Genomic DNA, 144,179 nt, shown 5'->3' with positions numbered 1-144,179 from the left:
CCTTCTCTGCACCTAAAGTAATGGAGATGGCAGTGGAAGAAATGGAACAGTGTGCATGACATGAAGAAGGTGACATTCTAGGAAAATTTGCTGAGATCCATTTAAAAAACAAAAATGAGTATATGTATGGCATTCAGACACAATCTCACTTACACTGCTGAAGACATCTGTTGATGCAGCAAAAGAAGAGGTGCAGACTAGGCCCAATTATAAGTGAAATATTCCCTATGTCTGGAAATCATCCAAGGCCGCCGTAGCATCAGAAAGATAGTCGTTGATGTCATGCCTGTTCCCATGAGATCATCTGAAGCAGGCTGGATAAATTAGAATGCCTAATTTCTTCGCTTTCCAAATTGGCACATTCATCACTCATGTCACGTTAGCAGTGACTGCACTGAAAGATAGGCAATGTCCTTCATAAATTAGATTGGCATTATTCCTTGTAGCTCAAAGAACCTGCTAATGGTCTTTGTGATTCAGGAATTTTAAAATAAGATGCTGTGGATGTACTGAAGTGTCATGCCTGGTGTAAATTCTGTGGCATCTCTCTATTTCAAAGTCATTTAAGCCTGAAAAGATAGTCGCTCATAAATTTTCAAAGAAGGATAGTGTATCTTCACCCACTAAACCTCCATTCAGACCCAAAATAAGGTGATTAGAATGTCAGGCCCAATCTTCAGCCTCAGTGAGCTAAGACAAGAGAATGGTGACTACAGCTCGAAGGCTTTTGATGTCTTACTCAGGGTGACTTGTCACAGTGAACTCTCTTGCAAGCATCTTTTGCTCTTCCTTTGTTGGAGATTTTAGAAAAATGATGTTGCATGTTGATATTTATCATGCACACTTGCTCTCAAAGGAGGATATCTGACATTAATAGAAGCTTTCTCAGTTTAGGATCGTCTCAAAGCAGCAATACCAGGAATGTTAGAGTCCAAGTAAGTGTTGGGATTATTACTGTAATCTGATTTTGAAGTGGTGTGATAGCGCGTTGGTGGTTTTGTGACAGAATGAACTCAAAATGCACCCATCACCCTTGGGCATCATGAGATTCCCCTTTCCAATGTCTTGCTTAAGGGATAACAAAAATAGTCAAAAGTTCTGCGTTCTGTTATACAAGTTTTCTTGGGATTGTTACCAAATCAGAAAGATATTCAGTGTGAAAAGCAACACACAAGAAGAGAAAATGGCCGGAATACTGACCTGTAAGCCAGTAAGCTCTGGTTGATAACCTGCCACTTGTCTAGAGTAGTGAATATGAACCACAGAGCCCTGCATACATGCCAGCATGCACAAGCACTGCAAGGAAAATATGCCAGGCAATTATTTTTTTTCTGGCAGTCTTCACTAGGAACAGCAGAATGTAACAGTTGATACTTGACCCGCCGTACCAGATTACCCACACACTGCAGGCTGAATAAGAATGGCGTCTTGAGCTTCAATTCAAGGCTCCATTCTTCCTGATGTTCACCTTGCCAAGTGCCAAACAGATCAGTTGATGTTTTCTCAAATTCTGAGTCAACATTTCAAATGTCATAAGACTAACTACAGTCTGTTGTTAGGCTTCACTGTACTTCAGGTGATATGAAGCAAAGAGAAGAAGAAGGGACAGGCCTCAACAGAGCTTAACAAGAGTCTGATCATTAACTCTGTTACTCAATTATGTTTTGAAATCCATTGGTACATTTGTTCTAAGGGTTTGGTATCCGTTTGGATTTTATGAAACACCCATGGGGCATATGGATACCACTTGTGCTTGGCACAGTGATATAATGAAAGCATCACTTTTCATCTATTATTTTTCATAGTGTAGGCTTTCAGGAGTGCCTTTCAGTAAAAAAAAACATTACAAGAGATTTGCCAAGACTGAGCACAGAGGTGAGAGTCCATAAAAATATTAAAAATATTACTTGCTTGGATTTCTAAGTTATATTGTTTATGATGCCAGAAGGAAGAATGCTAAACTGGAAACTATAATGATTTTGGCAATATACTGTAAAAACGTTATGGCACTAATGTCTGTCTGGGACATCTCTAGCTCTCTTTTGCCATGCTTTGGTGCCATTTCTTTTTGTCACTTCTGGCATTCAATATAACCCTTTGCCTGGAGAATTGTCACCTCCTACTGTTTGTCAGAATTGGGTCTTGGCACCATAGTTCACCTTTACTTGTCATGTTGTGTCTACTTGTAACAATACACAGGGGACGCCTGGACAGCTCTGGAATTATGGTCTTCAGCACTTCCGCCACACCCAGAAGAGTAGAGGCCGAATCACTCTACTCAGGGAGCTGGAGTCGGAAGGCAGAGGACAGAGCTTGCGAGGAGAGGAGAGGAGTAGAGGCGGCAGAAGAACAGAGAAGTGTTGTATAAGGACTGGGTTGTAGTGAGACTGTGGATTTGGGCACTGTGTTGTGTGCTAAAAAGTACTCTTTAATAAACTTAAACATGTGTGATTTTGAACATTGTGTGTCCTTAGTGTCTGTCTGGAACCCGGGCTGGTCTTTCACTTGACCAGTTAAGCCCAGAAGAAACATTTGAGCCCCTTTATGCTAAGTATCACTATTTTGCAGGATTACTCTCCTATATAATTGGTGTGAGTAGTCTATCTGGTATTAAACTTACTCTATAAAAGTCCAGAACAAATCTGGAATAGTAGTGCTAGAGATAAATTGGAGTAGTGGGCCATGAGGTGTTGTCCTTAACACCGAAGTATCATCAATTATTTTATGTTCTCTTTCTTCAGATTTGCTTTTGTGTCACTGATCCTCACCTAATTGATCCAATTAAACCTGTAGGGAATTCTTATGGGCCAGATGAGCTTCTGTTATCCTTACTTTTCTTCTATTTTCCTCTTCTGCAATGTTCACAATTCAGCATAATAACTTTAAAAATGATCTTGACATAAAGATTCAAGGTTACGGTGGCCCAGTTCCATTTACACAGCTTACTAAGTTGCAGTTGCAGTGGAGGCATGGATATAAAATAAAACTTCTCAATTCTTGAATCCAGCTAATGGTCATTTTCTGTGCATCTTCTTCTTTGAAATACCTGGCAAAGTACTTGCTGTTGCTTGAGTATATATGAACAGGGGAACACTTTCTGGAAAGTCAACATGGCTAAACAAACACAATTAACAATGAGACAAGCAGATGTATAGAAATGACTAAAAATGCATTTTTTTTAATGTTGCATATCTATTTTAATCTTTAGTGAACTAACCAAATGTACCTGGCTGTGCTTGGGTATACATTGATGGGGATAAACCTGTCATTTGGAAATTCAACATGGCTAAACACAACCAACAATGAGACAAAAAGATGTACTCTTATATAAAAGGTATAATCCAGTGATTCAATGAAATTGCTATTCTAATTAGTTGATAATAAACACTGTACCTGTTTGTTATGATGTGGAGTTCACTGTCTGGAAAAGGTTTCATTCAAATGGGCTTAATCCCAGCTCCAGTGGCCTGTCTCGGGCTTTGCAGGCCCAAAAGGGATTCAAGTGTTAAAAATAAACTTAATTGCTCCAAAAATGTCACAAAAACAGCCCGAAAAGCTTATATAAAAAGGCAAGCACTGAATATTTATAAATTAAATATTCATTTAAAATAGAAAAATACAAGAAAAAACACAAATGTATTGGTGTAAAAGCCAGTCAACTGCAACCAAGTCCCAGTGCAGAGTCCAGAAATCAGAATCAGAGTGATAAGTAAAATTAAAATTCCAGGAAATTCCAATAAAAGAATACAATACTTCATGAAACTCCACTATAAATGAAAATGAACTCTGACACCTGAGCCTTCTCTGTAGACTTAAATAGCCAGAGGGAGGGCTCAGGAGTTGTGACATCAGGGTGACTCCACTCACAAAGCACGAATAACAGAGGCTCATTTAAAGGGATAGCACACATTTATAGCATTACAATCGAGAGCAGCAGCAGAAATAGCATAAACACAAGAAAGATAATAACTCAGAATTAACAAAACCAACACTAAAATATAAAATACACATGAATTCACACTGGTTCATAAAACTGTGGAGCCTGTGCTTTGGCTACTACAACATTTTGTGTTCACTGAAGTCATCCTCCCATCTGCCTGAGTGCACTCCTGCTGCCTGATGGTAATTGTAGTCCACAGGGTGGTGGTAGTTTTTGGGTTCCCACCCTCCTATTACAATTCCTCTCCCCAATAAGACATACAGTGTAGGCCTATATTTTGAGTTGCAAATGCAAAAGATGAGCAAACAAACAGCTAACAATGTTATTTATGTAGATTCTAATGAAACAGCAATCCCTTTCAAAACAAACATAAGAAATACAAATGATAGTGTGTCACACCGGATGTGCAGCGTTGTTCATTGCTCAAGTCAACAATAACCATGCTTCACTAGGTAATTACTATAAGGAAGAAGACACAAAAACAATAAAAAATACATCCATAGTAAACACAGCCAAGTGGGATTTTACATTTGTAGCCCAGTTGTTTCCATATTTTTTTCAGTTTTAGCATGGGCAGGTGGGTTTTCTGCTAAACTTTCCTCGTGACATACAGACAAATGTACATTTAAAGGAAGTCTGACAGCTGTGCTCACTCTCAGCCTGGAATGATTTCTTTATGCAGCCCATAAAGGTTTTTCTTGTGTGTTAAATTACCTTGTGTATTAATATTAACAAATATAGGAAGTATGTGCCGTGCCAAGGACTGACCCTCTGCTACATCTTCCCATGTGCCGAACCCAGCTAAAGCAAAGGTCAGAGCATTGGGATTACAATGCATTATTGTAGACAGAAAATGATTCAGTTATTGAACTTGGAAAACTGTCCTCTTCCTCCTCCTCTTCCTTTTTTTGGAAAGATGAAACATATTTTATGTAGCATATGCCACACAGGGGGGCTCCTATTTTTCAGAGATGAAAGCATGAATATTTAAATGATCTATGGAAGGGAAGCTAAAAATCATAAATCCCCAGAGCAAACTCTACCTCTGCGTGTGCTGGCCAGTGAAGCTGCTTGGCTCTGCCTGATGGAATGTTTCATCTTTTCCACTAAAGCCTTGAAAATCTTCAATGATGTCTTTGTTTTGAATGACTTTGCCCATCCCACTAGAAGCCCCGGGTACAGCAGTAAAACACTACATTTGCTTGGCTACATATGTGCACATATGGTGGTAGTGCTGGGTGAAGGGTGTCTCATTAAATGGATTTTTATTCAGTGGAATGTGACCTTTTGTATTGAGGGCAAGGGCCCCTAAAAGATTCCTGCAATTCTCCTGCCATTTGCTCTTCTTGTCGCCTTGAGAATGGGAAAAAAGGAAAAGCCTGGAGGAGGTTTCATGAGAGCACACAGTAATAATGCATCTCTGAGCAGCCTTTCTATTTATTTAAAAAAAAAATTCTAGAACACATTGTGGGAAACTGTATTTTACACTGTGTATTTACATACAATAAAGTTAAATGAAAAAAGTAAGGATTGCTTAATACTGAGTAAATATACAAAAGCAGTTTTCTTTCAAACTTCATGCGTATAATTCTACACATTTCATAAGTGTTTTAACTGTTGATAGGTAAATTTCAAAGATAAACCATGAATATATATATATATATATATATATATATATATATATATATATATATATATATATATATATATATATATATATATATATATATATATATATATATATATGTATATATATATTGTAAATCTTAATTCTTCTGTCACTTCTAATGCTTCCTACCAAACTTTTCTTCTGGTAATATGAGTATGTCTGATTGCTCTTGACAAAAATCTGATGAGGGCGTAAAGAGAAGCCAACACGTTTACCCTCGACTGATTTACAGGCTACTGGAAAGACACACACAGCATGGCAGAAACACTAAACACTGCCTAAGCTCAGCTACATGTCAGCACTTATAGCGCCGTCGGAAGGCTGTTTCATTACACAGAAGCGACAATATTGTAGTATGTATGATCAGATTAAGTACTTATTTTGACATATTTATTTTACACGCTAATTTTAAATTTTCATTATCATAGTTATATATAAAAAAACAGTTTAAGCATCATTGAACAAATCCATGCATATATGGAATAAACAAGCAAAATGTAGACAGTAACGAGATGTGAGATTTAACCCAGGACAAACAGACAGTAATGAGCTAATGCTAAATAGACAAAACAACAAAAGATGATTGGTATATCCTTGAAATCTTGTTGGAACATTTTTAGATGTTTTGACAGTAAACATCATTAACATATTTTTGTCCTAAAAGGCATATTTCACTGGACTTATTTTATATTTTTCAAGAACAGTAGAGTGAACAGTGATATGTGAACCTATCATTAACAAAAATGTGCCACTAATTAATGAAAATCCCTAACATTTACATGATAATCCCTTAAATGATATTCTGTTTTCAGTTACTAATAACATCTGACTATCTCATTAACTTGCTTGAGTACTTATGCTGGACTACCAATGGCACAGTATTTTATTCTAATTGTCATGAAATCAAGGTTAGATTAAGACCCCCATGGACCTCTCTTAACAGAGAGTCAATCATACTTTTAACAATACATCACATTGGATACCGGATCATTTAATGCAGTGCTTGATCTCTTTGTTGCCCCCCAACTCTCATTGGCATTTTGACTTATGGATTCTCAATCGTTTCAATGAGTTTAGGTGTTCGTGACAAAGCTAGGGTGAGGCCTCCAAAAGAAGCTGCACAAGGAGACCAGTGCCTTCACTGGCCAGTCCAGAAGAGACTCCTCCAGTCTAGCTTACTCCCAACTTGAACAGTAGGCTTCAGCCTGACCCGGCCCAAAAACAGGAAAACTGGATTAAAGTTCAAAAAACAAACGAAATTTTCAAGAATTTAAGAGAATGCCTTACAAGATAGAGAAACTGAGAAAAACTGTGGTTTGTGACCGAAAGCCAATGACTTTTCATACAATGAAAGAATTAACAAAAAAGCAACAACAAAGGGTGCTCAAAAGAACAAAAAGGAGTTGCCAGAAAGCTGTCCTGAAGTGTTGGGACAAGCCTGCTTCTTGGGGCCACCCACAAAGCACAAGGAACATTAGGACATGTAAAGTCACAGAACACAATTAAAAAATCATAAGTAAAAATTGAAATAACAAAAAAAAAAAAAAATAAACAAATGACACAAATAACAAACACATAAACACATGTCTTTACATAACACTTATCAGTATTATATGTATGCATTTGGCCATGCACTGTTGCATATTGGAAACACAAATAGGTTAAATAGGGTGTGTGGCCTCTTAATGGTCTCACAAAGCAGATCTTCATGAACCTGTCCTCTGTTGGCCTCAACCAAGACAGATAGCCCCAACTACCACAGGCAGGCATTGTCCTTCACAGGCCTACAAATAGACGTCTTTGGCTTTAAAAGTTCAAAATATACTTTAAATGCAACACTTCAGAGTTTTGAAATTTTAACAAATGAAAAGCATCTAAAATGTTTCTACTATTATTACCAAATATTTTATTTAATACAAATTCATTCTTTTTAAGTACCTGTTTAAGCTTAATCCAATTCAAAGTCACAGCAGCCAAAGGTTAGCGATATCCCAGCAGCATCAGGAGCAAGACACGAGAGGCTGCCAGTTCATTATAGCTTTAAAAAGTTAATATTATTACATTATTATCTTCACATTTACATTGATACTTAAAATGCCTTATTTTTACAAAATATCTCCTATATAATAAAACATTAAGGTCTTTGTGTCCAGTTTCTCTGATCGGTCAGTTTGGCTTTGGTGACGCAGAGAAAGAAGTGCAAGTGTGAGATGCCCACGGAAGTATAAAGGCATATGAGGCACACTGAGAGTGTCACTTTCAAAGACAACAAACATAAAACCAGACAGGAAGCGAGAAAGGCACCTCACAAATCATAAAAAAGTCTGAGATGCAGGCTTTACAGGAATGCACTCAAGAGAGGGAGCACCAGTGAAGAGCCGTTCACACACCCAAATACAGAGAAAAGGCACTGAAGGTACACATATGGCAAGAGATAGCAAATTGTTTAAAATTATTCTGTCTATCTGTTTGGGGCAGGTACCATGGCTAGTAATAAATCAAGTATGAGACTTTTTTTTTGTTAAATGTGATTATTTTCATCTAGTAGGTGCATGCAATTGCTCCAGAATAGACTGCTGTGCCGTTCACAGTTGTCTTCTGCCTTAGATTTCACGTTGCTGGGATAGGCTATCCTACCACAACCCTGAACTGGATTAAGAGGATTCACAACCTGCATACATGGATGGTAAATAAGCTATTGAACATTATTAAATATTTAAAATATGATGAATTAATAGTAGTGTTGATTGACTTCCATCTTAGTCCATTTTTTCTAAGCCATCGTTTCCGTTGCAGTGTTGTGAGGAGTCTGAATGCACAGTGCCTGTTTAAAAGAATTCAGCCCTTTGAAAGTTTACATTTTTTTTATTATATAACATCAGATAGGAGTGGAATTATTTAGTCTTTTTTGACATTGATCACAGAAAAAGACTCTTAATGTCAAAATGAAAACAGATCTCTGTAAGCACATAATAATAAATTGTATAAGTATTCAATCCCGCTAATTAGACACATGTAAATCATCACTGGAAGAGCCAATTGGTTTTAAAAGTCACAGAATTAATTCAATGGAGATCACCTGTCTGTAGTCAAGGGGTTTCAGTTGATTGCAGTGTAAATAAAGCACCTCATTTGGAAAAAGCTTGGGTTGTTGCTGGAAGAGGTTTTGGTGAAGCCAGCAGGGGGAACTTACCCTGAGGTCTGTGTGTGATTCCAATGCCCCAGTGCAGTGACGGGGACACTGTGCTGTAAAAATGACACTATCCTACGGATGAGAGGTTAACACCGAGGTCCTGACTCTCTGTGGTCATAAAAGATCCTTGGGCATCCTTTGTAAAGAGCAGGGTGTATTCTGATGTCCAGGCTAATTTGCCCTCCATGGCCTATTCATTCTGCCTCTCTAATCATCCCTGTCTCTATCTGGCTATCTCTCTCTCTCACCACATCACCACCTAATAGCTAAGTGCATACTGGCATAATAAAATGGCTGCCATCACATCATCCAGGCAGATGCTACACATTCATGGTGATTGAAGTGTCTCCCTACTCACTATGTGTACTTCACTTTGAGTAGTGACAAAAGCACTATATAAATATAAAGAATTATTATTATCAGGAAAGTCCAACTTGTGGTGAGTCAGAATGATGGCTCCACCTAACCAATGGAGACAAAAAGAACAGCATCACCCACACCATGAAAGGTGATTGAAAAGCGCAAGTCTGGGGATGGAGAAAAGAAAATATCAGAAGAAAAGTCACTGAATATCCCTTGGAATCCAATTAAATCAATCATTAAGAAATTTGAGTATGCCAGAGTTATAGTTCTGCCTAGAGCAGGCCGGCCACAAAAACTGAGTGACTGTGCAAGATGATGACTAGTGAGGGAGGATATCAACTCTGAAGGAGTTACAGTGACTGAGATTGGAGAGATGGTGTGTACAACAACTGCAGTTGGGTTCTTTACCAATCACAGCTTTATGGAAGAGTATCAAAGGCAGTAAATATGCACATGACATTTCAGCTAAAGTTTTCCAGAAGGCACATAAGAGACTCTGAATTCTGCTGGAAGAACACTGCAGCTTTTTTGGCTATCAGGCTAAATGCCATGTTACTGTAAGTCAAACACTGAATATTTTCAAAAACGCACCATTCTCATTATGATTTGGGGATGCTTATCTGCAGAAGGCCATGGAAGGCTTGTGAAGGTAGAGGGTAAAATAAGTGCAGCAAAATACAGGGTATTTTTAGAGGATAATCTGATGCAGTCTGCAGGAAACCTGAATGTTGTTTTCTAGCAAGGCAACGGCCCCAAGGGTAAAACCAAACCTCTGCATAAGAATGGCCTAAAAACAGCAACGTTAACATCATAGAGAGGCCAAGTTAGTGTCCAAATCTCATTCCAATTGAGAATCTGAACTTGAGAATCTGAACTGGCTGAACTTGAAACACTCTCCATGCAACCTGACAGAACTTGAGTGGTTTTAATGAACGGCAGAGTCCAGACGTACAAAGCTGATAGAGGCCTGTCTGCACAGTCCCAAGGCTGGAATGACTGCCAAAAACTACTAAATGCTGACTTGAAGAGGATGAATGCTTATGTGATCAATTATTTTGTGTTTTATATTTGTCATTAATTTAGACCACTTTGTAGCAATGTTTTTGCACCTTGATATTAAAGAGAAAAGCAAAATAAATCCACTGTGATCCAGTGTTGCATAACAATAAAATGTAAAAACTTCCAAAGGGGAGGCACTGCGTCAAAGTGGCATTGGGCATAAGGCTGGAATCAAGCAATCACAGTGAAGGGAAGCTCGTCCATTTGAAAGACTCCAGCAAAACCCATGACCTAGTCGCCACAGGGCATCAGCAATCAAATGTTCAAGTGCTCCCTTTTAGGCAATCAGTCTAAACAATGCACAAGTGAGTGGTGGATGTTACTTCTAGGTCCTCAACAAAAACCTCTTTCTAGATGTTATACTCACAAAAATAGATTTGTATTTTCACATTATTTTCTTGATTTTTAGGAAATCAAGAGGGTGTTGAAATGAAGAGTGATAACGCAGACTGCACATGATGCAAAGAGCAAAAATCAGTAATTCCCAATTTTCTTCCTAGTTCTCTTTGGGAACAAAGAAATTGTAAGCTGTGTAAGGCTTTCATTCATAAAAGTGCCTTCTTCTGAGCAAATGTTTTATCACTTGATTACAGCTTTCTCCACACTTGTTGACCTGCACATACAAACATGCATTTTCATGCTATATAGTGCCTTTCCTGGGGCAGCAGAGTGGTGCAGTGGTAGCACTGCTGCCTCGCAGTTAGGAGACCCAGGTTCACTTCCCGGGTCCTCCCTGCGTGGAGTTTGCATGTTCTCCCCGTGTCTGCGTGAGTTTCCTCCCACAGTCCAAAGACATTCAGGTTAGGTGCATTGGTGATTCTAAATTGTCCCTAGTGTGTGCTTGGTGTGTGTGTGCCCTGCAGTGGGCTGGCACCCTGCCGGGGATCTGTTCCTGCCTTGTGCCCTGTGTTGGCTGGGATTGGCTCCAAGCAGACCTCCGTGACCCTGTGTTAGGATATAGTGGGTTGGATAACGGATGGATGGATAGTGCCTTTCTTAAGTGAGTGCTAAGCCCAAGCACTGTAGAAGAACATACGTTCATTTAAACTGGAGTCTTTTCACAACTCTCCTGGTGTCTGCATGGGTTTCTTTGATTTTTCCGCCCACATCCCAAAGGTATTTTTGTTACGCCGGTTGTTAACACTGGACTGACCCTGTGGCTGACAAAACAAAAGCAGCCGCCGGCTGAGAAATCTTAAACTTTGCATCTCTTAGGGAGACGCTGGGCAGCCAGCTGGCTTAAGTCCACCAGAGTTTGACGTTTTACAGGGACCACAAGGTCCAAGAGAGACATACATCAAATGAAGTTTTTAATTGATTTCTTCTGGATTTAAATAAATTAAACAATGCGTAAGTGAATACTGCATGTTATTTCCATGCCGTCAATAAAAACTATATTCTATATATTAGGCTCACAAAGCTTGATTTACATTTTCACATTGTTTTTCTAGGCTTAAGACAAAAATGTAGTTTGATGAGCTATCATTTCACAATCTATTCAGCTCCCAAAGACAATTCACAGTGAAGGAATCTATGTAAACATAAATTAAAACGAATTCTACATTTACATTTGTTAGCTTAGCAGATGCTTTTAAACAATGCGGCTTAAAAAGGCAGTCAACATAACTTAAGTAAACATCAGTCTGGTGAACTGAAAACAAGGGCAACAGGAAAAGTTTCCAAAATTGACCATCACAAGTGAAACTACAGTGAGGTGGTTAGTGGTTGCTGCCTCACATTTTCATAACCCGACATGATCTTTGTTTGTGTGAAGTTTGCATGGTCTCATTATGTCTGTGTAGGTTTCCTCTGGGTATTCTGATTTTCTTTACAGTTAATTGGCAAATCTGAACTGATCCAGTATGCATGAGATTGCCATGTGATGAACTGATGCCCCATTCACAGTTGGCCACTCTGTGCTGCCAGGACAGGCACTGGCACCCTACCACTCTAAAGAAGATAGATAGATAGATAGATAGATAGATAGATAGATAGATAGATAGATAGATAGATAGATAGATTCTAAAAGACTGGCTCAGTGAGTAGTACTGCTATCACATGCACTAAGGACTAGGGTTCAAATTACAGCTTCTGTTGTGTTGGCATATTCTTCCTGGGTATAAGTCGATTGCTGATCCACCTGAAGGTGTGCACCTTGTTTTTTTCCGTGATTCTGAATAGGGCAGCATCATATAGTGCCAGTGTGGACACTGATTCAACAGAACTTTCTAATTATAAAAGTAGTTTCCCAAAATTAATGATTTCTGTTTATTTATCTTCTAGTGTACATTTCATGAAACAAAAGTACAGTAATACCTTTCAGAGTTTTCTTTTTCTTTTTATTCCCAGAATTCAACAGATTTATTCAAAACTAGACTGTTCTTAATCTTGTCATATGGAATAGAATAGCTTGCATTTTTTACTGGGGGTAAGCAAAGCTCTACAGATAAAAGTGGATATTAAAAACCTGGCTAAAGTGTGGCTTTGTGTATTTGAATCCTCTGCACATGATAAAGAAGAAGAACTCCCACAAACCCTATCATACAGTATACACTCACCAGCCACTTTATTGATTCAACTATTTGTTAATGCAAATATTTAATTAGCTAATCACGTGGCAGCAACTCCATGTATTTAGTCATGTAGACATTGTAAAGATGACCTGCTGAAGTTCAAATGAAGCAACAGAATGGGGAAGAAAGGCAATTTAAGTGACTTTAAATGTGGCAAGGCTGTTGGTGTCAGATGGGCTGGTCTGAATATTTCAGAAACTGCTGATCTACTGGGACTTTCACACACAACCATCTCTAGGGTGTATAGAGAATCGTTCGAAAAAGGGAAAATGTCCAGTGAGTGGCAGTTCGCTGGGCAAAAATGTCTTGTTGATACCAGAGGTCAGAGGAGAATGGCCGGACTGGTTTGAGCTTATAGAAAGGGAGCAGTAGTTCAAATAACCACTCATTACAACTGAGGTATGCAGATGAGCATCTCTGAACGCACAACACGTTCAACCTTGAAGCAGATGGGCTACAGTAGCAGGAGACCTCACTAAGTACCACACGTGTCAGCTAAGAACAGGCAACTAAGGCTACCCACAGGCTCACTAAAATTGGACAATAGAAGATTGGAAAACTGTTGCCTGGTCTGATGAGTCTTGTTTTCTGCTGTGACATTCTGATGGTAGGGTCAGAATTTTGCATGAACAACATGAAGGCATGGATCCATCCTACCTTATATCAAGGGTTCAGGCTGGTGGTGGTGGTATAATGGTGCGGGAGATACTTTCTTGGCACACTTTGGCCCCCTTAGTACCACTTGAGCATCATTTAAATGCCACAGCCTACCTTAGCATTGTTGCTGACTATGTCCAACCCTTTATGATCACAGTGTACCCATCTTCAAATGGGTATTTCCAGCAGGATAACACACCATGTCCCAAAGCTCAAATCATCTCAAACTGTTTTTTTTTAACATGACAATGAGTTCACTGTCCTCAAATGGCCTCCACAGTCATCAGATCTCAATCCAACAGAGCACCTTTGGAATGTGGTGGAACAGGAGATTCACATCATGGATGTGCAGTCAACAAATCTGCAGCAATTGTTTTGCTATCATGACAATATGGACCAAAATCCCTAAGGGAATGTTTCCAGCACCTTGTTGAATCTATGCCAGGAAGCATTATGGCAGTTCTGAAGGTAAAAGGGGATCCAACTCAGTATTAGGAAGGTGTACCTAATAAAGTGTTACAAACAGTACCACAGTATACAGACATGATGTCTTTAAGGTACTTGAATATTGGAAGCTTGAGAAGCCAGTAAGTGATGCATGAACCAGAGGAATGCGATTCCACCAAAGAGCTAAGATTTTCTGTAAAGAAATGTGAAATAAACCAATTAGACAAACTAATTTATTACTAAATTAAGACCAGAATGAACATAAAAATGAGGCAAATCACATATTATGTGTCAGGTCCAGTAAATAATCGCAGACATCTGCTCTGCTTGAAGGCGCCATTTGTTTTCTGCCAACATGTGAAATCATTTTACAATCTTTCTTCCTCTCTCATGGACTTTGGCTATGTTATCAGTCAAGCATCCTATTTAATAGCTAATGACTGAACATGAATATAACATCCAAAAACCATCCCAAAGGACTAACTGCTCAAAAAATTTCTGAACTGTTAAATTACACAGAGAAACAACATTTCAGGTTGGTGCAGTGGATAACGCTGCTGCCTCACAGTGTTTGAATCCACACCGTGTGTGTGGAGCTTTCATGTTCTTTCCATATCTGTGTCAGACTTTCTCTGGGTGCTCTGTTTTCCTCGTCTATCCAAGAGACATGTTTGTTAGGTTATCTCATGAAAGTAAATTGGCTCTACGTGAGCTTCAGCTGTGGACATATTTAGATGTACAGTATCTGTACTTTGGTATAACTGTGATTTATAAGGTACTTTGGATAAAAGTATAACTTAAGAAAACATCAGGTAAGCTGATCTGTGTTTTCTTTTAAATAAAATGGAGTTTTGTATTTTAATGCATTCTTTTTTGTCATGGAGTAGAGATTTTCTTGTCTGAGAGCAGAGACGTGCTTTATGATGATGAGACATGCAAGTAAGAATTTCACTGTACTTTGCATATGTGACAATACAACAATTTATGGCTGTTTTGTAAAAAGGCTCAATATGAAAGGTGCTATATACAGTAACCCAATAATGTGTTATATACTGTGAAGGTGCAGTAAGTAATAAAACAACTATTTTCTTATAAACAGAGTTCTAAATGAAACATCTTCTCAAGTTGCTTTACAATTCCTTATGCAGTAAAATTGTTTAAAACATATTTTTACAGTTGGAGCATAAGATTTTATGTTGTTTGTTCAATGAAGCGCGACACACGTGGAACCTACGACCTCTGGGTTTAAAGTCCAATTTCTTAGTGAGGAGAATGCAGTGACATCTGAACATGTGGTACATGAGGGGAGATAAAAAAGAAAACAAATTGTGAAGAATAAGTGCCATAAGAGTGCTATTGGTTACCCAAGAGTCAAACCTGAATCTCCATCTTTGGCTGCACTTCAGTTCTACTCCTCCATCTCACAGTGCTCCCGCCTGTGAGACTCCACTCCTGTCACTCCCACCTGCCCTTGTCCTCCTCTTCCATGTCCACCGCTGCCACCCATGCCAATTCAGTGTCACAGTGCTCACTGGGGTCTGAGGTAGCAGCTCCCCTTCACTTCCCACCTCTTTGAGCTGATCCATGCCAGGATCGAGAGATCCACATGGATTTTTGGGATGTGGTGCATCTTAACAAGTGAGTGCTCTCTTTCTGTCCCCTCATACATGAGACGTCTGCACAGCACCCCTCTCTCTCAGGTCTGGGCTGCCAATAATACAATATTTTTAATTTTTGTAAACTTGTTTTGTCTACAATCATTTTTAGAACAGTTTTAACAATTGGCAAAACAATATACAATGAGAAACAAAGAAGAATGTTAACAATTATTAATGAAATAAATGTATCTAACACTTCATTTCAGTGTTCATTGATATTAATCAAGAATTGAAGGCTAGTGTTCATTAAAAAATGAATACAGAAAGAAGTTAAACCTAGAAGCAGAACTGCACTTAAAATTAATCAGTCTCCTCATGAAGACCCCGTGTGCCATGGAACACATTCAACCATCACAGTGATTTGTAACCATTTGTGACAAATTTTCATCTTTTTTATGATGTAACTTTTGAGTTATTTCTCCTCCTTCTTTATATAAGAATTCACATGTAACTGTATATTTGTTTTTGTAAATGAAACACAGGGAAATTGTAGGTTTTCTAATGTTTATACCATTTCAAGCCAGAGCACTGTTCTTAAAATAAAGAATAATTAATGAACATAAAGGCACTAGGCATACATAAGTGCGGCAGTCTCTAAGTGCTTCTCATTCGATATTTTTTGTGTTTGTTAGTTTACTCCCCTTCCTTGCTCTCGTTCCCTTTGTGTTTTATTTTGTCTTTTGTTGTTTCTTTCTAATCCCCTGCCCTTCATTAATTACAGACGCAGAACAAAGACTTCTGCTTCTTCATTTAGGCGACTGTGTTCTTTTTCTTCCTTGTGTGCTTCAACTTCTCTTTGGTTTGAGGTATTTGACCAATTTTCTTCTGCCCCTGGTCCAGTCTGGATCCCATGTTATTCTCATTGTACCTGCTCCCCTAAGAGTCTATCTTAAAAAAAATGGTATATGGAGTGCTGATGGCACTCAAATCTTTGTACTTCTGAAACGGGGGGAAATCCCTTAAGTCCTTATTTGAATTCTGTGGAAGATTTTAAGTCTTAAGTGTTGTTAAATTTTCTTGATTTTAGTGTAAGGAAAACCAAGATTGTCATGTTTGGGCTCTCTGACCCCCATAGTGCCTACAATTGTAATCTTGGTATACTAGCTCCATACATTAAACTCTGTGCTAGGACCTTAGGTGTGATATTTGATAATAACCTCACTTGAATTAACTTAAAAACTCTGTTATAATTAATAATTAATTAATTACACTTATATAGCGCTTTTCAAACTACTCAAAAGTGCTTAGACAGAGGGGAACCACTTCAAACACCACCAATGTGTAACATCCACCTGGACACTACGATGGCACACATTAGCTATTAGGTGGTGAAGGAGTGAGAGAGATAGCCAATTACATTCAAGAGATGATTTGAGAAACAGAATGGATCTGGCCACGATGGACAATTTGGTCAGGACATCAGGATAAACCCTACTCTTTTCAAAAGATTCCCAGGGATCTTTAATGACCACAGAGAGTTAGGACCTCAGTTTTACATCTCATCTGAAGGATGGCACCATTTTTACAGCACAGTGTCCATTAGGTGGCATTAGGATCCAGCAGCAACATAAGCTTTTCCTACATGATCTCCCATCCAATGACTGGCTGGGCCTGAACATGCTTAGCGTCAGGTGGATGACTTGTTGTTAAAGCCTATTTTGTCCAACTGCAAGTATTAGCTAAGATCTTCAAGCCGTTTTTCTCTGTTGCATATCTTGAAAAGGTGTCTTATACCTTTATTTCTTCATGGCTGAATTACTTTAACTCATAGTACACTGGAGTTACCCAGCAATCCTGTTCTCAGATACAACTGGTCCAAAATGCTGTGGCTAGAATTGTGACAGGTACACATAAGCATGACCATATTTCTCATGTTTTAACCTCCATACATTGGCTTCCGGTCCATTACTGTGTTGGTTATATGGTACTATTGTTTGTTTTAAGTATCTAAATGGGTTAAGACCTTCAGCTCTCCACACCTATTACACCTTTACATTCCATCTCACTAACTTAGGTCATCTGATCAGATACTTTTGGTAGTGCCGAAGGCTTGACTAAAACAAGGGTGAGAGTGTTTTTATAACATTTTCTGTTAGGCATTGGAACAATCTACTGTACCTGCTTATACCAGGTCTGCTACAACTGTGATCATTTTTAAACATCCAAATATGTTACATAAAACATAAACTACACACAAAGCCAATTTGACACATAGCTGTGGGACACAAGCTGCCATATCACCTGACATGCGGAAATGGCCATAAAATGGTGTCCACCAACAACAACAGGACATCAAATGTCGCTGTCAGATTGATTAAATAACAAGTAATTACAAAACAAAGCTAAAATGTACCCAAAGTCCAAAACTGAGAGAGAGAATGAGGTTAGGAGTGCACACATGATACAGTGCATTGCCATACCCACCACACGACAAACCAACTCAGGATCCAGATTAGGACCCGAGTGTAGCCATGCAATGGGTGATACCTCAGCACCACACTAGTTCAGATGGAGTGGAATAGTGTGAGGTTTTTTTATGGTGGCTGGAGTGCCAATTCTGCCACCAATCCCCAAGTTTTTCCCTGCAGGTTGGAGGGCCTACATGCAGGGATGGATGCAGTTTAACATCATACCCAGGATGGAGCAATTGCAGGTTATAAGGGCCTTGCACAAGAGCCCAACTGAGCAGAGACCCTTTTGGCATTTTATGGGATTCAAACCAGCAACCTTCTGATTGCCAGTGCAAATCCCTAGCCTCAGAGCCACCACTCCACCCAAGCTGCCATATCACCTGACATGGCCGGAAATGGCCATAAAATGGCATCCACCAACAACAATTGGACATCAAATGTCGCTGTCAGAATGATTAAATAACATAAGTAATTAGAAAACAAAACTAAAATGTACCCAAAGTCCAAAACTGAGAGTAAGAAAAAATGTGACTACATCAGTTTTCTTTTACAATCCAATCTTAAGTTGTTTCTCTCTTAGATTTTGCATTTACGATTGCTTTGAATTTCTTATTTAATGCCTAAATAATTTAAATGTTAAAGCTTTGTGTCAGGCAAGGTGTTTTCCCCCTTGTGTTCTGCTTGTGTTAATGTGGTTTTCCCTGTGCTCTCCAGCTTCCTCCCACATCCTAAAGAAATGCAGGTTAAGACTGACTGGCATCTCAGAGTCTGAGAGTGTGTGCCAAGCCAAGTTTAGCATCCCATCCTGGGTTAGACCCTGCCTAAATAATGTCTCCAAAAAACAACCCCATATTTGACTAAAGAGCTCAGGAAACGAAAAGGTTGGATTAATTGATGAATACACTTCTATATGACATCCAGCCAAAAATTTAAGACAAGGCTATCCAAAGAAATTCCCGAATCCTGCCTTATCAGTTGAATATTTTTGATATGTATATCCTACCAAAGTAAATTTTCCAATGAATAAATGAAGCACAGAACTAACTGAATATTCCTCTTTAGTGAAGATTCGGCATTGGTGCCCAGGGAGACAGGAGCAGCACATCCAGGTAATGTAACTGACTGTTTATTTTATTTTTTTTTTTGCTTATCTCATTCTGACATTACTTTGACCTCAGTTGCTGAAGAGAGAAAGGAAGCCCCGAGGAAAGGTTGTAAGTGAAAAGCTCATGGGAACTCAAGCACTGTGCTTCCCTCAGCCTGCAGGCTGTGCTGACCTAATGCTGGGTGTCTGAGTTGTGCCCCCCTTTCCTGATTTTTGCCCTTTAACACTTGAGTGGGAGTCATGCATTGCCTCTACACCCACCACCATAACAATCCTCCGAAGCTGTGTTTACGTTCATGCTTGTCTTTTCACAGCTGCTTTATTTTGTTGATTTTTCTCATTTTTTTTAATCTCCCAAGTCACAATATTAGAAGCTCTGTCCTTCATAAAAAAGGAATATATCTAGTCCAAATATACCAGTCCCTCTATGTGAAGTGACTCCACAGTTCCCTTGTGATGCCCTGGGTCATAAACCTGGCTCATTGATAGGCATAAGCAGGATGTACTTGTGCAATAACAACTCTTAAGAACAAGTATGGTGCAAAAAGTGCAAAGTGCTTATTTAGGAACAACAATAGTGCCCAAAAAGTGCAGTACAGTTGGTCCTTCAATAAATAAATAAAACAGCAAAGTGAATAGATACACAAGCAATTAATAAATGTAATAAATAAGAGATGAAACCACACCCTGTCTTTCCTCATCTCCCCTGCTCACCATTCAGGTCTTCTTAGCTGGGACGAGACTCCACCAAACACAGTCCCCTTTCGAACTCACATCTCAGCAATCTTCAAAGATATCCCACTGGAATCCATCGAGTCTGGCTACCTTTCCCTACCACCTCAATCAAGCACTGCAGGACCCCAGAGCCCACAACCCCAAAGTGCTTTGCAGGGTTGATCTGCCCCAGGAGTGCCATTCTCCTGGCTCTACTGTGGGGCACCTTTGACCATTTTGCCTCCTCAACATTGCACTAGCCTCACCAGCTGATTCTGCTTGTTCTCTCTTCCTCTCTTCCATTTTTTTCTCATGTTTTTTGCTCACTCAGTCTCATTTTCTCTCCTGTTTTCTATCCTGCTCAGGTTCCTTGTGGGTGAAGGTGCTTTTCTTAACAACTTGTGGAGTGTCAATGAGGAACACCTCATTGTTAACAAGCAATCAGCTAGTTTCCCTATTGACCACCCCACCACCACAAGGCTTTGCAGTGGCACACGCCAACACCCACAAGTCTGAGCGGCACTGTTTTTACTAAACATCCCTCCACTTGTGATGATGTGGGTCCTGCTCCATGCTCCCACCACTCTTCTGGGAGCGTCTTGAACTCAACACCATCAGTAATGTAACCGGATGAGCTGGACAATGAGGACAGCAAACAAAATAAGGGTATGGTGCTAAAAGATGCAAAGTGCATTTATTACAAAAATCAAACCAAAGTCCAAATAAAGTGCAGTTCTCCAAAAGTCAATAAATAAATAATCTATTAAAAAAAAACAACAAGTGGAGGTTAAAATCCCAATAAATAGTTCCATTTAAAAAGGAGGTTAAAATACTGGAAGCAGTCCCTACTTTAAAAACCCGGTGCTTTCTTCTTTTAGCTGGCAGCTTCCCTGCTTCTCCCTTCTAGGCCCTGCAACAGAGGAGTCGCCCTACCTGCAGCTGACCTTCGCCTGCTGGTGTGGTAACTTTCCGACCCCTGGCCCTGTACGGCTCTTGCCAGACTGAGACTCGGGTTTCCCAGCTACCAGGCCGCTCACGCTGGGACTCACTCTCCCAAGCCTCCGCGACTCCCGCTGTCTTCCACAGCCATATACGGCGAGCCAACCAACTTCCAGTCACTCCTGCTCCTCTTAAACTCTCAGCAGGAGTGACCACTTCTTTATGCTCCTGAGTGTCAACCAAACACTCATGCTGAGAGGCTCTTCTTCCAGCTGCCTGCAACCTCAAGCAAGCCTACTCTTGCTTGCTTGCACCGGCTTTCCTTGTCCAGCCTTCTTCTCCCTTAACCTCCGCCCTTCTCTTTTTATATATACCCTCCGCTCCCCCGCGCTTCTCCTATTTATAATGGGGACGTGGCACAGGTGTGATGATTAGCAGCTCCCAGCATCAGTTACGGACACAGGTGATCCCACATCTCTGCACTTCAGTGCGGAAACGCCCATGCCAATATCATGCCTGGGAACCTTTCTGGCCACACTACCACGCCCCCTCTTTAAGCCGCAAGTCTGGTGATTATTTATTTAAAACTGGCCATTCTTTCTGAGCCGCAGACCTGCTATATCACACCACTGCCTTGGACAGTTAACATGCAATATCATAACCCTTTCTTTGAAACATTTGATGACCATCCTTCAAGTCATTTATTGACATACACACAAGAGGAGGCTGGTTTTAGTCCATCTGTTCTTATTTCAAATGGCATTGTTCACCCAAAACACCTGAACAACCTTCATCATAGTGGTGAGATTTAAGCTCCCATGGGCCTGTTCCTACTCCACAACAATATGATGAGGCTGCAATTCCAAATTTAACACACTGGTCAGCTTTAGGAGTGAAAATAAACATTGTAGATGCAACTACAGTATATCTAAGGGGTTCTGAGCTGTGTGTCCACATACAATAGCATCATTTATATGTATTGGACCCAGGCTGAAAATCATTATCAATATGCAGCGCATGTTGTATGTCGGGATCTTTACAGCGCAGGATTTTTACAACTCATTATGCCTTGTGAGGTGAAGACAAGCAAGCAACTAACAAAGATGAGACCATCTTTCATTAAGACATGCAAGTAAGCATTTCATTGAGCTTTATTCACGTGACAGTGCAACTGCTAATATTATGTTTCCCCAAAAAGTGACAAAGAAGACAAGAGGTGTGAGTGTTTAGATCCAGTATGAAAAGTTCCAGCTTTTTCCTCTACTGCAAGCAGATGCATTTTAGTGCTCCCTCTGAAAGCCTGGCTAATTACTACTTAATGATTTCAAAGGAGCTGCTTTGCCCATTGTGGATCCAACTATGAATTGGGGGCCCTTTCATGGAAGGGCTCACTCCACACTTGGAGTCATAATGTAGACAATTTACATTTACTAGTTAACGTAACTTGCCCATCTTTTACGAGGTGGGATGGAATACCAGACTATCCAGTGGAAACCCATAGAGATGTCCATAGAACATGTAGACTGCACATGGGCAAGATTTGAAACTCAGGATACTGGATGCATAAGGAAACAACACTTAATACTGCTCCATCATGCTAGTCAAGTTATATTTCACTCTACAATTAAAAGAAAATCACCTTAGTACAAGGGGGTGCTAAATGACAACTGAAAGTGTGCCTGCAAATAAGAAAAGAGTTTAAGATCAGAATAATCTCTTCTAAATTGCCCCCTGCCTTCGCTGTACCCAGTACCAGGAAACTGGCTGTTCTGCAACCCCCCACCTATCTGAAGGCTCCATCATCTGTAGTGCTGCACGCTCCTAAGTGTGTGTGTGTTGAACGTGCCACCAGGGTCATGTTCAACACATTAATCCCATAATGGGTTTTTAGCAAAAGCAAAACTTTCATCTTTGTTTCCTTCCTGCTGCTGACACTTTAATTGCTTCAAATCTCCTAACTTAGGCAGTTGGGTAATTATTGTAATTTAAAGATAAAATGAAACACAAATGGCGCAAAAAACTCTTTCCTTATGTTTATTATTTTGCTCAACCTTTCTCGATCCAGTGATGTCATTGTCCCTTTCTCAGGCAAGATGTAATAATCTTGTAATAATTACATCTTGCCTGAAAAAGGGGCCTGAGTTGCCTTGAAAGCTTGCATATTGTAATCTTTTTAGTTAGCCAATAAAAGGTGTCATTTTGCTTGACTTCTCACTACATCCATAATGGCTAATAATAATTCTGTGCATTTATATTGCACTTTTCTCACTACTCAAAGCACTCAGCAATTGCAGGTTAAGAGCTCAAGGGCCCAACAGAGCAGAATCCCTTTTGGCATTTACGGGATTCAAACTGGCAAGCTTTCAATTGACAGTGAAGATCCCTAGCCTCAGAGCCACCACTCTGCCTACATGGTAAAGTACCCTAATATGACAGCCACCTGAAAACGACCCTGCAACTATGTTTTTATCACCTTAGAAACATCTCTGGGGCCAGATCAATTCAGAATTTTGGAGATACAGAAACTGTTATTCATGCTTTGGATTCTGCAATTCTAGACTACTACAATTGTCTTCAAACTTGTCTTAATCAGAAAGCACTTATTAGATAGATAGATAGATAGATAGATAGATAGATAGATAGATAGATAGATAGATAGATAGATAGATAGATAGATAGATAGATAGATAGAATTTGCTGAGCAAAAAATGTTACCTAAAACCAGAGAAAGAGAAACCCCATTACTACATGTTTATCACCCCATCACTGCTGTTCTTTGTTTATTACATATAATTATGTCTAATTAATTTAATATAATAATCATATTATTTTTTTGCATGCTTATTTTATGTACTGCTTTTATTTGCACTTTAGATTACAGATTTGTAATGCATGATCTATTTCCGTGATAAGTTTTACTTGGTAAAATTTTTTGATTGCATTAAGTGATGCGCTTTATATCATTGCTTTTTGAAATGTGTTATATAAATTATTATAAATGGGGAGAACTGGCATCAGGAAAGGCATGCACCTGTAAAAATCACACTGAACTTCTGTTAAAGAAGTCTAGTAAGAAAATAGCAACCCCATATAAAAATGGGTATAGTTATGAAAGAAGAAGCAGAAGACTATTATTATTATTAGTATTATTATTATTCTAGAACTCATCCTGGTATTATCAGGCTTGGAATATCAGGTAACCTTAGTTGGATGACAGCCCTTCATCTCATACAGTACAATTTAAGCTAACACACAGATCTTTGGGATGTGGGAGTCAAATAGAAGCACAATAGAACATGCAGACTCCACAAAGGCTGTGACTGGCTGAGGATTCAAATTGTCAGGCAGCAGAGCTAACCCTGCGCCATTGTGCTGCAATTAATCTACATATAATGTCAAATTGACTGAACATGTTGATAAGCCCTTCTAAATTATAAGTACTTACAACTAACACCAGCAAGTAACTGTTCTTAATCGAAGTCTGTACTGGCTTTACTCATCTGGAGTCTGCAAAAATTTATGTGAATATGAGCATGAAAGTATGCATACACCGAAAAACAGGAAAATGCCTACACCAAAAAAATCTGATTTACGGACCTTTGTTACAGACATTTGTATGCAATTTACTCTTCATAAATCACAATCATCTTGTAAATATGCATACGCGAATGTGCTCGAAATTCTGTCCAGTTGCCACCCTCCAATAACAATACATGGACTATGCTAATCAGCCTCGTATAAATGCAGTCACAGTACTGCAGTCATTCAGTGGCTAGCAGAGCAGCCTCCCACCTGATGCATCAAGAGAGCACCTCCTGCATTTGAGGAGTCCTATGATGTGCTCCACAACGGAGTGTCACATTATAGTGTTCTGGGGTGTCAGGAAAAGGAATGAGATGCCAGCATCAATTGACACATGTAATGATATGATTGCTGTTACAATGAGTAGTAAAGGCCACGTGAAACACTTACCAGCTACCATGCACAGCATCATGAATACCATCTGATACATCCAGACAATGCCACCTGCATTTCGGGAGTCCTGTGGTGCACTCCACATCTGAGCAGTCAGTTTCATCTTGAATGCACAGATGATTTGCATGTTAATGAAATGTGACTGCTTATGGTTAACAAAAGCAGCTTCATGCTTTCTAGTTGTCCTTATTGCAATATGCATGCAGCCAATATCCTAATTTTTTAGGAAAACTGTATAGTGTTGCATATTTATTTGCTATGTTGGCATGCACAACAAAACCAAATGTAAACTGAATGTAGCTCCTCATAAAGGAGCATGATGGAGCTGTGGCTTAGCTGAGATTTCCCTGACCTCTCGGCCAGCATCCTCTGGTAGGTACCAGAAAGCCAACTGTTGTTAAAACTGGGATATGAACAATTGTAGCCTGATTGCAGATGGTCAGTCTTTCTAAGGCTGAGCCCAATTCAGCACAAAGTTCCAAGATTCTAAATTGGCTCGTTGGCCAGTCATCATGGGCATGCCGTTTCCTAAAAGCTTGTTTCCTTTGTATATGACTATTTGCATACTCTTCAAACAGCGCGAAACAAGCCATGTTGAATATAAATATGAGTGGACTATAGGACATAATATTAGTAGCATTTTTTACGCAGGGAGTGAATCACATCTGTGTTTTTACTTAATGCAGTTATTGACAACAAGGAATATTAGTCTTGAGAAGTGACAACAAGTAGCTGATGTAAAATGAAAAAAAATGGGAGTAGTCTTCAATAGAATGTCTCATATACTCAGATATGGGGATAGTTATTTGAGGAGTAAACCACGAGACAATGGCTATATTATTGTATTATGTGCATTAAAGAACCCATCCAACCATCCATTATCCATCCATCCATCCGTTATTCAACCCGCTATATCCTAACTACAGGGTCACGGGCATCTGCTGGAGCAGATCCTATCCAACACAGGGCGCAAGGCAGGAAACAAACCCTGGGCAGGGCGCTAGCCCACTGCAGGGAACACACACACACATCCACACCAAGCACACACTAGGGACCATTTAGGATCGCCAATGCACCTAACCTGCATGTCTTTGGACTGTGGGAGGAAACCCACGCAGATGCATTAAAGAATCATCAACAACAAATCAAATTATTAATTTATTGAATAATTATTATAAAAGCAATGTTGAATAAATCAGACTCTGCAGCTGCATGAATAAAGAAGTACCACTTCCAGTTAGTGGAATTAGCTGAGAAGCTGATAGAAATCTATGGCTTGTACCTAATACTTGTATGCAAAATTTGGTTGACCATATACACACACATATAGACAGACACACAGACATAATTCCAAAGATGGTATTTTCGGACTCAAGGAGGTCTAAAACGTTGAGCTGCATCAAAATCTCAAAATGGAATTTTTGGAGGATTACAATATTTTCCCTATACTTTGTATATGAGAAAGTTAAAAAAAAAAAACCAAGTTCTTCAGTGCAAATATGTAGCTTTGACCTTCTTGAAAAGAAAGTAAAATAGAGTCTCTACATCATAGTCATCAATTTCAAGGTTAAATATGTTTATGTAGCTGGTTTGGCTACATTTCTCTGCTTTATTAAGAGTGTCATTATTTTACAATTTCTCCGAAGAGGAAACTTGTGTACGTCTCTTGTTGCATATACTTGTGCTATAAATCTGACCCCTGGACTGGATACTTTAATCTTAGTCCACTATGAATTGTTAAATTATGTAAGCTTCTTCATGTTGGATGGAGACCTTTGGTGTGTAGTTACTGTCAGCTGGTGCCAGATATTCTCAGCTGGATTGTGGCTCCAGAATGCTGACTTGTGTGTAGGTAACTCCTATGGGTTTCTGGTAGTGCATTTGGAGTCACTGTGGATGATGACTTGACTCTGAAGCCTCAGGTCTCTTGTAAACTCATCCATCCATCCATCCATCCTCTTCCGCTTATCCGAGGTCGGGTCGCGGGGGTAGCAGCTTAAGCAGAGAGGCCCAGACTTCCCTCTCCCCGGCCACTTCTTCCAGCTCTTCCGGGAGAATCCCAAGGCGTTCCCAGGCCAGCCGGGAGACATAGTCCCTCCAGCGTGTCCTGGGTCTTCCCCGGGGCCTCCTCCCGGTTGGATGTGCCCGGAACACCTCACCAGGGAGGCGTCCAGGAGGCATCCTGATCAGATGCCCGAGCCACCTCATCTGACTCCTCTCGATGCGGAGGAGCAGCGGTTCTACTCTGAGCCCCTCCCGGATGACTGAGCTTCTCACCCTATCTTTAAGGGAAAGCCCAGACACCCTGCGGAGGAAACTCATTTCAGCCGCTTATATTCGCGATCTCGTTCTTTCGGTCACTACCCATAGCTCATGACCATAGGTGAGGGTAGGAGCGTAGATCGACTGGTAAATTGAGAGCTTTGCCTTACGGCTCAGCTCGTTTTTCACCACGACAGACCGATGCAGAGCCCGCATCACTGCGGATGCCCCACCGATCCGCCTGTCGATCTCACCCTCCATTCTTCCCTCACTCGTGAACAAGACCCCAAGATACTTAAACTCCTCCACTTGGGGCAGGATCTCTCCTTGTAAACTGCCTTTGGTTTAATCTACTGTGTTTCAGTATGTGTTACTGCATCTACTTTGCCTTTCATCTAATGAAGTTTTCCAGACAATGACACAGAGCATTGATGCCACCAGGCTTCACTGTTAGGATGATGCTCCTACTATTACCTATGAATTAATTACAGAGCTTAGCATTTGAAGGCTAACATTTTCCAAGTTTGTTTTGAACCTTGTATCACTGTGTCTCACCTGAGGTCTTTTAGTCTTCTGTGGCTTTCACTTTTTTGTGGAGATTTTTTTTTCAAGCAGCCAGCACAGTTTCTCCCTTCTAGAGGAGTATGAGCTCCCTCCTTGTCCCCCAGACTAATACATTTCTGTTTGTGTATATGCTCCTCTGCACAGTCTCATGTGTGCTCTGTTGTTCTATGGAGTATGTGTTGTACCTTTGATATTTCTTTATACATTTCCCCTGATTGGTGGGTTTTAAATAATCTTCCTCTTATTTGCTTTTAATGCTCCTTTGTCTTCAATGTATAGTTTTATTAACAATCTATATCAACCAGTAATGGGATTTCCCAGTGAGCTGTGTGTTTAACCAGTGGTACAGTAGTCAGACCTAATGTTTATTATAACTAAACTCCAGGGTTCAATTCCCATTTCTATTTGTGTGGAATCTTCACACTTTCCTCATGTTTATATGGAATACTCTAGATCAGGGGTCTCCAACCTTTTTTCCCCTGAGGACTACTTTTACAAAATGAAAATGGCCGAGAGCTACTCATGTTTTCTAACATTTATTCTCATAGCTTATTTAAAACAAAACAAACTGAATAATCTTGTTTTGCCTGAACATTTGCAAAATGTTGATGTCCACAACTTTGCATTAAAACATCACAAAAAATATTTAGTTCACCTGCAAGTGCATTTTGTATGCCTGTGATGCATTTTCTAGTGTATCTCACACTACTGAATTAAAACATGAATTCTGTCGAAACAAAACAATGCAATTCCCAATATACAGATATTCCTTATTCATTTGTCATTTTGTTACATGTCACTGTTTCACTTCACAAGAGTATTCACATGTCCAGTTGCATGTGTGATGTGTTTTTTAGTTAGTGAGATAAATGGCACTGCATGGAGTCAATAAGAGAGGTGTATGGTGGAGTGTAGCCACTTAGGTTTACTCTTATGGAGTCATTTACATGTTCATCTGTCAGTCTTGTTCTGAACTTTGATTTCATGACATTCATGTCGGAAAAGGCAGACTCACAGAGGTATGTAGACCCAAAAAAAGCAGACATTTTAAGAGCTGCTTAGTGAAGATTCTTATAGTTATCTGGCTCTACTAAGCTCCAGAAGTGTTGTGAATGCTGTTGAAACTTTAACTGCACATTATTTTGAAGGTTTACTAATATATAATACTAGCCAAAGCCCGCCGTAGCATATGGCGGTGTAAGAATAGGAACGGAAAACGGTGAGAAAGGAATTCAGTATAAAAAAGACTTAGGAAACCACCGTCGCAATATAATGAAAATAGCAAGGAGCAAAACCAATGCCAATGGTTGAGAGAGTACCTTCCTGTAGCAGGCTATGGAAAACATAGACATATATAGATAGATGCTGCATTCACTGTGTTGCCCAGTCCACATGATAAGTCAGTGCGTCCGCACTTTTTTGAGTGGGAAAAGTGTCATTTAAACTAATACAGGTAAGATGTGGAAACCGGGTTTTCTGATGAAAAAACAATAACGTTTTAAACAGTATCGTTTACATACAACAGATTTTGGCAAATTGTTTACATGCAATTATTTATATCCAGTTATACACTAATAATGGCAATTATTAAATAATAATAATAATAATTATTATTATTATCATTAAATAATTCCTCCTGTATAAGTAACATTTCTCAGACTACTTTCTTCCATCTCCGAAACATTTCTAGACTTTGTCCTGTTCTTACGCAACACAGTACTAAAGTATTGGTTAATGCCTGAGTCATCTCACGTATAGATTACTGTAATGCTATTCTATCTGTCATCCCACAAATACCTATCTAGCGCTTACAATTTATTCAAAATTCTGCTGCCAGGATAATAACCTGCTGTTCTAAATCCACTGAACATATTACACCTATTCTCTCTCAACTTCACTGGCTCCCTGTTAACTACAGAATACAATACTAAATACCGCTCTTAACATTTAAAGCTCTCCACAACCTCACTGATCTCCTACAGACTGACACTCGTCTCGCTCACTCTGATTGTCATCTGCAGCTGTACTTTCTGTACCACACATCAAACTCTGTGCTATGGGAGCTCGAGCGTCTCTCATAGTGATCCTCAACTCGGGAATTCTCTTCTCTCTCATATACATCAGCTCGATTCAATAACACATTTTAAAACTACCCTCAAAACTTATCTTTTCAAACTGGCATACCAATTGTGAATTTTGCACTGTTACCGCCAGTTATCTTTGTTTGTCTGAATGGATGAATAGTAATTTTCTCAAACTAAATAAAGAGAAAACTGAAATTTTGGTAATTGGCAATAATGGATTCAGCGAGGTTATCAGAAATAAACTTAATGCACTAAGATTAAAAGTTAAGACGGAAGTAAAAATTTAGGGTAACCGTTGACTGTAATCTGAATTTTAAATCGCATATTCATCAGACCACTAGGACAGCATTTTTTCATTTAAGAAACATAGCTAAAGTTAGACCTCTTATATCATTGAAAGATGCTGAGAAATTAATTCACGCTTTTGTTTTCAGTAGACTAGATTACTGTAACGCACTCCTCTCAGGACTACCCAAAAAAGACATAAATCTTTTGCAACGAGTGCAGAATGCAGCTGCTAGAATCCTAACTGGGAAAAGAAAATCCGAACACATTTCTCCAGTTTTGATGTCACTACACTGGTTGCCTGTGTCATTCAGGATTGACTTTAAAATACTGCTTATGGTTTATAAAGCCTTAAATAATCTCGCTCCATCTTATATATCGGAATGCCTGACACGTTATATTCCAAATCGTAACCTTAGATCTTCAAATGAGTGTCTCCTTATAATTCCAAAAGCTAAACTTAAAAGAAGTGGTGAGGCGGCCTTCTGCTGCTATGCACCTAAAATCTGGAATAGCCTGCCAATAGGAATTCGCCAGGCAAATACAGTGGAGCAATTTAAAACACTGCTGAAAACACATTACTTTAACATGGCCTTTTATAACTTCACTTTAACATAATCCTGATACTCTGTATGTTCAATTCTTCATAATAACTATTCATGGTGGCTCTAAAATCCGTACTGACCCCTACTCTCTCTTCTGTTTCTTTTTCCGGTTTCTTGTGGTGGTGGCCACCACCACCTACTTTATTTTTATTGTGTCTTCTATTTTTCTATTCATTTTGTAAAGCACTTTGAGCTACATTTTTTGTATGAATATGTGCTATATAAATAAATGTTGATTGATTGATTGATTGTTCGCTAATTATTGCTGCTTGATTTAGCCTTCTCTTTAGCCTCGAGAGCGATGGTGGACGCGGAAGGAGGATTAGGGATGGCGAGCGGGGCTCTGTCGTGCATACCCCATGGTCGGGCAACTTGGTCGATTATATATATAGAAAAGCAGCCGGTATCGAAAAGAACAATGAAAAGTCAACGTGGCTCTGATGTTCATTTAGACTGTCTGGCAGAGACAAAAGCGACTGAGGCTGTGTTTGGTGAGGTGTTCTGTGCGGGTACATGAGCAGGCAGTGCGCATGCCTCGAGATGGAGGGTGGGCGCGGCAGGAGAGTTAGAGTTGGCAGACGGGGCTCTGTTGTGCGCATCCCATGACGCGGGAGGAGGGTTAGAGTTGGCGGGCGGGGCTCTCTCGTGTGTATCCCATGGTCTTAGAGTTGATGGGCGGGGCTCTGTGAGTTGGCATGCGTGGCTCTCTGTCTTGCGCTCACTGTCTTGCGTGCCCTTAGTGAATTATATATATAGATATAAAATCCAATGTTTCTCTGTCTGTATGTCTGTCCGCTTTTTCAGGAGAGAACTACTGTACTTAAGAGATTTAGATCTGTTTTTTTCTATAATTTGATTGAACATTTTTGTGACTTCTCTCATTTCGCTATGTATCATAGTTCGCTTGCATTACCGATTTATTTGCGCGAATCCGGGTGGAGGGGCCTTCCTCATTCACTTGCCAGCTTAACTGAGAGAACAATTAAATTCAACTTTGTTTGATATTTAAAATAAAGTGTTACTTACAGTAGGTCTTGATGAGTTTGAGTTTGGATATTCTCTTAAGTGTATGCCACATTGAAAAGATACAGTAGATAGCAATTCAGATTGTGGATCAGGATTTTGTGCTAATAAGATCGTGATATCATTTTTTGGAAAGATCGCACAACCCTAATTTGACTAATCAAGTTTTCAAATTTATGTAGGATTCATTAACTGTTTGCTACTTGGAAAGGGTTTGAGAGCTACCGGTAGCTTGTGAGCGACGTGTTGGAGACCCCTGCTCTAGATACTCTTGCTTTCTTTTACATCTCTAAGACAGTCACCCTAAGGGAGAAATTATAGTGCCCTCCAGATGCTGATGCATAGTCAAAAAGCAGACACCACATTTAAGAAAGTGGTGCAGCTTGGGTTAATTGGTAACTGTAATTTCATGGTTATGTGCATGAATGACTCCTTCTATGGACCGACATCCTACCCAGAGGTTCTCTCACCTTGCACTCCTCATTATCAAAAAACATACTGGCTCCTTGCAACTTTAAACTGGGTCCAAAAAATGAAGGGCGGGTTCATGTGTCAGACTGTGATTGCACTAAGGTGGTCTCGATGCAACTTTAAAGATAACTGTTTCTACAAGGTTTGTCATATTTCATATAATGAAAACTTATAAGATTGCTTATTTTTTCTTTGTTTATATAGTATTTTTAAGGACAGGTAGAATGTTGTTACCATTGTGAATGCAGAATGTTTCTCTATGTGGAACCTGCATGTTTTTCTGATATCTGTGAGGATTCTTCTTCAGGTAATCTGGAATCCCTCTTATATTCCAAAGACATGCATTATAGGCTAATTGGCAGCTCTAAAGTAATCAAGTGTGGTCTTAAATATACCCTCTGATTGACTGGCACTACTTTCAGAATGGGAACCTGCCTTGCATCAGAGACTGTCGGCATTGGCTCCAGTTTTCAGGGATCCTGAACTGGGTTTGAACATTAGAACAATTTTGGTAGAACAGGTCACTCAGCACAAAAAGCCTGTCAATCCTATTCATTGATGTTCTACAACATAAAGCCACCAAGATACCAATGTCTACCACAATACATGTACTTTAGAAGTAAATTCTGAAAATAGGTGGGTGTACATACTATATAATTCACTGTTAACAAATCCTAATTAAATGCATTAATATTTCATATAGTGAGTACTTTAGTGGGAACAGTTAACTGCATAATGTAATCATTCAATATTTCTGTAACAGATATTGATTTCCTGCAATGGCAAGTGGTTGGCACAGAGTGGATAAATATTATGTATTTATTTCATGGTGGGTCAGTGGATACCTCTGCTACCTCATGGATCCAGCGTCCTGGGCACAAGTTCTAGCCCAATGACCGTCTGTGTTGAATTTGCACGTTACCCTCGTACTTTCATTAGACTTTTCTTTCAGTACTTTTGTTTTTTTTTTCCTTTATCCCAAAGACATATATACCAGGAGGGGGAGAGAGGAGAAGTTGGGAGTGCACACTGATTCAGTGTGTTGCTGCACCCACCACACAATGAACCACCTCAGGATCCCAAATTAGGACCCGAGTGTGGCTGTGCAATAGGCGACACCTCAGCATGTACATGCTACGCTAAATGAAAATTCTAAACTGGCCCAGTTTTAAGGATCCCTGTGACGATATGGCAGTCCAAACAAAGTTTCTAGGATAGGCACTGGCTTTCCATGACCCTGAAGAAATGGATTAATGGCACTTTACCCTTTTTCCACATAGAGAATCCTTTACAAGGTACACAGTGTTCCACAAAAAATATTCAGCACTATGTTCACACTGTAATAAAGCATTGTGTAATGCAGCAGCAAATTGTTTTTAATAGGAGATTTGTGATATTGAGTTTGACTTAAACACATAAGCATTCCAAGACTGCTGATGACGCCTAAATACTTCCAAAAGGTTCTTATTGCACTTATGAACTTTTAAAGAAGATAAATGGACTGCAGTAACATAAATTGAAGGGAAGAAAACTAACATTTTTAGTTAACTGTTTTGACACTAAAGGGGTGTGGGAACATCTTAGAATAAAAAACAATTGTGGCCAGTGAATGAACCCTAAAAACAAAGAAAGGACTAAAGCAAACAGTCAAACAAGTCCTCCATAAAACATGTAATAACTCTTGTTGCCTTTTTTGACTTTGCTCTGAACGGAAGCAAGAAAAGAGTTGGATTTTTAATTAAAAACAAAAGAAGGAAAACATCTGTAATCCGTACTCAGGCGGGCCTCTTACGGTGTGAATTACATAACCTTTCTGCTAATCGAGTCCTGGAACGTCTGCTCAAGACCTGTAAGGGCCGATCCCTTTGGCCACATTTCTGCATTCTGTCTTTAACTTAAAGCCTTTTATTACATCCGCCCGAGAGTTTTAATTTAGATGGATAATAAAATAATTGCAGTGTTTAAGTCTTTGCGTGAATATTGCAAGAAACTTCATGTGTTGTGGTTGTAAAGAACATCCAGTACTGTAAGTACTTTTGAACTGCACATTTATTTATAGTTTTGAATGGATTCCAGGACTGTGCTGTAATCCTACTGTCCAAAGTCATCTGGCTTTTCTGTACTGGCCTGGTATGATGGTCAGTGTGTGTGTGTGTGCTGTGGGTGAGTGTGTATGTGTTTGCACGTCCTGTGTTTCATCCAGTTCTACTTCTTATTTTGCAGTACTGGTTGTGAGTTAGGTTAGAATACTTGGCTCTAAAAATGGTGAACGTACAGCAATTCTATCTTTAATGTGCAGAATTCTCTGAAATCACTTCAGTTTTTTTTGTGTCCAGCACCGTTTCACTGGCATTAGAAAACAGCATCATATGATATTTGACTTCTCTTGACATCTAGTTATGCAAGACATCAATCTTTTGTGGATTCACCCATATTTTTGGCCCCTTAGACCTGAAAAACTCTCATTTGTAGGCAATTTTCAGACCATATTTTGTGCAGGATATTATACCCTTATGATAAAGAGTAAACCAATAGGTATCTACAGCAAAAATGATCAGTTGCGTGTGTCACATCCACCAACCCCAGGGGTTCACCCCATAACAGAATACGAGGCACAAAGTTACTCCTTCACACAAACTTCGAACAAATGGGTATTGTGGGAATGTGGAGTGTCATTTGATAATATTTATGATACTTGATTCTTTAACAGTGGTCCTAGCCCTCTAAGAGCCACTCCCAGAAGGTTAGAAATGATAAGATTCAAATCTACGCATGTGGGGTATCATTTTAGATCATTTCAAGGTCAGTGATTATGATTTTTTTAATATATTTTTGATCCTTTACTACAGAACAAGCCCTCTATGGGCCATTGTCAGAGGGTGAAAAATACAAACTTCTAATACAATATTACAATTAGGGTTAGGTTTAGGTTTAGGGTTAGGCTTATGGTTAGGCTAGAAGCACAAATGTGAATATTTCAATAATGAAAGTAAACTATGAAGTAAATCATTATTTTTCTTATGAAAATCCCAAATTAGAGTAGTTTAAGCTAATTTAGGCTTGTTTATAACTTGCATTGTCCATTTCAGGATTGCTTGGGGTTAGAGCTTCCCCCCAACATTTTTTAGTATAAGGCAAGAACCAGCCCGGACTGAAGTGCCAGTCTATCAACGTGCACACTCACACACAGAATATTATTCCTGAATGGAACATCTTGAGGATGTGGGAACAAAACTGCAGCACCTAGTCAAAAACAGGCAGACAGAAGGAGAACGTTTAAACTCCACACAGACAGTGACCAAGCTAAGATCTGATCTCAGCTAAACTCTTAGCTTCACTAATCCATTCATCACCATATTGCACACATAAAACATTTAATATTCAAAAAATCTTCCATCTCACCTATGTTCAGAGCGTTCTTGTCGTGATCAGAGTGGCAGAGCTGGGGAATGACCCACCACATTAGACATAAGGCAGAGGCCAGCCCTGCATAAATTGTCAGCCAACTACAAGCTAAGAAGCAGACCTGACTGAAGTGCCAGTGTATTACAAGACACACTCACACACAGACACTCATTCTTAAGTGGAACAACTTTAGGATGTGGGAGGAAAACTGTAGCAGCTTGAGAAAAAACACAGGTCAACAGTGGCACTGCCAGACACTCAAAATCTACAGCAGAGTAGTGTAAATGTTTGAGAAGAAGACTGCTACTTAAGACAGGGCTAATTGTACAGAGATCCTCCAATACATGGTACAATACTTGCCAAAAAAGTAATTTGATTTCTAACTCACATTGAGCCATTAGGCTTTGTTCATACAATATTAGTGATTATAAGATTTTAAATATTTCGAGTTTTACATACAATGTGCTATAAAGAAACTGTCCACTCCACTATTCCCATGTCTCATTTGGCTTGAAATAAAGCACAGAGCAAAATGTCTTAATTTAATATAACATTCACAAGTCAAATTAGTCCAGTTTATTATCCCGTGGGACTGAAGCCTTTCCCTGGCCCTGGTGGGACAAATGTTTATTTTGTACATTTTTTTAACTCCTTTTTCCATTTTGGGGATACTGAGATTAATATAGTAGTAATGGCACAAGGCAGGAACAAAACATAGACACACACAGGACTAGTCTGGAGTTACCTCATGTGGGAGGATGCCCACAAAAACATGGAGAGAACATGGAAACTGCACACAACATGCACCCCATCAAGGACGAGAATGACATTTGAACTATCATGATCCTGTGCCACTGTGAATTTGTTATATTCCTTATTCATTTAAATTGAATTTCATTTGATCTGAACAGCTTTGAATATATTGTCATTGACAATATTGGATTTACATACTGTACCTGTAGCCCTTTTTAGATCCACTAGCTGTGTAAGCCCGTGCTGTAAAAAGCCCAGGGTCCTAGAAACCATTGAAATCGTCAGAAAAAAATTGAAATGTAGAGATGTCAGGTAATTGAAAGGAACTACTCTGGGCATCTCTCTCCAAGGAGGATTCATTTTGCCAATGTGCTCAGCTTGCTTGTACATTAGCGGCGAGAGGAAAAATAAAAGGGATACCATTTTGCCATGTTAGCAACATGTTAGCTAAGCGACTTTGTCTTTCTTCTGAGGTTTTGTTTTGCTGACATGCTGGCCTTGCTTGTGTTACTAGCGGCTAAGGGGGTTTTCTGTTTCCTCAGGGTGAAGCCCCTTACCCCGACTCCACTTCTCACTTCCAGGCCGGACGGACAGGCACACTTCCACACGTAGACGTTTATATATAAGATTCTTTTAGTTTTCCTAAAATTGTGCAACATATGACATCTCATTTGCAAAATGCTACACCTTTTAAAACATTGCAATCTGGAGGTCCATTCAGCTATTGAACGTACTTATTCCAATTTTAAGGCTCTCTTGGCAGGATCCAACCACAGAGGGACCACCAATCAGATTGCAACTGGGCACCTCAAAGGCCTCATAATGCATGACTGAGTAGCAATAGCAGCTTCTCTGGAACGTGCACTGCACTTAAAGACTACATTTATGTCTGACTAAAAATAAAATATTGTGGCTCTTAATTTGTCAAAGATTCAAGGATTTTATTTTAGTGTCCTTTTACACCGCAAGTGTCCAAGGCACTTTTCATCATAAAAAAATAGTAAAAAAGCAAACGTCAGCTTACATAAAAAGACATAAAACAGAAAAAGGTTTAAATTCAATAAAATTAAAGGTTTGGGATGAGGTGACACACTGACTACTCACAGTTACGAGTCAGATAGTGTTAATATTACTAAAAGAAGTGGGACTTCAGGACATGGTCTATAGGCGGGTACAAAACTGTCTCAAATGCAGGAAGCAAAAGGTAATGGTAAGGGGAACTTTATAATAAATTAGGAGATGGTTAAAGAGGAGTCTCTCAGGGATAAGTCCTGCGGCCGCTGCTGTTTTTATTATACATAAACAATCTGGACAAGATTAAAATTAATAAGCAGGTAAAGTTTGCAGTTGATACCAAAACATGGTGGAAGGGCAGATGACGTAGAATCAGCTGAATCATTACTGAGGTCAGGCCAGATTTGTGGTAGATGAAATTGAATGTAATGTAAGCACATAGATATGAATCATAGTGGACTCGTCACTGTCTACATCCAGAAAGTGTACAGACGTGTTCAAGAAAGTTAATAGGATGTTTGGTTATATATCATGAGGTACAGAGTAGAAGACAAGGGAGGTTATGCTTAAATTATATAATGCTAAAGTGTGGTTTCAAGATTCAAGATTCAAGAGTATTTATTGTCATTTCATCCATATACAGTAGTGCAGGATACAGTGAAACGAAACAACGTTTTATCTGGAGTACTGTGTATAGTGTATAGTTTTGCTCTCCAGTGTACAAAAAATATATATCAGGGCTAGAGAAAGCCCAGAGGGGAGCAACTAGGCTGAAAACAGGACTAAGAGGTATGAGCTATAAGGAGAATTTAGAAGGAGTTTAACCTTTTCAGCTAAAGCTAACAGAGATTAATAGGAGACATGATTGGGCCATTTAAAATAATGAAAAGGATTAGTTCAACAAGAACATGAGAACATAGTTGGAAACTACTTAAGGGCAGATTTTAAACCACTGTTAGAAAAGTTGTCCTTCACACAGAGAAACATAGAATACATTTTCAAGTTGTGTAATGGGGAGCAGGACTTTAAGGACCTTCAGATCTTAACTTGATGTTATTTTGGACAATCTAGGTGAATGGGATGGACATGCTTGTTGGGCTGGATAGCTTGTTCTTGTGAACAATTAGTGTTTTGGAAGTTATTTTCACCAGGGAATCTTGAAGTAACATTATTTAACAGTTATTGATCTTGTTGGGCTAAACATAATTTTATTAAAGTAAAGTAGTTTTGTTTACTGTGTCATAATTTTGTTTTCTGAACAAATGGTGCCATTTCAGATATTGCTAGAACATGATACTCAATCCCAGAAGTCTCCCATGTTAACAATCACTAGAGTAACTTTATAAAAGCTGGCACTGTGTGTCTTACAGTAACCAAGATTGATGATTAATCTCCGAAGAGTCTTTGCTAAAAACAAATTTTCTCTGTCAGAAACTCTCGATTTCAGCTTTTGGTTTTTAGTCAGCAATTTTTAGGTGAATGCTCTGAATTTCACAGAAAATATTATTGAAATTTCTGTTTTCGACTACTAAGGTTACACATTTTTGGTCCTTTCACGGGCCCTAGTGAACTAACTGTAACTGGTATAACACCTGCAAAGTGAAATGTTTCACAACATAACAGTCTTTTCACAAATTGAAAAGGAAGATCTGGCCCTGATAATATCCCTCTGAAATTAAATTCCCACACACACCATTAATGAATGTAATCGTGACAAATGTGCCTACTTGAAGAGGCTAATGCGAATTTAGTTAAATGGGGGGCAATTTAAGAGTGAACTGAGGAAAAGGAAAGGATGCAAAATCTAAACCAATCACTTATGTTCATCTCGCCCACCTCCAGCACCCGCTCTTCCAGCACTGGGATATAAAGCATTGCCATACCGGGAAAAAGTAGTTTCTTAGTGGACCATCACATTAGAGGACTAAATGGTTAATTTTTAAAAGCGTTTTTCCCTTACCAATTTTCATCAATGCTAATTCAACATGTTTTTCTCATCCATGACCCCAACCATTTTTCTGTCTTTTGTTTAAGTATAGTTTATAGCTGGAAGTTTTGTACTACAACTTTTCCCCACTATAAAATTACCATTTGTTATTTGTTATTACAGTTAGGATCAAAAAATGTTAAATTCCACATGTATAAATTCAGCCTACTACATGATAAAAATGCACACACACTTATTGTTAAACATGGCTTCAAACTTTTAGATTTGTTTTTCAACTTGCTCATTAAATGCTATTACCAGCAGACTGATATCAGAGTTACTGCTCAGGGTGACACCTCATCTGATTTTCTGAGTGGCGGGACTCATCATTGGGTTGCTAGATTGCAAAGCAGCCTTTTTCAGACAGCTGCAAGATGCAACAGGTACCTCTTAGGTGGCCAGACAGTCTCTCTCACTCCTCCCGATACAATCAGTTATGATCATATGATGCAGGCTTTGTGAGAAACATTGATTGGATGATTTGTGCCATGTACCTGGTTCTTCCTAGATAGTCAGCTTTGTGCCACTCTGAAATTACAATAAACCGGTCCAGTAACTAGATATAAAAAATTCCCATGATGGAAGGAAGTGGCTCTATTATTATTTTTGGGTTTATTTATTTATTGAATTCTTTGTTGTTTATATGACCAATGTAGTAAAGATATAGATTAATTTAAGTGCTATCTGCAAATTCACATGTTATGTAAAATAAATAAGAGATAAAGTTTATTACTATGCTTAAAATTAAAGAAGGTAAAAGGTGCAACATTTTGGCTGTATTGTTTTTATTGGGTGTGCAAATGAAAATGAAAAATCAAGTAACATATAAAGGAGGAGGCACAAAGTCAGGGCAGATTAAAGAAGAACACAACAACAACAAAAACAATTTATTTTTGTATAGTTCAAAATCACACATGGTGTGCCACAATGGGCCTTAACAGACCCTGTTTTTTGGAAACTCACCATCCTTGATTCCCTGAGAAGACAAGAAAAAACTCCCAAAAACAAAACCCTTTTGTGGAAAAAAATGAAAGAAATCTTGGGAAAGACAATTCGGAGAGAGACGCCCCTCCAGGTAGGTTGGGCCTGCAATGGGTGTCAAAAAATGTGGTAAATACAATACGCAAAACAGAATACAAGTAATTCTCTTCACAGATCTACATGGCCACTCTATCACTGCCACCTCAGGAATATAATACAATAGTACAATAGTAACAGGACAAGCTACAAAGCAAAATGGAAGAAACAGATTATATCACATATGAGGATTCAGATTGGAGACCTTGGTCAACAAGTCGCTTCCCTCCTATTGGCCATTTCCACAACTGAATCAGTTCTGGGCCGGCCAATCTGATGAAAGGACCCTTCAACCCGTTGATTCCAGTGCTCCTTTATCAGAGATGACTTTCCATAGTCAGGCAAACAACTCGGCAGTAGAGCACTGACACCAAGTGCCACATGTGAGTACTGAGTAGAGAAGCAGAATAGGTAACAAATTGATAATATCATATTACTTATAAGATAAGAGTAGGTGTGAAAAAGCTACCATTAGAGATGACGAAGGGAGGGATTAAAGAGTTAGTCAGTCATTAAGACCTGGAGAAATATGTGATGCAAGGCTGAGAGTGAGCTTATTGTAGCTTTGTCTGATTTTGAATGAAATTATGTTTAAAGTCCTGCGAAAGAACACAAACAGAAAGATCACTGTGGCTATGATCAAGGGACGTGAAGTGTTCTACAATAGAGTGTGAAAGTGGGAAAGGGAACAGTCAATTTGGTACCCTTGTTAATGTCCCCCAGGCCAATAGAGCGTAATACGGGTTAAAATCAAAGGAGTATTGGGTAGGATGGACAGACTGGCCCTCCCCAATTACACTCAGTGATGGAGAAAGTCTGCAGGGAAACCTAGAGTCGGTACAGGGAGCTCCTCAAAGGCTTCTGCAGAACTTCGAGTGCTGACCCTGATGGATTTCCTAACTTGGGCATAAAAGTCCCCTGTAGTCAGTATACAGTATAGGAGTTTGAAGAAAGCCATTGCTGAGTGACTAGTTAAGGAAAGGAGGTTAGAGGCTAAATAGAATGGCCAGAAGGCTTAGGGTTTTGCTTTGGGTAATAGAACCCCTTTCTTTTGTCACTTCTATTCTTTTTTGATCATAATTTAGGTTTGGGGAAAAAGTATGAGTGCCCCCTATAGTCCACAAGGCTTTGCATAGTGTTGGATTTTAATGGCTTGAAAGTGCTCCCTGAAATATAGGTAGGTAGGTTAGGAACATGCGCTGATACTGCGTGTTGCCGCATCCAACACATGGTCTAAAAATAAATTACATTTCCTGGTACTTCATGCAAGACAGGCTTCTCCTGGTTTAGTCAGACACTAGTTAATAAAAACTCTATTATCTATTTTGAACCAGGATTTTACATTGCAGAGTTATTTCCTGATGCACTTATTGTTAAACATGGCTTCAAACTTTTAGATTTGTTTTTAACTTCCTCATTAAATGCTATTACCAGCAGACTGATATCAGAGTTACTGCTCAGGGTGGCACCTCATCTGATTTTCTGAGTGGCGGGACTCATCATCGGGTTGCTGGATTGCAAAGCAGCCTTTTTCAGACAGTTGCAAGATAAGAGAACCCCCCTGTGCCCTACAGGTACCTCTTAGGTGGGCAGGCAGTCTGTCAGACTCCGCCGTGCTTTACTCGTCCTGATATAATCAGTCAGTCATTATCCTAACACAGGGTCACGGGGTCTGCTATAGCCAATTCCAGCCAGCACAGGGCGCAAAGCAGGAACAAATCCCCAGGCAGGGTGCCAGCCAACCGCACTGCACTCGCACACACACACCAGGGACAATTGAGGATTGCCAATGCAAATAACTTGCATGTCTTTGGACACTGGGAGGAAACCGGAGCACCTGGAGGAAACCCACGCAGACCCGGGGAGAACATGCAAACTCCACGCAGGGAGGACCCGGGAAGCGAACCCAGGTTTCCTTACTGCAAGGCAGTAGCACTACCACTGCGGCACCGTGCAGTTATGATCATATATGGCAGGCTTTGAAAGTGCTCCCTGAAATGTAGATAGGTAGGTAGGTTAGGAACATGCGCTGATACTACATGTTGCCGCATCCAACACATGGTCTAAAAATAAATTAAATTTCCTGGTACTGACGGCATCAAACTGAAGGCCAGTATGAACAATAGGAACACATTGGATCAATGTGGAATGGCCAGTTAACCTAACTTATACTTCTTTGGGAAGAACCAAGCAGACAGTCACCAGGCTGGGAACTGAGCTTGCATCTTGGCTCTATGTGATGCTGCCCAAATATTGCATGTCTGTAACATTTTTTTAAATTTAAATTACTGTTTCTTTAAACTTGAAAATATTTTGTATCCTGAAGCAAAAATATATACACATGAAGAGAGGCACACCACTGTCTATCCAAGTTACATTTTCAAGAGCTCGTTTTTTAAATTCTGTAGCCACGTTGGAAAGACAACGTGTCACAGAAAAAGCTAATAAATCTCTTTTATTGTTGGATCTTGGAAAATATCCCGCAGCCAGATCAGCCCCACATGTTTAATGGGACGAATCATTTGTTTAAAATACATACTATTAGTGTCCTAACAGAAACATTTTTATCGATCTGAGGCACTGAAATTTGATCAATTAAAAGCAGAATTTCTGGCATCTGAAGAAACACGTATGTGAGTGTAGGTTAAGAAATAAATCCACTTTAAGTGTAAGCCCATTTTAACTAATCACTTTTATTTATTTTAGGTCTGTTTGTATTTGTGGACAGCAAGACAAATGAAGGGATACTGCTGCAGAGGCACATGTGAATTCCTGCCAAGGCTGCTAAGTTTTTACATGTGCATGGTAAAATCTAGCTGAGCTCCCTGAATGAAACCTTTCTTGCTGCAGTTCATTTTTAATGTTGTTCCAGATCTTGAAGCAGAAAAGGCTCTTCCACAATATTAAATAAAAATATAAGGCGTACACAAGTTAAACAAATTCATACTATACACACAATAAAGACAAATTATCAGTATTTTAAATGAGCTAATTAAACAACAACATTTATTTATATAGCACATTTTCATACAAAAAATGTAGCTCAAAGTGCTTTACATAACGAAGAATAGAAAAATAGAAGACACAGTAAGAAAATAAAATAAGTCAACATTAATTAACATAGAATAAGAGTAAGGTCAGATGGCCAGGGAGGACAGAAAAAACAAAAAAAAAAACTCCAGATGGCTGGAGAAAAAAAATAAAATCTGTAGGGATTCCAGACCATGAGACCGCCCAGTCCCCTCTAATTCAGCATCTTAGGTTCAAATACCTGCCTTTAGTTACTATTCATGAAGAGATGGCACACCTTCTGGGATTTCCTCTGGGTACTTTGGTTTAACTCTCAAGACCTTGCAGGTTAGATTGATTGTCCCAATTGATGTGTGCAACTGTGAATGTGGATGTATGTGAAGCCATTTTCTAACTCGTGCCCAGTGCTGCTTTGGTAGGCTCTGGCCCCCTGTAACCTTGAATTGGATTATGTTGGTCAAGAAAGGTATGTTATTTTTTTTTTAATTCAGGAGATCTATGCAACACATGGTTTTATATTTTATGATGTCATAAGCTAAGTATAAAGCTCATTGGTTGAAGGTGAAAGGCTGTCCTGAAACAAAAATGTGTTGTTCCAGGAATGATTAAAACCCGTGGACATCAGAGGTATATACTTTGAATCACAAGTCCTGCAATAATTAATCTAATCTAATATATTTTATTCAGTAGTTCATCAGTTTGATCAGTCATGTGATTGTTAGGTTGGATGAGGTGTAGAGCTCAGGATCTTATTTGACAATTGCAAGATCAGATCATTCAACCAGTAAAGAGGCCCAAAGCCCCCCTCACACTGGGTATTAACCTGTGTTTTATGGTGGGCCATATACTTCACTTCTGTGCATTTGGATTGGACCTCACATGATTATTAATAAAGTATCTATCTATCTATTGTGGCATCCGGCTGGGGGTGGAGCCCAGCTGGGACGCCCAGGAGAACCGGAGGAGGACTTGTACCACACTGTGGTGTTTCTGCGGAGGAATGCCGGGAAGCAGCAGGAGCCCATCCGGGTTCCTATATAAGGGGCTGCCTCCCTTCATTCAGTAGCAGACTATCTATCTATCTAACTTATTGTATATCTAAAAAATGCAAAGAAACCATCTCACTTCCTTGATGCTAATTGTGGTTTGTCTCTCTGTATCAATATCTTTTTGATTTGCTAGTATTCCGGAAGCAAGCTGGGCAACAAGGTATGGTCTGTAGATAATCTCTCCTTTATAAAAATATCTTATAATATTTAATTTCATGTTGTTGCTGTTTTTTTATTAGGTGACTAAAAGCTGGAAGCCCTGTAGATGAATAGTTAATGGGAACTTATGTCACTGGATGCAAATGGCATCAACAAACGATCATCTTAAAAATGCAGACATGTTTACTCTTTGGTAGACTGATACCTTTACAAAATATCATTAAATGGTGTGTTGGCTTTCTATCTATCTATCTATCTATCTATCTATCTATCTATCTATCTATCTATCTATCTATCTATCTATCTATCTATCTATCTATCTATCTATCTATCTATCTATCTATCTGTCTATCTGTATTTAGCCAAACTCTGTGCTTCTTCAGGGTGATGTAAAGGTCATTGAGAAGACTGTAGTTGACATCCCAGAATATCTCACTGACACCATGTAGATATGGGGTTCTAGGTTATCTGTAGCATAATGAAATTTAGGGTTGGGGAGAAGTGGTGGGACTTTGGGCCATCATACACCTGCCCTTTGTAAAGTATGTCAGTTAAGCTGATTTGTGCTTTCTTCTACATAAAATTACATATTTTAACAAATTATTGTTTAACATGGCATTAGGGTGTAGTGATTTACTACATGTTGGTCAGCATTCAAGTAAGAATTTCACTGTGTCCTATACAAATGACATTACTGCTACTATTACTACCACCACTACTATTACTACATCTGCTAATACAACAGTATATGGGCTATGATGCTGTGTGAAATGTGAATCTGGTGTTGTTGTCCTGTTATTTCTCTGACAGTACTGATCCCTCTTCCTATAGCATGTTGTGTGTGGAATCATCCCTTCTGTTTTGTTATGCCCCCTGTTGAAAGATAACAAGGGAACACAAGGGAAAACACCAGAAAAAAAACAGATACACCAAAGCTCTAACCTAGGGCCTGTCCCTGAAATGCCTTGAACCTGTGGAAGACTTTGTGGGCTAATTCCACCAAAGGAGGGACATCTCACTTGTGCAGTGCTTCATGTTGGTTATTTATGAAGGTTGCAGTTAAAGGATGGACATTTCACTGTTGATGCTTGACTTCTGCCAGTGAGGGTGATGCACAATATAGGTCATTTCCAATCTTAAGCTCTACTAGGTTCAGGTTCTAGAAGAGTCCATGACAATACAATAATCTGTCCAGTACTGAACCCACACTCTGGTAGGACTTAATACCCCCAGTGGGGGCCAGTCAAGTGTAGGGCACACTCATTCACTTACCCACACTCCTTCATAATTAGTAATGTTAAAACCAATAATTAATATAGTAAAGTTATCTTTGTAATTTGTAAAATATAGATATCTTTGAGATGTAAGAGAAAAACCAGAGAAGACAAAGCAAAAATCCATGCAGACAAGGTTAGAAAATGCAGACTGCAGTCATATACTATAGTGACTTGTCTGATATTTAAACTGAGGGCTCTGGAGCTGTAAGGCAGAAGCGCTAACCAGTGTGTTACTGGGCCAGTCTTTATTTTACATAACACCTTTTGTAAAGTGCACAAAGTGGGTTGCAACGCACTGTATTGTAAACAATGGACAAGTCAAAAAAGGTTGTGGCACCTAGGTGAATGGTGTATATTGAAAATAACTGAAATAGAATTAATAGGAAGAGAAAAACAAAAACAATGACATCTTGCTCAGACAGTAGTCTTCTTCAAACTGTCCCAAGATGGCTTTCAAGGTGAAGACCCAGAAGGGGTAGGCTCAGGAGAGCAGAAAGTGGAAGTGACATCATAGATGGAAGGACCATCAATCAGTGCCAGCCTCCAGTTCGTAATGTAATAATCTTTAAATGAGCCCTGAGGTTGCCTCCCAAATTTGCACATGTGGCAGCATGTAAGGATAAAAGACAAAGGAACGAAATTAAGGAAGGGCATTTAAAACCAATTCAGATATGGGATAGCAGATGGACCTAATTAAACACTGGATAGATTCTGAAAATGTCCAGTTTTCACATCAGAATACAAAGCAAAAGAGTGAAAGCACACAGGGGCACATTCTCAGTAAATATGGCACAGAATCTGTATTTCATTAACAAAAGAGTACAATTTAAAAGATAAAAGTAGCAAATCTAGAACTGCTTAAGCATATGATAGCTACAGTGGCACTGTTGTCTTAAAGCTACAGAAATCTGAGTTCCAATCACAAACCAGGCACTGCCTGAGTGCCAGGTTTGCTGTAGGTGCCCATTAGTTTAACGAGTGACTTCTAAATTGTGAGTGACATATGTGCCCTGTGATAAAAAAAGCATCACATGTGGTTCCCCTTATATCCAATGCCGCCATGATAGACTCCTGCCCTCTATGACAACGTCCATCTATTTTCTTTACCCGCTTATCCAGGATGGGGTCACAGTGTAAATGGAGCATATCCTAACAATCACTGGGAGCAAAGTGGGAACAACACCTGGACAGGGCATCAGTCACAGGATACACACACACACACACAGGCCATATCACCTAACCTGCATATCTTTGGGCTGTTTGAAGAAACCAGAGCACCTGGAGGGAAACTCATACAAACAGAAGGAGGACATGCACACTTCACACAGGGAGCACTCAAGATGTGAATCCCTGCCTCCTTATTGCAAAGAAGCTGCTCTAACACTGTATCACAGTGCCACTGTCACCCCTATGCCAGCATAATGAAATCTAAATTAAATGCAATACAAATGAAGTTCCTTCACAAAACAGAGAGATTGATATTTCATTTGGAGACACCTAATAAAGGAGATTAGCATGACTGTCACTTGACCCACATAGAAGCACATGCAGTTCTTCTAATCTTTTATGTGCACATCAATAGTAGCTGACTAGCTAATTCATTTCCATGAAAAGTTGCTTTGAAGAAACTAATCTACTTTGCAACAATTTCCCTTCTGACATCAGCAATTTAAGAATCCTAATTTCCTATGTTACCAGTGTTAAAAAAATAAAGCTAAATTTATTTTTTAATATAGTGCACCTCCCACTGACAAGTTTAGAGAGCTGTGCACATGTGCAAGTTCTGACTTGGCCATCCATCCAGACTGCACTAGGCCTCTTGCATATTTTAGGCAAAGTGATCTCTCTGTGTTGCTAATCTCCCCGGGCCTATTCTAGTAGCAATAGGTGACAGCTTTGTTGCAAAAATAGAAAGTCAGCCACATCACTAAAATGGTGTTAAAATGTAAGTGAGTGAGTATATCCCAAAGCCTAATGACATGAGTTCAGATCCCACTGGTGATCAATCATCTGGTGATCAGTTATTATATAATGTGCCGACTATACGAATTTATAAATCAGGGAGGTACAAGGTGATAGTAGTATAACCATTTCCCATAATAAATGATTGCTCAAAGAAACAAGCTCACTTATAACTAAACAAAGTGCACCATTCTCTTAATGGGAGTGCCGAGAACATCCATCCATCCAACCATTTTCTAACCCGCTGAATCTGAATACAGGGTCACGGGGGTCTATTGGAGCCAATCCCAGCCAACACAAGGCACAAGGCAGGAACCAATCCTGAGCAGGGTGCCAACCCACCGCAGGACACACACAAACACACCCACACACCAAGCACACACTAGGGCCAATTTAGAATTGCCAATGCACCTAACCTGCATGTCTTTGGATTGTGGGAGGAAACCGGAGCGCCCGGAGGAAACCCACGCAGACACAGGGAGAACATGCAAACTCCACGCAGGGAGGACCCGGCAGCGCTACCACTGCGCCACAGTGCCGCCCGTGCCGAGAACACTTTTAGTTAAATAAGGTTTACTCCAGAAATTCTGTGTACATAATGAGTGAGAGCTGCTCAGCCTGCAATTCTTCTTCTTCTTTCGGCTGCTCCTGTTAGGGGTTGCCACAGCGGATCATCTTATTCCATATCTTCCTGTCTTTTTGTCCTCTGCATCTTGCTCTGTTACACCCATCACCTGCATGTCCTCTCTCACCACAGCCGTAAACCTACTCTTAGGCCTTCCTCTTTTCCTCCTGCAGCTCTAGGGTATCCTTAACATCCTTCTTCCAGTATACTCAGCATCTCTCCTCTGTACATGTCCAGACCCAAGCAATCTCGCCTCTCTGACTTTGTCTCCCAACTGTCCAACCTGAGCTGACCCTCTAATGTACTCATTTCTAATCCAAATAAGCTTATCATTCGACATCACAGAGATCAAAAAATGCACTAAATGCAGAAAGAATAATTCCCACTGTACCAAAATACAATGGCAAAAAAATATTTTAAGTTATCATATAAATACCCTGGTTGTAAACAAGAAGGTTTTATGTTCAACATTATGACTCATCGTACTCAGTTTGCGAAACTATCTTTTCAGAAGCCAAACATAATGTCATTAACTGTTAAAATGGATAGGAAGATAGTGTGAATGCCGTAATAGACTGATCGTCATCCCAACAGAGCTGGATGGCAGTTCCTTACCTGGACAGGAGTCCACAATGGGAACACATGGATAGACAGGCATCCTAGCTGGGATGGTTGATGGTATCTTTCCCAGTTGAGAAACCATAATGGAAGGACAGAGGGAGACTGCTTCCCGGAATCATGTGTTTCCCCTGTATACAGGGTGACAGCATCCCTGTGGCGGAACTCCCATTGGTACACTCACGGGACATTTTGGGAGTTGTGGCCCTAATGGGCAACACTGTTGGGGTACTTGGGTGCCACCAGGGGGAGCTGCAGTGGAACACCATTGCTACTTTGGGGGCTTCCCCCTGACCCTGAAGTGCTTCCAAAATGCATTGCTGTGGCACTGCAAGTACTCCCAGGTCCTGCATAAAGCCTCCTTTACATCAGGGGTCTGAGTTGGGAGGCAGTGGACAATCTTGTACTGGAATAGACAGAAGGTCATTCAGTCATGTATTATTTTTGGTACTGGAATGTTTGAAACCTTTGGGAAAATAAGCATTTATCAAACAACCTTTTCTGTTTCCCAAAATTTTGTCTGGTTGAGTTGTGTACCCTGGTGGCACAGATAGATAGATAGATAGATAGATAGATAGATAGATAGATAGATAGATAGATAGATAGATAGATAGATAGATTTTCCATATGCAGTATTCACTTTGTCCAAATCCTGTTCCATCAACTTTGGGCCCAACTCTAGCACAAGACCCACACCAAAACTTATCTTAAATCAATTTTAAATCACCCTTCAACCTAATAAGCATGTCTTTGGGATGTGAGAGGAACACAGAAGGAGCCAGAGAAAAATTCACATAGAGAAAATGTGGAGAAAAATTAAAAACTACTCACGTAGTCACTGGGCTTGAGATTTGAAGCCAGGGCTGCAGGAGTTGTGAGCCACCTACTTGTACATCACTTTGGAGAAACGTCCCAACTTACGTGTTACGTTAGCAAATACAGCACATTTATTACACATATATCCGCCTATTATTTGGGATCAAATGAAAATGTCAGATCTTGGCAAGTTGACCTTTTCCACCATGTTGGTTAACGATGCAGAGTGTGGAGACAGAAGAATACTGTTTCTTCATTTATCCAGCTATTTTCCACAGTGGTGTTTTCCCCCCTCAGGAGTTCCAGCTGTCCAGGCTAAACTGCAAACAAGCATAAAATTTGATTTATCACTGAGAATGAAATGGATTTCAGCTCAAACAATCTGCTGCATGGGGACATGAAAAATGCGGTCAGAAGTTGCACAAAGCCTTTCCTCCACTTTCCTTTTCTACTTATTATTTTTAATGACATAATTCTGCTGGTTTATTTTCACTGGGCTTTGATATGCAGCATTTGTGTCCTGTTCAAAATTGGTTCTTGTCTTATGCCCCTACTGGCACAATAAGCTCCAGTTTCCCACAACCCTGGATTGGATTAAATGAATTTGAGAATGCTGTAGTATGCAATTTTCAATGGGAAGTAATTCAGTAACAAACTGTAGCAACATCGGGTGTAAATCAGCCATCCATTAGCAGTGGACATGATGCCATTAGATTGCAAGGTATACTCACATGCAGACCTCCGCTCACTCATTCAGGGTCAATTTGAAGTTGCCGGTCACATTAGCCTGCACTTCTTGAGACAGCTGGTGGAAAACCAAAGTAGTTATTGAATACCCACACCAACAAATGACCAGGCGAAGAATTGGAGAGAGTCTCCTTTGGCAGCTGTGCTAAACACTGTGCCACCCGTGTTTCACATAAATGCCTAAAACTATTACAATAAACAGAAACAACTGTACAGCTAGCATGAAACAGAAATTCTATAATGTCTTTAAAACATTTGCATTGAATGTGTTTGGCTCTGAAAGTATGACTGTTGAATTTAAGACATGAAATATAATATACATCCCTTCATAATACATTATAATCAATTAATAATGTCTCTTTATGACACTTTTTCAGGAACATAACAGACATGCTAAATCGGAAAGTCAAGAATTTCATCCTGAAAAGAAAAATAAATGTCCAACACATGCCTTTCTCTACGTAAAGCAAGCATTTTAAAACTCTGATCTGTCACAATACTCTCCCTATATCAGCTCACACAGTATTTATTTATTTCTGTACAGAAGAATCTATTGAAGCGATTTTGCTGAAAACAAACAATGCTATGTGTAAGAGCCATTTGCTAGTTATTTAAGTTATATTAAATGAATTGAATTGGTATATTCTATTTCTTGTCTCTCTGACTATTGGTTAGTCTCAGTTAGTGACCTGCCTTGCCATAGGTAAGGCATGGAAGGCCCACGGTTTCAAACCGTGCCTTAATGTGCTCAGTTGTATGTGCAGAGCTGTATGTTTAGAACGTACTGAATGTGAAGTAAAGCATAGTGAAATAATTCTTCCTTCCGTATAGAAACAATTGAAGTTTAACAAGAAGAAACATTTTTCCTTTTTTCTTGCCTTTTATTCTACGTGTGTAACAACTCATCTCTATTCTTGTGTGAATTGTTTGCATGAATTTTCATTAAACCTTTTTAAAAAAAACCTTTTTGGACTGAGAAGTTTCTTTCAGCACGTGTTTGACCCATGATTGATCCTGCTTTACCTTCCAGCAGCTACACCATGTTTCGTTTGGACTAAGACGTCATGTCCACGAGCTCACATCCTCACACATGGACTTCAGTCAAAAATTGCTCAGATTGTATTCAGTGATACCTATCATGCTTAAATCCATTAAAAAGTTGATAGATGAAATTTTAAACCCCACCACAATAATGTCTGTGTATGTCATATGTATAGTAAATTAAAAAAATATATATGCATATAGTTGGGTAAATGTCGCCCTCTAGCCACTAATCCACAGAACTGAAAAATAGATTTGAAACATACCCATGAAACAGGAACTTACATACAAATACAACCAGAGTCTTCGTTCTATCCTTTGTGAACCTACAAATGCTGGCCAGGGCAGTTAGTAAGTATAATATGGGCAAGTAGTGTTGGAGATTAAATAAATAATAATATAAATAAGCTCATAATTTAATTAACACAACATATTGATTAGAGCATTGGAACAGTTTTGACGAGAGAAGGTCACTCACTTCATTAGCTTTTTAATCCTATTCATCAAATTTTGAAGATCTCCAAAATACAACCCCAATGTGACATTGCAATATTGAGAGTCACCGTACAGCATAAAAATAATAATTAATTCCATGTATATATTGCTTCTCTAAACTACTCAAAGCACTTTACATAGAGATTGGGAAACCACTTCAACTACCACCATTGTGTACTGTCCACCTGGATGTTGTGATGGCAGCTATTCTTGCACCAGTACACTCACCAGACATTAGTTATAAGGTGGTGAAGAGGTGAGAGAGATAGTCAGCCAGTAAAGAACAGGGGCTGACTAGAGGGCCAGAATGACTAGGACAAGGTGGACAATTTAGCCAGGACATCAGGAAACACCCTATTCTTTTCAAAAGATGCATTGGGATTTTTTATGATCACAAAGAGTCAGGACCTCAGTTTTACCTCTCATTCAAAGTATGGTGCCGATTTTAATAGCACAGTGTCCCTGTCACTACACTGGGGCATTGGGATCCACACACAGACCACAGGGTAAGCACTCCATGATGACCTCAACAACATCCTCCAGCAGCAACCCAATATTTTCCTAGATGGTCTTCCATCCAAGTACTGTCTAGGCCCAAAATAAGCCTTAGCTTCTTGTGGATGGCCTGTTATGGCGATCAGGTGGTATGGCAGCCTCACAGCTTCATGGCTCTAGATTTATTTTAAATCCCGCACAGTAAATGTCTGTAAGAAGCTTGTATGTTCTTTTCATGTCTTCATGGACCTTCTCTGAACGCTTGGCTTTAAATTCTATTATAAGGATCAGTTCCGGCTGCAAAAGACTGGACTGGCCAAATGTTCCATTCTAGTTTTACAAAGAAAACTAGAGGGGTGGGAATTCTCATACATAGAACAGTACCATTTGTAGCATCAGATGTAGTATTGGATCCTGAAGGGAGATATGTGATGGTCATGGGAGACTTATCTAACTGTAAAATGATTTTGATAAATGTTTATGCACCTAATGTTGATGATAAGGAATTTATACAAAATTTATTTGCATCCATTCCCAATCTGAACACTCATAAACTTATAATGGCTGGGGACTTTAATTGTGTTCTAAATCCACTTTTAGATAAGACTTCCTCCACAGGGGGAGCGGCAACTAACACCGCAAAGATAATTACAAAGTTTATAACTGATCACAACTTATCAGATCCCTGGAGGTTTTTAAACCCAAATTCAAGAACATATTCTTTCTACTCACCAGTACATCATTGCTACTCAAGGATTGATTACTTCTTTATAGATAATAACTTCTTGCCTAAGATTAAATCTTGTAAATACGATGCTATTGTTATTTCAGACCATGCTCCGATGATCTTGGAGCTGAAATTACTAAGCCCCATACACTCACCCGCAGATGGCGTCTCAATCCGCTTCTATTAGCTGGCGAGAATTGTACTGAATTTATATCCAAACAAATTGAATTCTTTCTAGAGACAAATACATCCCCTGAGATCTCTGCAGGAATACTCTGGGAAACTCTTAAGGCCTTCTTAAGAGGACAGATTATCTCATATCTTTCCCACAGAAATAAATCCGAGCGAAGAAAGTAGCAGAGATAAAAGCGAAATTACTAAAATAGATGAAGAACATGCCAGACTACCAAGCGAGACTCTACATAAGAGGAGGCAGGCTCTACATTCAGAATTAAACCTCTTGACAACTAAAGAAACCGAACAACTAATTTACAAATCCAGACATCATTATTATGAACATGGAGAAAGCTAATAAGCTTTTAGCGCAACAAATTCACAAGCAAGAAGTGCATAGCGCAATCTCGGTAATTACTAACACGAATGGAGATAAAATCATCGAACACAAAAATATAATGTACACTTTTAGAGACTACTATAAATCCCTATATACTACTGAGTTTAAAGAAGACAATATACAATCTAATGCATTTCTGGATAAATTACAGATACCACAAATTGGCGCTATTAGTGTGGAGGAGCTCGATAAACCTCTGTCATTATCAGAATTACTGGATGCTATAAAGTCACTCCAAGGTGGAAAAGCAGCAGGCCCTGATGGCTACCCTGCAGAGTTTTACAAGAAATTCTCCGCTCAGCTAGCTCCCTCCTATTAGCAACATTTACAGAAGCCAGAGATAACCAATCTCTTCCACAAACCTTTCGCCAAGCACTAATCACTGTCTTTCCAAAACAAAATAAGGACTTATTACAATGTGCATCATACAGACCAATTTCACTTCTGAATAACGACGTTAAAATACTCTCTAAAATCATAGCTAGAAGGATGGAGAAAGTGCTCCCCTCAGTAATATCACAAGACCAAACTGGATTTATTAGGGGCCGACACTTATCTTCAAATCTTGACGCCTGTTTAATGTAATATACTCACCAACTAAATCAAACACCCCAGAAATATTATTATCATTGGATGCAGAAAAAGCATTCGACATGATTGAATGGAAATACCTTTTACTATTTTGGAGAAGTTTGGGTTTGGCCCGAACATTTGTGCATGGATTAAATTACTGTATACTAACCCAGAAGCTTCAGTTTGCATCAATAACATTTGCTCAGACTACTTTAAACTAGAGCGTGGCACAAGACAAGGATGCCCTTTGTCACCACTGCTGTTTGCAATTGCCATTGAACCACTGGCAATACATTGTCGAAATACTGATCAGATAAAGGGGATTAGCAGAGAAGGACTGGAACAGAAAATCTCATTATATGCAGATGACATGGTACTGTATATATCGGACCCAGAAAATTCTGTGCCTGCAGTCTTAGCAGCACTCACAGAATTTCAAAAGCTCTCTGGTCTCAGAATTAATCTGAATAAAAGTGTACTCTTTCCGGTGAATTTCAAGCATATAATATTAGATTAGACACCCTTCCTTTTATCATTGCAGAACAGTTTAAATACCTCGGGGTAAACATCACAAGTAAACATAAAGCTCTTTATCAACAAAATTTATCGTCTGCATGGAAAAAATTAAACAAGACTTGCATAGATGGTCAACCCTTCATCTCACACTAGCTGGAAGAATTAACACTGTTAAGATGAATATTCTTCCTAAGCTCCTTTTTATTTCAAAACATACCAATATACATTAATAAATCGTTCTTTAAGCAATTAGATTCAACAATAACCTCATTTATTTGGAATTCTAAACATCCACGCATCAAAAGCGACCCTACAAAGACAAAAGGCAGAAGGCGGCATGGCTCTACCTAACTTCCAGTTTTATTACTGGGCGGCAAATATACAGTCGATAAGAACCTGGACACAAATAGAAGAACATACACAGGCATGGACCGCAATAGAAGTAAAATCCTGCAGTACTTCTTTGTATTCCTTGCTTTGTGCTCCAATAAACACACGTTATCGGCAATACACTAATAACCCAATTGTGCTCCACTCACTTAGAATCTGGAACCAATGTAGAAAGCATTTTAAGACGGAGAAGCTTCTTTCTGTGGCACCTGCAAAAGAACCACCTCTTTCAACCCTCACAAACATATGCAGTTTTAATATCTGGAAAAATTTGGAATTAACTTGCTTAGAGATCTTTATATAGACAACGTCTTTGCATCCTATGAACAATTACATTCCAAATTTAACATTCCAGCTACAAATTTCTTTCACTATCTTCAAATCAGGAACTTTGTTAAACAGAACCTTCCAGATTTTCCTCATCTTGCACCCTCATCCACGCTGGAAAAATTATTGCTCAATTTCAAGGAGTTAGACTCCATCTCTACAATATATAAAATCCTTTTACAATCCCTTCCTTTCAAAGATCCAAGAGGACACTGGGAAAATGACCTCTCAATTAATATATCAGAAAAGGAGTGGAAAGTAGCAATGCAGAGAATTCACTCAAGCTCCATATGCAAAGCATACAATTATACAACTCAAAATTATATATCGAGCACATCTGTCTCGACTAAAACTCTCAAAATGTTTCCAGGGCATGATCCAACCTGCGAGCGTTGCAACCAAGCCCCAGCCTCACTAGGTCACATGTTCTGGGCCTGCTCCAAATTAACATTATTCTGGACAAAAATTTTTAATTACCTCTCAGACAGTCTTGGACTCACAATCCCTCCTAACCCATTAACAGCTGTGTTTGGGGTTCTTCCAGAGGGTCTTAAAGTGGAGAAAGACAAACAAATTGTGATTGCATTCACTACACTGTTGGCACGCAGACTTATTCTGATAAACTGGAAGAACCCAAACTCTCCTCTTTAAGTCAGTGGGAAACTGATGTGTTATATTATTTAAAATTGGAAAAAATCAAATACTCAGTTAGAGGATCTGTGCAGACTTTTTCAAAACATGGCAGGATCTAATCAGTAATATTTTGAAATGATTTTATAAAGCACAGAGAATTTGTTGATTTAGGTATTTTTAAAAGCCTTAAATTTTACACCGTTTGGCTTGCTCTCTCTCTCAAGGGTGGGGATCGATCTGTTCTTAGCATAATTCTTTTTTTTTGTAAAACTTGATTGCTATGTATTGATTGTAATAAAATTAATAAATAAAAAAAAAAAAAATAAATTCTATTATTCAAATACTGAATCTGTGTTAGTTTAATTGTTAACATTTATTGTAATTTTTTTGTTCACTAATTTGTTTCTGCTGTACTGTTTTCACATGTTCTGATCTTTCATCACATTTTTGATGTTTCCACACCAGTGGGCCTAGCAACTCTTGTCAATGTACTGTATGATACTATAAATTGATGATCAATTGAATGTAATTAAATTAATACCTAATACCTGATACCTTACCTTATATCAGTTCCATATAAAAATGCATATAATTGGCGACAATGTAGTTAGGATATAGTGGGTTGGATAATGGATGGATGGATGAAAACTTTCATTAAGAACATAAGGAATAATCTTGACTAAACAAAATTTTCAAGAAACAAATTCCATTTAAAGAACTACAATAGTGTGCTCCATACTTTCAAGCAAGATATCAGATAGATAGATAGATAGATAGATAGATAGATAGATAGATAGATAGATAGATAGATAGATAGATTCCACTTACTTCGAATTCCTAAATGGTGCAGCACTTACTCCCCATTCCAGCTCATGCAGTCTAGCCATTACAGCTCCAGTTAACACATCCCCACAGCTCTCACTCATGTTAGACAGAGGATGCAACAACATATACAAAGCAAAATGACAACAACATCAGAAGGTAACTGGAATATGAAAAAACATTAGATTAATTTTAATGAGAACAGGCCATTCAGCCCAATGAAGATGGTCAATTCTGTTCACCTAATTTCTGCAAAATAAAATGGAGTTGTATTTTAAAGGCCTGAACTTTATAATGTTAGTACAAAATCTACCCTTAACAAGTTTCCAACTGTATGTCCATGTTTTTTCAAATCTCAGTTTTCTTAAATAAATATTTGCTTAGAAATCTCTGCTTAAAATTAAAGTTAAGCTTAAAGGAGTTTCCATAATAAAGTTTCTAACATCACATCCACTTTAATAAAAGGATGTTTCTGTGTGTCCATCCAGTTGCTATGTCTCTGTCATACCAATAGATAGTGAATCACGAACATTAACACTGCTTTTACAAATCCCATGCCAAACCGCATATAACAGAGACAGATGCATTACACGGTGCTCTGAAACATTAATGTTGATTATTTAGATTTCAACCCATCTTAGAAAGGTTACAGCTAGTGAGAAATAAAATCTTTAATAGCCACTTCTAATGAGGTCCTTTGGTATACCTAAGAAGGGGAGAATTGATGTTTTTGGGCATCTAGAGATTGTTTGTTAGTACACTAAAAAAATTAAAAATTTCAATGAGGAATGAATTTAAAGAGGTAGACAGCTTACTGTGGAGAACAGCTAACAAGGTGGTTTTCTTTGAAGTTCTGCTTGTGCAATGAAACATTCCAAGTAAGATTAAGGAGACCTAAAGATTTGGTTGAATATGGCCGAAACCTTTGGGTAGGGTAGATGGTGCAGATTTATGGGACATTTGGCTGCCTAGATTGTATAGGTTGTATTAGGCAGTGAAGGAACATTTAAAACATGAAATGGGGGAACAAGGAGTTTCAGACAGATTGACTTTACATTTTTGGAGTATCATCATCATTATCAATCTGCCCAGTTGAGTCCACCTCCACATTCTATTGTCCCATTCTTTTCATTAGTTCTGACACCACCTCCAACCACATCTTCTTTGGCCTGCCCCCTAGGTTTCATCCTCTATCCTGATGTACCTCTTCATCCAATACTCATCTTCTTTTCACTCACCTATCTTTTCCTGTATCTCTAAAGCACTAACTATTGCTTTCATAACAAGTAATTCTCTCAACTCAGCATTCATCTTCCTCTCAGTCCATGATGCTCCACACAATCATCTGATCATTCTCATTTCATTTTCCTTTATGTTCCACCTTTATCTGCTACATCTCACTCCCATACAGCAGATTACTCCTCACATAGCTTTTATAAGTTTACCCTTTAATTCTAGAGATACCGCTTTAGAAATCAGAATGGGGGACAGCTCCTGGTATGTTTTCCATGCTCCTGTCATCTCGCTGTAACTGCTGGGCCTGCACCCAATATGTCACCTAAGCAGCAGAGCATTCTTACTTTCTCCTAAACAACTCCAATGCTGAAATCTAAAATCAGACTTATTACATCAGCATGCTGTGCCACTCTCACACGCTTTTTCCACAAACACTTGCCACCTATAGACTACCACTCACTTCTGATACATTGTGCACTGGATGGAGTTTCTCCCAACATCTCTACCACACATGCCTTACAGACATTCACTAACCCCTTCCACACCTCCTTCACATTTGCCTCCAAATATCACCAAGGTCTTTACTATATTTAAAGTATATTTGCTATTCAATTTTAAAGTAGATTAACATTTCAGTATATTTTCTTTAGACTCCAGTTCATTTTTTGCCATTCATTTCAGATCATTGACATACAAGATTTCCCATGGTGATCTTACACATGATTTTCTAGTCACAACCTCATCAAAACTTTCAATATCTCCGTCTGCTGTCCTGTCCGCCACTCCTGCGTCCTTATACACTAACATTGCCACCAGTGCTGGTGCCAGGTAATTTTGTGCCCTAGGCCAAGCTTATTAGTGCACTAACCAACTGTTCGGTAGCTAACTCGTATAGCTGGGTTCCCCCACACCATGATCTGTGCCCTAGGCGAATGCCTATTTTACCTTAATGGTGGCACCAGCCCCGATCACCACAGATATTAACATGTTTTTTCACACATACAGTTCTTAATGCCCTACTCACCACCACCTTGTCCACATTTACAAATGTATAATGTAGCTTCTTTCCTTTCTCCTGATGCTTTTACTGCATTTGAATGACAACAAGATCTCATCTGTTGTTCTCTTCACATATTTAAAAAAATGTAACAAGTAAGGAGTTAAGAAAGAAACTGCAGAAGATGAACATCTGCATAATGGATACAAAGTCAGGTAACTACAGCTGTAAAAACATAGGACTTAGGAGCATGTGACAGAAATGATTAAAAAGGAAATTAGAAATGCCAAAAGGCAGTTAAAGAATATTGCTTAAAATACAAAAGTTAACCGCAAGAAATTCTTGCAATATCTTAGCAATAGGAAAGGAGTCAAGGAGGACTTTTACTGTATAAAGAGCAATAAGGAGGAAGTAATATAAACAAATTCACACAAGTCATGTATTGTTTACATTTTTATCTGACTAGAAGTCATAAACTTCTCAGCCACTACATGAAATTGCAATGAAATGGTAAATGATTTGAAAATTAGAAACTAAAAAGAGAGGGTTAGAGAGAACTGTTCATATAATTTAAAAGGATGAAATTTATACTTGCCCTAAAGCAAAAAACAACAACATAAAAGATGAAATCTCAAAAGAGCACAAGGATGCCAGATATTTGCACAGTGTATATGCATATATATATATATATATATATATATATATATATATATATATATATATATATATATATATATATATATATATATATAAACTGCTCAAAAAATTAAAGGAACACTTTGAAAACACATCAGATCTCAATGGGAAAAAGAAATCCTCCTGGATATCTATACTGATATAGACTGGGTAATGTGTTAGGAACGAAAGGATGCCACATCGTTTGATGGAAATGAAAATGATCAACCTACAGAGCCCTGAATTCAAAGACTCCCCAAAAATCAAAGTGAAAAAATTATGTGGCAGGCTAGTCCATTTTGCCAAAATTTAATTGCAGCAACTCAAAATTGTACGCAGCACTTTGTATGGCCCCTGTGTTCTTGTATACATGCCTGACAACATCGGTGCATGCTTCTAATGAGATGACAGATGGTGTTGTGGGGATCTCCTCCCAGATCTGGACCAGGGCATCACTGAGCTCCTGGACAGTCTGAGGTGCAACCTGGTGGCATTGGATGGACCAAAACATAATGTCCCAGAGGTGTTCTATTGGATTTAGGTCAGGAAAGTGTGGTGGCCAGTCAATGGTATCAATTCCTTCATCCTCCAGGAACTGCCTGCATACTCTCACCACATGAGGCCAGGAATTGTCGTGCACCAGGAGCCACTGTACCAGCATAGGGTCTGACAATGGGTCCAAGGATTTCATCCTGATACCTAATGGCAGCCAAGGTGCCTTTGTCAAGCCTGTAGCGGTCTGTGTGAACCTCCATGGATATGCCTCCCCAGACAATCATTAACCCACCACCAAACTGCTCATGTTGAATGATGTTACAGGCAGCATAATGTTCTCCATGGCTTCTCCAGACCCTTTCACTTCTGTCACGTGCTCAGGGTGAACCTGCTCTCATCTGTAAAAGCACAGGGCACCAGTGGTGCATCTGCCAATTCTGGTATTCTATGGCGAATGCCAATCGAGCTGCATGCTGCTGGGCAGTGAGCTCAGGGCCCATTAGAGGACATGGGGCCCTTGGGTCACCCTCATGAAGTCTTTCTGGTTGTTTGGTCAGAGACATTCACACCAGTGGCCTGCTGGAGGTCATTTTGTAGGGCTCTGGCAGTGCTCATCCTGTTCCTTGCCCAAAGGAGCAGATACTGGTCCTGCTGATGGGTTATGGACCTTATATGGCCCTCTCCAGCTCTCCTAGAGTAACTGCTTGTCTCCTACAATCTCCTCCATGCCCTTGAGACTGTGCAGGGAGACACAGCAAACCTTCTGGCAATGACACGTATTGATGTGCCATCCTGGAGAAGTTGGACTACCTGTGCAACCTCTGTAGGGTCCAGGTATAAGCCTCATGCTACCAGTAGTGACACTGACTGTAGCCAAATGCAAAACTAGTAAAGAAACAGTCAGAAAAGATGAGGAGGAAAAATGTCAGTGGCCTCCACCTGTTAAACCATTCCTGTTTTGGGGGTCATCTCATTGTTGCCCCTCTAGTGCATCTGTTGTTAATTTCATTAACACCACAGCAGCTGAAACTGATTAACAACCCCTCTGCTACTTAACTGACCAGATTAATATCCCTAAGTTTCATTGACTTTATGCTATACTCTGATTAAAAGTGTTCCTTTAATTCTTTTGAGCAGTATATATATATATATATATATATATATATATATATATATATATATATATATATATATATATATATATATATACAGATATGCAGGTTATGATTATTATAATATTATAATAGTTTCACTAACTCAATAGTTTTATTAACTTTATTAACTCAAAACAATGTCACAAAGGCACAGTGCCCTTATTTCCAATCTCAAAAGTGCTGAAATTGCCAGCCTCGCATATTCATAACTGTAAACCTACTTATACCATATGTGTATATATATATAAAATAAAATAAGATAGAAAGCAGAAAAAAATTTGGGGATCCACCCCATAAATTGTGTACAATTGCTCAGCAAAGAAAATAACTCCACAGTACTGCCTGGGTCAGTGTCCAAACAGGGACTGGGTAGGAAGGAAAGGTGCTTGGCTTTTATAGTTGTAGGGGAGGAAGAGGCGGGTCCATGAGTGTTTAAGCCAGAAGTGAAGTCAGAAGGAGGTGTGGCTAGGAATGGAATGCAAGGACCTGGAGTTTTAAGTGGGCTTCTTTTCAGGTAGATTGCGGAAGAGGAAGAAGAAAGATTAGTGCACTTCATCAATCCCTGCTCTTGTTTTCTGCCCTCGGTTTAGCCCTTAGCCTGCATCCCAAGCACATGTGTGTGACAATATATATACAGTGCCCTCCGTAATGTTTGGGAGAAAGACACATTTTTTTCTTGGTTTAACCCACTGCTCCACAGTTTAAAATTACAAATCAAACAATTCAGATATGATTAAAGTGTACATTGCAGATTTTAATTTAAGGGTATTTGTGTACATTTTGGTCACACCATGTAGAGATTACACTTTTTATTCATGATACTAAAGCCATCATATTTAGTACTTTGTCACATATCCCTTCCATGCAATGACTGCTTGAAGTCTGTGATTCATAGACATCACCAGGTGCTGAGTATCTTCATTGGTGATGCTCTGCCAAGCCTCTAATGCAGCCATCTTCAGCACTTTGTTTTGAGGGATTGTCTCTTTAGAATATGGAAGGCATTCTCAATTGGATTTAAATCAGGTGACTGGCTTAGCCATTCAGAGATTTTACATTTTTTTAGCTTTGAAAAATTACTGTGTTGCATTAGTAATATGTCTGGGATTATTATCTTGTTGTAGGATAAATCACCACTCAATGGGTTTGGAGGCATGTACTGGAAATTGAGCAGATAAAATACTTCTGTACACCTCAGAATTCATTGTGCTACTGCTGTCAGCAGTTCTGTCATCAATGAAGATAAGTGTGCCAGTACCTAAGGCAGTCATACATGCTCAAGCCATAACACTACCAGCACCATGTTTAACAGATGAAGTGGTATGTTTTAGATCTTGGTAAATCACTGATAAAATGTGTCTTTATTGCAAACATTATGGAGAGCACTATATATATATATATATATATATATATATATATATATATATATATATATATATATATATATATATATATATATATATATATATATATATATATATATATATATATATATATATATATATATATATATGTATATATAAATCACGTTTCTGCTTACTAGGTTATATGTTTAATTGTATACAATAGCCTAAGGTGAAAAACCAGGGTAATGATCAACTCAGGGTATTCCGATTTCTTTATTTTCTTTGAATTGTCTGACTCATAGCTCCGATTTTGCCAGGGTTTCATGTGGAACTTCCAACTTGGAAACCTATTTACTGATTGTGTGGTAGCATGTAAATGCAGCATTAGGGTAAGGAGGAAGGATGGAGGGCATCCATCTTTGAAGCGGAGGTGGTCTGCTGAGGCTTTCTTGAAACATCCACTCAGCATCTATTAAAGGATTTTAGAGTGACAGAAGTAAGGTGCAGGAAGACAGGCTGTGATTAAGGGGAGCATGTATATTGTGAGGCCAGCAATAGAGTTTGATACATAAAAGGCAGAAAACCTCTTTCAGTGACCATAAACAGGGATTACATGGCCAGTTGCAGTGGGTGCCCTTGGATTAAAGGAAACATTAATGAGAGGTGGCTACTGACTAATAACCCTGCAGCTGGACAAAAGCAGCACACAGGTAATAGGTGTACATTGAAAATAAGGGTGTTAGTAGATGTGACACTGCAGCCTTACATTATTCAGTGTGATTTGCCTCATATCTACTTCTCTAATCATTGTCATTATTATGATCAAATTAAGTGTGCAAGCTCCAAAGAAAAAAGACAAAAGAATGAGAACAGCTATGGCAAAAATGCAAATATTGCTAAATTTATTATAAATGCTAACACTTCACATTTTTGATTGCAGAATAAGAGAAGAAAAAAGAGGAATAAGATTATAAAGAGGAAAAATGAGGCCTGAACTTGGGAACCACTGCTTAATCAGTGTGGTAAACTGCTAGGGATATTCCACCAGTCCACTGCAGTAAAAGTACATGCAAGAGTCAAAATAGAAAAATGACAAGTTTCATTAGGAGCGTCCTCATCAATACACTTTTCCATGCTCTTCACAAAATGTTTCTCTTCAATTTAATTTCAATTAAAGACCCCTTTATCAGGTTAGCATTTAATATTACTTCCACTGAACCCTGTTTTTCTCGAGGTGGGCTGTATTCAAGCTAACTGATACTTTTAATTTATTGCTGTCCATGTGGTGCAGTGGCCTGTGATATTCCTAGAGACAAACTGCAGCCATAAATCATAGCAGTCACCTGATAAAGCTCTGTATTTACACACAACACCCAGGGCTTTTTATTGTCTGTTTATTCTAGAAGGAACTACTCACATGAAAATATGCAGCTGTAGAGTCATGTACTGTGAAATTCATCACCTCACACAGCACTCCATATCACTATGACACAAGCCCTTTTGTCTTTGGCCTGGGCACTTGAGAAGTCAAGCAAAATGACACCTTTTATTGGCTAACTAAAAAGATTACAAAATGCAAGCTTTCTAGGCAACTCGGGCTCCATCTGCATGCAAGATGTAATCAACAATTTACTATTACTACATACTACTACTACCTGGGCACTTTACAAATAAGAACATCAACAAGGAGGCAGGATACCACAGATGAATTGCTGTTATACTCATGGATGAAGAATGGAATATAATCACAAAAGACAGGAAAATGGACTGAAGAAATATATTGAAACTGTATTCTTAGGTAACTGTATGGACAATGGCACAGCTACCGGTAATTGGCTATAGGAAGAGTGCAAAAAAGGCAGAGATATGCTTCAGAGAGGATCGAGAATTCATTTTCTGAACCTGCTCGTTATCTAATCAGGCTTGCACTGGGGTAATGCTCATCTCAGTGGTCTCAGGTGCAAGGCTGGAACCAGTTGTGAACAGTGTGCCTGAAATACTTTCATCTTTTCCACTGACAGATTTCAGGCAATAGGCTTAGCCTGAAAGTCTTGTCATGCTGAACAAAAGTGGAGAGTTTTGTGGGAAAGCTGAAAGGCAAAGCAATATTAATAGTAGTTTGAGTAGCTACAATTGTAGGTTTTGACTCCCATGAGAATCAACCTTGAGCTTGAATGATAATGATTTTGTACCATTTTTTGTGTTTACAGAAGCCAGATGTGTGCACTTATTCTGGTTGAGAAGTGGGGGAGGGAGAGGATATCTTTAATTAGATTTTATTCAAAAAAAGTTCTCACCGTTCAATTAATCTGAAATTGACACTTTCATAGGACATTTAGTTCAGGTTTGGCATTTCTGACACTTATGTAAAGAGCTCAGATCAGCAGCAAAACATGGGCACTAGTAATGAGCATTTCTCTGTTTGCTTACAACTGAAAATGGAAACTGATTTGACTCTTAGCTGCTTAACACTTGCAAAAAAAGCCCTCTCTCTCGAATAAGAAATCTTTCTTTTCATTTTAAATAAAGAACATATAATTCGTCACTAAGAAACTAGACTACTTTGAGTGTCTTGCTGATATGAAGACTTAAGTCACCCAGGTTGCATAATTCTTTGGGTTGCAAATATTTAAAATTAGTTTTCATGCAAATAAATATAATTTTTAAATGAAAACCTAAATTGATGTTTTTATCTGACTGATACTAGTGAGCAGAGAAATTTGATTGTCCGTTCCTCGTCTAGTCGTGGTCCCTTAAGGGCTCTAGAGGATGTATTTCAGAAGCCCTCTATTGGTGCTAAAACTGGGTTTAAGTAAAGGTTTAGTGGTAAAGACAGTCCCACTCAGCAAAACAGCCGGTTATTGGAGGTCCCTTGGTTGAATATGTGCAGTACAGCCTGTATGGTGAGACTGGTAAGATGGATATTGGGAACAGCAGTATTGTTGATTTTAACATTTCTTCCTATCCCACTTTAAGGAAAGAACCTAAGAGGTTATTTGGTACTTCTTATAGTAGGTGCATCTGATAACACAATACAAAAAACAGAGGGCAATTTCACAAAAGCTGGTTAAGTTTGCAGATGATACCAAGATAGGTGGATTAGCAGATAATTTGCAATCCGTTATATCATTACAGAAGGACTTGGATAGCATACAGGCTTGGGCAGATTTGTGGCAGATGAAATTTAATGTCAGTAAATGTAAAGTATTACACATAGGAAGTAAAAATATTAGGTTTAAATACACAATGGGCGGTCGGAAAATCGAGAGTACACCTTATGAGAAGGATTTAGGAGTCATAGTGGACTCAAAGCTATCAACTTCCCAACAGTGTTCAGAAGCCATTAAGAAGGCTAACAGAATGTTAGGATATATAGCACGATCTGTGGAGTACAAGTCCAAGGAGGTTAGGCTCAACCTTTATAATGCACTGGTGAGGCCTCATCTTGAGTACTGTGTGCAGTTTTGGTTTCCAGGCTACAAAAAGGACATAGCAGCACTAGAAAAGGTCCAGAGAAGAGCGACTAGGCTGATTCCAGGTCTACAGGTGTTGAATTATGAGGAAAGATTAAAAGAGCTGAGCCTTTACAGTTTAAGCAAAAGAAGATTAAGAGGTGACATGATTGAAGTGTTTAAAATTCTGAAGGGAATTAGTACAGTGGATCGAGACTTGTATTTTAAAATGAGTTCATCAAGAACACGGGGACACAGTTGGAAACTTGTTAAGGGTAAATTTCGCACAAACATTAGGACGTTTTTCTTTACACAAAGAACGATAGACACTTGGAATAAGCTACCAAGTAGTGTGGTAGACAGTAAGACGTTAGGGACTTTCAAAACTCGACTTGATGTTTTCTTGAAGGAAATAAGTGGATAGGACTGGCGAGCTTTGTTGGGCTGAATAGCCTGTTCTCGTATAGAGTGTTCTAATGTTCTAAAAACCAGGTTGCCAGCTCACAACTACACACTCATCACCAATAAATCTAACCTGAACACCTTCTGGATGCATTAAGAAATTGAAGTAACTGGGAAACAGAAACATAAACACAGGGAGCATGAAAAATATACATGGACAGAGACTGGGCTGATTTTTTACATTAAAATGGGATTGTAGCAGTATTTGGTACCATTAATTTCTTAATCGATCTTCTAACCCTATAATCCTAATTCAGGATCATGAGGTGTCAGGGCCTAATGAAGATTTTGGTTATGCATTCACGTAGATAGGGTTATCAGTGGGCTGCATATTTACTTTGTGACTCAGCCCAAGTGACTTATCCTGACAATGCTCCTGTGTTTTTTAAGTACAAGTATTTCTGGACTTTGCTAAACTGTATTAGATGCGTTCAGTAAAGTGTCAGTTAAGTAAATATTAGGCAGCTCATTTGTGTTTTCTATTAGATAAAATGGAATTATATCTTTTAATATGTTCTTATTTCTCATAGTGCTAGAGAGTGGTGACGTATAACATGTTGGTCAGAAATGCAAGAAAGAATTTCACTGCACTCTGCACGCTTGAAATAAATTAAGCCACATTATCTGTGCTGATCAGCTATAAGCCAAGCAAACAAACAAAGGCTAGAATGAATTGTCTCCTCCCATGTGTTAACTTATTTATGAATCTATTAGTCATGCTTTGTGCCCTGGAAAATTCATACTGTGTGCTAATGAAAGCTGAAAATAGCTGCCTTATCTTATAAAAGCAAACAGTCAATCCTTTTGGGCATGCCTGCTACGTGCTCTACTTAACATAACTGGATATTCTCATACCTCTTTAATGCAAATTCAAGTTTATGTGGGGCTGGAGTCTACCCTAGCAGTGCTGGGCTTAATGTAGGAGAAAAGCCCAGGCAGTATTTGAAACCCCAATCAGCCTAAACCACATATCCACAACTCTTTATTCATTTTCTTTAAGTCAGCTATTTATTCATTCATTACTGAAGCTACTCAATGCAGTTCAGGTCTCAACAGCAACAAGCAAAGGTAGGAATAAAATTTGGATTAACTGCCAGTTCTTTGATTAAACCTCTAGCTTATCTCAGCCTGCCATTTCATTAATTGTGCAGTTATGTAGAGTCAAGAATCCTTGGATTACAGGTAAATAAGTACACTATCTATCTATCTATCTATCTATCTATCTATCTATCTATCTATCTATCTATCTATCTATCTATCTATCTATCTATCTATCTATCTATCTATCTATCTATCTATCTATCTATCTATCTATCTATCTATTATGGAGAGTACAACACACAGACACTGAGGAAGTAAGTTAAAAGCGCCAAGACTGTGTTTATGTTTGTCAGGCTCTTGAAAGGGCTCTCCGCCACCACAGCCACAAATAAACTGATGATACAGCCCACAATTATTCTTTCTCTCTCTGTGTTTCTTTTCTTTTCTCCTCCACACCTCCCAGCAAGCTTTGCCCACCTTCCATCCGACTCTGGCACCTCGACTAGGTTTAGGGCAGTCCTTTTTATATTGTCCAACCCGAAAGTACTTCCGTGCTTCCGCTCACATGGCCTTCCAGCACTTCCGGGTTAGGTGAAAACCTTGTTTCCACGGTCCTTCCACAGCACCCCCTGGCGGCACCCAACAAGGGCTGAGATACAGAACTCCAAGACTCAAGGTGCCCTGTGGGAATCTGCAGCACTGCTGTACTCCAGGTGATGCTGCCATCTAGTGTCTCTGGGGAGGAAATGTCATATCTTCCATATCCCCATCCTTCCATGAGCACTATGGGGCAAAGACTCCTGTCCTGCAAGGGCTGTCATTCTCCATGAGGGGCTATCTGCACTGGCCGGTCCATTTTTTGCCCTGAAAAACTTACGGGGAGATGCTACTCCTTAGATGTCTTCTGATATCCTCCCTGGCTCTGAGTGGACATTTTCTACACGTGACCCAGCTGGCGGCATTCATAATACAGCCACATCCCTCCTATCTATCTATCTATCTATCTATCTATCTATCTATCTATCTATCTAAATGTGGTAAAGAGGTGATTGCATCAATGTTGCTATACATTTATCTTGATTGGTAGATCCCAACTGGAAACCTTGATTTTGCCAAAACAGGTTTAGAAAGGTGGTCTGCTGATCATGGGCATTCAAAAGACACATCACAAACTGCTGCCACCAATAACAATGCAATGTCTGTAAAGAACTGATGAATCACATGAGAAATAAAAGGTGACATCTCCTTTTCAGCTCGCTGAAAAGACAGTATACAGTGAGAAGGCCTAAATGATTAAATGAAGAAATGTGAAAACAGGTAAAGGATGTAAAGAGTTCAGTCAGAAGGAGGAGGGGGAGGAGGACTGGGAAAAGGAAACCAGTTGGCACCATAACCTACAAGGAAGTGAATCTGACACCCTTTATTATACTAATTATCTTATGATATTAAAATGCTGTTATTACGCAACAGAGCTTTTCTATTATTATTACCAAAGTCTTAAAGTCTGCCTCAAATTCCTTTCCTAATAAAAAATGTCTGCTGTTCTAATAGCAATACAGCATCCACTTCACCAGGCTTACTCTAATCAAGTGATATAACATGGCCAATGGGTTCCCGGAAAGAATGTACTCAAATTTAATTCTCAACTTTTAAAAAGTCCATTCGCCTCAGATATATTACAAATATGAAACTATGTAGCTTTTTGAAAGCTTTACTAAACATTTCATCAGTCAACAGTATATTGAGCTTATCATTTTAAACATTAGGCGGCAAAGTGTTGCAAAATTTAGCACTGCTGCCACAGATTGGGAATTTGGGATTTGAATTGTGCCCAGTCATTGCTGAGGTTGAGTTTATTTTTTTTCTCTGTGTCTATTACGGATCATTCTTCCAAATCACAAAGATTGAATGATTATGTTAACTGGTAACCTTTGGCCAAGTGTGAATGCAGGGCTAAGCTAAAACTAACAAAGACACCCCTCCCAGGGTTGGTTTCTGTCTTTTACCCGGATCTGTTGCGGCAGGCTCTAGTACTCCTGACTCTAAATAAAAGAGTTTTGAGAAAAATAGTTTTAATGTTAAGCTGAATCCTTCTGAAAATGTGATTTTAATGTACTGACAGTGAATAGAAAGTTCCCCAAATGTGTACCTTTGCTTTATTATTTTTTACTCAGAAATACCCTAATTAGTCTGTGGATTCAGACAAAAACCGACCAGGTTAGGTTTAAATAAAACAGCTTAACCATCCATCCATTTTCTATACTCTCTAAGACATTACAGGGTGACAAACGGCCAGAGACTGTCCTGGCAGCACTAGGCATAAAATAGTAACTGGTCCTGGATGGGATGCCAGTCTGTTACAAGGCACACCCTTACTCATACTATTGCAGCATTCAAAATGCTAAAAATTCCCATCCCGAAATAAATTTTCTTTTTGTTCTTCTTTTTACATGCCAGTGTGATTGACAGTGCGTATAATTATGAAACATTAAAATCACTACTAAAACCTGAATATTAGAGGGAATTTTTATTTTTTCTTCAACTTATTCAGCTGAAGACTTGGTTAGCATTATTTTGATGTTTATGTGTACACCTCCTGTTTCACTGGAATGTTGTAATGACCAGTGTGCACAACAGCAATAATCCAGCCTTATGTATATTTATATATTTATAGAAACTTGTACTTTTCAGGAAGGCTTCATGTCTGGGACTGTCTTAGTCCTGTCCTGTGACAGCTTGCTTGGAGGATATGTGGTTGTCAGGATGGAAATCTTCGTATAGGAAAGAATCAGGACCTAGCAGGGCTGTAAAAGAGAAAGGAAAATATGCACTAGCTTTGGATAGGTATGTTGGCATTACAGTGAACAAGGAAGGGTGCCACTGGAAAGCATTCAGCCCAGTAAATAAATTGGGTGCCCTAAGTCTCTACGATGGGTAGAGACTCTAGAGAAGACAAAAGTTGCAATCTGGGTATGACAGCACAGGGCAGAAAATGCCCAACCCTCCCGTAAGAGAAAAAAATGTGGTCTCAGAAATTTCATAAATCCTCCTATACTTATGATTAGTAAGGGTCATGTCATGTCATTCTCCAACCTGCTATATCCTACCACAGGGTCATGGGGGTCTGCTGGAGCCAATCCCAGCCAGCACAGTCAATCAATCAATCAACATTTATTTATATAGCACATATTCATACAAAAAATGTAGCTCAAAGTGCGTTACAAAATGAATAGAAAAATAGAAGACACAATAAAAAATAAACATAAGTCAACATTAATTAACATAGAATAAGAGTAAGGTCCGATGGCCAGGGTGGACAGAAAAAACAAAAAAAAACTCCAAAGGCTGGAGAAAAAAATAAAATCTGTAGGGGTTCCAGACCAAGAGACCGCCCAGTCCCCTCTGGGCTCACAGGGCACAAGGCAGGAACAAACCCCAGGCAGGGTGCTAGCCCACTGCAGGCCACACACACACACACTAGGGACAATTTAACAACAACAACAACATTTATTTATATAGCACATTTTCATACAAAAAGTAGCTCAAAGTGCTTTACATAATGAAGAATAGAAAAATAAAAGACACTGTAAGAAAATAAAAGTCAACATTAATTAACATAGAATAAGAGTAAGGTCCAATAGCCAGGGTGGACAGAAAAAAAAAAAAACTCAAGACGGCTGGAGAAAAAAATAAAATCTGTAGGGATTCCAGACCATTAGACTGCCTAGTCCCCTCTGGGCATTCTACCTAACATAAATGAAACAGTCCTCTTTGGATTTAGGGTTCTCACGGAAGGACTTGATGATGATGGTCACGTAGACTTCTGGCTTTTAATCCATCCATCACTGTTGGAGCATCATGATGTTTTGATGAGGTGGTGGTGGCCACAAAGAAAACGGAAAAAGAAACAGAAGAGAGAGTAGGGGTCAGTACGGATTTTAGACCCAACATGAACAGTTTTTTAAAGTGCTCTACTGTACTGTACAATTTAAGATTGTCAATGCACCTAACCTGCATGTCTTTGGACTGTGGGAGGAAACCGGAACACCCAGAGGAGACCCACGCAGACATGGGGAGAACATGCAAATTCCACACAGGGAGGACCTGGGAAGCGAACCCAGGTCTCCTTAATGCGAGGTAGCAGCACTAACACTGAACACTGTGTTGCCCTTAGTAAGGGTATGTTACTATTTAAAAAGTGGATACCAAGGGATTGGGCAGAAGCAGGCCAGAACCCTCCCGTCCATAAGATGGGAGTTCATTATGTCCAAATATAAAAAATGTTAGCCCATTAAGAGCGATAGCCCTTGCCTTTTACACCTTGCTGTTTAAGGCTACTGATGGTATAGGAACACCACAGGCTGATTGAAAGAGTTTGAGCCTGGTACATCTGTAGTTTGGCTGACTCTGATCCTGAAAGTGATTCAAGAGCTGCCAGGGTGACTTTGAGATTGGATGTAAATACACCACCATGAAGATGGGTCTGCAATCTGAATGTAATTTGTTAAAATTGCTCACTGGAGGAAGAATGAGAGGAATTGAAGGCAAAGAGAGGTATAGAAAAAAGAACTGGTGATCATGACAAAATGTTGTGCTTTTTCTGTACCTGGGCTCCTTTGAAATACCTTGTATGGATCTGAGTTTGAAAGTATGCATCTGCCATAAAACAGCCAACTGTGTAAGGCAAAAAACAAATCTGATTTATAAACCTGGTGTACACATATCTGTACAGCCATGGTCAAACGTTTTGAGAATGACTTGAATATTAATTTTCACAAAGTTTGCTACCTCAGGTTTTATGATGGTGATTTGCATATACTCCAGAACGTTATGAAAAGTGATCAGATGAATTGCAATTAATTGCAAAGTCCCTCTTTGCCATGAAAATTACTTTAACCCCAAAAAACATTTCCACGGCATTTCAGCCCTGCCAGAAAAGGACCTGCTGACATCATTTCAGTGATCCTCTCGTTAACACAGGTCAGAGTGTTGATGAGGACAAGGCTGGAGATCACTCTGTCGGGTTGATTGGGTTAGAATAGCAGACTGGATGCTTTTAAAGGAGGGTGGTACTTCCAGCAAGTGCCAGGACCGTCTCCTAAAATTGATTCACCTGCAGGATTGGGGCACCACCAGTGAAGAGCTTGCTCAGGAATGGCAGCAGGAAGGTGTGAGTGCATCTGCACACAGAGTGAAGCAAAGACTTTTGGAGGATAGCCTGGTGTTAAGAAGGGCGGCAAAGAAGCCACTTTTCTCCAAGAAAAACATCACGGACAGACTGATATTCTGCAAAGGGTACTGGGATTGGACTGCTGACGACTTGGGTAAAGTAATTTTCTCTGATGGGAAGAAAAGGTGAGCGCTACCATCAGTCCCAAGTCATGCCAACAGTAAAGCACCCTCAGACACTTCATGCGTGGGTGGGGTTGCTTCTCAGCCAAAAAAACAATAATTGTGTCATTCCCAAAACCTTTAGCCACGACTTTACGTACGTTTCCCTGTTCACAATTATTTTGTAAATGGGCACACACGAATGTTCCTCGAACCCTGCCTGGTTGTCCCTCTGAAAGAGTCATATATGGACTATGCTTATCAACTTTCAACTAAATAACAGTGGCAAGAGCATGCATCGATGAAAGGAATAAGGTACCTGCGTTTGAAAGGGTAGCCACTATCATCAGGCGCATGTAATGACATGATTGCTGTTACAATAAATAGTACAGGCCTTATGAAACACTGTGAGTTCAGCCATTTCCCTTATCAAAAAGCCACCCATCATGTAACAGTACCATCAGCAAGTTATTTGGCAATGTGCCTTTGTCTGAAAATAAATCAATTTGGGCTCACCCTGCTCACTGAGCCACAACTTTTGTCAATCTCATCTTGGCATCACAGATAACTTGTACATTAATGGAATTACACTGCTTACAGTTAATAAAAGCAGATTCATTCTCAATAGATGCCCTTATTGCTATATAAATGCAGCCAATTGCCCCAGTTACATTAAGAAAACCAGACACTGCTGAAAATGGTCTTTTTACGTTGGCTTGTACATTCACACCATGCATAAACTGAATGTAGTACCTCATCAGTCAGGTTATGGCTTCCAGCACAGCTAACGAAGATCAACCTTGGTTTAGATGTTCCTGATCTGTTGTCCACTTCCCTCTGGTAGGTCAATATTGCCAGAAAGACAACAACTCGTAAAACATGCATTTGAACAGGTAGAGCAAGATTTTGAGCAGCCTGACTTTCTGATGCTGAGCTCAATTCAGCACCCACTTCCAAGAGAACGTCTGTTGGGAGCCTAAATCAGCTCAAATGCCAGCTACCATCATGTGCAAAAAATATCCTACCAGTCCCTACAAGCTTGTCCCTTTAGTATACGTATATGACCATTTGCACAGTCTTCAAGTAGAACCAAACAAACAATATTGTGTCACAACATTGTGTTATGAATAGGCTATAGGACATGGTATTTATACCTTTCTGTATGCAGGGAGTGAATCACACCTGTGTTTTTGCTTAATGCACTTATTGACAACAAGGGATTGCACTGGATGGAAGCCAATATAAACTGAGGAAAACACAAGTACTGCAAGTTCTTCAGTGCAAGTATGTAGCATTGCACTCATCTCTGCTTATGTTTAATATGTTTTGTCCTATTGAAACACATTATAATAACAGCTCGATGATATGAATTATTAACCATGTCATTCAGCATTTGGTGGGTTTGGCTGCAATTCTCTACTGTTTTCAAGGGAGTCGGCATTTCCTACTTTCTCTGATATGTTGCATATAGATGGGTCATAGTCGCTGTAAATACACTCAAGTTATCTTATCAAGTTTTGTTATACAGGTCCCAACTGTCATGTGGAAAGTTGCGTACACACATTTTGGGCCAGTTTTTGTGAGCATGCAAGTTTTATAAATCTGATCTCTGGAAAGCAGAGGGTTGACATATGAAGAAAAGCCTATATTTTTCAATTTATTTCCTTTATACTTTGGATTCTATTTTTTATTCATTAAAAAGACATCACCTTTAGCCTCCTTTGAATGTATTCTGGTTGTGGATAATTGCTAATACAGCACCCTCCTTTCACAATATCTTTACTCCATTTCTGTAAACTGCTGCAACTCTGCTGGAGAATGTGTATCTGTTTTTCTTCACAACCCTGGCAGCAAATGAATAACTGCACCATATCAATGGGTACACTCAGATTTGTCTAAAAGGGGAGGTGGAACAGGCATATCCAAAAATCTGCAGTCCCTTTTAACACATCCATCCATCGTCCAAACCTTCTTATCCAGAGCTGGGTTGCAGGGAAACTGCAGCCTATATCAGGAAGCATCAGGTACAATGAGGGGACTGGGCGGTCTCTTGGTCTGGAACCCCTACAGATTTTATTTTTTTCTCCAGCCTTTGGAGTTTTTTTTTGCTTTTTCTGTCCACCCTGGCCATCGGACCTTACTCTTATTCTATGTTAATTAATGTTGACTTATGTTTATTTTTTATTGTGTCTTCTATTTTTCTATTCATTTTGTAAAGCACTTTGAGCTACATTTTTTTGTATGAATATGTGCTATATAAATAAATGTTGATTGATTGATGCCTGGGCAGGGTGTCAGTCCATCGCAGGGTCAAAACACACTCATACACACTCAAGAGTCAGTTTAACATTGCCTGTTCACCTAACCTGCATGTTTTTGTACTGTGAAAACAAACTGGAACACCTGGAGGAAACCCATGCTGACATGAGGAGAACCTGAAACATAAACCATAAAAACATAAAATACATACTTGTTTAAATATCTTAATAAAGCTGCACAAAAAACGGTTACTTATACTCAGAATGAATTCTGAAATTAGTGGAAGAGATGATGCCTTATTCAAAACTGGAAAGATGACCACAAGTCCTGTCTCACCTTGGACCCTGCTCATCTGCACTGATACAGACCGCCCTGTTAACACTAATATCGCTCAGAATTTATGATGATTTTATAATGCCCTTCAGTAACAATATCCACGATTAGAGGCATCTATTAGCGATTCTAAATAACTTTCTCTAAAATTAATAACAAAAGACGTTTTATTTTCTGACTTGCCTGTTTTTAAGTCTGGCCCTGCTTTTTCAGGGTTGGCAAGTCGAACAAGCAGATCATTCCTCGCAAATATCGTAGCAGATCGCTTTATGATTTATGAGGACTCATCTGCCTTCGAAGTGACGTCCTGCGGCTTATACGTAGGAAATTAAATAAACGACAGTTTAGCTACCAACACCACAAGGCAAATGACACTTCTGCGCAGTAGGACAACGTTCGGTTATTTTTACATATGGTATGCTAAAAATAACATTATCTTCATCGACTACAAGAATACGTGATTCGACCGGGTGATATAAGAGTTGCAATCCAGATTTATCAAAAATTAAATTTACCCGATGTTACTTTTTTTTTGTTCCAGCCACGGGTTTGAACACTGAAATAACCGATCACGCCCGTCACGACTTAGTTTACACGATAGGTGAAATACGGTGACGTCACTTTGAGAAGGATTCCAGAAGCCTGCACTAGATAACCAATGAAGCACTTTTTAAAACAGTATCATAATTAGCTACAATACGTCCTCTGATTGGACTTAAAACATTTTTAAAATGTGTATATTAAATGAAATTACTTTGTGTTTTCTAACAAGCTGACAAGTGTGGTTTTACAAAATCTGAAACGGTTTTCCGAAGGCCTTAGTAAAGGTGTAAAAATGTGACTAACGTCTCCAAGAATCGTCATTATCTAGCCGTTGTTATGTACACACATTATAACTTCTGGAGGTCTAGTGCCAAGTGGGTCAAAGAGGAGACTTTCGTTAAATCAACATTCCCTGACCTTACTCACAGTTTTATTCGACCTACGCACTTCTGGTAAAAAGACAAGCCGTCTCTCCCAAGGTGTGATGGGAAATAGAGTCCCGGTTTTTTCTCATTGTAAACAACGCTATTACACAAGATCTATCAATTCATACTTACTTATTTTACAATTTCTGTCATGAATATTCTACTTTCTTTCGTCTCTTTCAATAGCTCCTTCACTAAACTCACATTCCTGTATTGAAACTCAGTACTTCAATTCCCATTATCCTTTTCGCTATGCTCAGCCAATTGGCTGAGCAGCATTACACAACAGCTAATAGTAAAACGCTACATTAAAGCCGTTCCCCTTCTGTCAATTGTGCTGCACCGACTCATCAGGTTCACTTGTAGTCATGAAGCTAGCTGTGGGTTTGTGTTTGCTCCTGACTCTGCTGTCGGCCTATTATATCTACATTCCACTGCCCAGCACAGTCTCCGAGCCATGGAAGCTAATGCTGCTGGATGCCACTTTCCGAGGTGTTCAGCATCTGGTAAGGCTGCGCATGTCGCTCATCGCACAGGTTGTCCGTTGTTGGACCAGCTACAAGGGCTGAGGTTTCACTTTGGCTAAGACTACACTGTGTTAACCAAGCACCGAGGTGATAAGAAACCGTTAGGACAATGTGTAATAATAATAATTCTTTACATTTATATAGCAGGTTTTCTCTCTATTTAATGCGCTCTTCACGCAGCGAGGACCCGGGAAGTAGTAATTCAGTAACTGTTTTTGGTTACTTTAAAACGTTTTATTGCAAGTCATTTAATTATAATGTATATTGATGCTTTCATAAATTAGTAGGAGCGTAATCATATATTTGAATACAGATAAATGCATTAGGTATGATTATTTAAATTGTCCCGAGTATCTTGAACTGGATGTAAGGACGACAGGCTCGATTATGTAATGTACGTAAAACGGGTAGGGCACATATTTTTTTATGCATCTTGGATTTTTTTTTTTTTAACTGCCATTTCGACCAGTTACCAATTTAGGCAACGCGTAAGTCGTTAAAGTAATCCAGTTTTAATACTCTGTAACCATCACCTCTGAAGATGACAAAGCACGAGGGCGGCCGTAGATCTTGTCAGTAAGGACAGCCGAGGATCGCATTGCAGCAACGCGCAAAGGCTACGAGAATATGTCTCTATTTGTCTAGAAATATGCACCTCACCAAAATGTGACTTTGTCTTTTCCACTGGACAGCAGAATTTCGGATGTATGCTTTACTTGTGATGAATTCGGTGAGGCAATGAGAAACAGAAATGCGCCGAGCCAGATATTTGTTTGATGGACGGAGGGACGACATCGTGCAGTGCAGAGTAAGATACGATGGACTTGTGTTTCAAATTATTTTAGTGCATTAAGCTGTGCAGGGTGCTACACAGAGTAAATTACAGTTTACTCCATCATGATGAGCTTAGTGACCAGTCAACAGATATTCTGCACGTGCAGGTGTCAGTCACTGGTCAGTTGAGCTTTCACTCCATTGTAGGGCTGTGGAGATATCTTTACAGGTTAAATGCTTGATAATCCATAGTACAGTAGATAGTAGAATTTCTGAAGAGTGTAGGCCATGTGTACTGTTTGACATTGCAATATTTCACACCTTTATACATTTGTATATTAGTTGCAAAAATATTACTTTTTAGCCGACAAAATAATATGCTCTTCCCTGAAAGAATGAATAAGGTTACACTGAATGTAGTTTATAAGGTTATGCTTATGAATTATAATGTAAACTACTGATGAGAATTGAATATAAGTATAGTTATTACTTTATGTAGTGCATTACGTTGTTGTGACTATTAGATTAAAGCAACCATCCATTTTCTAACAATTTCTTGATGGAACTGGACATGAGGTGGGTACTAACCCTAGACCGTGTGCCAGTCCTGTATATGACACACTTGCGATTTCTCATACCGGACCAATTTAGAAGTTCCTAGATAGTGTGAATGCATATTTAATTCTGCATTGAACCCAGTTTCATAGTTTGTTTTGACATGTACTACAATCCAAGAAATGTAATAGGATATATTTGTATGAAAATATTCAGCCCTGGTCTGGTGACTACCTATGTGGACTTTGTTCTGTGAGTTTGAGGGTAGTATTTTCTCTGTTTTTCCCTAAATTGTCCCAGTATGAGTGAGCTTGCTTTGTGATAGACTGGGGCGATGTTAAGAATTTGTTCCTACGTTGTCCAGAGTGCTGCTGGTATAGGCTTCTGCAACCTTAACAGCCTGAACTGGTTTCAATAAATGGATGGACCAAGCTTTTTTGCTTGCATAGTGTTAAAAGGTAAGAGATCTGCAGACTTTACTTTTTTACTTAAATGGTATACATTACATAGACAAATGAGTTTATCTGCTGACAAATGAAACACTTCCATCATTAGGATGTGTTCCACATAAGTTCATAGAGAAACAAAGACAGGTAATTAAATGATAAATTCAAGTTAGGGGATACTAGCTTATTTGTTAGTAACAAGCCCAAATCATTTAGGTGAACAGTCCTCTGTTTTGACTGGCATTCAAGAAATTGGATGAAAATGAGTAATGGCCAGAGTTTTAGTTTTTGGTGTTCAAATAATTTTATTTTATGGCAAAAAGTGAAAGTTGAAAGTATTTTTTATAGTATTTGGTAGAATTTTGAAAACAGTTCAGTGTATGCTTCTCAGTAGCATTCACCACTCCATTAAATATGTAAAGGCTTAAGAAAGTTTTTTTTATACTGTAGCAGAGCATTCTAGATTGTTAATTCTTACAACTTAATGTTTTAAACAGTTGGACCACAGAGTATTGTTACCTAATCTTGAAGATAACTGCTTCCATATACAGTATGTATAATTAACCACTTTTTTACAGGTGCATGGAATTCACCCTTAACAAGCACTGTCCTCTGTCAAACTACCCTAGTTTCTTATTTTAAAGCAATAGCTTGTATAAACTTTTTATACAGTACATCTGTCCATTTTCTGAATGTGTATTGTTCAGTATGAGGTATTGGAGCCTATCCTGACTACAACAGGGAGGAGGTTGGAAACAACCCATAATGGGATTGCCAATTCAAACTAGGCAAGTTAAGGTTTGCCAGTGTCTGGACTGTGATAGCATACCTCTGGTGAAACAGCAGGAGGAGAACAGAAGTGCAGATTCTAGACCAGTGTTTCCCAGCCTCGGTCCTGGGGACCCCCTGTGGCTGCAGGTTTTTGTTCCAACCAGATTCCTAATCAGTGACAATACCTGATAACACAGATCTCATTTAATTAGCTGGGATTAATTTTCTTTTATTCTACATTCAGAAAAGCACAGCAGTATAATTGTTACATTTATAAATATTTCTGCTTTTACTATAGATTTAAATGCTTAACTCTCTCTTGTTGATTTCATTATATTTTGCCCTTTCTCTGTGCAGTTTTTCCCCTTCACTGTGTCTTATTAATGACAATTAAAAATGAGCAGAGACGCAGGCAAACACTGAATAATCAAACGCTGCAACTACTTTAGCATCAGACCTACTAATTAGTAAATAATGGATTCATTAAACAATTAGAACACCTAGAAAACCAGAATGAACATCAAGATGAAAATATTGTTAAAAAGAAAAAAATACATTATTCCCATATAACTGCTTGGTACATTTTAATATTTTTTTTTACCAAACTTAGTTTTCTTATTTCTATATTGTTCTCAACACACAGAACTTGGGAAACAACACATCGCTTAATTAGCCCAGGAGTCCAATTAAAAACAGAAGCTGGTTGGAACAAAAACCTGCAGCCACAGGGGGTCCCCAGGACCGAGGTTGGGAAACACTGTTCTAGACTAATAATCCAGTCAGAAAATAAACTTGGGCTTAAGTGCTATGAGGCGGCACAACTGGCTTTAGTGTTGTGATGACATTCGATGTTTCCTATTTCTTCGTTTCCTTTAACTGTGATTTTCTGACTTTCACGCCAAAACTAGCCCCAGCATTTCAGTCGTAGTCTAATATGATTGCACCACACTAGGGATGGACAATAAAATGCTAAATCTATTTATTGCAAAATAACTTTTCTTCAAAAGAAATATAAGACATGATCGACAGAAAGTTGATAGAACTCATTAATTCCTTCCATGTTTTGGTAGACAACACAAAATGCCAACAATAAACCAATCAATCCAAACCAGTCATGTGGCTGGAAAAGAGTTACAGCCACATCACATCAGGTTAGGTTGGTGGACACAGCACGGAGTGTAACAGCTGGCAGTAACGTGTGCTAATACTTGGGTTCCAGCAGTCGCGCACGCTAATACGTCAGATGTGGGAGCAAGATAAACGAGAAAATGAAGACATAAAATGTTAATGAAATCCAAAAAAAATCAGCTTTAACGAAGAAGACATCCATCCATTATCCAACCCACTATATCCTAACTACAGGGTCAAGGGGGTCTGCTGGAGCGAATACCAACTAACACAGGGCGCAAGGCAGGAAACAAACCCCGGGCAGGGCGCCAGCTCACCGCAGGGCACACACACGCGCACAAACTAGGGAGAATTTAGAATCACCAATGCACATAACCTGCATGGAAACCCATGCAGACACAGGGAGAACATACAAACTCCACACAGGGAGGACCTGGGTAGCGAACCCAGGTCTCCTAAGTGAGACTTTGTGTTCTCCTGTAGAACTTGAAAGGTTAAAGATTTTAGATTTAAGATTTTAGAATTAAGATTTTATTTTATTTATTTGGAGATGACCAACAAATTTAGTTTATTCCCCTGACAAACTTGAAAGCTTTTGACTGGTCAGAATTCACTTTTTTATTTTCTATTACCTGTTTTGTTTTTGTTTTCCTTACAACACTTGAAGCTTTTGACTGGTCAGAATTAAGATTTTAGTTTATTATGTATACCTATTTTATTTATTTGAAATACAGTTGTATAATGCTCTACAGTACATTTGTCATGTTCAACTTCTGACAGGAAATAAATAATATTTAAACCAAAATTAACGTAATGATATCTTTTTATCTCACTTAAGAGTAGAAAGGAACTTTTTTAAGCTTGACAGAAATATCAATATCACAATAATTTTTTTCTTATCAGTCAATATTTTTTTTCCGTATCACCCAGCCTTACACCACACTCCACAATTCCTTCCCCTCATTGTTAATTGATTATTATTCTTACAAAAAACTTTGTAAAGCATGAAGAATCTTCTGAAAGTCTATTAAATGATTTTGACCTTTCTCTAACGATTCCAGAATATTATCAAAGGAGCCTCTCTCCCTTTTATAAACACTTGTACCAGACAGCTGCTTCTGTAATTTATCTTGCAGAGTTCCCTCCGTTTATTTGTATCTTATCCAAGTCAAGTTAACTGGCCTGTAGCTTCCAAGTCTGACATAGTCTTTTCCTTTTGTATGCAATAGGGCATATACTAGCATTCAACTTCAGCAGGAATGGTCTTGTTTTAAAGAGATATGTTTAAAGGCTTATGCATAATATTGTGTGTTCCCGGTGATTAATTCCTTTTATCTTTTTAAATGTACCATACTGTTTATTATATAACCTTCAATTTGATTATTATAATTGCATAGTCAGTGGAATATGATTAACATCTATGCAAAAATATATTCAGTTGTTTCTTTATAAATTATTTTATCTGTCTAGTGCTCTTCTCAAACTATTTTGCTTATTTTTTTGATAGTTCTCTTTCAGCTACAATAATGATGAGAAGGTATTATAAGGTTTTTAGAAGGTATTATAAGGTTTTTTTTTTTTTGTAGTGTTAGTAATGCTGTTTGGCATTTCCACTTGTTGCTTCTGTTGATCATGCTATTGTTAAAGATAACTTGCTTTCCATTGGCAGAGTGTCCCATCATCTTTTGTGTATGCTTAATCATAACTGACCAGTCTGTGCTACTTTTCATTATGAAGGCTTTTCAATCTCTGTCCCTGCGGGTGTATCCTGTCTCTGTAAATGATACAGGAGTACTCCCTTAATTCTCTGGACTAATGTTTTTCTTGAGGTACTGAAATGGCCACAAACAGTCTTGAAAGGCATCTTAGGTAAAGCAATCATACTGGCTTTTTATGTAAATTTCTCATTTTGGTAATTGTTTGCACAATAAAAAGAGAATGAAAGAACCTCATTAACAACTAATTATGGTGTCATAATCCTCAAGCCTCCAATGTCATTCCTCCCCATCATACACTGGCATTTTGCTCCTGTTTTCATTAAAAAGTAAGTAAATGAAACATTTTGTGGCATATTAAAGGCTGCCAAAAATATTTTATGAAAAAAAGATTTCATACAAAAATATAATTCATACCACTATTTTGACTTTAGCTCACCACTCTCTATACAACATGCTGTTGTGTAAATTTGAAAAGAAGAGGTTTTACAGGATATGTATTGAATATTTTTTTTCAAAAGATATGACATATTCTAATTTTTTCACAAACACGTATCTAGTTTGGCTGAAATTGGAATTTGGGTATAGCAAACAAGTTATGTCCTTTGAGATTGTCAGGTATTAATCAGCAAATTGCAAATGTTCCACATATAAAATACTTATCTGATCTTCTTTAGTTGCACCTTAAGAAAAATAGAGAAGTTCATACTTGTGACTTATGACCACAGAAACAGTGTTGAAAGAAACTATGATGTGGGTTAAAATATGATGTAATTGAGAACAGGTTATTAGAGTGCAAACTTGTTAGAAGACATTTTATTCTAGATATTGCTGCATAACTTCTGTCTGTGCCAAATGTGTCTTATTAACTGACTAAAAAAGGCCACAATGCTGTTTTTTCATTCATCCACATTTTCTCAAGTGTTAAAATTTTAACTTCAAAACCTGAAAATGTTGATTTTGAAATGAAACCTACTGTACTGTCATTCAAAAATCCATCCTTTATTTATAAGCAGATACACAAACAGATGTCCTAAAAGTTGCATAGCTTTGTGTCCTGAACTCTTGTCACATCTTAAATTACTTTTCCTGTGTCATCATTAATCATACACTCATTAAAATGAGCAATGGCAAAAAAATGAATATGTCAAAATTTCTGACTAATATAAATATAACCACACTGCTGTGTTCTAAATGCAGAATAAACTTTAAGATCATTTCGAAATAAAATGTTTTCCCGAACAGGATGCTGTTTAGAGCAGAAACCAGCAGCCACATGGGGGTCCATCAGGAGTGGGACTGGAAACCACTGTATTAGTGATTTGTAGAAATTTTGCCAACATTTACTGAATACCTTTAAGCAGAATACTCAATTGGTTTCTGTTTAAGCAAACCATGTCTTTTTCCTAAAATTACAAACTGGCTTAATGCTTTGCCTTACAGTTAGATTTTTTTGTTTCTGTCTTCCCTTGTCTTTGAGCACATTCAACATAAACTAAAATTTAATTGCAAATGGCCCTGCTGATTTAATGCAAGTCTTTGCTGTTGTGTCAGACAAAGTGTACTTGCATCTTCAGGTCAGTCTGCATTCTCACTGTTTTTTTTTTTGTTTGTTTTTTTTTTTGCAAGTGCTTTAAAGTTGAAGTTGACCTTCACGTTCTGCCTTTTTTCACACTTATTTCACTTGCAAATTGCATTGGTTTGAATCCTGCTGTGGTGTCAGATTTTTTTCCTGTTTTTACATTGCCAGTTTTCAAAGCAGACTCCTTTTGTAAAGAATACCACATGTTTATTGAGTCACTGATGGCTTTCCTTCTTGCTTCTGCAAGTTTCTGTCTTGTTGTAGTCCTACAGTAAATTTAAAATCCGTCCATCCAGGGTACGCGCACACACACCAAGCACACACTAGGGACAATTTAGAATCGCCAATGCACCTAACCTGCATGTCTTTGGATTGTGGGAGGAAACGAGAGTACCCGGAGGAAACCCATGCAGACACGGGGAGAACATGCAAAGTCCATGCAGGGAGGACCGGGAAGCAAACCCAGGTCTCCTAACTGCGAGGCAGCAGCGCTACCACTGTGCCACTGTACTGCCCTAAATTTAAAATGTCACAACAGAATGAACACAAATTGGAAATAACATTCCACCAATCAAAAAATATTACTTATTGGTGAGGTTGAGTTTTTTGTAACCTCATATGAGATAAACAACATGCAGTTCACTGAAGTTATAAATATTAATGTTGCATATATCATGGTTTGCTGCAATGGTCACAATTTGAATTATAGTATGAATTTTACCCTAGATTCACTTGCTAGATACTAAAGATGGCAGGCTCCTATTTCAAGAATAATCCCATTTCATAAAAGTTGAAGGCAGCGCCCTTTTTTCTATGGTGTGAAAGATGCAGGTGATAAAGTATATCATCTGGAGTCAAGGCTAGGTTCTGACTGCTACTCCAGAGTAATAGTGTGTATACTTTATACACATGAAAGCATATATCTTTATAACTAATACACTTTATGCAAATGTATGTATTCTTGTGTGCTTTGTAAATTGTCTACTGGTGGTGTGCCCTATACAGTACATTAGATGTTTGGTTTAAATAGCAGGTATATTTTGAAAATTCTGAACAGATAGCTGGATAAATAGCCTGTGGTTAACACTGTAATTACATGCCATGGATACAAGTGTGAGCTGACATAATGCTTGTTTTTTAGCCTTTTTTATGATCTTTTTGGCAAATGAAGAAAATCTACGTTTTATTTTAAATTGATTTTATAAGTAAGTTTACAGTGAATAAGACTCCTGTCAATCAAGCATACAATTAATACTACATTTTATAGATTTATATTTCATATCTTTCTAAACACCTGTCCCCTGCATAGCTCAGAGAATTCCATGTGAAGTAGCCCATCATGGCATTAAGGCCCTTATTTCTGCAAATAATGCTGTTAGAGGATGTGTGAATCCAAAACTGTCTGATAGATCAGCAAATCTGTTTTCTCCAGTGTGATCCAATTGTAAAGAATTTCCAGAACATATATTGAGATAAATGCCTGACAAAATTAACAATCAATGTGTTGTTTCACATATGTTTTGGATTATCTTAGACAGTATGGGTGTGTGTGACATATGATTTTTAGTTACGTGAACACCATACATTGCACTAATTAATGTATCTTGTTGATGGCTGACTTCTATGCATTATGTGAATTTCTAATTAAAAGGCCTTGTTCTCAGTTTTGCCTATTATTTAAGAGTGTAGCACTTAAAATATGCAATGTCTTGATTGTTACTAAATAATATAGTTTCAACCCTATATATTAATGGAAGACTAGTAAAGTTGGGTAGGATTAAAAGAAACTTTTAAGGCATAATTTTTTTAATGGTTGTAAATACATTGCCAGTATAGAGCTCTGTAAATGTCTGATTACCACAGTAAGTACCATAAATGAATTAATGCTGTATAGGGTAAGGATAGATGCTTATAATATGTGGTTGCAATTGAGCGTATCATCTTGACATCAGGATTATGCTACTGTTCTGTACCCAGCTTTTGTTTTATTTTAATTGTTTCTGTTAGTTTTGTATATGAGTTTATTTTTAATTACTTTCTTTTAGAATGTAATTTTCTTCCAGTGATTGTAAAGTTTTATTTGTTAGCATTCTTGCCTTGCGGAAAGTGAGGTTTAATGGCAACATCCCTCTCTTCTCTTAATACTGTACACTTATTCTTATAAGTTTACATATCCTTGCAGAACTTGTGAAATATTGAACATTGTTTGGAAAATATAAGTAGTTGTGCAGAAAGATTTCCATTTAATTAGCGAGTATGCTCAGGTGAGGCAATTTATGATAACATAATTGTGTGTGTCCTTTTAAAATCATATTAATAACTGAAATCACCCAAATGGGCCTGACCAAAACTTAACATACCCTTGAAAGTTGGGGCTGAAAATATTCACACAATGGCACACACAGGTTCAAATTATGGGTAATTAAAGGAGAGTTTCCATGCTTGTAACCTCTTTGATTATAATCAGTGTCTGTGTATAAATAGTCAATTTAAATTCATGCAGAGCTGCACTGACTTTCCTGGATACTGAGACATGGGGAGAGCAAAAGAAATGTCAAAGGGCATGAGAGAAAACATTGTTGAATTGTATAAATCAGGCAAAGGATATAAAATGATATCCAGAGATCTGAGAATGCCTGGCAGTAGTGGTTCTGTTGTTACCAAGCCAGACTATATCTGACCTCAGATTTGAGCTTTATTGAAACCTTTAATGTAACCACTTACAAAATATAATGACTGATTAATGTTAATGGTTTGTGTCAGCAGATGTGATTTGCTTCACTTAAAACATGGGGAATTCCTTAATCCAGTGACATGTTGAAGTATAACATCTGCACCGATTATCTTAGCCATTTGTTTGTCATATCTTTAGCTCAGATGTACTAACTCTGTTTTACTAAATTTACTCAAGGGATGTTAATATACAATAAAAATTATTTCAGCTTTCTGCAGTAGGTCATAAAAAAATCAGTGCATTGTGATTGAACTGTACAGTGTTCCCTTCTGAAAAACCTTCTGTGTATAGTACCTCAATGTGTTTTTTTTTTTTTTTTATGCATAGTGACTCCTTCACCTATGCAGAATATTAAATTTGTGGTGGATTTGCATTTCAACAGGTGTTTTTGTTTTCTTTTGAATATTCAGGGTCACCTTGCCCATCACCTGGGACTAAGCCATTATATAACGGTGCTGAATTTTGCAGTGATGTCATTTGAAATCTTGGCTCCATTGTCCAGTGAAAGTGTTCGAGTTTCAGATGTGATGTTTGACAAAGTTCTGGTGCGGGTGTTTGAAACCACCAAGCTTCCAAGCGAGGATCTGAAGCGCAGTGTCATTTACATACACGGTGGAGGATGGGCATTGGGCAGTGCAAGTATGTGTCTATGGAAATACAGCTCTGACTGTCTTCATCAACATTTAAGTTATGTTACTTGTTGGAAAGACTCATCAGTTACTCTTAAAGTTTTTGTTACATTTGTTGTTTTTTTTTTTTGTTTTTTTTTACTTTTTGTATTTTCAAAAAAAAAAAATAACACCAAATGTATCACTGCTGCTTTGGAAGTTTTGTTTGTCACTTGTTATAAATTTGTATCTTGAATAAAATGGTAAACCTTATTTCAATAAACAAACAAGGCTGGAAGCAATCCTGAATTGGGGACCAGTCCCAGTCCCATCACAGGCACACTTGTGCACATAGTCTCATTTACTTTTTAACCAAAAAAGCAATAGCTTAGAATCTGGGATGGTATGGTGGCCCTGAAATTTGTGCTGCCATCATTATAGTTCCAGAGTCCTCGATTCCAGTCTTGGACAAGTTGCTGTTTATGTGGAGTGTGCACATTCTCTTCATCTATTTATGATTTTGCTGTATCTACCTGGGTCTGGGCGATATGGAGTAAAATTGATTTTGCAATTATTTTGACACAAATTGTGATATTCAATATATGTTGATATATTCTCAAAACACAATACAGATTGAAGATCAGCACCATACAGACATTAAAGAAAGTTGATTCTGTTCATCTGGACATGGAAAAAAAACTAACTTTCTAGAATTTCCTTACCTGGATTATTGAGCATGAATCGAGACATATAGACATGTTTTCTGTACAAAGTCCAAAACCTGAAACTATTTTGTTGTATTAATATTATGAAATATGAGCAAAAGTCAAAGAAACTCCTCAGATATATTTTTATAACCATTTTGTTTTATATTCCTCTTATATTACAATTTCCATTGTATGCCTGCCTTCCTTGACTTCTGTGTCTGCCAGTCAGTAAACATTCTCTCTCTCTTTCTCTCTGTTTGATTGTTTTTATATAATGAAAGTCAAAGCTCTTGTTTCATTACTATGCTAATCACCGATTGTAATAGATGTATATATGTATTGTGAGACTTGCCCGGACACCACCAGTCGGACATAAATAAAGACAGTTCCTAACACGACACAAAGCATACAGCAATAATCACCCAAAATGAACTTTCTTTCTCTCAGTCCTTAGCCGCCAATCTCCTCCTGGGAGCTTTGTCCTGCTCCCTCTCCCGACTCTAGCTCCCAGATTGCTGGAAGGCGGCCCCTTTTATTCCTGCCCGGATGTGCTCCAGGTGGCTGATGACGTCCATCCGGCAGCACTTCCTGGTGTGGCGGAAGTGCTGCCCTTTGCACCGGAAGCACTCCTGACGTCCCTGGCAGGTTACTCCGCCATCTTGTCGAGTGTGGCGGAAGTAACTATTTCCAGGTCCCACGAGGTTTAAGGCACCCTCTGGCGGTGGCAACGGGTCCCAATGGGTTATAATCTTTTCGCGTGGTCCTTTCCTATTCCAGGACGGTTGCCCCCTTGTGGCCCGGAAGCTGTTCTTGCCCCCTTCCGGTCCTTTTAGACATCCCGGCCGGGTAAGAACCCCAGCCGTCTGTGACAGTATATTATGCATATGTTTTATTATTTACGTCATTTGTGAGAATTCCAAAGTATCTATTTATGTTTGTAAGTTCTTTTAGAACATTCACCAGCACAGTAAATGCTGTATTCTTGGTCAGACAACTCATATTTTTGTATTCAGTTTTCTTCATAGCTCCTTGAATCCTTCTTTCTCTTTTTGGTATACAATTAGGACTTTACATTGATGGTTTCAGAGAATAATCTGAGGTACTTTTGAAATTCTTAGGTGGATAGTTTCAACTACTCTGAGAAACCGTACTTTAACTTTTAATCCCAGTGAACAGTGAGTGACATTCTTTATTAGAATTTAGCAGTATATTCACACAGATTTCCAAACAACACACTTACCCTTGTGTGCTGTAAATTCTTTCTCAACTGATCATTTCTTCTTTTATGCTTCACGCTTATCAATCAGGGAACATGGCCAGCGTCAACATACTGGAGAAAATGCTGAACATTGCAATATTAGCTTTTTTATAATGGTATTTCTTAAGTTGAACCAAAAATTCTATATATTGCCCAGTCCTATGTCCACCCAAATCATAATTGGAGATTTTCACTTGAGTGTGATGTAGCCCAGCATTTCTCAACCTTTAAGTATTTGCGACCCGAGTTTTCATAACAGTTTTAATCGTGCCCCCCCCCTAATGTTTTTTGAAAGGAGCCCACTAATACCAATTTGTATTTGTTCTTTTTTAATTAATGATATATCATAGATGCATATTTAATTATACCTACTTAACTTTTATCGACATTTATCTAACTCTATATTTATTTTTCTAGTATCAGAATGTAGTTTAAGTTAATTTGTTTTGGTTTCAATAGATGTATTTTTCATAATTTCGATTCCTGTTTTCTTTTTTTCACATCTTCTCACCCCCTTTTTGTTACTTCGCGCCCCCCGATCTAGCCAAACGTGGACTGGTGCAAAGTCTAAAGTTAGCACCTACCCTGTCCCTGCTTGGATATGCTCCAGCCCCCAAACCCTGTTCTTTTATTAGAATAAGTGAGTTAGGAAAATAAGTGAGTGAAATCACAGAAATCAGAAGGCATTTAACCATTTTAAAACTGCATTTTACTAGAGAAACCTCCTTGTTTAATTTTTGAAGTTATAACCATGGACTTTTTGAAGTAATAAAACATTTAGCACCTGACTTGAATCATTTTTTCTGTCACATTCCACAGGGATGAGGTCCTATGATCATTTGTGCAGAAAAATGGCTGAAGACATGAATGCTGTTATTGTGTCTGTGGAGTAAGTATTGCAAATTTTAGAAAATGTCTTAAAACCCATCAATCTGTGCAGATAAATGCCTTTAAACTGTTTGTCACATGGTCTTTAGTACCTATTGTTATGGTGCTGGTGGAGGTGGCAGATTATACAGCGATATGGATGTTATTATCTTTGTAAGGCAACACTCTGGCCCAAAAATTGTATGTATAACTATATATATATATATATATATATATATATATATGAGTGCAACCTCGAGATACGAGTTTAATTCATTCCAGCACTGAGCTCGTATAGCGAATTTCTCATATCTAGAACAAACTTCCCCATTGAAAATAATGGAAATCTGGTTAATCCGTTCCGCACCCCCAAAAATATCAACATAAAAATCAATTTTCCTAACAAATAACACTGACAAGTAATATATACAAGTGGAACCTCGGTTTGCAAGTAACTTGGTTTATGAGTGTTTTGCAAGACGAGCTAAATTTTTTAATTTTGACTTGATAAAACGAGCGATGTCTTGCAATACAAGTAGTATGGATACACTTTGTCTGCTGAGCGTCATTTGATCATAACTGAACTGATGGTTCTTCTCTCTCGTGCGCGCGTCTCTCTCTCTCTCTCTCTCTTTCCTTATCTATCTCGCTCGGTCGTGCGCTCCTCTCTCCTTATCTCTTTCGCTCGCTCGGGCGTGCCTCTCTCTCTCGCTCTCTCTCTCTCTCTCTCTCTCTCCTCTTGAGGGCAATTGCCTCCTATTCTCTGTCTGCATTTCCACGATATTTTTGGATATGCTTATACGGCAAACTGCTACAGTGAAACAATGAAATCACAAATGCGTAGATCATCACGCTACGGGAGAACAAGGAACATTGAGTGAGCTGACGGGCTGGCAGCGTCAGCTTGGGTGAATCCCCATGTCGAGGTGGATCGGGAAAAGCGTCACACATACCCACAGCCTAGCTCGTGGCTCTTTACGCGAGCCAATACTCGTATTTAGATCCGAATTTTTCGCTCATACTTTCCTCTTATCTTGAATTTCTCGTATACAGAGGTGATCGTATCTTGAGGTTCCACTGTGTGTGTGTGTGTGTGTGTGTGTGTGTGTATATATGTATATATGTAGATATGTATGTATATATGTTTATATATATGTGTGTGTGTATGTACACACACACACATATATATATATATATACATATATACATATGTGTATACAGTATATATGTGGATGTATGTGTATATATGTATGTATATATGTGTGTGTATATATATATGTGTATATGTATGGATATGTATATATATATGTTTATGTGTGTGTATGTATGTATGTATGTATGTATGTATGTATGTATGTGTATATATATATATATATATATATATATATATATATATATATATATATATATATATGACAGCAACACTCATCACTCACAACAGTGACAAAACAATTACATTGACAATCATGTTACGCTATTTTCAAAATGTTTCCTTTTCTTTTTCATTGCTTCTTTAACACACTAATTCTCTGCTGCGTAGCGCGGGTATTTTGCTCTATATATATATATATATATATATCTCCTCCATTAACCATCACCTTATCGTGGTGGAGGGGTTTGCGTGTCCCAATGATCCTAGGAGCTATGTTGTCCGGGGCTTTATGCCCCTGGTAGGGCCACCCAAGGCAAACTGGTCCTAGGTGAGGGATGAGACAAAGAGCGTTCAACAAACCTCCAATGATGAAAAACTTTGGAGACGTTTTCCCTTGCCCGACGCTGGTCACCGGGCCCCCTCTGGAGCCAGGCCTGGAGGTGGGGCTCGATGGCAGCCTGGTGGCGGGCCTGCACCCATGGGGCTCGGCCGGGCACAGCCGAAGAGGTAACGTGGGTCCTCCTCCCCATGGGCTCACCACCTATGGGAGGGGCCAAGGAGGTTGGGTGCAGTGTGAGTTGGGTGGTGGCCGGCGGGACCTTGGCGGTCTGATCCTCGGCTACAGAAACTGGCTCTTGGGGCGTGGAATGTCACCTCTCTGAAGGGAAGGAGCCTGAGCTAGTGCGAGGTGAGAGGTTCCGCTAGATATAGTCGGACTCACCTCGACGCACAGCTTGGACTCTGGAACCAATCTCCTAGAGAGGGGCTGGACTCTCTACCACTCTGGAGTTGCCCCCGGTGAGAGGCGCCGAGCAGGTGTGGGCATACTTATTGCCCCCACTGGAGCCTGTGCATTGGGGTTTACCCCGTGGGCGAGAGGGTGGCCTCCCTCCGCCTTCGGGTGGGGAAGGGTCCTGACTGTTGTTTGTGCGTATCGCGAACAGCAGTTTGGAGTATCCACCCTTTTGGAGTCTCTGGAGGGTTGCTAGAGGGCATACCTTCTGGGGATTCCCTCGTTTTGCTGGGAGACTTCAATGCTCACGTGGGCAATGACAGTGAGACCTGGAAGGGCGTGATTGGGAGGAATGGCCCCCCCGATCTGAACCCGAGCGTGTTTTGTTATTGGACTTCTGTGCTCGTCATGGATTGTCCATAACGAACACCATGTTCAAGCATAAGGGTGTTCATATGTGCACTTGGCACCAGGACACCCTAGGCCTCAGGTGTTTCTGTTTGCTGTGAGGTTCTGTGTTGTGGAGATTCTCAGGATGGATTGCAGGTGCTCATCAGTGAGGCACTCCTGTGTGCTGTTTTGTTAGTCTTTATCACCGAGAAGAGCTTCTCACACAGATATGTGCTACCAAACATGCACAAGGTTCGAGCCCATGTAGACTGACTTTTTGTTCTTCAAAGTCACCAAAGCGCGTGAAACTCAGTGCAGTGCGCCAGTTTATCAGCAAAGTGCGTTTGGGAACACCGTTGTGTCGACTTGGTTCAACATTACTTGGCAACAGGGAAAGTGGGGCAAATTGCTCTGGTGCATCTGTGTCTCCCATAAAAGCAACTTCACTTGAAATCACTTTGTGATTGTGCACGGGTAAAACGCTTAGATTCCTTTTAACTTTTCTGCTTTCTGTATCTTGTGCATTGCATTCAGGTCTTTCAGGTTATCTTGATGTTTTGTCTCATAGTGCCGCCTTAGATTAAATTCTGTAATTACAGCCACATTAGCTCCACAAATGAGACACACAGGTTTACCGGCAATGTCAGTAAACATATACTGTACTCAGCCTCCCATCGGTTTTAAAGGCCCTATGTTCAGAATCACCTTTTCTTCGGCATCGTATGGGCTAGCTTCTCAATAACTTGAAGCATCATAAGCTAGACTTGATTAACGCGTTAAGTGTTTTGCAAGGCAGCTGAAGCGCTGCATTATGGGATCTGTAGATTATTATGTTACCAGCGCTTCATACCCCCGGCCATTAATAACAATAATACAGTATATAAAATGATCTCGCGGCTGGATATAATTACACGCGGGCGGATGTGGCCTGCAGGCCTTGAGTTTGACACATATGGACTAAATAGAACTTGAAAAGATATATTTTTTCGACATCGAGCCAGGTGCTATTGTGGTTTTGCCTGCATGCCTCAATAAGTCATCCTCCCTCGCTCTTACTTTTTACCGTTCATCTAATGAATACACTGAGTATGGCTTTACCAAAACAATCATTGATGGCTAATAAAGTATCCATTATTTGAGTATGTAGATCGGGTATATATATACATATATATATATACCCAGCTATCGCAGCGAGAAGTAGTGTGTTAAAGAAGCTATGAAAAAGAAAAGGGAACATTTTAAAAATAATGTAACATGACTGTCAATATACAGTAATTGTTTTGTGAGTTTTACTGAGTGTTGCTGTCATCAAGGATTTGATTATCATTATTTCTTTCAATCAGGTTCGTATTTGTAGGATGTGTTGTGTTCAAGTTACATTCCGTGTTTGTCAATCGCTGTAAAGATGACAGGTTTCATTCATCGATTCGTTTCTTACTGCATCAATAAACAGCTCGTCTTCTTCTTTATCTGAGACCCGACACACTGCATACACGCGGTTTTTTTTTTTCTTCACTGTCTTCCTTTAGCGGGACATTGACGTTTTCCACCGTGTGCTTTGTTTCCACAGTAGCTGCATTTATGAATATGCTTGTATGTATCAGACGCTTCATATTTTTGCTGCCTTTTCAATTGTGTAATTTGTTTTTGTTCAGCGCTCTTTGGAACTGTTGCTTTTTGTCTGTGCACTGCGTCAGTTCACGTGAGCCGCTCGGTGTACATACATCAAGTTTCCCAGCTGTGCTGGTGCCATGTCGTTATGTCCATGGCTGTATCTAATGTTACCAAGTCCCGGCACTTAAAACTTTCTCTCGGTTTCGCTGAGTTTGTGCCAAACACCACCCTGACCATCTCATCTTCCTCTGCATAAGCACAGTCCTTCACCCGTGAATATTTACCCGTGGCAGTTTGCTATTGGATTGCCGCTGACGGACGGCCTTATATGGGTAGGCACTAAATTACAAACGCCAGCGGCAGCCTGTCTATGAACTTAATTTAAAGTTTAGGTTTACATCGTGCTTTGTTTCGAGTAGCAGAACTCATGAATATGGTTATATATGTCACTCGCTCGCTTCTTATTGTTTAGCTGCCTTCTCAATTATATAATGCATTATATATATATATATATATACTAATAAAAGGCAAAGCCCTCACTGACTGACTGACTCACTCACTCGCTCACTGACTCATCACTAATTCTCCAAGTTCCCGTGTAGGTAGAAGGCTGAAATTTGGCAGGCTCATTCCTTACAGCTTCCTTACAAAAGTTGGGCAGGTTTCATTTCGAAATTCTATGCGTAATGATCATAACTGGAAGCTATTTTTCTCCATATACTGTAATGGAGTTGAGCTGGATGGCCATGGGGGGGCGGAGTTTCGTGTGACATCATCACGCCTGCCACATAATCGCGTGAACTGACTATCAACGCAGTACGTAGAAAACCAGGAAGAGCTCCAAAAAGCGCTGAAGAAAACATGCATTATATAATTGAGAAGGCAGCGAAACAATAAGAAGCAAGCGACTGACATTTACAACCATATTCATGAGTGCTGCTACTTCGGAAACAAAGCACGGTGTAAACCTAAAGTTTAAATTAAGTTCATAGGCAGGCTACCGCTGGCGTTTGTCATGCACACGGGTAATGCGGGATACAAGTTTAATGAGAGGACGCAGGATATAAATGAGAGTTTTGATCACTTTGTAACTAAGTTAAAATTGCAGGTGAAGGGCTGTGCTTATGCAAATTCCGAGAGACTGTGTTTGTGGGGGACTGACAGTTAAGGCGGGTGGGGAGTCACGTCATCATCTCCCCTCCCATTCACCTCATTTCTCTCTGAGTTGAGCTCCACAGCTAACGCCGTCTTCCGAAGCAACTTCGTCACACTGCCACCAAATACTCACAGAAAAATCCACAAGTTAATACACACGCTGTCTCTAGAGTTTCTCCACACTCGAATGTATTCCTCGCGTCCCCTTTTTACCCTCTGATCTCCCATTTCAATTCAGATGCTCCAATTTCCAGTAAGGCTCTGCTGCGCGATGACAAGTAATAACTCTCAGGGACAGACCCTACAAAACAATGCCATTGATTTCAGGCAAGATTGCTTTTCTCCTGGACAACTATACTTGCATTCTCAAAAGTGACCTCGCGCAGCTTCGTCATATTACAACCGAGTGCAGCCAGAAACTTTTAAGAACCGGGTCTTACTTAACATTAAATTAAGCCGTGGACATTGCAACATCACACAAGAGAGCAGCTCACGTGAACTTACTGAACGCAGTACGAGTGATCACTTCCATGCATCAAACCTGTTCAAAAAAACGCATTACACAATTGACAAGGTGATGGCTTTATATGGTGTTCGTTTATAAAGCAGCGGAGAGGCTGTGTGAAGGCAGCTACACAAAAAAACAGCAGAGCGCCACACTATGAATGTATTAATAGCATCACCGTTATACCCCCTGATCTCCCATTTCAATTGAAATGCCTAAAATTTCTAGTAAGACTCTGCTTCGCGATGACAATTAATAAGTCTCAGGGACACACCCTACAAAAGGTTGCCATTGATTTGACGCAACATTGCTTTCCTCCTGGACAAAACTATACGTTGCATTCTCAAAGTATATATATATATATATATATATATATATATATATATATATATATATATATATATATATATATATATATACACACCCGATCTACATACTGTCATATAAACGAACCACACACCCTAGCGCAACATGAGAGGCTTCAGCTGACGCCTGAGGTTCGATCCGTGAGAGTGGGTGCAGTGAGTGTACTGCCTGATGAGCCCAGAATTAGGGAAGCACACGTGCAGCGTACTGTTTGCATTATTTGATAGTAAAACTATTTCAATATATTCAATATATATATATATATATATATATATATATAAGCGCTTCCTGATTCATTTTACCCTTGCAACCCCTTAGTTTGGGAAGAAGTATGAAAAAATATGAGGTTAACGCAGAAAAACAGGTCACCAATTGAAGCTTTATGAATAATAGATAACTTTATTCGCCATCAATAATTGTTTTGGTAAAGCCATACTCGGTGTAATCCTCCTTCCATGTTATAATTTTTCCGCGACTAGCCATGATTAAATGAACGGTAAAAAAGTAAGAGCAAAGCGAGGATGACTTATCAGGCAGGCAAGCAACAGCTTAATAGCTCAAATTTGGATATAAGTAGGTTCTATTTAGTCGCCAGAAATATCTTTGGTAGGAATGGAAGTTGGATTTAGTCTTTAAATTTCTATGGTGAAGAAAAATTTATGCAATGATGATTAAATTTAACTTTCATTCCTACTAAACATATTTCTGTCGACCAAATAAAAATTACTTATATTTAAAATTTAAATAGAACTTGAACAAATACGATAGTTCATAATACCCACGCAGCACTAAGTGCACGTAAGATTAGGAGTCATTCGTTTTAACAAGCAGAGTATTGTACTGATACGAAATAGCCTGCCCATTTAATTATTTAGGAATGGATAGATAAATTAAGATTTTGTACAAATAATGTTTTAATTTTTCTTCCTCAATGGATTCTGCACCCCAGCAACAGCTGCTCGCACCCCAAAGGAGATATATATATTTATATATATATATAAACTGCTCAAAAAAATTAAAGGAACACTTTGAAAACACATCAGATCTCAATGGGAAAAGGAAATCCTCCTGAATATCTATACTGATATAGTCTGGGTAATGTGTTAGGAACGAAAGGATATATGTTCTTGTATACATGCCTGACAAACATCGGTGCATGCTTCTAATGAGATGACAGATGGTGTTGTGGGGATCTCCTCCCAGATCTGGACCAGGGCATCACTGAGCTCCTGGACAGTCTGAGGTGCAACCTGGTGGCATTGGATGGGACCCAAAACATAATGTCCCAGAGGTATTCTATTGGATTTAGGTCAGGGAAAGTGTGGTGGCCAGTCAATGGTATCAATTCCTTCATCCTCCAGGAACTGCCTGCATACTCTCATCACATGAGGCCAGGAATTGTCGTGCACCAGGAGCCACTGTACCAGCATAGGGTCTGACAGTGGGTCCAATGATTTCATCCTGATACCTAATGGCAGCCAAGGTGCCTTTGTCAAGCCTGTAGCGGTCTGTGTGACCCTCCATGAATATGCCTCCCCAGACAATCATTAACCCACCACCAAACTGCTCATGCTGAATGATGTTACAGGCAGCATAATGTTCTCCATGGCTTCTCCAGACCCTTTCACTTCTGTCACGTGCTTAGGGTGAACCTGCTCTCATCTGTAAAAAGCACAGGGCACCAGTGGTGCATCTGCCAATTCTGGTATTCTATGGCTAGATGCCAATCGAGCTGCATGCTGCTGGGCAGTGAGCTCAGGGGCCCATTAGAGGACATGGGGCCCTTGGGTCACCCTCATGAAGTCTTTCTGGTTGTTTGGTCAGAGACATTCACACCAGTGGCCTGCTGGAGGTCATTTTGTAGGGCTCTGGCAGTGCTCATCCTGTTCCTCCCTTGCCCAAAGGAGCAGATACTGGTCCTGCTGATGCGTTATGGACCTTCTATGGCCCCTCTCCAGCTCTCCTAGAGTAACTGCTTGTCTCCTAGAATCTCCTCCATGCCCTTGAGACTGTGCAGGAGACACAGCAAACCCTCTGGCAATGACACGTATTGATGTGCCATCCTGGAGAAGTTGGACTACCTGTGCAACCTCTGTAGGGTCCAGGTATCACCCTCATGCTACCAGTAGTGACACTGAATATATATATCCATATCTGTATGTGTATATATATATATATATATGTGTGTGTGTGTGTGTTTATAAACACAAAAGAACATCCATAACCATCTATACAGGACCCCTAGCACTAATGTAAACCCAGTGCTGCACAGCAGATCATAATCTTGGATTCCAGGTTATTGCTAATAGTAGTCACACTGCATGACATTGTATAATAGTAGATGTAATAATCAAAGTAAATGCTTAACTACACCAGGCTATTTATACACTTGTGATAAAATGTTGTACAATATATCTAGGCCTGGGGTTCTTAACCCTTTTTCTTAGCATAACCCCTCCAGGAATAGAATATTTTAAAAATACTACAATACAACACAATACTACAAAGCACTGAACTCTTACTAGGCACAAACAACTACAGGTGATGTTTCTTCAGTCCCCTGTCCCTGATATTATATTTTGGGTTTTTAACAAGTGATTACTGATAGTTTTTCTGTGCATGTGTGTCATTTAATTTTTCTTAGCAAGACCAATGCTTTTTTAATGAATTATTTTTAATGTAATAACAAAGATGTTGTTTGATATGGTATAAAAACAGGAAGCCTAAATTCCCATACTTTTTAGTTTACAAAAATTATGCAGATACATGTGAATACTTATTTTGATCTGAATTCATAAGTTACACAATACTTCAGGTCCAAAGAACAACTAAGTAAGGCTTAGTTTTTCTATTTGGCTTTCTTTTTTGCAGAAGCTCAATAAATAAATAAATTAATAAGTAATTAAATATTGAAAGTAAAACAAGTACAGAAGAAAAAAGATCGTAAGAACACAGAGCTTCTATAAAAAGGGTGCTTGCTGCTTTTAATACATATTTAAAAACTATAGCTGCCCTTCATAATTTTTGAGGCAAAGACACATTTTATTCTTGATTTGCCCCTCTGTTCCACAGTTTAAAATTAAAAAATCAATTATTCCAGATATGATTAAAGAGCAGATTTCATGCTTTAATTTATTTCTATTTGCATACAATTCAGTCACACCATGTAGAAACGACCACACTTCTGGGTACCATAATTTTTGGGACAATTGGTGTCAAAGGTGTTTGAGATTACTTAGGTATATTTCATTGCTTCCTTAGTGCAGGAATAAGACACTCAGGCTTGCTTCTACCCTTTAAAGTCTGCAATTGCCACAGTAGGTCAATGGTTCTTTAGGCTGATCCTCCAATTAGCTGTGAACCACCCAATCTCACTGAGATTGCATGTTTAGTGAACCAGATGAGGCCAGGGAAGGATGCAAGGATCTGTGGTATCCTGAGTGAACTTCTTCAGACTGGTGGTAAGGCTGTCCTCCAGGAATTGCAAGCAGACTTTGCTTCCATTTGGGAGATGGGTGTCATCCCGACTGACTGGAAAACAGGACTTGTTGTCCTTATCTTGAAAGGGAAGGATGATCCACTTGTATATTTTACTTATCAGTGTTATTTGTTAGGAAAATTGATTTTATGTTGATATTTTTGGGGTGGAACGGATTCTGTTTTGAATTATTTTCAATGGGGAAGTTTGTTCTAGATATGAGAAATTCGCTATCAAGAGCTCAGTGCTGGAATGAATTAAACTCATGTCTCTGATGTTCCACTCATATATATATATATATATATATATATATATATATATATATATATATATATATATATATATATATATATATATATATATACAAATTTTGGGCCAGAGTGTTGCCTTACAAAGATAATAACATCCATATCGCTGATAATCTGCCACCTCCACCAGCACCATAACTCTTCGAAGAATCGTTGGGTTTGACTTCGTGTCGAACAAGTGGTTGCTTATGGAGTCCAGAATGAGGCACATTACCTGCAGTGTGAGGGTGCGTCAGTTACGACCCTACAGCCATGTGGTTCAATTTCCCCAAGGGTGATTTGGCTTGCAGGTTCCTCATTTTTGAGGACACGAGCAGCTGGACCAGGTCAAGAATATGCCCGCATAACACCTGGTTGAGGCAGATAGATGGTCCTTTCTGGGGGGTTGGACTGGACCGCACCGCGTGTCTGCCTGGCTGTTTTGTCATCTGGTGAGTGTGGCATTGTGCTGTGCCAGTGCATGCTCCCGAACCTGACCTGATCTGATCTGTTGCCTTTGTTCAGCATGAGGACAAGAGCTGTTAGAATGAAAGTCAAAGAAGTCATTAAGAGGCTGACAAACAAGAATATAACAATAATATAATATATTACAAGAAAGAACACACTGGTGAGCTCAGTAATAACAAAGGGACTGGTAGGCCAAGGATGATCTTCACTGCTGATGACAGAAGAATCCTCACTCTGATAAAGAAAATGCCCCTGTTTGCCTTAAGGAGGCAAATGTGTATGTGTCAGAGACTACTATCCACAAAAGTCATAATGAACAGAATTACAGAGGCCTCATTGCAAGATACAAACCACTACATTGCCACAAAAACAGGATGGCCAGATTAGTTTGCAAAAAAGATATTGCAGAATTCTGGAAAAAGGTCTTGTGGACAGACAAGACAAAGATTTACCTGCATCAGAGTGGTAACAAGAGCAAAGTGTAGAGACAAAAAGGAACTACCCAAGATCCAAAACATACCACCTCATCTGTTAAACATGGAGTTGGAGGAGTTCTGGTTTGGGCATGTATGGCTACCTTAGGTACTGCCACACTTATCTTCATTGATGATGTAACTGCTGACGGCAGCTGCATAATGGATTCAGAGGTGTATAGAAAAATGCTGAAGTGCAAGTAAAAGCCTCCAAACTCATTAGATGATGCTACCTCTTAAAACAAGATAATGATATCAAATATACTGTTAAGGTAACACAGGAGTTTTTCTGAGCTAAAAAATGGAAAATTCTTGAATGGCCAAGCCAGTCACCCGATTTAAAAGTAATTGAGCATTCCTTTCATATGCTGAAGAGAAAATTTGAAGGGACAAACCCCGAAACGAGTAAGAATTGGAAACTGGCTGCATTAGAGGCTTGGCAGAGCATTACCAGAGAAGATACTTTTGATACACTTGGTGACTTCTGTGAATCACAAACCAACCAGTTATTGAATGCAAAGGATATGCAACAAAGTACTAAATCCAGTATGACTGCTTTAATATACCTACCATTGTTATGTCCCAAACATTATAAAATGAGGGACCATGTAGAAAAAGTATTGTAAGTTCTACATAGTGTGACAGAAATGTTTGCAAATAATAGCCTTAAATTAAAGTCTGCAGTATGCACTTTAATTGTATCTGAATTGTTTGATTTTTAATTTTAAACTGTGGAACAGTGGGGTAAATCAAGGAAAAGTGTGTTTTTGTCCCAAACATTATGGAGGGCACTGTATGTGAGATAATTTTAAGCACAAATTGCCTCATTTATTTATTTAGATTTTTTTATTTATAACGAACATCAACCTCACCAGGGCTACTGCGGACTCCTAAGAGCAGAATTGCTGCCCTTAGTTTGAAAACACCTGTAGTTTTTTAATGTCTTGGTACTGCGGAAACTGTTCCTAAAAAAGGTCGGGGCTCAATTTCAGAAGAACAAATCACCAATACTTTTTGGAACAGCTAAATAAATATCATACTCCTAGCTATATTTTCACCATGTTTTTTTTACTTATCCAGATACCGACTGGCCCCAGATGTTCATTTCCCTGAACAGTACAATGATGTATACGTTGCCACCAAATACTTTCTACATCCAGACGTTTTGGCCAGGTATTCTGTGGATCCTGACAGGGTGGCTATTTCTGGAGACAGTGCTGGAGGCAACCTTGCAGCTGCTGCTTGTCAACAGGTAGGCCACATTCCCATTTTCTTTTGAACCCTATAATGCAGTGTGATGAGACTGAGCATTGAGCATTAGTACTACGAAGACATCATTTCAGATATCGCCACCTTCTCTTCATTGTGCAAGTCAGAATAGGAATATGTCATAAGCTGGAGGCCTCTTTAACTTCCAATAGTAATTGCGTATTTTCTCTTTGAAATATACAATTTACAGTGTTAATTCCTAATAAGTCATTACACAAGATTTTAGAATCACTGAACTTCTATCCATAAATTCATCCATTTTCAAACTTTTACTGTCCAATTAATGTTCTTGGAGACCTGATAATATCTCAACTGCTTTGGATGCAAGGCAGAAAGCAAACTTAGACTAGATTCCAGTCCACTACGGGGATAATGAAAATTTTAAATCCAGAAAGATTTATTTTGTTTCACCATACAGTTTTCCATTAAATATGGCCTTCATGATAGTAATTCCTCATCTTTTAAACTAAATGTGTGTTACTATTTTTATAAACACAGCATAAATTGAATATGAATATTAAACACTGGGGTATAACCAGGCATTGCACTTATTAATAAATTGATAACCTTACAAGTGAGGCAGCTGTTTTCATATTCAGTTAATCTATACCAGAAACAGCCAGGAATAACTGCAGTTCATAGTCCTTAAATTTTCGTTGTTATTAGTTTGTACAGGGCTGCTTAGACACGCAAGGGAAAATTTCACTGTGCTCTGTGGGGTTAATGGAATTTACTAAGTTTAATATAGGTTAGCCTACTATTGCACCTTAAGTTTAACACACAGAGAAAGACACACACACAAGTACAGACCCCCATCTACTTGAGCACTGATTATGAGTGATTCCTGCATAGCCTATCACTTATCAGTAGGGCTGTGTATAGGCAAGAACTTTGCAATACGATACGTATCATAATACAGGGGTTACAATTCAATATATTGTGATATATTGCAATACTGTATGCAAGGTGATATATTAAAAAAAAAAAATTAAATCTAATTTTAGGAAAACTATCATAGTATGAAGAACACACCACTATATGCATAAAATCTGAGTTAAAAAAAATAATAATTTTTTATGCAATCAGAACAGTGGGATCTGCAACTGCATTTATCACAGTCTCATAGCAATACCTTTTGTGCATTCTGAGGAAAGGAATTAACATGTTCCTATATCATTAAAAAATCACTGTACTTTTGATCCTGCTTTAATGGTTCACAGTATGCTGCACTGTGTTTCAAATAGCTTATAAGAAAATGCATAACATCATACCACTGTAATATGAACAAAGGTGTTAACATTTGTTTACAGTATATCAGTAAAAATAAGTGCTTGCAGGATTCTTTAGGTAAACAAATTAAGTAAATTAAAAAAAATCAAACAGTATTACATATAAATTGAGACAGTATATACATTAAGTTCTGCTTTAAAGGTTCACATTCTATTGTATGTAGGCCATTTTTTAATTTTTCAATCTCAAGTGATAATAAAAGAAAATGCATTGTCCCTGTAACATCCAACATCATTATAGTATGTTTTCTGAAATCTTAAAAAAGTAACTACATCTGCGTATAAGAGTGAAAATTAAAAGTGCTTGCAGGATTCCTAAAGAAAATATTAAACAAATGTAAGAAAATATGCATATGTTGATAGTGAACATTTTAGATCTTAAACTTGGATTGCACATGTTATTACAGTATGTATGTATGTCAGTACTTAATTTTTAATGTCAAGATTTTTGTGGAGGAAGATGAGCTGGTCAACATGCCCACCTTTCAGAACACTTCTCTGCAGTAACGATGTCTCCTGTGGTGGGGCTGAGAGATTCCAGTACCTTCATTATTACATCCTCGTGCAACTTGGGCACAACGATGTCAGTGATGTGTTGTCGGGAGTGTATTGTGTAACGAGGCTCGATTGTATTCACCATATTTCGGAAGGTTTCATTCTCTACAGCACTCAGAGGGCGCATATTTTTGTCAATAGAGTATTGACTGAGTTATTTTGTTTACATGAGTTGAGGGCTGTTTGCTAACTTTGATGTGTGAACTTGTTCCATAGTGAGTTGAGAGGGACCCACTTTTTTAACGCTTGCTGTTTGCTGCTCCTTTATCTGTACATCAGAATGGTGTCTTGCTAAGTGTGCTTTCAGATTCATTGTGTTCCCCAAATTTGCAGATGGTATGGCACTTATCAATCTCCCTAGTGCCTTCTTTATTGTGAAAGCAAAAATAAGCCCACACTTCGGTTGTCAGCCATCAGTTGTCATGTTACTGGTCAGCTCAGTTTGTCACTGCACAATCCACGTTGTCTGCCAGATCCGCTTGCCTGAGTATTGAAAGCCTACATACGTCAACCCTTATGCTTTTTCCTCAATTTATGTTGTTACATTAGCTGCTATATTAAGATCGGGGATTTAAACGCAAAATGAACTGTGTGCCTTGAATCTTTGAATGTAAACTAGTAATTAAAAATATATACTATGTTTTTGAGAATCGATACACTATCAAAAAACATAATATTGCAATAACTAAAGTGTATGGATATTTTTTTACACCCCTACTTATCAGTACTCCGTTTAAGGACTCAGTAGCTACAGTACTGAACAAGATATAAACTAGACCTAAAGGCTACCCTGGTCAGACAATATCCTAGACCAAGGGTTGGCAGTGTCGGTCCTGGAGAGCCGCAGTGGCTGCAGGTTTTCGTTCCCACCCAGTTTCTTAATGAGAAAACAATTATTGCTGATGAAACACTTACTGTTTAAGATGCTTCATTTTAATGGTCTCGCTTGTTAAGGTTCCCCATCCTCGATTGCTTATTTCAATCTTAAACAGCTGCATTCATTGTTTTAATGGCTCCTTATTAGCAATAAAATGTAAATGACAAGGCAGCCAACAGTTCTCCATCCAGTTTGTTTTCATTTACATCTGTGTGTATTCGTCATGCACTGTTTGATTTTATAAAACATTTAATAGAAGATGTGAAAGACTGAAAATGATCTATTTTAGGCTTCAAATCATTTGGAGTAAAAAATCTATGATATAAGAACCTTACATTACAGACTAACAAGCCATAAAATTAAATAAGGTGTGAGACTGGTAAGCATTGGTTTCTAATTAAGCAGTTGTGTTGGAATGAAAACCTGTAGCCACTGTGGCTCTCCAGGACTGACATTACCCACCCCTGTTCTAGACAAACAAAGGCTAATACACCTTCACAGTGTCCCTAATGGCTGGCACACCATGATCCAAAACAATAGCCTAGACACATGTAAACTGATACACCTTGGCTAATGTAATTTGCCAACCAATTATGCATTACTCTCACTGTGCTGTCCTCTGTTGAGGCATTACACCTTGGTCTGCTAACTCTGTGACAAAGAAAGTTGCAGTCTCCTAATATCATATGCCCAGATTTGAATTCCCTACTTTATTACTTCAATCACTCAAGATGTACAGATGCAAAAGCAAAGCAGTATCTATATATACTGTATAATTCACTAAGGCAAGACACCCATGGAAAGCACACTAGAAAGGGTGTGGATTCACTAAGCCGCCGACAAGTGAGACACCTATGGCGCACGCAGGAAGGAGCCACGCACACCAACTCCAAGACCATTGGATAAGACAACAACTTGCAGAGCCACGCCCACCAACTCAGACGCGACAACACAGAAAAAACGGCGTCATTTATATTCATCTGTCGCAGAGGCCACATGCACCTCCAAGCCACGTTGACTGTTCATAGAGGCATGTTTCTCGCGGAGGTGAATCGCTATATGCAGCGTGTAAAATGGTTTGCGAGGGGTATCCCATGGGATCCTTAAAATAATCCTTTCCAACTGTGCTTAAAACACAATGAAGTAAGCAGTCTTTAAAAACCGAATTTTCGGTTACGACGCACGACCACGTGCACCATGGCAAACTGTTTTACATGCTACATACAGCAATTCGCATCCACGACAAACATGCGTCTTCATAGATGCTCCTGCAGGAACACGGAAGACATTTCAATGCCCACCAACACTCCTTATTTCAACAATCCTTTGGAAGATGGAACAAGAGAATCAGAGGAGGGACAAAAGTGATCGGTGTTCTCACACCAACCCGTTTTACACAACCGTGTCTTTCCAGAAGTGTTTAGCATTCAATACATAATTATGCATGAGATTGAGCGTGTGTCTACCCGGCGCAGAGAGGCGTGGGTAAGCCGTTGAACCCCATTTGGGCTGCAAACCGTGGAATTCCCACTAAGTGTGACTCATACGCTCCCACTGCTTACGTCCCTACCCTTTGTACACCCCCCCTCCCACCTCACTACTACCGTGGTCGGTTGTCTTGGTGGATTAGATATAGAAAAGCAGCCAAAACCGCACAGAGCAATGAAAGGTCTACGTGAGTCACAGGTGCATCTGGACTGTGCAAAGACGACAATGACTCAAGTGACGAGTTGGAGGTAGGCACTGCATACTCAATGAGAAATCAGCAGACTAGCATGATGGAGGGAGCGGAATGGACGTCCTTCTCCTCTCCTCCCTTTCCACCCTCTGCGCCGTCCACCCCCATCCCTCCGTCTGGGAGGAGAAGGCGCGATGGCGGTCCGCCAGTTTTCAGTCACGGACGATTGTGTGTTGGTTTGTTCCGTACATTGTTACAATGTTGCTTTTCTTGCTGACTTATTACATTACCGATTTTTCAAATGTTAATGTTCTCCCTGTGCTTAAAAATCATTAAAAAACCGGCCTGATTATGTGGGGTATGGTACGTTACGGGTTGGCTAGTTTATCAAAATACAAGCCGGATTCCAAAAAAGTTGGGACACTAAACAAATTGTGAATAAAACTGAATGCAATGATGTGGAGATGGCAAATGTCAATATTTTATTTGTAATAGAACGTAGATGACAGATCAAACTTTTAATCTGAGTAAATGTATCATTTTAAAGGAAAAATATGTTGATTCAAAATTTCACGGTGTCAACAAATCCCAAAAAAGTTGGGACAAGTAGCAATAAGAGGATGGAAAAAGTAAATTTGAGCATAACGAAGAGCTGGAAGACCAATAAACACTAATTAGGTCAATTGGCAACATGATTGGGTATAAAAAGAGCTTCTCAGAGTGGCAGTGTCTCTCAGTAGAGGATCACCAATTCCCACAATGTTGCTAGAAAGATAGTGGAGCAATATCAGAAAGGTGTTACCCAGCGAAAAATTGCAAAGACTTTGCATCTATCATCATCAACTGTGCATAACATCATCCGAAGATTCAGAGAATCTGGAACAATCTCTGTCGCGTAAGGGTCAAGGCGTAAAACCATACTGGATGCCCGTGATCTCGGGCCCTTAAACGACACTGCACCACAAACAGGAATGCTACTGTAAAGGAAATCACAGAATGGGCTCAGGAATACTTCCAGAAACCATTGTCAGTGAACACAATCCACCGTGCCATCCGCCGTTGCCAGCTGAAACTCTACAGTGCAAAGAAGAAGCCATTTCTAAGCAAGATCCACAAGCTCAGGCGTTGTCACTGGGCCAGGGATCATTTAAAATGGAGTGTGGCAAAATGGAAGACTGTTCTGTGGTCAGACGAGTCACGATTCGAAGTTCTTTTTGGAAATCTGGGATGCCATGTCATCCGGACCAAAGAGGACAAGGACAACCCAAGTTGTTATCAACGCTCAGTTCAGAAGCCTGCATCTCTGATGGTATGGGTTGCATGAGTGCGTGTGGCATGGGCAGCTTGCATGTCTGGAAAGGCACCATCAATGCAGAAAAATATATTCAGGTTCTAGAACAACATATGCTCCCATCCAGACATCATCTCTTTCAGGGAAGACCCTGCATTTTTCAACAAGATAATGCCAGACCACATTCTGCATCAATCACAACATCATGGCTGCATGGGAGAAGGATCCGGTACTGAAATGGCCAGTCTGCAGTCCAGATCTTTCACCTATAGAGAACATTTGGCGCATCATAAAGAGGAAGGTGCGACAAAGAAGGCCCAAGACGATTGAACAGTTAGAGGCCTGTATTAGACAAGAATGGGAGAGCATTCCTATTTCTAAACTTGAGAAACTGGTCTCCTCTGTCCCCAGACGTCTGTTGAGTGTTGTAAGAAGAAGGGAAGATGCCACACAGTGGTGAAAATGGCCTTGTCCCAACTTTTTTGGGATTTGTTGACACCATGAAATTCTGAATCAACATATTTTTCCCTTAAAATGATACATTTTCTCAGTTTAAACTTTTGTTCCGTAATTTATGTTCTATTCTGAATAAAATATTAGAAGTTGGCACCTCCACATCATTGCATTCAGTTTTTATTCACGATTTGTATAGTGTCCCAACTTTTTTGAAATCCGGTTTGTAGAATAATAACAAATTAACTAAATACAAAAAAATTTAAATAACAGTAAAGTATGGGTGTAAAGACATAATGCACCCTTGCATTAAAGTCAGTAAGCTTAAACAATAACTTTCTGCAAAGATAAAGGTAACATCTGTTTGAGAGTAGATGTGCTATTGGGTGGCTTTTAGAATGAGCATTAAGGACTGATTCATTACATCTTCAAAGTCTAGGTGTATGGAGACTGACTCTCTCTCTCTCTCTCTGTCTCATGTCCCTGTCTGTCTGTGAATTTAATTCCCTCAGATGGGTTGTTCTTTATGTCAAAAGCCACATGGGCTTCCAGATTTCATAATGTTGCACAAAAATAATTGTATAGCTATCTGGTGATGGACAACCCTGACTGAAAGGTTTGATCAGAAAAGTATATGAAAAACACTTTGGGGTATCCAGGGTGCGTTAACTTTTTTTTTTTTTTCCTTTCTTGAGGTGTCACCTGTTGCATGGCTGCACTTGGGTCCTAATCTGGGGGTCCTGAGTTGGTTTGTCATGTGGTGGGTGCGGCAATGCGCTGTATCAGTGCATGTTCCTAACCTCTCTCTCTGTCTCTCTCTCTGTCTCTCTCTCTCTTCTCCTCTAGTTACTTTGCTGTCTGCAGTTCAGTTGAGAAAAAGATTGTACTACGCTGTCTGGTCTTTTTAATCTAAGATTATAATATGAGTTATATATTTAGATAACAATAAAAGAAAAGTGTGAGTAGACATTGTTAACCTAAAAAGGAAAATATACAAAATAATAATAATGTATTTTATTTATAGGGCACTTTACATTAGCAGTAAATCTCAAAGTGCTACATAAAAAGTTTAAACAAAGGCAAGATAAAACCAGAGATAAAACAACAATAATTATAGCATTCTTGTTAGTAAGCTTTCCTAAATAGAAAAGTCTTTAGCTGTTTAAAACAGCCCACAATCTGCTGTGTTCTTAATGCTCTCTGGTAAGGCATTCCAGAGCCGTGGAGCAGTGGCTACAAAGGCTCAGGTACCCATTGTATGAAGTTTGGTCATCCGGGTGTTGAAAGCGATAGGTATGTGCAAAACAGAGGTTTCTTGCAGTGGATTGTAGTATAAGGAGTTCCTTCAGATATTGTGGAGCATTTCCATGGATACACTGGTGAGTAAACAAATCGAGTTTGTATTCGATATGGAGGTGGATAGGGAGCCAATGAAGTGACTGAAGGATTGGTGAAATGTGTTCATATTTCCACACCCTCATCAAGATTCTTGCAGCACTATTTTGAATTTGTTGGAGCTTTTGATGGCTCTTGCTGGGGATCCCCATGAGGAGTGCATTACAGTAATCGAAACTGGATGAAACAAAGGCATGAACCAGCTTTTCAGCATCACAGAGGGAGAGTTAGGGATGGAGTTTGGCTATGTTTCGGAGATGAAAGAATGCAATTTTACAAAGGTGATGGACATGTGTTTATCAAATGACAGATGGGAGTCTAATTTCACACTCAGATTTGTAACAGAAGGGGAAAGAGTAATGATACAGTCAGAAAAGGAAATACAATTTAAAGAGGAACGAAGTTGATGGGGGTGCCAATTAAAAGAGCTTCAGTTTTGGTGCTGTTCAGCTTGAGGAAGTTCTTGGACATCAAGTCCTCGATCTCATCAAGCAAGAGGAAAGAGTTGATGGAGGTGTAAGAGAAGTCTTTCACTTCAGGATCCAAAGAGGATTTTTTTAAATGAGGTCTAACTTTTGTGGTTTTCAAGGCCAGTGGGACTAAGCTGCTCTGGAGAGAGTGATTAATGATATCAGCAATAAGAGGGCTTACATCTGATACTTTAGCTTTTACCAGAGGAGTAGGAAAAGGGTCCAATTAACACATTGAAGGCCTCAAAATACATGGAATTAAAACAGTGTCTCAGTCAGTGTCATTTGCATCATTGTTCTTTACATAGTTTTACAGCAGCACTCTGTGTAAGGCAGTCCAAGAGTTCATTTACAGGTCATCACTGAGCAGAAAACTTATAAATGCTGCAAACTGCTACTTGCTTTTAAAAAAGTGCCTGCAGTCCCAAAATGATGTTTGCCACTCTAATACATTGTACACATGACAAAACTAATACTACTCATACTGCTTGTGCTACTGCTAGTGTTAAAGTGCAGCTGTTGAGTTAAACATTCTAGCCTCTTACCTTGAAGAGAATTCTGGGATACTTGGCATAGGACATATTATACTAATTATCTTCCACCCAGTTTTCTCTTTTTTTAAAACCGTGCATGTTTTCCCACATACACTAGGTTGATTAGGACCGTTCAAAGATAATATCAGATAGATGCTTTTGAAACCTTTTCCCCAATGTAAATGGCCAGTTTCACTGATTTGTGTATTTTCTTTATAAATTCTGAAAAAAATATATAATTCTGATCTAAAACCAAAAAGTGGCATGCATATCAAAAGATCCATAGAAAAATGTCACATGGTAGTAATCTCATAAAATTTAATCTACGCACCCTAAGGAGATGTGTGTGAATGTACGTTATTTATTATATTCCAGTATGGCAACTGACTCAGTTTTACAACAATTAAAATTACAAAACCCTTTGAATAAGTACAAATAGTAGTAGAGTCGCATATACAGGTGCCGGTCATAAAATTAGAATATCATGACAAAGTTGATTTATTTCAGTAATTCCATTCGAAAAGTGAAACTTGTATATTAGATTCATTCATTACACACAGACTGATGTATTTGAAATGTTTATTTCTTTTAATTTTGATGATTATAACTGACAACTAATGAAAGTCCCAAATTCAGTACAGTAATCCCTCGCTATATCGCGCTTCGACTTTCACGGCTTCACTCTATCGCGGATTTTATATGTAAGCATAACTAAATATATAACACAGATTTTTTGCTGCTTCGCGGGTTCTGCAGACAATGGGTCTTTTTACTTCCTGTACATGCTTCCTCAGTTGGTTTGTCCAGTTGATTTCATACAAGGGACGCTATTGGCAGATGGCTGAGAAGCTAACCAATTAGAGCACGCAGTTAAGTTCCCGTGTGCTGAATGCAGTGTTAACCAGGAAGTCTCGTCTCGCTCATTCAGCATCGTGTTTCGCTGTGTAAAGAGCTAACTTTTGTGCTCTTTTGTGTTTATCTTTGTGCATAGTCAAGCCCTTCATTAAGGCTCCAAAACGATCTGCTCCTGCTACTGCTTCAGGGTCTGTGCCCAAGCACCAACGGAAGATGTTCACGATTGCCGAAAAGGTAAATGTTTTGGATTTGTTGAAGGAAGGGAAAAGCTACACTGCTGTAGGACACCATTACAGCATCAATAAGGCTACAATTCTTTTTTATTTAAAAAGTAGGAAAGGAATATAAGATCTACAGCCGCAGTTTCCTTTTAACCAGAGTGCAAAACGAGTTGTAAGTGGATGTAATAAGGCAGTAGTCCGGATGGAATCTGCTTTAGGGATTTAGATTGAAGAAGAATAACGGCGGTGCTACACAGTTGCCTGAAGTGGCTCCTTTAGAAGGGCTGTAACGCTCTCCTTTGTTGTGCAGTAAAATTAAACTCATCGTTATCAGACAAATCATGTCATTGTTGGTGAGTAACCATAATTAATTTTCTACTTACAGTACTTAGTACATGTACGTACGTTTAGTGTCACTGTACACACATTTACTGTATACAATTTTTCTTGCATTGTACGTATTTATTGCTGGTGGCCTGTCTATCGTAATGGCTGTAACATATGTGATATCGGAGACACTCGATATCTTTAAAATAATAATTAGGTTTTACTGTATATAAACAGTGTGTTAACATAGATAATTTCAATAAATCTTACCTAATATCTAAGAGAATACAAAGGGATTATGCTGTATAACTGTGCAGGAAATATTTATAAACAGTGTGGGAGAGTTTATAAGGGCTTAAAATATATAAAAATAACCATACAAACATATAGTTTCTACTTCGCGGATTTTCATCTCTCACGGGGGTCTGAAACGCAACCCCCGCGATAGAGGAGGGATTAGGATTACTCTCGGAAAATCTAGAATATTGTGAAAAGGTTCAATATTGAAGACACCTGGTGCCACACTCTAATCAGCTAATTAACTCCAAACACCTGCAAAAGCCTTTAAATGGTCTCTCAGTCTAGTGCTGTAGGCTACACAATCATGGGGAAGACTGCTGACTTGACAGTTGTCCAAAAGACAACCATTGACACCTTGCACAAGGAGGGCAAGACACAAAAGGTCATTGCTAAAGAGGCTGGCTGTTCACATTGCTCTGGTTCCAAGCACATTACTAGAGAGGCGAAGGAAGGACAAGATGTCGTAGAAAAAAGTGTACAAACAATAGGGATAACCGCACCCTGGAGAGGATTGTGAAACAAAACCCATTCAAAACTGTGGGGGAGATTCACAAAGAGTGGACTGCAGCTGGAGTCAGTGCTTGAAGAACCACCACGCACAGACATATGCAAGACATGGGTTTCAGCTGTCGCATTCCTTGTGTCAAGCCACTCTTGAACAAGAGACAGCGTCAGAAGCTTCTCGCCTGGGCTAAAGACAAAACTGCTGCTGAGTGGTCCACAGTCGCTTTCTCTAATGAAAGTAAATTTTGCATTTCCTTTGGAAATCAAGGTCCCAGAGTCTGGAGGAAGAGAGGAGAGGCACAGAATCCACGTTGCTTGAGGTCCAGGGTAAAGTTTCCACAGTCAGTGATGGTTTGGGGTGCCATGTCATCTGCTGGTGTCGGTCCATTGTGTTTTCTGAGGTCCATGGTCAGCGCAGCCATCTACCAGGAAGTTTTAGAGCACTTCATGCTTCCTGCTGCTGACAAACTTTATGGAGATGCAGATTTAATTTTCCAACAGGACCTGGCACCTGCACAAAGTGCCAAAACTACCAGTACCTGGTTTAAGGACCATGGTATCCCTGTTCTTGATTGGCCAGCAAACTTGCCTGAGCTTAACCCCATAGAAAATCTATGGGTATTGTGAAGAGGAAGATGCAATACGCCAGACCCAACAATTCAGAAGAGCTGAAGGCCACTATCAGAGCAACATGGGCTCTCATAACACCTGAGCAGTGCCACAGACTGATCGACTCCATGCCACGCCACATTGCTGCAGTAATCCAGGCCAAAGAAGCACCAACTAAATATTGAGTGCTGTACATGCTCATACTTTTCATGTTCGTACCTTTCAGCTGGCCAACATTTCTAAAAATCCTTTTTTTGCATTGGTCTTAATTGATATTCTAATTTTCCGAGATACTGAATTTGGGACTTTCATTAGTTGTCAGTTATAATCATCAAAATTAAAAGAAATAAACATTTGAAATACAGTCTGTGTGTAATGAATGAATCTAATATACAAGTTTGCACTTTTTGAATGGAATTACTGAAATAAATCAACTTTGTCATGATATTCTAATTTTATGACCGGCACCTGTACAAGGAAAGGTCACAAGAATCTAGAACTCTTTCCAGTAGTACTGTGCACAAGACAGAAGAAAGGCACTAGTCATACACTTTGCCACATGCAAACACTTGTACAGGGGTAGTTTATTGTAGAATCACTAGTCAGTGTGTCTAAGAGGCATGTTTCTGAGGTTATGTCAGGAAAGCGAACTTCATAAAGAAAAAACAATGCAGTTTTGGGAAGAATGTGTAAACGCCACACTGACATTGGCCAAGTATGGGATTTGAATCCAGGATGCCAATGCAACCACTGTATTGTAGAAAACTTCAGATCTTCATCATTGGCATAGTTGTCTTCACAGAGTTTGACCTTCACATTGGTTGACAGGTGGTAGTCATATACAGTGCATCCAGAAAGTATTCACAGCGCATCACTTTTTCCACATTTTGTTATGTTACAGCCTTATTCCAAAACGGATTAAATTATTTTTTTTCATCAGAATTCTACACACAACACCCCTATAATGACAATGTAAAAAAAGTTTACTTGAGGTTTTTGCAAATTTATTAAAAATAAAAAAACTGAGAAATCACATGTACATAAGTATTCACAGCCTTTGCTCAATGCTTTGTTGATGCAACTTTGGGAGCAATTACAGCCTCAAGTCTTTTTGAATATGATGCCACAGGCTTGGCATACCTATCCTTGGCCAGTTTCACCCATTCCTCTTTCCAGCACCTCTCAAGCTCCATCAGGTTGGATGGGAAGCGTCGGTGCACAGCCATTTTAAGATCTCTCCAGAGATGTTCAATCGGATTCAAGTCTGGGCTTTGGCTAGGCCACTCAAGGACATTCACAGAGTTGTCCTGAAGCCACTCCTTTGTTATCTTGGCTGTGTGCTTAGGGTCGTTGTCCTGCTGAAAGATGAACCGTCGCCCAGTCTGAGGTCAAGAGCTCTGAGCAGGTTTTCATCCAGGATGTCTCTGTACATTGCTGCAGTCATCTTTCCCTTTATCCTGACTAGTCTCCCAGTTCCTGCCACTGAAAAACATCCCCACAGTATGATGCTGCCACCACCATGCTTCACTGTAGGGATGGTATTGGCCTTGTGATGAGCGGTGCCTGGTTTCCTCAAAACGTGACGCCTGACATTCACACCAAATCTCAATCTTTGTCTCATCAGACCAGAGAATTTTGTTTCTCATGGTCTGAGAGTCCTTCAGGTGCGTTTTGGCAAACTCCAGGCGGGCTGCCATATGCCTTTTACTAAGGAGTGACTTCCGTCTGGCCACTCTACAATACAGAAGAGATTGGTGGATTGCTGCAGAGATGGTTGTCCTTCTAGAAGGTTCTCCTCTCTCCACAGAGGACCTCTGGAGCTCTGACAGAGTGACCATTGTGTTCTTGGTCACCTCCCTGACTAAGGCCCTTCTACCCTGATCGCTCAGTTTAGATGGTGGCCAGCTCTACGAAGAGTGAACTTCTTCCACTTACGGATGATGGAGGCCACTGTGCTCATTGGGACCTTCAAAGCATCAGAAATTTTTCTGTTACCTTCCCCAGATTTGTGCCTCGAGACAATCCTGTCTCGGAGGTCTACAGACAATTCCTTTGACTTCATGCTTGGTTTGTGCTCTGACATGAACTGTCAACTGTGGGACCTTATATAGACAGGTGTGTGCCTTTCCAAATCATGTCCAATCAACTGAATTTACCACAGGTGGACTCCAATTAAGCTGCAGAAACATCTCAAGGATGATCAGTGGAAACAGGATGCACCTGACCTCAATTTTGAGCTTCATGGCAAAGGCTGTGAATACTTATGTACATGTGATTTCTCAGTTTTTAAAATTTTTAATAAATTTGCAAAAACCTCAAGTAAACTATTTTTAAAATTGTCATTATGGGATGTTGTGTGTAGAATTCTGAGGAAAACAATGAATTTAATCCATTTTGGAATAAGGCTGTAACATAACAAAATGTGGAAAAAGTGATACGCTGTGAATACTTTCTGGATGCACTGTATGTATGTATGTTTTTCTATTGAGTTAGTTTTACAAATGATTTTGGTACAAGATGCGCTTCATGTGATGTGGACTGCTTATAATCAATTTTTATTTAATTACACGAAGACTGCTGTTAGCACTGAAGACTGTTGTTTTCAACTGTAATCCACACATTAACATGACACGGGTAATTTGCTATGGCTCCTTAAAGAATTTTTCCTTTTCCATGCCATGTATGCACTATCCGAGTCCTGCATGCGCTGATAGTTTTGAAAGTGTATAAAGTTCATGGCAGTCTGATTTAGATAAGGAACCTTTTGAAAATGATTTAAAAAGTCCATATTATAGATGCAGCCACAATGTGGGACAATCGCCCTAAACCACCCCCTTCCCTTCGATGTGCTTTTGACTCTGTGGTGGACAAACCACCATACCCTTAGCCTTTTTCTCTTTGACATCCTGTGTACTATAAAGGACAGCAAATTTGGACACAATAAGAAATTTGAAGGGAAACTGCAGCTTGTTGCAAAGTAGGGAGGCACGTGTTGTGGCGCAACATGCTCAACGCAGGTTTATGCGCCATAATGGATAGGCTAGCGAGTGTGTGACCTTGTTAGGTTTATGGTAGGATGTAGTTGTTCATTATTTGCTTCAGTACTGTTTTGGTGCTGGTACATTATGTCCAAAAGCTGTCATTGATTCTGAAGTGAAAATTTTGTACTGATCCAACACAAGTCCTGTTGTCATTGAGAATCTGTCACACCATTTCAAAATGTTGTTAGTCAAGAGTTGCTGTCCTAGGAACTTCAGTGAGCTAAAGCAAATCTGCCTTGAAGTGACAAGTGACTCCTAATCAGTGTGCCCAAAACAATACTGAATACTTGTCAAGAAGTATATTTCAGAGTATCTGATAATAAATTATTTATGTTTTTTGTTTACAACTTTTATTCTTATGTATTTAAACATTGCAATAAAATACAGATTGAAGCAGATCTGTAAAATACCATTTGTTATTTAGCAAAATTGAACAGTTTCACTAGTGTTATAAAAGTAATCTTCAGTTTGGGAAAGAAGCCTAACCCTAAACTGTACTGCACGCTCATTTTTGAATCTCACTATTTGCACTGTTTATTTATGGTGCTTGAACTCTTCCAGTTTTTGCCATTTTATGTTAGTGTTGAAACAGACTGTGTGGTTTACATTACATATTTCTTTCTGACAGCAGATTTGTGCTTTTTACTTATTGTGTTTTACTTTGTAGGTATGCATGTATTCACAAGTTATTTTTCATTCAATTTCAACAATATGAAGGAATATCAATCAATATTATCAGATCTTGCCTGTGGCAAGGTGGGAGGGACAAGCATGCTCAGCTGGTTTTGTTGTTTTCATAAGTCTTGATGCTAATTGTTCTAAAAATAAAATCTTTTTATAGTAAGATTTTGTAAATTACAAAAGCTTTTACCTTGGACACAGTCCTTTTATCTGTTTTACATGCCATTGAGTAATTTATGGGTGCTGAAGTAGATTGTATTGCTTGCCCTATTAAGGGTCACATGAAATTGTGTTTTAGGAAGAGGGTTTTTTTTTTATTACTCTGGACTTCTTCTGACAACCCACAAACCTGCAGGTTAGGGTGATGGTCAACTCTCAATCTGGCTAATATGAATGAGCCATTAGGGGGCTGGGGTTACATGAGTGTATCCTGAAGTGGACTGGTGCCAGGGTTGGTTGCTGCCTTGCCACCCTTAAATAGATAAGTAGGCTATAAAATTGGATGGTTGGATAAATTATTCATTCATTATAATTAGTGAACCATGTATGAATAATATGCTCCTTGCTGGCTCTGTAATGGGTGTGTGTCTTTTTCTTTAACATTTACTTAAACATTGATAGCTTGAACTACTCATTCAGAGTCATTGGTTGGCTTGTAAAAGCATGAACTCTTTAACTAATTTCCCATGCTCATTTTCTATTTTTGACTGAACACGATTGTATATTGCAAGGCATACTACAATCAAGTTGAAAGTAAATATTTTAAAAACTTTTTATTTTTCAATTATCAGCTTTGAAGTACTAAAACATTAGTAAGCTTTTTTGAGTCTTAAAAAAGTACAAATGTCCACTTAGAAATGTAGAAATAAAGGTATAGTGTAAACAAAATGCTAAGCACTTATTAGACACGAAAACCTCAAACCAATATGTATAACATAGTGTATAGTACTGTAAGAGGTGCTTTTAAATGTATAACTTTCTTTCTAGGCATTTAAGTAATATGTTATTAGAACACTACTTATTTTTCATCTATTCACACTTCTGATTGCAGCCTCTTACTTTGATTATGTAGCTAAATATTGAAAGCACTTTGGTCGCAGATCCTTTCTCCCCCCATGTGGCTTGCACTATAATAACCATGTGGCTTGCACTATAATAAAGCCACAAGTATAGCCAAGGGGCTTGATTTTGGGTTTGAATGTTTTATGACAGTTCCAGCTGATTTGTCATAGATGGAATTATATTTTATGTACTTTCTCATCCCCCACAAAATTAATTCCTGGCTACACCCCTGACTAAAGGTGACAGCAAAGCAGGAGATGCCGGCTCTCATTAAAGAAACGAGAAATATGTTTTCATACCTGCTTCATAGAACTAAGTAGTAGCTAATTTACACAATTCTAGTTAAAAGCAGTAATTAATAACTTTCTGTAAATTCTTCTCCTGGAAGCTAACAAGCCAGAAAAAAAACTTTTTATTGGTTTAAAAAGAACCAAATAAAAATGTTTGTAACTGCTCTGTTCTAATCCGTGCGTGTCATAATTGTTTCATTTGTTTGAGTTAAAAAAGCATGACAGAAACAAATCTTTAAGAACAAGTGCAGTATAGCAGAAATAAAATCTATTGATACTGAAAAGCAGCTGCATTGGGTGCTAAGAGTCAGCCTAATCTTGGTTCCACTGAGTGTCAAATACTTAACAGCATGTTCATTTTGCTGTATAACAGCAGTACTGAAGAGTGTTATAATATTAGAATCTTTTTCTTCTATAGGCTGTTATAATAGATCATAATATTGCTAATAGTGTTCCTCATTTATACTGCATGTATTTTTTCATGCTGTAAAGCCACGCCTGGCTATTTATTAATTATTTTCTTTTAAAGCTATGCCTGCTTTACACATCAAATGTGCTTTTTTCTGGATGCTTTAGGTTTTAATTTGGATGTTGCACAACAGTCTCTAGTACTCCAGCAAGATACAACAAGTCAGGGGTCTGTAGAGTTCATCCTGAAGGGCCAGAGTAGGGTAATAAATTATTCTTCCACTTCAGTCCACAAACCAAGGAAACGTAAAAATGTCTACAACATAATGTTCTATACTATTTGAAACTGGAAAAAAATCTAATTCTCACTTAGAGGATCTCTTCGAAACTTTTTATAAGTATGGCAAGATATAATTAATAACATTTTAGAATATGCTTCCATTTTTGAGAAAAAGATACACTTCTTGCCCCTTTTATAGAGTAGCTTTGGTTGCTGGCTCCTCTCTTTCTCTTGGGAGGGGGTTGAATTTTGTTTTGTTTTGATTTGTTAAATTTTGACTTTACTGTATGGAATGTTATCTGTTTCTAATTAATATCAACAAAAATATTACAAAAAAAAAAAAATGACCTGACATGGCACAATGAAAATGCTAACAAGCCACGAAATTGTTTAAATGAGATCTGCTATTGTCAAGGACTGGTTTGTAATTAGGCAAAGAGTTTGGATTAAAAATATGAGGCCTACTATGACCATCCAACTTTGCAGACCACTGCTTTAAACAGTAAATATTTTTGGAATGTTTATGATCAGCATAAACATCATTAAAAACAGTAGGAAAAGAAGGTCAGGATGTAATCCCCCTCTACACCAAGCACGGTTTTAGAAGCTTTCTTTTTTATTTTTATTTAGTGTCCTATTTCAAGGTAAATCCATCCTGAACTGAACTGTATGAAACAGTGCCTAGCTGCAATGTGAAAACCTTTTCACTTTAGAGGTTTAATGTTTTTCTTCATTTAGACTTGGAATGAAGCCAGACATTTTATATACTTCTTTAAAGCAATATCTGCCTGTTAATAAGTAAATATTTGATACTACAGTATGCTGCAGGTAAAAACAACAAAATAATCTATATAGTTGTATACAAATTTACTTTCAAATAATTTGTCATCCTAAGTGTATGTAAAATATTTGTATAGTTATGTCATATTAAGAACTGTAATGTTACTAAAAATTAAGTACATTTTTTTCTCCTTCTTTTTAGCTGGCTTTGGACCACAGCGTTTCCAATAAACTTAAGCTTCAGGCATTAATATATCCGGTTCTCCAAGCTCTGGATTTTAACACGCCTTCCTATCAGCAAAACAGAGACGTGCCTATACTTTATCGGCCTCTGATGGCGCGATTTTGGCTGGAATACCTGAATGGGGATATTGGTTTCATTCAGCCTTTGCTAGTGAACAACCACTCTGCCTTAGAGCTCAGTCAAGCCACAGTGAGCCGTGCTAAGCTCAACTGGACCTCTCTTCTGCCTTCTAACTTCAAAAAAAATTACAAGCCTGTAGTTCAGACCATTGGAACTCCTAGAGTCCTTGAGGAAGTACCAGCATTTCTAGATGTGAGAGCTGCTCCACTTCTAGCTGACAAAGGTGTTCTGCAATTGCTTCCGAAAACATACATCATGACCTGTGAACATGACGTCTTAAGAGATGATGGAACTATGTATGTCAAGCGTCTGGAAGAAGCTGGAGTACAAGTGACCCATGACCATTACGACGATGGATTTCATGGCTGCATGATTTTTGGTATCTGGCCAACGTATTTCTCAGTTGGTGTTCGAACCATGACCAATTACATAAAGTGGCTTGATCTGAATTTATAGATATTTCAGTGCTTGACATATTTCAGGTTGTCGGCGGCACACACAGTCACATTTGTATGTCATGCAACATAGCAATGCAAGTTTATCTCATCTAAAAAGACATTTTTTAAGGTTTCGACTAACCTTGGTTGTTAACTTTGTCTCGAGTCTTTTATGTTCTTAGTAAGAGCTGAGAGTTCCAATAGAGCATTTAACAAGTTATCATTTATTTGAACAATGAATGTAATCCAGGAGTTTGTAGCCTTAGTTTAAAAGTATTTTTATACACTTAATTCATTCAGCAATCATAGGTTTATGTATGAAGTTGCACATTTTTGACAAGTATATTCAGTATGTTTCAGATTGGTTAACAAGTATAAGATTCAACCTTTGAGAAGTAGTTGAATATTGAGAATCAACATTTCGATTGTTGGAAATATCATATTATTCAATCATTTGGGTTATGGTAGCAACACAAACAATTTTGATCAATTAAATTAATAATAACATGCAATTATCAAAATCAACAGGTTGACAGTTTTATCCATTGTTTTTGTATAGCAATAGAGAATTTATTTCCATTATGTGCATGTTTATTTTAATCAGTTTTTAAGTATTGTTAAACGGTAATGTGCATGGTGATATTTAGAGCAGATATCCTTTCCAGATATTGCTCCCAGGGACTTCTGTGAATTCTCAGTTAAATGACATATCAGAAGTAAAGCATAAAGCCAAAGGTTTTTTGAATTTATTTTGTAAAAAAAGCTGCTTTGAAAGTAATTGCACAGAGTATTCGTCACTGGATGTATTAAGAAAATTAAGAGAGGCGTGAAAATGCATTTTATCCTGTATATTCCCATCATTATTATGTACAAGTAATTTTGAGTTTGTTGTTAGCTTAGTGGACTGTGCTCCACTGGTTCAAGCAGATACAACAGAGAGCCCAGCAGGACTGAGTGCGAGTGTTATTAAAACGGGAGGAAGACGTTCGGTGGAGAGGCTGCAGACATCTCAATGGTAAACTTGACCGAAAGTTTCTTTGCTGCTGATTATTACTAAGCTGCTTTGCATATTTCACTAATATGTACTTTTCTCAAAATGTTTGTTTGTTTGTTTGTTTGTTCTGTTAAGTGTGTACTGTATATCATTATTATTAAGTACTACAGTTACTTGATTATTTTGACTTTTATTGCAAAAACTATTAGTGAAGGACCTTCCATGTCAGATATTTGTCATTTTCATTTTCCAGACTACAGATGTGCTGCATCTGCCCAAAAAGTGAAAAGTGTATCCGAGGATTGTTTTCCAATAATGTTTTAACACAAATCGACTGTGGAACAGTTTTTTTTTTTTTAATTTTTTTTTAGGGAAGATGCATAAAAGTTACATTTGTGTACTTTATATTTTGTTGACATTTGTATGTAGTTTACAGTAACCACTTTTGTCATGTATGTCTCTGTTTTAATGTTAGTGACTTTGTCTTTAACATTAAAATGAAAAAAGGGATGCATTTTTGTGGGTTTTTTTTTGTTTTTTTGTTTCCCTTGAATCTTATTTACTTGAAAATAACAACATGAAGGACTTTTTACAAAAATGTGCCAGACTGGTCTTTACAAAAGACTACTAAATCAATGAGGCCGGATTAAAATGACATTTTTCTTTTGTCCTTATGAAAAGTCGCATATGCTGAATGGTAGTTTCAGATTTCTTTGCCACCAGTCTACTTTCTTTGTGTTTTTCACATTCCCAATTATATTATTTAATTATTTGGTTTTAAGTTGCTCACTCACATTCTCTGGCCTTGTAGTCTGCTTCATCACTACTTTAAATATGTTTCCTCTTGTATTAGACACAGACTTGTGAAAGTGCCTTCTCAGAGGTTCCCCACAGTGTCAGAATGACAGCAATACATAATGTGGGAGAGGCCCATAGAGAGTGCTCCATGTTGGATCCGGAATTCAAGATGTGGTGAGAAGGAGGGTGGCACAATGACACCATGGTTAGCACTGTTATAGCTCCACTCTAAACAGCCAGGTTTAAATGCCACCTTAGGCATGACTTGTAAAGATTGCATTGGAAAAATCCTGGGAATCTGGTTTGTAAATTACAACTAAGATGAACGGCAAAGAAAAGAACCACCTTAAGGAGGAAGGTGTGCTGAATAAAAATGGTGGCAGTCTCATGAAAATGGAGACAAAGACAGTGAGAATAGTTCTCCAAGTGCAACTCAGTCCCCGATATGATAATATTGTAAAAATGCCATCTTATGTACAAATAAGCCAAGCATTGATGATGTTCAAGCTAGGGAATCCCGATTATCGGGAGTCCGGGATTCCCAGACATTTTTCATTCCCGCATTCCCGGGAATGAAACTGCTGTAATTCCTGGTAAACCAGGAACGGCCAAGCTCAAATATATTGCGTGTAAAAGTGTAAAAATCGATCAAGAAATAAGAGTTACAGTTGAAAACTGAAGACTTCATTGATGTCTGTCAGACAACAGCTTTGAACAGCAACTTGAAATTGCAACGCGTCAGTCTGTTGCATCGTCATTATCTGTGCCAAGAAACTTGCCATCACAGAATAATGCCAAGAAACTGGATGCATCAGTAAAAGCTGAAATGGTGGTGATTCAGAGCAACGGCAAGTGCAGGCATTGTTTTGAACAAGTGTATCAGTATCTGATTAGGTAGATCGCGTTGCATTCAAAAAAATGATTTTTTATATGTTAGTCTCATATGGCATTTGCCACTTGATTGACATATAGGGTGGCCAGTCCGAGATCTCTTTCCTTCTAACACACTGGTTATCCCACATGCACCCATACAATCAGATTGTGGTTCAGACTACGAATGCCAATGATTTTATATATAATATATGTAATATAGCATTTCTAAGGTCATTTTAAAAGTAGCTCGCAAGCCGAAAAAGTGTGGGCACCCCTGAACTAGATACATGTACTTATATGACGGCGTGAACTGCTTGTAGATAAGGTTAGTCTTTTATTGGTGTCAACATATCGCAGTAGTTTTATTAAAAATAATTGTTGGTGGTTCTAAAACCGTTCACATGCGAGATGCCCGTGCACTGTGTCGGCCCTGGGAGCCCGGGATTCCTGGGAATGATATGCGGGATTCCCGAATTCCTGGGAATGGGTTCCCTAGTTCAAGCCCAGACAGTAGAGATTCTCCTGTCTGTCGGAGAGTCTATACTAGGATGGTTAATCACATTCTTTAAATCAGATTTGACAAACCACTGTCTGACAAAGAAGACACATGCAGCACAAGCAAGATGATGTATGAATGGCATTAAGAACTGGTTGGTTATGAAAGCTGAAGAGGTGGCTTTACAGACATGGGTTGTTTTAAAAATCCAAGGGCTGGAATTAGTGTGACATGAAAATACTGAATTCATGTATGAAAGTGCCTGGGATTATGCCAGGGAGTTACCTTTATGAGATCAATCCATAAAGGGACTCTGCTTTGTTGGGCTCTTGAGCAAGGCCCTTAACCTGCAATTGCTAAGCGCTTTGAGTAGTGAGAAAAGTGCTATATAAATGCAAAGAATTATTATCTTCCCTAACCTGAAATCTGTTATCACACAGACTCGCACAAAAAAAAAAAAAAAAAATGTGTACTTTTTCAAGGAAATGTTGACAGGACACACAAAGAAGAAAATGACACATAATATGAAAATTATATGACCGGCCAAATCACTAACATGAAAAAACAACAATGAAATCTTCACAGATTAATAAGTAAGAGTCTATTTTCTTTACTTTTCCCCATGGGGTATATGGGTGTGTTTACCTAATATTTGCTAGTTCTTAAAGAGTGAGAAAACCAGTTGAAAAAGGAATCAAAAACACACTCTGAGGGACCAACCCGAGGCATGTAAAATCATAATAACACGGTGGTAATAGCTAAAAGAGTAGCTGTTATGACTGGGGGTCTTGAAGCACTTCTGAAAATACCCACTAGAGGGGAAATCCAAGGAAAAATCCTGGCTAGATACAAAAAAGGCCATGTGTAATCTTAATGAAATATTTATTTTCAAAGGCTATGTTAATCAGTGAATTCCATAGAGCAAACAGGAGTTGCCAGCAAGGGACACAAGTGCCAATATGCAATCACATGAATAGCTGAAATACAGAGTGAAACGTCAAAAACCCAGAAAAGCATTAAGCATGTGAAATTCACAAAAAGAACAAGAACTCACCACTCCTATGTGTATTCAAAATAAATTGTCAGGAGTTGTGAAAGACCCTCCAGTTTTATAGGGTGGAATTCAGTCTCTAGCGGGGATGCCACCCACAAAACACATGAAACATTTCACAGGCATAGAAAACAAACAAAGCAATAAACAAAAGCCACATTTACATAACCTTAACGTTGAGCAAAACAACATAAGACAAGAATTTAAATTCCAGTCTGGAGAGGAACCCTGGTTGAGATGTAACAAAGCTAAAATGATGGAGTTTGTTTTAGTAAAAAAAGGGTCAGAAGAGCTGACAGTCTGAACAGTGATCCAAGACTCATTTTATATATGCGGGAAAGCACCCCTGCAATTATACCCACTAATTAATACTAAACAGCTGGTAGCCACAAAATCGCAGCCATCTTGGACGATGAAGGGTCACCAGCCAAACACAGCAATATGGAAACTACAGTAACAAAAAGTTTAATATACAAGTCAACATGAAAATGAGCTGAATCTGCAGATGCAGTTGACGAAGTCACTTGACAGATGACCAGAATAAAGGGAACAGATCATCATCAGACCAGGAAGAAGGTTGGCAGTGGCAATTAAAGATTCGTTAAAGTGTCAAGATTTTGCCAGTCCCCTCTACGCAGAGTTTTGTCCATTATTGTCTGTTCATTTTTCTTCGTAAATTGTTTGATTGTTTTTGTGAATGTTGTGTTAACTTTTCTTGCTTCATTTTAATTGATTCTCCTCTTTGTTAATTGTGCAGTGTTGATGTTTCTCTTGGTTCTCGAATGCTCTGATTTTCCCTGCTTATGTTTAGCCCAAGAAGGCGCTGCCTCCCACTTATGCAGGTGTGCTGCTCATAAGGCTGCCATCTGCCCCACGGTTTAAGGATTTTGCAAGTGCCAGGGGGCCACTGGAACATTGAGCTTGCCAGCCTTTTCTCACACTACCGAGGCTAGTTTTATATTTCGTTGATTTTATATCACTTGTCCTTTTGTATTATTTGCCCCATTTTATATTTTGGTGTTTAGTATTGCTTGCTTTGCATCCTATGGACAATTACACTTCAAATACAACTTCTCACCAACACAATTTTTCCACTACTTTCAAGCTAGAAACTTTGCTAAACAGAACCTATCCAATTCTCCTCACCTTCCACCTTGTTCTATTCCAGAAGAATTATTGATCAGTCTTGAGCATCTCTGCAATTTATAAAAACATTTTAAATTCTCTTCCTTTCAAAGAACCTAGAGTACATTGCGGAAAGGATCTGTCACTCAATATTTCAGAAAAGGAGTTGAAGGCAGCCATGCACATAATACACTCGAGCTCTGTATGTGCAAAGCATTCAGTCAACTTAAAATCTTTTATCGAGCACATCTATCTAATTTAAAATTGTCCAAAATGTTTCCAGGGCAAAATTCCACCTGTGAACGTTGTAATCGATCTCCAGCTTCACTAGGCCACATGTTTTGGGCGTGCACCAAATTAACATTTTGGACTAAAATCTTTGCAATGCCTGTCAGACAGCTTTGGTGTCACAATCCCTCCTAACCCACTAACAGCTGTGTTTGGTGAGCTCCCAGATGACCTTAAAGTGGAGAAGGACAAGCAAACTGTAACTTCCTTTACTACACTACTAGCACATAGACTTATCTTTCTCAACTGGAAGAGTCCTACCCACCACCCTTAAGTCATTGGGTAACTGATGTTCTATAGCAGTGTTTCCCAAACTCGGTCCTGGGGGACCCCCTGTGGCTGCAGGTTTTTGTTCCAACCAGCTTCTGTTTTTAATTGAAATCCTGGGCCAATTAAGTGAACTGATAGTTCCGAAGTTCTGTGTTTAGGGAACAATATAGAAATTCGAAAACTAAGTTTGCTAAAAACATATATTAAAATGTACCAAACAGTAATATAGAAATAATGTATTCTTTTTCTTTTTAACAGTATTTTCATCTTGATTGTCAATCTACTTTTCAAGGTGTTCTAATTGTTTAATTAATCCATTATTTACTAATTAGTGGGTCTGACGCTAAAGTAGTTGCAGCCTTTGATTCTTCAGTGTTGTTTGCCTGAGTGTCTGATCTGCTCGTTTTAAGTTGTCATTATTAAGATACAATAAAGGGGGAAAAGCTGCACAAAGAAAGGGCAAAGTATAATGAAATCAACATTAAGAAAGTTAAGCATTTAAATCTATAGCAAAAGCAGAAATATTTATAAATGTCTTATAAATGTAAAAATCATGCTGCTATGCTCTTCTGAATGTCAAATAAAAAATAAAAATAATACCAGCTAATTAAATGAGATCAGTGCTATCATGCGTTGTCACTGATTAGGAATGTGGTTGGAACAAAAACCTGCAGCCACAGGGGGTCCCCAGGACAGAGTTTGGGAAGCACTGTTCTATACTTTTGAAATTGGAAAAAATCAAATTCTCACTTACAGGATTTGTTCAAAACGTTTTAAAAATATGACAGAATCTAATCAATAACATTTTAGAATAAGCATCTGTATTGGGGGGGGGGAAAGGATATTCTTTTTTCTTGTTCCTTTTCAGTTGCTACCTCCTCTCTCTTTCTCTTGGGTGGGGGTTGAATTTTGTTTTGTTTTGATTTGTTAAATTGTGACTTGACTGTATGGAATGTTATCTGTTTCTTATTAAAATCAATAAAAAAAAACTGAGCTCAATGAAATGCTCTCTTGAAACCAGTTGTACAGGTGCTGGTCATAAAATTAGAATATCATGACAAAGTTGATTTATTTCAGTAATTCCATTCAAAAAGTGAAACTTGTATATTAGATTCATTCATTACACACAGACTGATGTATTTCAAATGTTTATTTCTTTTAATTTTGATGATTATAACTGACAACTAATGAAAGTCCCAAATTCAGTATGTCGTAAAATTAGAATATTGTGAAAAGGTTCAGTATTGAAGACACCTGGTGCCACACTCTAATCAGCTAATTAACTCAAAACACCTGCTAAAGCCTTTAAATGGTCTCTCAGTCTAGTTCTGTAGGCTACACAATCATGGGGAAGACTGCTGACTTGACAGTTGTCCAAAAGACGACCATTGACACCTTGCACAAGGAGGGCAAGACACAAAAGGTCATTGCTAAAGAGGCTGGCTGTTCACATTGCTCTGTGTCCAAGCACATTAATAGAGAGGCGAAAGAAGGACAATATGTCGTAGAAAAAAGTGTACAAGCAATAGGATAACCACACCCTGGAGAGGATTGTGAAACAAAACCCATTCAAAACTGTGGGGGAGATTCACAAAGAGTGGACTGCAGCTGGAGTCAGTGCTTCAAGAACCACCACACAGAGACGTATGCAAGACATGGGTTTCAGCTGTCGCATTCCTTGTGTCAAGCCACTCTTGAACAAGAGACAGGGTCAGAAGCGTCTCGACTGGACTGCTGCTGTGTGGTCCAAAGTTATGTTCTCTGATGAAAGTAAATTTTGCATTTCCTTTGGAAATCAAGGTCCCAGAGTCTGAAGGAAGAGTGGAGAGGCACAGAATCCATGTTGCTTGAGGTCCAGTGTAAAGTTTCCACAGTCAGTGATGGTTTGGGGTGCCATGTCATCTGCTGGTGTTGATCCATTGTGTTTTCTGAGGTCCAAGGTCAACGCAGCCGTCTACCAGGAAGTTTTAGAGCACTTCATGCTTCCTGCTGCTGATGAACTTTATGGAGATGCAGATTTCATTTTCCAACAGGACCTGGCACCTGCACACAGTGCCAAAGCTACCAGTACCTGGTTTAAGGACCATGGTATCCCTGTTCTTGATTGGTGAGCAAACTCGCCTGACCTTAACCCCATAGAAAATCTATGGGGTATTGTGAAGAGGAAGATGCAATACGCCAGACCCAACAATTCAGAAGAGCTGAAGGCCACTATCAGAGCAACATGGGCTCTCATAACACCTGAGCAGTGCCACAGACTGATCGACTCCATGCCACACCGCATTGCTGCAGTAATCCAGGCCAAAGGAGCCCCAACTAAATATTGAGTGCTGTAGATGCTCATACTTTTCATGTTCATACCTTTCAGTTGGCCAACATTTCTAAAAATCCTTTTTTTCGCATTGGTCTTAATTGATATTCTAATTTTCCGAGATACTGAATTTGGGACTTTCATTAGTTGTCAGTTATAATCATCAAAATTAAAAGAAATAAACATTTGAAATACAGTCTGTGTGTAATGAATGAATCTAATATACAAGTTTCACTTTTTGAATGGAATTACTGAAATAAATCAATTTGTCATGATATTCTAATTTTATGACCAGCACCTGTAAATAGCTCTCCCCATGTTACTACATCACATCAGCTGGACCAAGGAATCGTGTGTAAAAGTCAAAAATAGAATATATAAGACCCTTTGAACTTGGCACTTCAGTGGGCAGAAGGCGTATTGACCGCAGGAGATCAGGAACAGCAGCTCTGCTTGGACTGTATCCCAAAAAGCAGCTGCATTGAGAATCAGTCACTACCTCCAAAAATACTCACACAGTAACAGTAATTTAATTGGAAACAAACCTCTTCTTGAGGACGTAGAAATATTGTGCAGAGCCATGTCAGCATCCACAATCTGACATGGATGGATTTTAGCTACCAGACTAATATCCACTCCTGTTAGCAAAAACAAAATGGTAAGGCTGCAATGAGTTATTGTAAGTACTACAAGCACCAGAGGGCTGAAGGAAAAATACCACAAGGTCTTATGAATCCCTGTTGATGATTCATGGTTAAAGGACACCCACAGTATGACAAACACCTCATCAGTTCATGAATCCCTTCTGCTGAATGTGAACTATTTAGGTTGAGGGTGGTAGCCTACCGGTCTGGGATGTGTTTTGAGTCCCAAAACCTGACCTTCAGGCCATTTCTTTGAGTCAGCAATAAACCGGTCTACTTGTTTGATAATGTGAAACAACACATCACAAAGGTAAGACTGTCTGTCCCAAATGACTCAGAAACAAGACAGTGGGTTCAACTTTGGGCAAAGTAGGCTTTACTTAATTTGTGTTATTTTATTTTTTTTCTGTTGTGACTTTGAGGAGGCACTGGGAATGGAGTGATGTTTCTATAATGTGATTTTCTGGTCCATCTGTGCAGCTGATGCTCCATGCTGGACACAGTCAACAGATCTCAATCCATGGGATGGAACATAATGAACAATTGGAAGCAGACATCACATCATAAACTGATTTACAACAATGTCAGGTCACATTAGAGTTGACTGGAGTCAGCATTCTCATGCTCCACTTCTTGAGTCTGTGACCTGACCATTTAAATGTATGCAATGACACAATATAAAGCAGGTATACTTACGAAGGTGGCCATTCATTGGGTGTGTACCCGATGACTACTGTTTAAAATAATTCTAAAAAGCCTACTTGCTATAATTTAGACTTGTTTTTCCATTTTGTGTTCGTGGAAAAGTCTTACTGACAAACCATGATACTGCTGATTAGCAAACACTTTCATGATGTTTTAGCATTAAAATTAAATGGATGATAAAACTTAATCTGAAAGATTATGAGGAGAATAGAAAATCCAACAATTTGCATGACAGTACTGTTTTTCAACACTAGATGTCACCCTCATACCTAGAAGAAATTGTCACGTCATTATTGGAACATTTTTATTAATACATAATCCAACATACTTCAATCAGTTAATACAGTTCAGGATCTTTGAGTGCCAAAGCCTATACTGGCAGCACCTGGCATAAGGCAGGAAACAGTCATGGACTGAATATCACTCCATTGTTAGGCCTAGTCATGGATGTAGTGGGTTTAAAATTGCCATTTAACTCAATCTGCATGTGTTTGGGAAGAAGAAGGAACAACTGAGTACAAGAAGGAAAAGCCACAAGAACACGGGGAGAACGTACAAACGTCACAGGGACAGGATCCTGGTAAGGAATTTAAATTTAAGATGTTAGATGCATGAAGCAGCTGCAATTATGTCTCCTATCAATTTTATTATTGTTTTATTTCATTAATTCATGAATTAACTGAAGTTTTACTAGTTTTCTCCAAACATTTGAGAACAATATAAGGGTAAGTTAAACTCTGATGCTCTGTGCGCAAGGATGCAACGCACTAGCTCCTTGTCCAGCTGCCAGGATAGGCTCATGCTTTGGTTATCCTGACACTTAAAGTGGATCAAATGTGTTAACCGCAGACTTGTGGATTTGCTCCACAACAAGCTAGTGTGGTTGTGTGCATAAACATGGTGCCTTGCTATATAGGCTGGCATCACTCCCAGTGCTGGCTTTAGCATTATAATCAGTCCTGTTGGGAAAGTACCAGCTCCCTGTCACTGGATAAGTGGGATATAACATTGATGGATGGAATCTGACAAACACAATCTTTAAAATAAGGTGAAAACAATAAATTAAACTCCCCTTTAAATAATTACCAATGACATTATAATTGGAAAGAAGCATTAAAATCACTCATTCATTAAGAAGTGGCTCTAGGATGTTAATGACATCACATCCTGAGGACACTTGGCAACATCTTAAGGAAAGAAGTACAAGAAAACAGCAAGAAAGGTGGAGAAGATGACAAAGAGAAATTGAAGACTCTAAGCTACACAAAGTTTTAATTAGGTAAATGTTTCCTCAAAATGCATTTTCTCAACAAGTAATTTTTAAACTAAACACACATGGCAGACTCTAACCTAGGATACACACATAACAGACAAATTAGCACAGCCAGTCAGCCGAATATCTTTTAGCTGTGGAAGGAAACTGAAATGCCTAAAAAAACCCAGCAGAAACAGAGAGGATGTGCAAAATCTGGCCCAGGATTTAAACATGGCCCCACTCGAGTAATAATTGATTTTTGATGAATTATGAAATATAGTAGCTATAGTAAGTGACTTTACTTTGTGGTAACTTAAAAATCTTTTAGCATTTCATTAGTAAAAAGTTCAATGATAACCAAAATATGCCACAAGGACAAGTAAACTGATAATCATATTTGCTTTCTTTATGCTACTAAACATGTAACATGCAATATCCTATTGGAACATTAAAATGGAACAACTCACTGAATAAAATGTCTGGCTTTGATTTCTTATCATCAGGTGAGACACAGAAGTGTGGCTTAGGCTAATACATGATAGTCGTAGTTTGGTTCTTGTTGCCTGTCTAAAGCATGCAGCCGTTGCAGATGGAGATTCACAAGAATCCAGGAGAAACTGTGCTCTAGTTTTTAAACCAGATGGAATTAGCAATTAGGAAAAGATAGAACTACTCTCACGAGAATGACACTCACATACCAAACTCATGCAGTTTAATTTAATCTGAGAGTGGGTGTGAGTGCACCTTGCAATGGACTGACACACCATCCATGTTTGATCCCACACTGTGCCCAAAGTCACCAGGATATGACTGCTTGCTTTCTAAATTCTGAACACGATGCATACAGACTCCTGTCCTTTATGTCACACTTCCAGGAACTATGCAAGCAGCAGTCTTATACAGAAGCTTCGTATTTATCCGTATACAAGCTTTCTGCTTTGGTTTTTGTTTCTATTTACTTATTTATACAAATATTTTCTTTAAAAATCCAAATATCCCCCTAAGAACAAATAAACTTCTATCTATCTATCTATCTATCTATCTATCTATCTATCTATCTATCTATCTATCTATCTATCTATCTATCAACAACAACATTTATTTATATAGCACATTTTCATACAAACAGTAGCTCAAAGTGCTTTACATAATAAAGAATAGAAAAATAAAAGACACAATAAGAAAACAAAATAAATCAACATTAATTAACATCGAATAAAAGTAAGGTTCAATGGCCAGGGGGAACAGAAAAAACAAAAAAACTCCAGACGGCTGGAGAAAAATAAAATCTGTAGGGATTCCAGACCATGAGACCGTCCAGTCCCCTCTGGGCATTCTACCTAACATAAATGAAACAGTCCTCTTTGGATTTAGGGTTCTCACGGAAGGACTTGAAGATGATGGTCACGTAGAGTTCTGCCTTTTAATCCATCCATTATTGTTTGAGCATCATGAAGCTTTGAGTAGGTGGAGGTGGCACAGGCCACCACCACAAAGAAACCGGAAAAAGAAACAGAAAAGAGAGTAGGGGTCAGTACGGATTTTAGAGCCACCATGAATAGTTATTATGAGGAAATTGAACATACAGAGTATCAGGATTAAGTTAAATTAAGTTAAATTGAAGTTATAGAAAGGCCATGTTAAAGTAATGTGTTTTCAGCAGTGTTTTAAAGTGCTCTACTGTATCAGCCTGGCGAATTCCTATTGGCAGGCTATTCCAGATTTTAGGTGCATAGCAGCAGAAGGCCGCCTCACCACTTCTTTTAAGTTTTGTTCTTGGAATTCTAAGGAGACACTCATTTGAGGATCTGAGGTTACAATTTGGAATATAAGGTGTCAGACATTCCGATATATAAGATGGGGCAAGATTATTTAAGGCTTTATAAACCATAAGCAGAATTTTAAAGTCAATCCTGAATGACACAGGTAACCAGTGTAGTGACATCAAAACTGGAGAAATGTGTTCAGATTTTCTTTTCCTAGTTAGGATTCTAGCAGCTGCATTCTGCACTAGTTGCAAACGATTTTTGTCTTTTTTGGGTAGTCCTGAGAAGAGCGCGTTACAGTAATCTAGTCGACTGAAATAAAAACGCGTGAACTAATTTCTCAGCATCTTTCAGTGATATAAGAGGTCTAACTTTACTTATGTTTCTTAAGTGAAAAAATGCTGTCCTAATGATCTGATTAATATGTGATTTAAAATTCAGATTACAGTCAACAATCACCCCTAAGCTTTTTACCTCCGTCTTGACTTTTAATCTTAATGTATCCAGTTTATTTCTAATAGCCTCATTGTATCCATTATTGCCAATCACTAAGATTTCAGTTTTCTTTATTTAACTTGAGAAAGTTACTATTCATCCATTCTGAGATACAAGTCAGACATTGTGCTAGTGAATCAAGAGAAACGGGGTCATCAGGTGCTATTGATAAGTACAGCTGTGTGTCATCAGCATAGCTGTGGTAGCTCACGTTGTGCCCCGAGATAATCTGACCTAACGGAAGCATGTAGATTGAGAAGAGCCGCGGACCCAGGATAGAGCCTTGTGGAACACCATATCGGATATCATGTGTCTTCGAGTTGTAATTCCCACAACTAACAAAAAATTTTCTCCCTGTCAGGTAGGATCCAAACCAATTTAAGACACTTCCAGAGAGGCCCACCCATTGACTAAGGCGATTTCTAAGAATATTATGATCAATGGTGTCAAATGCAACACTCAGATCTAAGAGGATGAGAACAGATAAAAAATGGCCTCTGTCTGCATTCACTCGCAAATCATTTACTACTTTAACGAGTGCGGTTTCTGTGCTGTGATTTGTTCTAAAACCCGACTGAAATTTATCAAGAATAGCATGTTTATTTAGGTGGTCATTTAACTGCATAATGACTGCCTTCTCCAGAACTTTACTTAAGAAAGGCAGGTTAGAGATGGGTCTAAAATTTTCAAGAGCCGAGGGGTCAAGATTATCTTTCTTAAGTAGGGGTTTAACTACAGCAGTCTTAAGACAGTCTGGGAAGACCCCCGTATCTAATGACGAATTTACTATGTCAAGAACATTATCAATTAGCACGCCTGATACTTCTTTGAAAAACCTAGTTGGTATTGGTATCTATCTATCTATCTATCTATCTATCTATCTATCTATCTATCTATCTATCTATCTATCTATCTATCTATCTAAGTAGGCTTTGGCACTGACTGGTAGTGAGAAAGGCCTCGATTTAGCTAAGCAAAACAATGTATGACCTCAGAGTGTGAAGAGCCTTCCAAATTTCAATTTTTTGCTGTTGTTACAGTTTTACTTTCATATTTTTAAAATTATTTCAATCTATTATGCATCTTGGCGGGTTACCCAGCCTTGTTCTCTATTAACACTTGCCAGATAGGGCCTCTGCCACATCCCATAAAGGTTAAGGCACACCATATCTAAATCCAGCCCTGTGATGAACTGAGAGCTCAGCTGGAGGAGTCCATGGCATCAATTGTGTTCTCACCTGGCATGCATGGCTGTGCAGAAGTAGTTAACTGCTTAACTGTCTGCCATCACCACAACCCAACCTGTTAAACAGAAGGCATCTATTAGGACTTGCCTTTTTGTGTAGTAAGGAAATGCCAAATGGCAGTATAAAGTATATATGCAGGCAGATTCCCTTAGATTATTGCATGAATATTTAACTGTATGCTATAGAGAGCTCAACAATAAAACGTTATTTTAACAGTCATTTATTTGTTGGAACAACCTTAAAGTCACAGTGTGACAAATTCTAACATGCCAGAGATGGCTGAAAGCCAGCTGCCCAACTTGGATGGGATGCCAGTCCGTCTCTGAGCACAGTCACTTGACCAGTTTAGAGCTACCAGTCCCCTTAACACAATTCCGACCTCTTTGAGGATGTGGACAGTGGCGTAAGGAGGTGTAAAGCCCCAGGTCTTTTTGGCAAACATATATATGAACTATTGCAGCAAGCCCCCTGATTGTTTAAATTATCTAGCCCCTAATCAAAGTATATTGCATTATATGAATGAACATGGAATCCCATAGGGGAAACTCCTTCTTCACTGTCATTTTCGGCTATGAAAGCGTGAAAAAATCGGTGGTGGTGGTGCCCCTGGATGTGGAGGAGCAAAACCTAGCAACACGATAGGCAGTGTGGTGTAGTGGTTGAAGTTATGGAATTTTGAAACCAAATACTGAAGTTCTAGGTCAAATCTTGCTTTTGACATGGTGTGGCCATGAGCCAGCACTCCAATTTGAAAAATAAATAAAATGTAACCAATTGTATTTCAAATATTGTAAGTTGTGTTGGATAAAAGCGTTGGTTAAAGAAGTATGTAAATCTACACAGGGGTGAAGACAATGCACAAGCCTCACTGCCATCCACTGCTTGAAGCCAGATCTTGGAGCTGTGAGAGATCAGTGTTAACCTTTATGCCACCCTGTATCTTTTACAAACCAGTGGTTTAATATGCTTGTAAAGCTCTTTTTTCGTTTTGTTGATAATAAAATGCCTTAGATGAACATTTCAAGTCTGCACTGTTCAGCTGCTTTATTTCCTTAAACACAGCAATGGCTAAGTCCAGTACTTCTGCTGAATTTTTCAAGTTGGGTAAACACCATCGTCTATTATTAGCACAAAGTCCATTTGTAGTTAAAATAGCAACAAATGCCTACTAGCTATTTGAAAACTATCTGTTGCCTGAAGAAAAACAAATAATTGTTGCAAAGGCAATAATCTAAAACTGAAGAGCTGTCACCTTCCCCATTGTCATCTGTTCTTTGCTTCCTTATTTATTCTTTTTGAACTTGAAATACAGAACAGTTTTCAAACAGACCAGGAAGAGTTTAGAGAATACATAATAAGGCTTACGAGACATTTGAGAAGCACAGCATTATCACAGGGCCAGCCTGCAAGACCGGAACAGACAGCTGGCACGGACAAGAAGCGAACTCCCTGGAAATCCCCTTGCAGTTGAAACCGCGGAGAAACCAGACGGTGAAGTGCTCTGTCTAGTAAACAAACTCCAGGAGATCTCGGCTTGCACGCCCAAAGCTGTTTTTATTTCAGTATTATTTTATTGACTACAACCAAATTTCAACGCAGCTGTACGAGTAACATATTAAAGCGATACATATATCATATCCATAGGCCTTCTATGAGCAGCACTGCGCACATTACGAACCCTCTTTGTCAGAGCAGCAGTTGATGCCAGGCAGGGTCTTAGGACTTACGATGTAAGGGGCCCTTGGATTTGAACCATACTCTGAATCCAATCTAGTTGCACAGGAAGAACCACAAGAAAACTATTATCTGAAGGCAAATCTTAGGAGTAACTGAGATTTGAGCAGCCTGTGCGCAAGAACAGCAAGTAGTGGGAGAGCCTGCAATACAGGTATGGAAAGCCAGAAACAAAAAACATATACACTGCATCTATGAGTGATATAAAGTCTAAAATAAAAATATAATAATAAATAAAATATGTTTATTTTTTATTGTGTCTTCTATTTTTCTGTTCATTTTGTAAAACACTTTGAGCTCCATTTTTTTGTATGAATATGTGCTATATAAATAAATGTTAATTGATTGATAAAGAGAAGGATAGAAACAGCATCTATGAGTGATATAAAGAGGACAGAGGATCCTATGTAATAGCTTGGAAATAAATATTAAGGCCATCAGAAAACAGTATGACATGTCATCAGAGTACGAACCCTCCACTGTTTATAAGAAGAGAGGGAGGGAAAATATTTTAAAACATTATTCTGAAAACTAATTATTTTCAGAATATCAGGATTTTTAATCTGTTAAAGTAATCTGAGAGAAAAATGAAAACAAATAAATATAAAATATAATTTTACACAAATAAAAACATATCAGCAGGTTAGGTTTTCATCAGCTTGTAGTCCCTGGACACCAATAAACTTCACCTGCTGCAAAGATTCGGCCAACTCGGTCACTGTACAAGGTTTGTATAGTTTTATTACCAAACGAGTATTTCAAAGCACGGGTGCTTCGTCAATAGAAATATTCTGTTCACTTGTGTAGACCCCATGCAGTCTGAAATTCTGTAAGTGATCATCTGTACCTGATAAACCTGCCTTGCGCCCTGGACATCAGCGAACTGAAGCTTAAAGTCGCCCAGCACTCGCGTCACACCGGGCGTATTCATAAGTGGCGTCAGGGCATTACCGTGCATGGTTAAATCAACCCATTCCTATGCTTACTCATCACTAGAATTAGTACAATCAATCGTGCTGTCACTGACAGTTGATGAAAAAGTGTCACTGTTATAACACGATACGAGGCTTCCTTCTGCATACGCTTTCCATGCACTTGCACGAGCTTTTCCAGTACCGTAAATGCTGTCCGCCAACCGCCGTTCTCTATGTCATTCCTTGCAGCTCATTGGAGACCGCGTAAATTCGGGGAAACTTAGTGGTGGACGAGTTAGTTCAGAGATAACGGGAAAGGGGTTAAAGGGCTCAGATTAGCCAATGCATAAGTGGGTTCGTGATGCCAGGGTTATAATCACGCGTGCACGGCGCACAACTAATTGGAGGGCGCTCGTAAATATATACAAATAACCAATTGGGACGTCAGAAAAAGAAAATAATACGCTCACACAAGGAGAAGCGTAGAACTCAGCACGCTGCCTCTGACTTAACACAACGAAGGAGCAAATATAATAATAATAATAATAATAATAATAATAATAATAATAATGACCCAGCTTAGAATGCAAAAGACCACATGCCTGAAACTTAGCACTGGAACGCAGAGCATGCAATGACTTTCTGAGGAAGCGGCTATTTATACAAACAAGGCGACGTGGGCGGGGTGATGATTCGTTAGTGGATGGAGCGCGGAAGAACTGAATGCGTCTTTTCACTTGCCTGAAGAATGGGCCTGAGCTTCTTTGACAGCTTGCATATTTTAATCATGCATTTTGCTTGACTTATCACTACACTCTTTTGATGGAAAGCCACAAGTGTAGAAGACCCAGCACAAACGAGTCGGAAAACGTGTGTTTGTGAAAACAACTGCTTACCGGTACAGCACACGGGGGCACGAGAGTGAACAGCGTGGCGTGCAGGACTGGAACACGAGAGGGAAGGAGTGGCGTCAAGCGTTAGTAGCGGGGTTGGTAAATCAGGAGCTCCCATGATCAGAACAAAGGGAGTGCGGGCCTAGCACGCGAACGAATACTCAGAAATTATTTCAACCCACGGTCAAGTTGTTCTACCCTGCCTTTTTGTCGTTATTGCTCACATAATAATTTTGAAGAAACAGCTATCATGCTCTAAGGATCAGGATCTGCGCACCACCTAATTATTATAGCCCCGTGACGAAACAGGACAATAAATGGTAACAAAGTAATATGTGAGCATAAATAATTAAAAGTGTCATGAAAGTCAGTTTTTTGTTGCCTAATAATTTGTGCACTTCATTGTGTGCATCATTTCATTTATTTATTTCAGTGACAAGGCATGGAACAGTGGTGTGATATTTTGAACATAAGTACCATAAATATACAAAATACATAAATGCATTTTGAAATCTGGCAATAAATAAATAAAACACAGTACTAGAGCCCACCCTCTAAGCTTTTACAGGTGAAAATGACAGATTTCATTTCAAGGCATATTTCATGTTGTAGGTGTTGTTACTGAAATAAATAAATGAAGAAATAATTGCATGCAGAAATAAGTGGCAATAAACATAATTCATGACACATTTAATTATTTAGCCTCCCATATTATTATTTATTTATTGTCACATTTCACAGTGCATTTATTTATTTGCATTTTTATTTACTTACAGTAAAGTATTCCTCCATACATGAGTATATATTCTTTACCTCGCAGCACTTGTTTCATCATTTTCAAAAACCTTCCATTGAGTGGCAGTCCCAAACAGGAATGTCAGGCATACACACGGCACTCTCTGTTATGCAATCTAATAACTTTGGTATTGTGCCATGTAGATTTTGTATAGCAATTCTGCATCTACTGGCTTTTAACGGAGCTGCATGTGAGTGGCAAGCTTATTGACACAATAGCTTAGCAGCAGGGCTGCCTTATCATATAGACACAATGGACACTGGCCCCAGGAGCATAGGGACCCATAATGTTTCTGATGCCTATGTATGTTTCTTTTTTGCTATCAAAACAGTGGCCCCGGCAGAGTACATTGCCTTGGGTCCTATGATGCAGTTAAGACAGCCCTGCTTAACAGGTGAACATGACTTCAAGATCCGCAGGTTCAAAACTCCACCACTTGCTTGATTTGCTTCTCCCTTCATGCTTTGTTGCTTAGTCTCTAAAAGATCTGATACTGTTCATGCAAATGAAACTGACTACTAATAGGTGCTGGATTAAATCTCTTTTTTTCAATTGCAGCAGAGGCAGGTCATGTTAAATATGACATTAGTTTACCATCCTGCACCTTAAGCTTCATGCCTACAGTTTAGAGCAGGGATGTCAAATACGGTCCCTGCAGGGCCACAGCTTTTCTTTCCTAATTAGTAACCAGTTCCTGCTGCTAATGAATCGCCGTCGTTTTGCTTTTCTTTGAATTGACTTGCATTTTAAGACTCAGATCCCCTAATTGTTTCTTTTTTCCTTAACCAACAGGAAATCATTAGTAAGAGGCAAAACAAGCCAAGAGCTGAGTAGCTAACTCAGAAGACTCAAACTGCAGTGTTTTTTTCTCCAGCCTGTTTATTAATTTAAAAACAATCCTTACTGTTAATGGAAACTGTTATTTAACTTTATGGCTTCCTAGTGCTATCATTGTGTCACACCAGGCATTTCTAAAACTGTTGATTTTATTGAGAACATCATTAAGATTTTTTGTGACCAGGGTAGACTGATATCACTCAGAAATTCACTTTTATTGTTTTCAGATATTTTATTGAAAAAGATATTTCATGATAAGGGGGAAATGGGATCAAGTTATCTGGACTTAATTTGCTATGTATTATTGTGTATCTTATAGTTAAGGAAAAAGTAAATAATTAAGGGGCCTTAATCTTAAAAATGCATTTCAGTTGAAAGTAGAGCAAATAAACATGTTTCATTAGGTTACTAAATAAGACAATGATTGGAAAGAACTATTGTGCAAAGAAGTGCTTCTTTGTTTCCTTCCAAATGCATTTCATCATTTTCTGTGTCCTTGGGGTTGTGGTTCACTATTCAATTGAAAAAATCATGTTTGATCCATTTCATTAGTGATTTTGAGAATCTTAGATCCTCACGCAGACTTCTAAGTTCAAGTCTAAAGAGATTCCATTCTTTGTGCTGTCAAAGTAGGACATGCAATGTACAGTACTTCAGGCCTGGCATGTATTTGATTGTGTTTCTCTGTACAAACCACCAATAGACATACAAAAATAGCAATGAAGTAAATTAACCGTAACCTTAATGGAAGGCAGATTTAACTGATCTGGAAATACACAAGGAGGATGGAAGGAAAGAAGAAATGTTTCTATCTATCAACATGAAAGTGCATCAGCTCCACACAATGAAGGTGAGAAGCTGACGCCTTCCATATACCACACAGATGAGTTAAAGAGGGGTTACATAGTCAAAGACTCGAAAAGTGAACTTTGTCTACTGTATACTTTTTTGTTGAAAGAAAGGTCATTGATTTTATCCCTGTCTGTGTTGGTAATTACTGGTATTTCTTAGCAAACTTCATGCTGGTGGATTTGTTGAGCTAAGATCTCATTAGCCTTCTCTCTGTGTTCATAGCAATTATGTCACCACTTAAAAATTAGTTGTTCTGTTTCTTTTGTTGTCAAGAGGCTGAGTTCTGATTGCAAAGCCTTTTCCTATAAAGTGCCTTATTTGGAAACCTGGTGTTTTCCTGATCTATTCTAGTAATTTCACTGATGCCTTCTTTGTTTCCGATTTATTTTTGTGGGAGACATATGAAATAATTTGTCCTCTTAAAAATGGCTTTTTAGTTTCCCAGAGTAACCCTGCAGAGACCTCTGAGGATGCATTTGTCTCAAAAAAAATTCAGTTAACTTGGATATAAATTCTTTACAGATTTCATTAGCTAATTACAGGGGGTTAAGACATCAGCTGTGAGATGAGTATGTGGGGCATAGTTTGAGCTTCATGATCAGAAGGACATGGTTGGAGATAACAATAGCATTATATTTACAAGATTTGATCATGGGCAGAAAATTGTTATCTATAAAGAAATAACCAGTTATTGAGTAATAATCATGATAGACACATGGTCTTGTCTGTTTCAGAAGATGGACATCTGAGATTGAACTCTGCTAACAGTGGTGTTATTTTACCCTTTTTTTAACTATTATCCTGAGGTATCCTGTATTTACTGAACCCAATGGATTTTAATTATAGTATATACAGTACAAGCATGAGTAGCAGGAAAAATGCTAAGAAAGAAACAGAAAAGACAGCTAAAGCTTCGTATAAGTCTAAACTGCAAGTGAGTCGGGAGAGGAGAACTTGTCGATTCCAGAAGGTTCATTGGAACTGAGCATGGCCTTACTATCCGCGCTGACAACTACCCACCATGAGTCAGTGGCACCGACTTCAACCGGGCTTGCTTCTCCGCCCATGGAGCACAGAGAAGACCGAAACGAACAGTCTGAGCTGAAGGTTACAATCACAGCAATGATTACCACAATAACTACTGCTCTTGGGTTGACATAAAGGATATAAGTTAAGATATAAACAAGGCAAACAAGAAGCTGCTTCAGGTTATAAATGGTGCGTACTTATAGAAATGTCATGTAAGAACGTTTCCACGTTCAAATTGGGATGTATAAAACCTAAACTTGGCATAAAGCCACGCACCTGTTCACGGTAACTTATACCCTGTCGTACACAAGTTCTCCGCTCGTTTTTGCAGACTGGCGGCACCCAGCATCAAAGCAGAGCTACTGTTCCTGTGTGGTTAACTTTCTTTTTCAGCTCCAGATCCCTGACACGACTTTATAAATACACTGAAATTAACCGCATATTGCTTATTAGTTTAATGCACCTGATTGTAATTAACCTGTAACAATATAATGGTCCACAGAATGGTCAAACTAGTCCAAATACCATAACTGCTTTAACGTTGTTACTCTCACTGGACCTTCTTCTTCTTCTTTCAGCTGCTCGCGTCAGGGGTTGCCACATCGGATCATATTTTTCCATATTACTGTCACTGCACCACTTGGAGTATTTATATCACTGTATCTGAGTGTGAATCACAGCTGTACAGCCGCTGATCGGAAAGAGAATTATCAGTATACAGCATCAAGCACACGCTGCCTTAGCAATTCGCTATTTGAACTGCTCTCATCTGACAAACGCTTCATAGTCTTTCCTGTACTGACCTCGCAGTTCAGAAACAGTTTCATCACAAGAATTACAACAACAACATTTATTTATATAGCACATTTTCATACAAACAGTAGCTCAAAGTGCTTTACATATTAAAGAATAGAAAAATGAAAGACATAATTATAAAAAATAAATCAACATTAACATCGAATAAGAGTAAGGTTCAATGGCCAGGGGACAGAAAAACAAAAACTCCAGACGGCTGGAGAAAAATAAAATCTGTAGGGATTCCAGACCATGATACCGCCCAGTCCCTCTGGGCATTCTACCTAACATAAATGAAACAGTCCTCTTTGGATTTAGGGTTCTCACGGAAGGGCTTGATGATGATGATGGTCACGTAGACTTCTTCCTTTTAATCCGTCCATCATTGTTGGAGCATCATGAAGCTTTGAGTAGGTGGAGGTGGCAGGCCACCACCACAAAGAAACCGGAAAAAGAAACAGAAAAGAGAGTAGGGGTCAGTACCGATTTTAGAGCCACCATGAATAGTTGTTATGATGAATTGAACATACAGAGTATCAGGATTAAGTTAAATTACGATTAAAATGAAGTTATAAAAAGGCCATGTTAAAGTAATGTGTTTTCAGCAGTGTTTTAAAGTGCTCTACTGTATCAGCCTGGCGAATTCCTATTGGCAGGCTATTCCAGATTTT

The 144,179-nt window shown here is 38.8% G+C and overlaps 1 protein-coding gene and 1 long non-coding RNA gene across 3 annotated transcripts; one reads left to right on the top strand and one right to left on the bottom strand.

Annotated features, from left to right (window-relative positions):
- Positions 1 to 49,736: 49,736 nt before the first annotated feature.
- Positions 49,737 to 77,093, bottom strand: LOC120534168. 2 transcript variants are annotated; one of them, XR_005634696.1, is made up of 4 exons: positions 75,665 to 77,084; positions 70,652 to 70,771; positions 50,501 to 50,574; positions 49,737 to 50,089 (listed from the first exon to the last, which is right to left on the bottom strand). It is a non-coding gene; the product is annotated as an uncharacterized LOC120534168 (long non-coding RNA). The 2 variants fall into 2 exon arrangements; XR_005634695.1 differs by lacking the exons at positions 49,737 to 50,089; positions 50,501 to 50,574 and having other exon boundaries at positions 70,494 to 70,771; positions 75,665 to 75,733; positions 76,991 to 77,093.
- A 72-nt stretch (positions 77,094 to 77,165) lies between these two features.
- Positions 77,166 to 122,844, top strand: LOC120534164 (neutral cholesterol ester hydrolase 1-like). Its single transcript, XM_039761514.1, has 5 exons — positions 77,166 to 77,364; positions 87,501 to 87,729; positions 90,483 to 90,552; positions 102,452 to 102,623; positions 120,742 to 122,844. Exons 1-5 carry the CDS (start codon positions 77,227 to 77,229, stop codon positions 121,357 to 121,359), a joined length of 1,227 nt encoding a protein of 408 aa, XP_039617448.1. The 5' UTR covers positions 77,166 to 77,226; the 3' UTR covers positions 121,360 to 122,844.
- The last annotated feature ends 21,335 nt before the right edge of the window (positions 122,845 to 144,179 follow it).

The sequence above is a fragment of the Polypterus senegalus genome, chromosome 1 (genome assembly GCF_016835505.1).
Source record: "Polypterus senegalus isolate Bchr_013 chromosome 1, ASM1683550v1, whole genome shotgun sequence".
NCBI classification, from domain to species: domain Eukaryota; kingdom Metazoa; phylum Chordata; class Cladistia; order Polypteriformes; family Polypteridae; genus Polypterus; species Polypterus senegalus.
This window is presented reverse-complemented; position numbering and strand designations above follow the sequence as displayed.

Coding starts and splice junctions, on each gene's coding strand:
- LOC120534164 (XM_039761514.1), top strand. CDS start 77,227: ATGAAGCTAGCTGTGGGTTTGTGTTTGCTCCTGACTCTGCTGTCGGCC. Junction 77,365..87,500: donor TCCGAGGTGTTCAGCATCTG/GTAAGGCTGCGC, acceptor TTGAATATTCAG/GGTCACCTTGCCCATCACCT. Junction 102,624..120,741: donor CAGCTGCTGCTTGTCAACAG/GTAGGCCACATT, acceptor CCTTCTTTTTAG/CTGGCTTTGGACCACAGCGT.